This window comes from Micromys minutus (genome assembly GCF_963924665.1).
Source record: "Micromys minutus genome assembly, chromosome: 2".
NCBI lineage: Eukaryota > Metazoa > Chordata > Mammalia > Rodentia > Muridae > Micromys > Micromys minutus.
The window spans coordinates 23,958,314-24,102,492 of NC_137971.1; the positions used below are offsets into that span (position 1 = coordinate 23,958,314).

Below are 144,179 nucleotides of genomic sequence, written 5' to 3' on the forward strand. Positions count from 1 at the left end.
TAGCAAACATGACAAACATCGCAAAGCACTCTATAAAAGCTTAAGTGTAAATTTTATCGTCATCTTTTTCTAGCTAGACACTTTTGTATAGTATAAGGTCAGGGCAGATACTCTCACACGGTATTCTTGCAGAAGAAAACAAAAATACCTCCCACGTGGTGAGAGCTGGATCCGGGCACATTATCCAGGCGGAAGAAAAATAGCTCCTAGAGAGTGAAGTGGTACTTCAGTGAAGTGGAGAGAAAATATGTTAAGAATCCCATGCTGATGCAGGAAGAAGACCTTGAGGTTTTTTTTGGGACTGAGGTGGGGGAAGCATACCAAGTTTATTGAGTGTATTGGAAGGAATGTTGTAACTATCTCTAGAACCAACTTTGGGCCATTTGTGGAAGAAAACCAAAGGCTGAATTAGCCCATAATTTTTTTTTTTTTGACAAATATCACCAGGGCTTGGAGAGTTTTATTTTTAAATTTTTTTCCCTGAGTCTTGGTTTCACTGTGCATCCCTGGCTGTCCTGATACTTAGTCTGTAGACCAGGCTGGCCCGGAACTCAGTCTGTAGACCAGGCTGGCCTGGAACTCAGAGATCCACCTGCCTCTGCCTCCTGAGTGCTGGGATTAAAGGTGTGCACCTAAATGTTTTTTAATAGAAAAAAGTTTTCCTGAAGTTGGGTTTCAGTTTTTGGTCTTTACCACGGAAGTGACCCTCTGGCCTTTCATCTCTTGCTTTACAATGCTACTTACTTTTCTGGGTTTTTATCAAGATTTAAATAAATTCACACAGGAAAATGCCAGATCCATATATCCACTAACAACACAGTTGCTCTTTCAGGACTGCCACCACCTCTGCTGTTCCTCTGACACCCCCCCCACTACCACTGCTGTCCCTCTGACCCCCCCCACTACCACTGCTGTCTCTCTGACCTCCCCCACTACCACTGCTGTTCCTCTGACCCCCCCCACCATTGCTGTCCCTCTGACCCCCCCACTACCACTGCTGTTCCTCTGACCCCCCTCACTACCACTGCTGTCCCTCTGACCCCCCCACTACCACTGCTGTCTCTCTGACCTCCCCCACTACCACTGCTGTCCCTCTGACCCCCCCACTACCACTGCTGTCTCTCTGACCTCCCCCACTACCACTGCTGTTCCTCTGACCCCCCCACTACCACTGCTGTTTCTCTGACCTCCCCCACTACCACTGCTGTCCCTAGAGTTAGCAAATCAAGGCTCCCATTGCTGTTGGTCTTCTCTGCTATAAATGCAGATGACAAGCCCTCCTTCCAATGAACAAGAGGGAGGAATCAGGGCATTGCATTTCTCTCTCTCTTGAAAATCGATTGTTTTTTAAAGAGTGCTTTGCTATGTCATGGGTCTTGGAAGGAACATCTGGCTGGAAAATCAGTCTGGCTGCCTAGGTCCTGGGAGACAGGATGGCTGTCTGCATCCCTCTGCCTGGTTCTGCAACTGTGTTTGGGATTTCAGGACTTTGCAGGGGGCGGGGCCCCACCTATGCTGCTGTACAGTTTGCAGGGCTGTTTGCTTTCTGTCTGCCAGGAAGAAATTAGATCCCTCTGCTATTCCTTCCTCTTCTCAGAGTCTCTGAATGAAGAGATGGATGCTTCCCAAACCCCCAGGCTGCTGGTGTCTATTCAAGTCAGCTCAGGTAGTGGATACAAGGCAGGTGCACAGCCGGTGTGGAATCCTGTCCTTTGGGTCTTCCTGTCCCCAGACAGAGTGTCTGTCTCACTAATGAGCTCAGTGATCCTAAAAGCAGCTCTTTCAATCACGAGGGCTGCTGCTGTACCTTTCTTCCTAAAGCGGACTTCCAGCTTTTAAAAATCGCAATGACTTACTTTACAGAGACTAACAAAACGAATAAGGAAAATACGCCATCCACAGTTGGCTCCTAGTGCTGATAGTCGGTGGTATTTCTTTCTATGCTTTGTTTATGTATTCCATTTTCAAGTAGGTATGCAGTCATCTTCCATAATATATTCTTCAGTGCAGTTGCATGAACTGGTGAGTCAGCTGCTTTCTAGCTGTTTGCAATCCTTCCCTGAGGAATGATTTTTTTTTTTTTGTAGGTCTTAAACTCTGTGGTGGTGGTATCTGCATTTACTGGTTAATTGACCAGTTTGCTTGGTGACCAGTGAGGCTGCTCGCTTTTCTCCACTGCCACTAACAGTGTTGTGACTCACACACAGCCCTGCCTGTTTTGATTCATTTGCTCCTCCTCAGGCCAACACTTGACAAAGGGTTTGCTGGAAAGGCTGTACCCATTTGAGCGACTAAAAGAATTCACATTGCTAGCTGGCTTTCACAGAGAGGCTCTGGGGCTGTCTTATGACTTCCAAGGGGTGGCTGGGGGTGGGAGTGGGGGGAGCTCTTCATACAACTCTGCATGATGGGTAGCCAGGCACGGTTACTCATATTCTGGAAGCTAAAGGACTTCATTGTGAAGTCCCAGATAGTCAAGCGAAGTGAGGTCTCATAGAGAGATAGCATGTGATGAAGTGACTAGCTGCTAAAAGGTGTCATTGATAGGAGAAAGTGACCACGGAGCTGCTCGAAGCTTGTTCTCTCTTTTCCGATTGGATTTTGTTTTTGACTGATCCATGGTTATCGTATATTCACTGGGTAGTAATTAGCTACTGATTACTAATTGTCCATCAGGACAACGGTCTGTTTGGCAAAAAAGCATGCTCTCAACATACTGGGAAACAACCTCCTTTCCGCTTTCTGTCTTGAGAGCTAGCCCCTGAGAGCTAGGAGTCCAGCTTGCCCCAAATTCTCAAGTGGCCTAGCCAAGGCCACTCAAAGTATCAGTGGCCTAGTCAGGAACAGAAGCCAGGGCTCCCTGTGACAAAGGATGTGCTCACCTCTAAGACAGCTAGGCTCTGCTACGGGCCACACCATTCAAGGGTCTTTAGTTTTTCTACGAGAGCAATGGGCTGGGGACCTGGTTCAAATGCAGGTTTGCATCCAATAGTCTGGGGTTGGGTCATAAGTTTCTGTCGTCCTCACAAGTTCCGAGGTGTTTTTGTGTCTGGCATTGCCCTTGAAGCACTGAGCAGCTAGAGACTGCTCAGTAAACAGCGTGCAAATGACCTACATAAAGACAGGACTCATTGGCAAGTAGAGGCACATTTTAAATACCAGTGACTGAAAAGGGTGTTCCTGATAGTTGTGAGTCTTAAAGGTCACATCCTGTTTCTGCTGGAAACGCCTGGACACGGGATCACTCAACTGGCCAGAAGAAAGCTCTTCGGATGCCCTCTCAACAGTACAATCAGCTCCTTTATTGTACAGAAGAAGCTGCGGCAAGGCAGCCAGAATAGAGGCTTTAATATTCCAAAGGCGCTTCCAGTGTCCCTCAGAATCCTAATTAATCACCTGCAGAAAGACCAAGGAGTCTGGGAAGGGAGGAGAGCCTCACGCCATTGCAACGTCAGCCCTTAGCACTTAACTGCAAAGGGAGTGAGACAGAGCCTGGACACAGAAGAAAGGCCTTGGCCTGCAATGTATCTGGTTTACAGGCATGGCTTGGCCGCTCTCAAGTACCGGCAAAGGATGTCAGCATCCTTCAGGCACTGGGCATGGAGCTCTAGTAGTTACTATTAACAAATTTCAAGGCAAGGGTGAGGGGTAGGAGGTTCATCCCACGGAGGGATGAACACAGCAGGCTAAGCAGAGCCAGCCCTGTGGCCAGGGTTGGAGGGTTAAGCCTGATTTTTATGTCTTCAGATTTAGAACGAGGAAATTCCGTCATTAAAGTGGAATAGAAACAGATGTAGAAATTGAGGAGCCTGGTGTTTTTGAAACTATGGCTCCTGGATCTCTGAAGAGTCCGTGGGAAGGCGTGTCAGGGGCTACTGCCAATGTCATGTGTAAAGGGATGTGGTCCTTCACCCCGAGTTTAATGTTTGGATTCTGAATATGATGCATTTCTGTGGCAGGAATTATATTTAAAAATCTTTTTATTTGATATCTCAGAGAAGGAATTTAGCTTCTCAGAGATGTATAGCCAGCTTGTGACATAGCACAGAGCTATGTGCTCTGAGGGTGTGGATGACCACAGCACTATAGGTTAAATAGGACTTTAAATGCTCTCAATACTGGCATCTTCTCTTTTAGGGCAGCCTATTCATTTCCCTCCATTTCCTCAGCTTGGATCTCACTCCAAACCCAAATCAGCGCCATTTATACCATGATCTGGGAAGAGAACCAGCCTATACTCCTCAAAAAGGTGATCTGTGTGGTGTGATATGTGTGGGCCTCAGTCAACCCTTAGTAGTTGCCCATTTAACTGGAATTCCCACGGTGGGGGGGGGGGAGAAGTTTTCAGATAAATTTGTGGTCTGGTTTCTGATTGCCCATTACACTAAGGAGGAGCAACTTCACCAACACAAACTCTGGTTATGTTATAAGCTGTGTAATGTAGACCACACATGAGTTCATGGGACCGGTCACTCAGTTTCTGGTTGTTTTCCTTGGTAATTCTAGGTACAAAGGACAGCAAGTAGATACTTTCAGAATCAGTGTAGAGTCTCTGTGTTTCCTTCCTTGTGCTTTGATTTGTGGTGGTCTCCAGATGAGGCTTATGCTTGTCCAGTCCTGAGTCTGAGCTGTTGCAACATCAAAGACCACCTCACATTTTTACTGGGGAGAAAACAACTGTTTAAAAGAAAAGGTACTATACCTTCTGTCAACCCACATCAAGGCTGTAGCAGGCACTGCTTAAGACAGTAATATTCTAGAATTTTATTATTGTATCAGGCACATAGCCTATCCTAACTGACATAGGTACTTATGTGAGGAATAAAACAGTAAGAGGTTACATTGAATATTGCTGACTTTCTACCTTTTCTGTTTGTTTCATGATTCACCCCCAAGCTTGTGGTCTACTCTGCTATTACTGAGCCATGTGATTAAAGGATTCATATTGGAAGGATCTAAGGTTGTATGGGTAAAATTATATCAAATAGACAATGGTTATAGATGAATTGCCAAACATTTGTGAGTTATATTTCATTAAATCACAAAGAAAGTACAGTAAACTATGACCAAAAATAAATGCCATCTGCTGCATGTGACATTCATGATCAACAGGGTCTGGAAAATTTCTAACCATCACCGCTCACTTAGAAGACCCTCATCAGAATTATTTTCCATAACAGGTTAAGGCACTTCTTAAACCTGAGTCCAGTCCTGTATTTCAAGACTGTGTCTTTCTGACTTAATGACAAAATGTGGTTGATAGTTTTCTCCCTCACCCTTTCCCCTGGTACAGAAAACTAAAATAATGAAGTGGAAATAATTTTGTAAAAGTCATATTTAATTTCCCTTTCAAGCTGCTTTTGTAAGCATTAAATTCTAACTCTAATCCTGTCACACTTGGCTTCCATGTGAATTTTAAGTAGCTTACTACCAATTTGAGTTCTGATTTGATTTCACAAAACAAGATGGTTCTAATGATTGACTTGAATTCCAAATCTTTGAAACATTTTTTTTGTTGCCCCACCCCTCTTAAGGTCAAAGGTCAATTTGCAGGCATTGGCTCTCTCCTTTCATCAAGTGGTTTCCAGGGATCAAACTCAGGCCAACAGGTTTCATACTTAGTACCCTCTGAGCCATTTGTTGGCCTGGCTCTAAAGTCTGTATTCTTCACTGAATCCATGGTAATTGGATGATACAGATTCCGACATCCCAGCTAAAATAACCTTGTGCCATCCTTAGCGGAAGATGCTGTGGCTGGTGGGAGGGGCTGACAACCTTATAGAAGCAAAGTACATATTCTAGAATTCCATGAGAGATTTGGTGACAGTTTCGTTTCATTTCTTGTTTGTTTACTTCTTTGGCTGTTAGTATCCATGAATGGATTATTAAGTAAAATGGAATCTGATGCATTTGAAAGCTCTAGGTTAGGAACTGGTTTTCAGCATGATGCCTGTGGATTGTTTTCTATAGGCAGGTGAGAGCAGGCAGAGGATAAGACGAGAGCCTATGATTGGGCAGTGGAAGAAGAAGGTGGGCTGAGAGTTTTAGAGATGGGTCAGATAGGGACACAGAGGGCAGAAAGATAGAGAAGATGGAGGAAGAAGGGGACATACCAATCCACATGGCTTTAAATAGCCACAGGTAGCTATGAATATCTTAGAAGGGACAGAATAATGCAGGACAGTTTGTCCAATCGAGGTGGGCAGTTTATATCAATGTCAATTGGCTTTGAGTACATTGCGTGGGCATTTTGTGGGTTGAGAATTTACTGATATAAATATGACTGATAAATTACAAGCCTCTAGAGTTTTGATTTCACTGGGTTACGGGGATTTGCGACGGCTAGTCACAGGGGGCAGATGATTGGAAATGTGAACAGGTACCATAGCAAGTGAACCTCAAGTTGGGTGGCCACCAAATGGGGACCATGGAGGCAGGGAGACCGCTGACTGGTGCCTAGCCGATGATAGCCTGACAAGTAGAGATTGAGTTTTAGTATTACACACAACAGATGAGTACATGTAATGTTGAGTTACCGGATGTCAAAAGCACAAGTCATCTTCATATGTCCCACATATGACACAAAAGGGGACATGGATTAAGATGAGAGTCTGGTGCTCTTCCCCTTTAGGTCTGAGGCGTCCATGAGCAGAGGCTGCCTCTCTTTAGCTACCTTGGGGTGGCGTCCATGGCACTTGAGGCTTTGTAGGGGCTTCCAATGTGAAGATGGCTTGGGGTACCATAGAACAAGCGGGGCTGTATTGGGGGTAAATATGTGTGAGTGGCGCCTCTTCAGAGAGCTGTGCAGGCTGGGCGCTAGTTCTCAGAAGTGACGAAGCCATGGACCATCAGTTTGCCCTTAGAGGAATGCTCACACAAGGACATGGGGGTGTGTTCTGGGAGCACATTAAAGACTTGTGACTTGCTATTCTAGCTGGAGCGGTGATTTGGCCAAGGATAGGACTCTCTCTTCTGTGGTTCAGAGACTGTGTTGGAGACAAGTGTGTGAAAGAGACTCAGACCACTCGTTATGTCTGAGCTCATGGGCTTCTCTCAGTGTTGAAGCTATGTTACAGAACCCAAGGGTGTCTCTGTGTAGGTGAGGACAGAGGGAAGGTTGAGACATTCACAGCTCTGCTGATTTCCTCCAATATTTAAATATTGGAACTCTATGAACCGGTATCCAAAACTTTAAAATTCTATTTATATGTATGTTATATATGTATTTATATGCAAACACATCCACACACATGTACATGTGTGGGCACTAGAGGAGAACTTGAGGAACTCTGTTCTTTTCTTCCATTATACGGGTCCTGTGGTTTGAACTCAGGCCATCAGGATTGTTGGCAGGAGTCTTTATCTGCTGAACCATCATGCCTATGTAGGAAAGGTATTAAAACAATGGTTTCTATGGCTCGAAATTCTTGATGTCTCTTGACTTCCCCTAAACTTCGGTATCAGTTACTTTTCTTAGTGCTCTGACAGAACAAACCTCTCAAGAAATTAAAGGAAAGGTTTATTACAGTGCAGAGTTGGAGAAGATTTATTCCACCAATGCAGGGAAGCCATGGTGGAAGAAACCAGAGGCTTACTGGTCACTCTGCACCCCCAGTCCATACACAGAGGGAAAATGGGAATTGGAGAAGGGTATAACATGGGAAACCCTGGTCCCAGTGACTCTGTTCCTCCAGCAATGTTCCACCTACTAAAAAATCCCCAGCCTTTCAAACAGGTGCTGACGGCTGGGGACCAAGTATTAAAACACATGAGCCTTTGGGGGCCATTTCACACTCAAAGCATGACACTGTCCCCGATGACTAAAGTCAACCTCTGCCATTATTTTTAACTTTACTAAATGTGATCTCACAGGCTTCATAAGTTATCTGTGTCTAGAGAATGTGCTCTATTCAAGACTGGAATTCTTGGTGTGTGTGTGTGTGTGTGTGTGTGTGTGTGTGTGTGTGTGTGTGTGTATAGTTTAAGTGTGTTCTGGAAATCTCTAAAGTCTTAAGTGGAACTAGGGAGTAGTTGATGCTAAGGACAGCCCTGAGTGAAGACATTGTCTTCTATGTCACCAGCTGCCCTACACCATCCCTATGTTTCAGCTGCTGCTCCTCCTCCTGGACATCCTTTGAAATCAAGGCTCCTTTTTTCACTTCTACAGTACAGGGTTGGGAGATGACAGTCTCCAGTTTTGAATAGCTGAAGGAATTATTAGGACGGAATATAAATACAGGTACTTCTTAATCTATTTATTTTTTTAAAAAGATGGTTCTCAAGGTAACACTCCACAGTCCTCTTTCTCATGTGGCAAGTTTCTTCCTGCTTGGACCACTGAAATATTTTCCTACTAGTTGGGCCACTGTTAGGACTATTTTCTGGGAATAAGGGCAGATTTGTGGCCCCTTATCTCTGAGAAGGATTCTTTTGCAATTGCTTCTTTTCCTCTTCTGGTTGCCTTTTTCCAGGACTCTGAGTATAAAGTGAGAGGGATGAAGGGAACTTGGCAAGGCCTGTAGAGAAAATTCCAGACCCTCCAGTTTTTTGAAGGAACCACTCAATTGATTTTTTAAAAAAGTCTGCAGCAAGGTGATTCACTCTGTTAATGTTCTCTCACTATGACAAAATACTTGAGGAACTTATGGGAAGAAAGACTTATTTGGGTTACTGTTTCAGAGGTTTCAGTCCATGGTCAACGTGAGTCCATTGTTCAGAGAAAGGGCATCATGGCGGAGGGTGTGACAGAACAAAACCATTCACCCCTTCATGGTGGTTGGCAAAGGAGGGCAGCTAGTGTAGCCTTCAGGGACATATGTCAGTGATTTAGTTCCTTCAACGGATGTCACCTTCTACAGCTTCTAGCACCTCTCAATTGCCTAGAAATCTCTGAACCCTACATGGGCTCAATCCATTAATGAGATTAGAGCCACTGTGATCAAATTACCCACCAAAGGTCCCACTCTGAACATGATTGCTCTGGGGGTCCAAGCTTTCAATGTTGGGATAATTTCAGATCCAAACCACAATGCTTGCTCTCTCCAAACTTCTGGGCACGATGGAGGCTGGCATCTATCACGTGTACAACCCCACCTCACCAGATACTCCCTGACAAACAAATCCAAACAGGCGTTAACAGCCAGCCGTGACTCACTGGTCAGCGCTTGGACACGCTCGCCTTTCTGCCCTTCATTCTGCTTAGAACTTCCCTGTTTTCAGACCTGGACTCCACTTCCCACAGCCTTTCTTTTCCAGGACTTCCTTCCCCTTTATCTCCCCTTCTAAGTTCTCCTAACCCTCAGAGGTGGCTCAGAAACCCTCCCTTCCACCCTGCCCTTCCAACATACTTGAAAGTCACTGAGTGAGGTCCTCTTCCTCACCATCAGGCAGTATTCTTGGCCTGTGTTGGGTGCTTTGCACTTTCCTGGCTGTCCTAGTTTGTCAGCTGCCTGGTGAACTGCTTCTGTACCCTGGATCACCAGTTTTGGGCTTTGTGTTGGGACTCTCCTCAGTAAAAGGAGGATGATATTATGCCTTTGCCTTCTGTTTATTGTGACGCTTACATGGGCTAACTCTTCCCCGGCTTCTAAAAGGTCAGCTGTTCATTCTGTACATACTGACTGTGTGTCATAGCCTGAAGTTCTTATACCACACAGACCAAGCTATTGCTTTTTTATTTTAATAAGGAAGAAACACGATAAACTACAACTAAATCCTAAAACCATCCTGCACAGTGTCTGCCCATTACTGTTCTAAGCACTTTAATGAGTTTCTAGATCTTTTCTTTCACAAAGCCCTGGGAGTTATACACAGTCACTGTCTGTTTATAGATATGGAATGAAACAATGTTTCACTCCAAACCCAACAGCTAGGAAGTGGTGCTCTAAGGACGCCCTGACAGTGTCAAGTTGAACAAAATGAGGAGGGAGGAAAGGAAGCCATGGCTCTTAGCACAGGGACAATGGAGGTTGAAGGGCTCCGAGAAGGTCACTGGAGTTGAGGTAGGTCATGGGAGGCAGATGGAGGAGCAAAAGCAGACTCTGAGGCAGGCCTGAAGTGGATTGTACGGAGCAGAACAAATGCCAGCCCAGTCAGGACTAACAACTATTAAAGGCTGCAAGACAAATTTGAATAGCTGTGAGTGTTGACTGTTACAGATGCTGTTTGTTCTGGCCATTAAACACACACAGCTTGCTCTCGCCACCAGCCTGGATTGTGTTTCTTGTTCAGACTTGTATGTGCCTATGGACTTTCTGGGACAAGACTTTAAGACACTGGTTATTCTCAAGAGACCAGATTTTGCACCCTGAAGTGATCAAGCCATGCTCTCATGCAGTTCTTGCTGGGACAGAGTTACCCTGACACATAGCTTTTAACGTGACTGAGCAGCTGTAACTTATGCTGTCTGGCACTTCCGATGATGTTTGACGTGCATGCTTTGTTACGTGTATATAAAAGCCAGTGGTGATAAATTTCCTGCTAGTTCAGTCCCCAACCTGTAAAAATCTGATATTTTCTTTGTTCTTAGGACTGCTCATTGGCTTGCTCCTGGAGACTATTTTTCCCTGCAGTCTCCTCTACCTGCACTCTGTCTCTTTGACAGCTCTGTACACCATGGGGATCTGAACTTACAGAGACCAGCTTGCCTCTGTCTCTGGAGTGCTGGAATTAAAGGCACGCTAATAAAGTTCCTCTCCGTGCCTTCTTTTTAAAGTGAGCATCATGTTTGACTCTCCTTTATGTTCTATAACTTTCTGTCTAGGGCTCTCCTGTCAACCTTGAGGCCTGGTAATGGTCTGGAGGCCTTTCTTCTAATCAACCACCTGCCTTTCTTGGAGGGGAATTGTGCTACAGGCCTTTCTTTGCTGGACCAACCACAGCTGCTCATTTCTAATGTTATTATATTTAAGATGACTCCATCCTGTGGCTTTGTTAGTAGATATTTAATCTTCTTGTTGCTTTGGAGTTAGAATTTCAGTTTAATTGGACAACCCTTGGACTGTGAAGAACCAGCTTTTCAGCCTGTCTCTACCATTTATTAAAACGTGTGGGTAGCCGGGTTTTGTTTTTTGAATCTGTTCCCATTTGTTAACTGCAAAGAGGAACATTCCCTTCAAAGAAAGTTGTCAGCATTATGAGAAATATAAAACAGCATAGCAGACATTGTCATGTGTGTGTGTGTGTGTGTCCTTCGTCTTTGTAATCTTTCTAACACTCAGATTTCTTGTCCTTAAGACTGTCACACAACCAAAAACACAACCAGTCCACGGTATGATTATGGGGAAGATTTTCGTTGTAGATATGAGAGAACAGCCAGAGGCATCCGGCAGTGTCCAGAGCAGAGAGAGAAAGAAGACTGAACTCGCCAGCAGACTGGACATGGCCATGAGAGAAGCAGGAGCAGAGAGGGAGCAGGGAGAGAGGACGCAGAGAGGGGGGGAGCGTGAGGAAGACAGAACATAGCAAAATCGCAGGATCATAAGGAGAATGAGTAGCTGGTGTCTGTCTCTCTGTGTAGTTTTCCCCAGGGAGATTATTTCTCCCGCTCTCAGCATTTTTTAGTTGCCTGTGGTTCCGTGTATAGGGTTGAGGCCTCCTGGGCTTCCCACTGTAGTATGTCTGTTGTTTTTGTTCAGCTCGTGTAGTGGTTATGTGATAAGACTTTATGGGTGTGGCTTCTCACATTCCTGGAAATTAATCTCACAACAGACTCCATGTTACTCTGGCTCTTAGAATCTTTCTGTCCTCATTTTCTGAAATGACCCCATTAGGTATAGGTGCAGTATTAAATATGTTTCCATTGGGTCTAGGCTCCAGAGCTGTGCATTTTGACTGCTTGTGGTTTTCTGTAATGACCTCCATTTGTTGCAGAGACACCTTTTCTTAATGATTAGGGAGAGCTGTGTTTTTCTGTCCTTATAAGGACAAACATTCAGAATGTACTTAGGGGTTATGTGGCATAGTAAAGTGGCAGCTGTAGGCTCTCCTCTGGGATCAATGACTTCTCCAGTACCAGGAATGGTTGCCCTCCTGTCGAGCAGGTCTTAAGTCCAATAAGATGGATGTTGGTTACTGTTCCACATATCATGCCATGTTGGTGGTTCATAGATACCATAGCTGGGTAGGACCATTGGTTGCCCCACTGCTTTGGAAGCTTTCATGGTGTCTTCAGGTCCCATCAAAGCTAGTCCTCAGAGAGGAGGCCTTCAGGTCAGTTCCAGCTTTGAGGCCTTGTGTCTGAAGTACATGGTGTCTTCAGTAATAGTGACTTACCTTCCTCCTCTGGGGGAGGGGCATCCAAGGGCAATGGCAATAGTTTGTAATGTTTGGGAGCTTCCTCAACAATCTAGTCAGACTGTTCTATAATAGCAACTGGAACCCAGCCAACTTGGGACCACAGGGAAATCAGTAGAACCTGTTAATCATAGGAGAGCTGGGCTATCACTTTTCCTGTGCTCAGAATGAGCCCACTGAAGCTTGCAGTGTGATCTGAGCTGCTCTTGCCAAGAAATCTTGGAATCCCTCTAATAGATGAATAGTTGTTTGAATTCTTGGTTAGCTCTTCAGTAATGACATTACCAGGACACTAATGGTAGGCTCTAATGGGAGGCGCCCTAATTTTTCACACTGGTCAGTGGCATTGTTTGGATCTGAAATTTTCTCTAACATCTCACATGTTAAAGGTTTGGTATGTTTGGTGATAGTATTAGAAGCTGGTAGAATGTTTAAGATGTGAGGCTTAGCAGGTCTTTGGTTCGTTGGGAGTGTGTCCTTTAAAGGGAGATGAAGACTCTGGTCACTCTCAGTTTTTTAGCCACAAGGGGACTGGTTTTGCTTTGTTAAAGTTCTTGCCGTGATAGGCTACTTTGGTACACTCTTAAAAGCAATGGCACCAGTTGCTCATCATGGACTCAAACCACCAAAATCTTCAGTCCAGATAAGTCTTTCTCCTCCATAACCTGTTTACCTCTGGTATTTGTTACGTGGATACTAACTTAACCAATGATCCTATTTCTAACAACCAAAGGAACGTGGGCATTTTTCAGCTAGTGACCTAAATCCTAAGACTCTGCCTGTTCTTTGTAAACCTTTGTGATGAATCATTCGGAACATATAACACCCTGAATATGACACCCCCTCCCGCGCTCTTGTCCCCCAACTAAAGTTTGCTCCTCTGTGAGGAATTTAACTGTGCTTGTGATACGCAGGAAGGCAATTTGCAGGAATGCTCCAGGTCTCAGAGCCCAGGTTGGCCAGGCTACGAGCATTCCATTCGTTTCCAAGCCTGGCCAGTAAGCTCTCCTAGCACCAGCACTGGGGAAACACTGAGGCCAGGTCTTCTGCAGCTAAGTTCCACTGACTCCTTCTCCTGGACCCACACTTGGAAGCCTGTGAGACTCTCAGAGCCAGGAACAAATGTCATTGCTGTCTAGGTTTTCTCTTATTTGCCTGCAAAGACATTCCCCTTGGAGCATTCCTTGACCTCTCTTTCCTATTAAAAACAATAGCGTTCCAGCCTTTATAAAAACAGGGAAAACCCACAATATTAATTGATCCCACTACTCAGCTGGCCACAGAGAAATTACCCTGTGAATATCTGTAGGACTGAAGTTTTGTTGAACTCTCTGGGCTATTCTCAGAGATGCAGCGCAGGCTTTCTTATATAGATTTCATGGAAGACACATTCAGCCTTAATAGTAATTCTGTGGCGAGGTAGGGGATTGCTCTCTGTCATCCTGCCAAGAGGATATAAAAGCTGGACTCTGATTTAACCCAAAGCTGTCACCAAATCTGTGGCCAGATCTGTCACCAGTGAGATTAATTGTAACATCGGAGTGGGCTTTGACAGTGGCGAATACCAACTAGCCTTTCTGCCATTATTACTGTAGGCCCAGGATAGTGACAATTGTTGCATTTACCAAGCAGACCAGTATAGAATGCTCTGGTTTGGAGGCTGCTGGGGGCTGAAGAATCCTTTAACTTTACATCCCCTGTGCCTGGTCCTGAAAGATAGGCAGTGTTGAGTAAATCTTTGCTCAATTAATGAGTCAATCAAAATTAGTAAAATATATGCAGAAGCCCTGTATCGATTTTAGAAAGAAACATGACTGGACTTTCTCTTTGAGGAATGGACACAACCTGGACCATGTAGTAAGTTTGAAAAAACCTAAAACCATCATGGCTTGAGGAGGTTGGTGTTCACCGAGCCTCAAAGAGGATGGACTCTGTTGGTTGCCTTGGGTCATGAAGAATCACTGTCTCATGTAAGCAGATATAAGTCTGGGAGCCAATGGCAATGGAGAATTCTTTTATTTCAGGCTTGGTAGCTGCTGCTTCTCCCCTGCATATGCAGAGCCTTGAGGTATCACAGTCCTTACTGTCCCATTCGCCCTGTACCCTGCATGATGCAGAGGCATTGAGCAGCATTGCTCAGATCCCAGGTTAGTTATTAGAATTACTCCGAAGATGCACCTTGTAATTATCCAAGAGGAAGATGGAGCTTATGAGGTACTTCCCTAACATGTGTCACCATGGAACCACCGGGAAGGAGACACCGTGGGGCTGCTGTTCCAAAGAAATGTCACCACAGCAATGGCAGACCCAGCAGATCTAGCAACCGATAGATGACAGCATCAGGTGCTCAGGAAAACCCAACCTTTCCTCTCCTACCACATGAAGAATGAGCTGTATTTTTGTGATCACAAAATGTAAGGGGATTTAGAACAAACTCCTCTGAGAAAGGATGCAAGCCCCAATTTACCGGTTTCTTAACTCCCTTCCAGTCTTCAAGTTCTGTGCTGCTTGTATCATTGGATGGATTCACCTCTATGCATTGAACACAACCCCTCCCCCTGCCCCCTCTTTTTCAGTCCCTTGCTAATATCTTTGAATAAAGTGCAAGCACACTCGAGCACACACACACACACACACACACACACACACAAACAGCACACAATTCTGGGGTGAATTATTTAAAATAACTGACCGAATGGTCTCCAGCATTTAAGTATCACTTAGGCCCTGACTGTATTTCTTATTTCAGTTTAAAAAGACGTCTCCAACAGAGAAACGGCTTGAGGCTGCAGAGGGCAGCTTTAGAACTCTTTTCTTTCTCTGCAGTTACTGACAGGGCAGAATAGACCGTCACAGAAGCCTGTATCCACCCCAGATGGGGGAAATGCTCCTGTTGCTTTTCCTGACTTAGGCTAAATTTGGCTTTGACATCCAAACCACTTCAGCCTCAAAAAGAAAAAAGAAAGTGACAGTCTCCACTTAAGTGAGGAAACGTATAATTACCTCCCAGTATGGTGTGGCAGTTATGTGAACCTAAGGACTTAGCACACAGTGGAGTTCTTGTGTGAAGAAGAGGTGACATCTCAGCAGGTTTTTGCCCTCATGTTTCAGGCTGTTAAAATTACTCACCAATGTGAGGGTGTCTGTTATTGGCAGTGTCACATTCTAAACTAGGGATGATGGAAATGCTTGGTCTGTGGCATCTCTGTTAGAAAGCAGTTCCATCTGTGCTCCAAAGCCCAAGCCTCATGTCTCTCTGCACTGGGTATCCCTCTTTCATTAAGAGTATTATGCTGTTCGGTGTAGGCGCTCAACTCAGAAACTCCCTAATTCTTTAAGATGGCAGCAGCCAAACCCAAGTGAATGCTGTGTTGTGTCTAGGGCCAGGATGACCAAATCAGTGGACTTTCAATGCAGGGCAAGGGCTGTTGTGGGTGTGTCTTGCTATAGGACAAAAAGGAAGTCTGATCAATCAAAGTGAAATGAAAAATTAACATGCGCCTGTTTTCTCACTTGTAATCATTGGAGAGGGACTGTGCCAGCAACAGTTTGAGGCCGGCCACAGAATGTGCTTGAAGAGTTTGGGTAAACAGGAGTGACAGCAGCTGGGCAGGATGGGGTTCATCACATCTAAGATATAGACACTCACAGAAAGCATAAACATTTCTTTCTCGGGGATGGCATTTGTGCTGCGGGTATGGAGGATTAGAGAGGACCGGGCGTCTTTGGGTGACAGGTTTCTCCTCGGGGCAACATGGAAGTTGGAGGTACAATGAAGCTGGCTAGAGAGAAGACTGGTGTGTTATAGGAGGCATATGTAACCAGGCAAAATCTAGTAGTGGCTTGTTTCTATTACCCCCTTCCTTTTTTGGTGTGTGTGTGTCTCTGTGTGTGTGTCTGTGTGTGTTTGTGAGTATATCTGGGAAGTAGATATCCCATTACAATTATTAACTTGAAATGTACCTATTAGTGTTGTCTTAGTTATGATTTCTATTGCTGTGATAAAACACTATGATCAAAAAATAACTTGTTGAGGAAAGGGTTTATTTCAGGTTATAGCATCCATCCATCATCCAGGAAGGAAGGGCACAGGGAGGGGGGGACCTGGAAGTAGGAACTGAATCAGAAGCTATGGAAGAATGAAGCATTCAGGCATGCTCTGAATGACTTGCTCAGTCTGTTTTCTTATATCATCCAGGATCACCTTCCCAGAGGTGACATAGTCCACCTCAATCTGTGCCCCTGACCCCATCAATCATCAATCAAAAAACTGCCCCACAGGCTTGACCATAGGCCACTCTGGTAATCACCATTTTCTCAGATGAGGATTCCTCTTCCTAGATGACTATATATAGAGTCAAGCTGACATAAAACTAGCCAGCATCTTCCAGAAAAAAGAAAGGAAACTAAAATGTGTTAAAAATTCTACAAGACCGGGTGACTGAATTTCATCATTGTAGGGAGTTAAATATAGACTGGGGCTGATTTATTCTGGGCTATTTTTTGTCCCCCTTGAAAGCAACTCATCAGTATCCTGTACCCAACACCCCTGTAACTATCAAAGCTTTGCAAGTATTTTTAGCAAACCTCTAGCTCCCACCAATCCAAAAGCTTAAGAAGCCATCAGACCTACAGCAGAGTTTTCTTCACTCTGGTATTACACATCAATCTGTGGCTCTACCAATGTATTTAGTAAACGATTAATCTGTGACTTTCTTTGTTAGGCAACTAACAGGCTCTCTTATAAGCACTTCCACAGGGGAAGTTTTCCACAGCAACCTGAACCCACGCTCTAAGGCCAGGATCATTTGGCTCTAGCATCTGTTTTTATTCCCTTTGAAGTTTAAATTGTGGGAGTTTTTGTTTGTTTGTTTGTTTGTTTTGCATTGGCAGCACAGCTACCAGTCTACAGTTACTCAATAAATATCTGATGGCTGAAGTTAAAACAGAAGCAAACTGAAGTCAAGAACACATCAAAAAGATCATTCACCATGATCAAATAAGCTTCATCTCAGAGATTCAGAGATGGTTTTAACATATGAAAATATGTCAGTGTAATTCATCTTATAAACAAACTGAAAGAAAAAAAAAAAACATGATCATCTCATTAGATGCCCAAAAGGTCTTTGACAAAATCCAACATCCCTTTATGATAAAAGTCTTGGAGAGATTACATATACAATGGACATATTTGTAGATTTATGTTAAGGCAATACATGATTAGACAGGGAGAGGAGGTGGGAAAAAGGAGAGGGAACGGAAGAGGAAGAGTCAGAGAGTAAAACAGAAGAGGAGGAGGCAGGGGAGAAGGAGGAGAGGACGGAACGGGAGCAAGAGGACTGACTGTTCAGGGCAAGTGAGAGGGATTTCTTAGGAGGGGAATAGAGAGTATAGTGCTAAATCTGCCCCAAATAGACCGCAGCTTGTTTTCCTAATTACTGAGTTGTGTTTTCATTGAATGAGTTTATTTGGGTTGAAGACGAAAATGCAACAAATTGGTGATTGGGTTGAAAAGAATATTGCAACACATATCTAAACATAATAAAGGCAATTTACAGCCAGCTGATAGACAACATCAAATTAAATGGAGAGAAACTCAAATCAATTCCACCAAAATCAGGAACAAGAGAAGACTGTTCACTCTCTCTATATCTATTCTATATAGTACTTGAAGTTCTAGGTAGAGCAATAAGATAACTAAAGGAGATAAAGAGAATATAAATTGGAAAGGAAGAAGAAAATGTATTGCTATTTGCAGATGATATGATAATATACGCGTGACCAAAAGAATTCTACCAGAGAGCTTTTACAGCTGATGAACACCTTCTTTGAAGTGGCTGGATACAAGATTAACAACAACAACAACAAGAACAAATAGTAGCCCCTCCTATATACAAATGGCAAACAACTTGAGAAAGAGATCAGGAAAATAACACTCTTCACAATAGCCACAAATAACATAAAGTATCTTGGGGGTAACTCTAACCAAGCAAGTGAAAGATTTGTATGATTAAAAACTTCAAGTCTTTGAAGAAGGAAATTGAAGATATCAGAAGATGGAAAGATTTTTCATTCTCATGGGTCAGTAGGATTATCATAGTAAAAAAAGACCATCCTACCAATAAATAAATAAATAAATAAAAGTCTACAGAGTTAATGTAATCCGCATCATATTCCAACACAATTCTTTACAGACCTTAAAAGAGCAGTATTTAATTTCATATGGGAAAATAAAAAACACAGGATAGCTAAGGCAATTCTGTATAATAAAAGAACTTCTGGAGATATCACCATTCCCAACTTCAAGCTGTACTATAGAGTTACAATAATAAAAACTGCATGGTATTGGCATAAAAACAGGCACATTGATCAATGGAATTGAATCAAAGACACAGATGTAAATCCACATACCCATGGACAACAGATTTTTGATAAAGAAGCCAGAAATATACAATGGAAAGAGGAAAGCATCTTCAACAAATTGTGTTGGTCTAACTGGACGTCAGCATGTAGAAGAATGCAAATAGATCCATATCTATCACCCTGCATAAAACTCAAGTCCAAGTCAACCAAAGATCTCAACACAAAACCAATACACTGAATCTGATAGAAGAGAAAGCGGGGAATAGTCCTGAATGCATTGGCACAGGAGACAACTTCCTGAACAGAACACCAATAGCTCAGGCACTGAGATCAACAGTTAGTAAATGGGACCTCATAGAGCTGAAAAGCCTCCGTGAGGCAGAGGACATGGTTAACAGAACAAAATAGCAGCCCTCAGCACGGGAAATGTTTTCACCAATTCCACATCTGACTGAGGTTTGATATCAAAAACATATAAAGAACCCAAGAAACTAGACATGAACACACTAAGTAATCCAATTTAAAAATGGGGTACAGATATGACCAGAGAATTCTTAACAGAGGAATCTCAAATGACTGAGAAACACTTACAGAAAAGTTCAACATCCTTAGCCATTTAGGAAATGCAAATCAAAACAATGCTGAGATTCGATCTTACACCTGTGGGAATGGCTAAGATCAAAAACACTCCACTGTTGGTGGAGTGCAAACTTACACAGCTACTTTGAAAGTCAATATGGTGGTTTTTGAGAAAATGAAAACCTATCTACCTCGAGACCCAGCTTTACCACTGCTGGGCACATACCCAAAGAACACTCCACCCTTTCACAAGGGCACTTCCTCAACTATGCATACAATATCTTTATTCATAATAGCCAAAAATAGAACTAAGGTAGTTGTCCCTCGACAGAATAATGGATAAAGAAAAGTTGTACATCTACACAACGAAGTATTATTCAGTTGTTAAAAATAATGACATCATGAAATTTGCAGGCAAATAAATGGAAGTAGAAAAAAAATCTTTGTGAGTGAGGTAACCCAGACCCAGAAAGACAAACTGTAATGAAAAAGATAATCATGCTATGAACCGCTGACCCAGAGAGACTAAATAACAAGGAGGTCTTATGAGGGGATGCAAGGATCTCCCCAGGGAGGGGAAATAAAATGGAATTCGTGGGTGAACTGGGGATGTGTGGGGTTGAGAACAAGAGGGGTCAAGTGGGGATGGAAAAGGGGGCAAGAAAATACTGAGAGAAGCAACTGGAATTTGGTGGCATCTCTAGGGTAAGGGGGAAACCCAATGCAATGTGGGGGATACAGAGCCTGCAGGAGTCTGAGCTAGGTCCTCTGCATGTATGTTATGGTTGAGTAGCTTGGTATTCTTGTGAGACTTCTAACAGTTGGAGTGGCAGCTGTCTCTGACTCTTCTGCTTGCTTGTGGGACCCTATTTCTCCTACTGGGGTTGCCTTGTCCAGCCTTGATTCCATAGCATGTGCTTGGTCTTATTGTAGCTTGTTATGTGGGCTTTGGTAATGTGTCTGGGAGGCTTGCACTTTTCTGAGGGTGGGGGTGGGAGTGGGGGTGGGGTGGGTCGTGGTAGAGAGGATGTGGGAGGAAGAGACTGGGGGAGGGGAGGGAGAAGAAATTGCAGTTGGGATGTAATATATGAGAGAAGAATAAAAATAACGTAATTTTAAAGGTTTTAAAAGAAAAGATGTAAAGGAAGCTCTGGTGAGGTGGGCTAGTCAGTAAAGAAAAAAACCACATGTTGCCCTCTGACCTCAATATGTGTGCTGTGCACATGTACATACATGCACATGTACATACATGCACACACACACACATTGACATAAAGGACTGGCTTACACGCAGTGATAATTTTACATGGTTTCTGGGCTTTCCCTACACAAAATGTAGATGTGTTTTTGTCAATGTTAAGGTCATTATTCATGGAAAAGCAAAACGAAGCTGCAGGATTTCCGCATCAGCTCATTGTTAATGGATAAGTGCATTGCTATAAATAACGTCCTGAGATCAGAAATGTCAAGCTGTAATTTAGCATAGAAGCAAATCCTGGAGTTATTAAGGCAAACCCAGGGTTGTTCACAAAAGACAGTATTGGATGTGGAGACTCTGTGTTCAATATTTATGCTTATAACAGAAGGTGCTCTTTATACATTTATAGTATACACGCACATAATTAGCTTATAAATAAGTCTATGGCAGACACAATATGATAAACTGCCATTCAAAACGTTGTCATCCTTTCCAGACAGGCTCTTATTTTTATCCGCAGTGAGCACACAAATGCTGTGTGTCAAGCCCACTGTCAATGCTTCTATCCAAGCGGAAGTACTGAATTCTCATTTGATGTCTTCATTTTTATTACATTAATTTATTTGTTTATTATTATGTGTGTATGGGCTAGTGCACATGTGGAGGCCAGATGACCACTGGGGAGTCTCTGCTGTCCCTCCGCCATGTTGGTCCTGCAAGGGCTCAGACCTTTGCCGAGACAAGGTATTATTACTATGTAGTTGTGGGTGTTCTGGATTCCCCTGTGTATACCGGGCTGGCCTGGAACTCACAGAGATCTGCGGACCTCTGCCTTCCTAGTGCTGGGATCAAAGGTGTGTGCCAATGCCCCCAGCCATGATAAAATTTTACCCCTTTTCTTTTGTAATCAGAATGAGAGCTGTCTCACCAGCTCTTTCTCGTCCTCAGATCCTCAAAAGAGGCGGGACTGGCTCCTTCCGTTCTTCGTAGGAGCAAATATTCCTTACACAGCACTACAAGGCTAACACGAAGATTTTTTTTTGGTTCCCTGTGTATTTCTCTTGCTTCTTCTGCCTTTTTGTTTCTACAGGACACCAAGGTCACCAGAATCACATGTTCTCTAACTCTCAGATTTTTGTTAGAGCAAGGGCAAGAAATATGCAGAAGAGCCCCTTTGAAGGGATTAATTTTGTTCGACAATTTCATAGTGTATATAATACTCTGATTACACCCTCCCTCTCTCCCTCTCTCATCTCCTCCCACCTTATCAAACCTGCCTTATCCCTAACCAGCCCTTCTCCCAGGCTCATGATTTTGTTTTATTGCTCAGTAGTTTAAATCCAAGTAATAGTGAAGCCTGCCTAGGACTTGCAGAAGATGAAAACTACAGATTAACAAGATGTGGGTGGATCAACTGCTTGCTAGATCATAAATGTAATTTGGGTTCAATTCTCTTCTAATACATTAGTGAATTTGTTTATTATGCTACTTTATTGTACAATATTAAAAAATATTTTCATGGTAAATATTTTATTCCTAAAGCACAGGATTTTTCCAAAATATAAAAGATAAGAACAAAACTTAAAGGCTTAAGTATGTAATGGAAAAGTTTGTGAGAGACAAAACTTGAAGGTAACACACACACACATACACACAAATACACACACATGCTCACACACATGTACACACATGCTCACACACACGTGCTTATACATAATCATGAATGCATACACACATGCACACACACAGTTAAAAATTTCTTAGATTAAAATGAATATAATATAATGTTAAAATCCAACATTTTGTTATAATAATTTCTCCCTGTATGTATAGGCATTTATACTATATGAAATGTTTTATTTAATATTAGGAGTATTTAAAATAACTTATTATATCTTAATTCTAGTTTTTATTTTGGCTAGATTGATTTTATAGCCACTACCTTGTGTTGAGTGTCTAGTCTAATTTGAGGGAATATTAGTCTTTAATATCTAAATTAGTACAATTTGCATTTGTGAATAATAATGTCATCTATTCTGTTACCTTGATAGTAACAGAGTTGAGTTTAGAAAATAAATGAAATATTACATTAAGGATAAAATCAAATAACTTTCCATTAATACTCTACATTTTTAAATAAAATTATTTACCTTATGTACCAAATATAATTAATGAAAGGTAGAAGCAAGAGGTCCAGCCTGACAAAAACTAAGACTTATAGGTTTTATGGCCAAAACTAAATCTTTACTTTTTTGAGACAAGGTATTTTTACATAGCTGTGGCTGTCCTGGGACTCCCTATGTGTAGACCAGGCTGGCCTTGAACTCACAGAGATCTGCCTGCCTCTGCTTTCCAAGTTTTGGGAACAAATGCATACTTCAGTGCTCCCAGCCATAATAAAATCTTATCATTTTTCTTTTGTAATCGAAAAGAGAACTCATTTTACAATATTGTCAAAATATGAATATTTAGAAAATTTAAGCCGCAGCTAACTGTATTGTAGGGTGCCTTAAAAACACATTTAATCAAGAAACGTGGGCTCTTAAGTTAGAGAACACCACACGAGTTTTTGCCAGAGAGTATCATGTTTTGTATAACTTGGATGGTGTTATACAAACCCAAGGAACATTCTTTTGGTTTCTTTCCAGGATAGCGTATTGAAAAAACACTGCAAAGAATTCTGAATGTTTTTGTTATATTTAGAAGTAAGTCTCACAATAATCTATGTCTCCTTTTAATAGAGGTGGCTCATCTAGGTCTTTGTTTACTTTTTATAGGCTGTGAGGCACTTATTTTAGGAGGAGATGATGCGGGTTTTTAAGAGGAGCGACCTAGAGGGTATCTTAGGCTGTGGAAGCGGACCGCTTTAGTGACTTTTGAATAGAATTAGTGTCAACTCTTTAACTATCAGTCCAGAGCCCTGATGATCATGGCAGCAACTAAGTCTTTACGTCATAATCCAAATTCAATATTTGTCCATTAAAACGGTTTGTACAGTTGTCATGTAAAAGGGCAAAAATGTGGCAAGCAGAAAAAAATTCCTTGCAATACATTTTTAGTTTTTGTGTTTTGTTTTGTTTTTCTGGTGCTGAGGTGAAGACTATCGGGCAAGTGAACGCTTTACCCAGCGGGGAAACACACAGACAAGCATGTGGATGCAATCTAGTCACAGGTTTTAAATTGCTTATTTAGTAAAAGAATAAAATAAAATCCTTGTTTTCTAAGCCAGCATTTTGTAAACATTACCAAGGACAGGTCAGGATTCAAGAAAACCTTATTTGTTTTAAGCAAAGAGTCAAGCATTAGTTGTCTCTAAGAGCATTGACTTTTGACCTTAAGAGGTCTAACAACCTTTAATTTCAGTCAGGTTCAATATTTCCTGTCATCTTTAACTTTTCACAACCCTCTTACAACATACCTAATCTCCCATATTTGGAATAAACCTTTACCTTTTGACAAAATCTGCACAAAATACTATCTCATCAAAAACTATTTCCTTCTTTCTCTAGGCATCTGTATTAAAAATATTCCGTGAGTAGAATTATACATTTCAAAACCTTATCTACTTTTTTTTTCTTCTGGCTATTATATATTTTTTTAAACTTTATTTTAAAAAACAAAGATAAAAGAAAAAAAATTTAAACATTTTTGCATAAATGTATACAAATACAATTGTGTCAATGCTTGGCTTTTTTTTTCTTTTTTTAAGGTTTGATACTCTGCATTAAGGTCCTTATCTACTTTTTAAAACCTGATTTCAATTTTCTTTATAAACGTTTTAAATTAATTATTTTATGTATTCATTTTACATCTAACTGTGCTCTCCCACCCTCTCCCTCCTCTCTTCCCATTCCCATCTTTACAAATCCCTCCCCCCATCACTTTCTTCTATTCTCTGAGGAGAAAGGGAAGCCTCCCTTGGGTACCACCCCACCCCGAGGCATCCAGTAGGCCCAAGTGTATCCTCTCCCACTGAGGCCCAACCAGTTAGGGGAAGGGGACCCAATGGCAGGCAACAGTCAGAGACAGCCTCCACTCTAACAGTTAGAGGACCCACGTGAAGAGCGATCTGCCCCTGTGTTACAGATGTGTATGTAAGGGGCCTTTGTGCAGCTCCTGGATGCCCTATAGTTAGTGGTTCAGTCTCCATGAGCCCCCACGTGCCCACAGTTAGTTGACTCTGTGGGTCTTCTGGTGGTGTCCTTGACCCCTCAGATTCCCTCAATTCTTCCCCAACTCTTCCATAAGACTCCCCAAGTGCCACCCGATGTTTGGCTCTGGGTCTCTGCATCTGTTTGCATCGGCTGCTGGATGAAGCCTCTCCAGAGACAGTTAAGCATCGCTAATAGTGCCTGCGGTTGTCTCTCTCACATGGGATGGGTCTCAAGTTGGGCCAGTCATTGTTTAGCTATTGCCTCAATCCCTGCTCCATCTTTATCCCTGTGCATCTTGTACACAAGACAAATTTGGGGTCAAAAGTTGTGTGGGTGGGTTGATGTCCCCTTCTCTCCACTGGAAGCCCCACCTGGCTACAGGAGGTGGCCACTTCAGTCCCTGTATTCCCCACTGGTAGGAGTCTCACTAGGGTCACTCGCAGAGACTCCCTGGAACTTTCCCCATCCCGGGTGTCCGGCTAGTCCCAGAGATGCCCCCACCGACTGCCCTTCTCACTCCAGCTCTGCCACACTTCCTGGTGATAAACAGGAGATTTTCATTTAGGTTTTCAAGGATACTAAGAGCAGGATTGACGTCTGCCACTTTCACTCTCTTTACTTTTGAGTCTCATGTCTATGTCTGGGGTGAGGACGTCAGTCAAATAGCAAGCATTTTACCAAAATGACTTTCTCCTGCTTTAGACAGGTTACTATCCCCAAATGCACTGCAAAATTAAAGCTATATGAAGTGGAGCACGTTAGGATTGTCTGCGATGACTTACTTTGCTTTTCAGTTGGTAAAACAAGTTTTAAAATGACCATCTCTGTTAATTTAAAAAGTTTAGAGTTGTAACCTGGTCTTTGCTAAGATAATAACCTCGAAAATTTTTTTTCAAAAAAGAAATAGCAATAAAAATGTTTCTTGGTTATATGAAACCAGGATAAGAAGGAACCTGGGCAATGTCACTTCCTTTGCTCTTAGGCAGATTTGATAGATGAACTGTTTGTTCCCAAGCAGAGCCAGTGGCGACGGCTGGGATGTGGTCAATGGAGTCGTGGCGCAGAGAGCTCAGCATCCAGCCTGGTGTAAACACGGTGGGATTTCGGAAGCCGATCTGCTGAGGGTGAAACTGGTAAGAACTCATTACTCTCCGGTCAGATTTATCTGTTTGCTCATTTGTTTATGGAAGGCTTGCATAATGGTTCAGATAGGCCCCGTGTACATTTCTGCAGGTTGCGCTGGGCACAGCATGCAAGATCCTATGTGCAAGGACCATACATGGTGCTCTAGAAAAAGCATGGTTTAGATTCCAGATTGTCCCTACCATTTTTAGTTGTGTGATCTTGGGGAAGAGCCTTTATGTCTCTGTGACTCAGTAGTCAAATGCAAAGCGAGGGTAATCCTTACCACAGAAGCTTATTGGTGAACACTCTGGGGCACTTAGTAGTTGCAATCGTTGTTCTATTAAATGAAACGATGGCTAGAATACTCCCGGGAAGCTATTGGATGTAGGATGTATGCATGTACACGTTCTTGTTTGTGTATGTTTGTGCACGCACTAGCACGCATGTGTGTTTGTGTGCATTTCTTGAGCATTTTAAAGTCAAATCCCAGACAGCATATTTTTGCTTCCATAAACACTTCAGATTATATTCATAGATGAAAGGAACTTAAACATTAAAGGAACTTAGTGAGAATTAAAAGCCCACCTCTAGGCAATGCTATTATCAAACATACATAATTAATAATTCCTAAATGTCACTATATTCTCTTCACATTCAACACCCCCCCCCTTTAACTTTGTAATTCAGGGTGCTTCAGTCCTGAGCATCCTGGAAGCCTCGCTTTTCTCCCTTGCGGCCCGGCAGAGAGTGGTGACGTCATGACGTCATTACAGAGCTAAAGTCTACGTGAGTGAAGACTGTAGTGGTTGCACAGCATCCTGGCATTACCGCCAGCGAGCTGGGACCTGGGGCTTTGGCCCCCGCTGCCTGCGTCCCCTTCTTCTGCAGAGAAGGGAAGCATCCTTTGACACACATACTCTTGCCCAGAGGTCATCAGCACCAGGAAGATAATTACTCTTTAGAGCTGCTTTTCAAATCAGAATCCAAAGTTCACAAGGTGTTTATTTTATATTTTACGTAATTTGCTCTTAATCTATGTTTGTTTCCTTAATCTCTGATCTATCCTATGAATCATTTATCCTGGACCTATTTCTGCCTCCTCGATTTTCATGATTGTTCTCCACGGGGTTGACTTTTCCTCTATATTTCCTGGACAGAAGTCAGTTAGAGACAGAATCTTGATACTTTAAAAAAAATACTTGAGTTACACAGTGTCTCCTTGTTCTGTTTGTGGTGCTGGATCAGTGGGTTCGGATAGTGCCAACTTGACAGCACCATTTCTAAAGTTTCTCGAAAAATACTCAGCCACCGAAGATAGTTCCTGGATCAATCACTATTAGTTAAATGGGGACTTTGTGTGTTTTCATACATTTATAATGCCTCATATTTTACAGTATTATTTACCTTTCTTGCTCTAACTTAGTTCAATGTGTTTGCTCTGGTGCTGGGTGACTAAGATGTAGGATAACTGAGGAAAACCGCAGCTATGTCTCCGGCTTGTCAGGCTGCCCTTTTGACGTTAAGCATCCTTGGGCTTAACTGGGCTCAGGTGGGCTGTTCCTGCTATATCAGAAACTCTAACCTAAGGACACTCTCTCTCATGTGTGCACTAAGGAAGGGTCTGCATCCCACAAAAGACCTGACATCGTCATAATAACGCGTGTACCGTGCTTTGACATCACCTCCTTTTGCAGGGATCATGGGAAGAAAAATTTTTTAAAAGATGAACTAACCCACCATGGTTTGGGAATCTGAGAGAGGAAACAAGGTCACCTCAGTTCATGAATACACCACCATGCCACAAATACTCATAAAAACCTGAAGACCCACAATGCAGACTCTAGTAGGGCCCGATCGTGGGTCAGAGCACCCGGAGCTCTCTTTGCTTTGCTTAGCTTGGTTAAATATACTTCAGGCTTAAACCATTCATACCATTTGACTATATATTTTTTGTTGTTGTTGTTGAGGAGAGACCTATAACAGACTTCCATTTATGTATAGTGCATGTTTTAATTTCTTTACATGAGTAACAGGAAAATCAATGTCTTCTTTTTCTTTTGTAAGCTCCCCATTTTCTTTCACCAGTTAATTTTAGCTAATATTATTTGCCCTACTTTTTAATCTTGTTACTTAATATTGGTTCTAAGTGTGTTACTATATTGTCATCTGGCATTAAAATTACCTTGCTTGAGTCTAATTTTTTTCCTAGTATAAGTGACTTGATCTTTTTCTTTAACTGACTTTCCGAAGAGTCTTTGCTACATCTTTGAAATCTGTTAGATTTACCAGGGTGAACTTAATTCTAGTTCTGGGTCAGGCTTTCCTGAATTACTTTGTTTCCTTTAGTGTGTATAGTTTTATTTATGCAGTATAATACTTTACTTTTTAACTCAGGGATCACTAGCTGGCCCAGTGAGAGGCTAGGAGTTCATTATCTCTTTATGTGCCAGAGAGAAAGGAAAAGAAAGAAAGAAAGAAAGAAAGGAAGGAAGGAAGGAAGGAAGGAAGGAAGGACGGACGGAAGAAAGGAAGAAAGAAAGAAGGAAAGAAATAAGGAAGTTCAGGCACACACAGACACACACACACACTAGATGAAGCAGAAAGGGGCTACACTGCCACTTTATTTTTGTTCTTAAAGTATTTATACTTTCTCAGACAGAAATTGTTTCTTGGCAATTATCAGGTAGAACCATTACAGCAGGACAACTGGTTACATGTTTCCTAAACACCTTTACATTCTATAATTTCATAGTGAATTTAAATTAATAGTTCATGTCATAGGTTGATGTGTTTTAAGGAGTTACAGCAGAACTGTAAAAGAATTACATGTCTTTTCATTAAGACCAGTACTTGATTAAACATTCCTTATCTGTTTCCTAGCTCCACAAGTGCATCACAAGTTTAAAGCAATAGTTTTTTATGTCATAAATTAGCAGGGTTTTGTCAAGAGACAAACCATTGGCCTTGTGTGTATTTATTTTGAAGTCTTGCAAAGATAAACTAGTCAATCATTTATTTTCTGTCCTTGCACCTACAATAAATTGAACATCCCCAGATTATGACCTTATGACCGAGATTAGTGGCCTCATTCCTAACATAGAAGGAATGTTTTCCTTGACCATAAATTTGTTCAAAGCCCATTTTTCCATTTTCTTTTCCTGGTGCAATTAGCTTGTGACACAGAACTCTATTGCAGCCTTTTATTCTACAGGGGACTTAAAATTACACGAATCAATTCAGGAGTTCTATCAATCATTATCGACTATTATGAAGTCATCAATTTGTCTAAAAAGCATTATTACATCAAAGTACATCTTTAGAGTGATCTTCAGGGAATTCGCCCAATAAGGTGGGTTGATGCCCAGGCTTCAATAGGGTATGTAATAATGGCAGGAAATGCACATCAGCAGTCAGAGGCAATTCTAGGATGAAGTCCCTGGGGCTGTGCCTCTCAGAGCACACCCATAGCAGTCATGTGAGATGGCGGGTCATCTCCAGAAAACTCACTTGCTTGCCATAGCCTTTCCAACATGGCTCTTGTCCGAGAACTCATTAAACTGCCCAGCATTCAGCACAATCCCCCCACCCCCGCTCTCCTTGTTCTCTTGCAACAATGCCATCCATATTTGTGCTTCCTCTCCAGCCTCTTCTAGGACGACCCTCAGGAACGCCGACGTCTCTTCAGAGTGTTAGGCCTGAGTTCCTTAGCTGTGGTTCTCAACCATTCCAATGCCGAGATCCTTTAGTCAGGGATCCTCCACCCTAAATTAATTCATCGATACTTCCTAGCCATACTTTTGCCATGGTTATGAGTCAGAATGTAAGTATCTGATAGTGACCCTCGTGGGGGTCTTGACCCACAGGTTGAGAACCACTGCTTTACAGTACCTTCTCTGTCTCAGCAACATGCCCTGGGATGTTCTGTGGCCATGAGAAGACATGTAAGAATGTTTTGCTAAGCAAAAGCCAGTCTTACCCCCACCCCCATCACCTCTGCCGCTGCAATCGACCAGACCAGCATGAGGTTGCTTGGACTCTGGTGTCTATCTGTCTCCAAGATGACAGTCTTGACCTTTTCCAGCTTATATTTACCCTGTACCCAGAATGTTATTTACCAACGATAATGTGACTAACGTGGCTTCTCTTGTTAAAATGCACCATGGCATCCACTGCCTCTCCGAGAACACCCCAGCTCCTCCTGAGTTTGGTGACTGCATAGGTCCAGCCCGGCTGCTCCTCCTCATCACACCTGTCCTCTCTCACTCTTGACAGTCACTCTGATCTACCAGTCCCTCGCCCGGTTCTCTCTAGTGACTGGGTGTGGTCACTTCTCTCCCTAATATTTCTCTACTCCCTTCTTTCCTGCTGTCTGCTTAGAAAAGACGCCAGGGGCCTCCTTCCTCCTCCCTTTTATACCTACCACACATCAACAACTTTTGTTTAGCATCCACCTTTCTCTAAGTTCCAGCCTGAGTGTGGGCTAAATGTGCAGGGGAAACGTTACTGATCATTCATTGTTCTCTCCAACACTGTCTGGCATAAATCCTTAATAAATAATCCTAAGATGGACCAGACAGCATCAAGAACACTACGGATGACTGCTGGTGGCCTGGGGACAGCACCAAATATAAACCTCAGCAACTAAACAACAGAGTCCTCACACTTCTGAGAAATCAGTTACTGCTCTGCATTTGTATGCAGGCTCACCCTCGAAAGGGGAAGGGGAGGCTATCGCATTCAGAGGTGCCCCACTCTGTTTGCAGAATCATTCCGTTACATATGAAACTCCTCAGCTCCTGCTGATGAAGTGATTTCTGCAGAAAACTGGCTGCCTTCCAAGAGGAAGGAAGGCCTCTGGAGATACTTCCCGAAGAGATGAAAGAATTTCCGAAATAGCAGCCTAATGTTGTGCCACATATGGGCTTTTCAAATTCGCAGCTGGTTGGAAAGACATTTCTGGCTTCAACCCATTTGGGTTATTGTCTTTGTAGCTTCAAACACCCCAAATGTTAACTCTTAGTTGTCAGGGATTTTTTTCCCTTCCCTCACCTGCTTCTTCCTGTTCAATACATTATTTCTGGTGCGTGAAACCAGCATTGGACTAAGTATCCACATACGATGTAGGCTCCATGGGTCGGGGGGATGTAGCTTAGCCAGCAGAATGCTCACCTAGCGTACATGAAGTCTCTAGGTTTGGTCTCCACTGTGGGAACACATGCCCATAATCTAAGCAGTGATACAAAGGGTTCAAGGTCATTTCCTCTACACACACACACACACACACACACACACACACACACACAGAGAGAGAGAGAGAGAGAGAGAGAGAGAGAGAGAGAGAGAGAGAGTTAAAGGACAGCCAGCTTACATGGCCTGGGCTCCATGGAGGTGGTGCCTGTGCTTTGTCTCTTCAGTCCTTCGAGTAGCTAGACTTTTCCTACACAGTGTTGAATGAATGAGTCCCCTTTCGAATTGACACCAACTCAAACCCTCCCTTTAAATGCGCCCACACCTTCTCACATCACCCACCTCCTCCCTCGTTGGTTACTATTGATGCATGACAACCATCCCAAGTCATTCGTAAAGCAACCTTTCCTATTAAGTTTAAACACAGAAATGTAAACAGCAGAACACGAGACATGTGTCATCTCTTTACACGACACCGTTGTGTGGGCTCTAAGGTGAGGGAGGGTTTGGGAGGTGAATAACTACACTGAGACTCCTTCACCCAAATCTCTCACGTCAGGCTGCTTTGACTTGACCTGGGTGTGGTCCTTCCATGCGGTTAGGACTTCTGCACAGCGTGGCAGCATGAATCCGGTTTCTCACACGACTGGAAGATTGATGTATCACACAGGGTAAAGCACATCATGTGGTAGAACTCTGAGGTGCATTCTGAGGGCAAGCCAGGAGCTGCGTACCTCAGAATGACTCAGTTCCAGAAGCCACGGAGTCACCCTGCTGTCATCACTGGTAAAAGACATGACAGGAACACTGACATAAAGGAGTGGAAACGTCACCTCCACATTCTTGACTGGCACTGTAGAGGGGGACATGGGCTGGGAGAGATCTCTGCAGTCATCTTTGGAAAACACAATCTGCTGTACTCTGTCTTTACCTATTGATAAGGGGTAATCGACTTTCACCTCTGAAGGCTGAATGACAACTTTCAGTCAAGATGACCCTGTGATCATCATGGGCCTTTCAGATTTTACTGTTCCAGTAATCTGTCTGTCTGTCTGTCTCTGTCCATCCACCTATCTCACTTTTTAAAAAATTATAATTATTTACTTTGCATGTATGTATGTGCATGCATTCATTTATGTAGTATGTGTGTATGCATGTATGTATGTAATAGAGGTCAGTGACAACTTGACAGGAACTAGTTAGTCTTCTACTTTATAGAGACTTGAGTTTTAATAAACTCAGGTCATCAGACTTAGCAGCATGTGTCTTTAACTCCTGAGCCATCTGACAAGTCCCTGAGTTTTTTATCTTTTAATCATGATAGATTTTGGCCTAGAAAATTATATTTTTGGTATAAATGTATAGGCAGGATGAAAGAAACATTTTTGTCCAGTTTTTAAAAATCAAGACAATAAAAACGCCTCAGGAGAAATATGAACTAAAGAGCTAGGGAAAGCTTGTAGAAATAATTTTCTTCTTAGAAATTAATGTGAGTTATTAGCATAAAGCCTGGGAAGCCTTGCATCAAAGAAATCTTCCACAGGGTCCATGAGAAGGGAAAAAATAGCTTTGAGGCACGGCTGTGGGGAGGTGATAGGGCGTGTGAGAGCTGAACTCGAAAGGGAGAATTGGGCTCACTCGGGGTGTGTGGCAGGGGGGGTAAAGAAGAGGAGGATTGGGGGAAGGGGGACCATCAAACTAAATTTGTACAAAAAATTTCAAGGAAAACTGTTACAGTGTCTGGGAGATGGCCTAAGGCCAGTGTAGTCAGGTTAGAGTCAATGAGCATGTGTAAATTAGTTAAAAATAAGATTTAAATAGAGGTGCTTAGTCAATGAAGAGCCTCCTGTATGGACAGGAGGACCCAACTTTCAATCCCCAGCCCCCGAATAAAATCTGGGCATGGCAGTGCAAACCTGCAACTCCAGTGCAGGAGGCTGGGGAAGCAGAGGCAGGAGGATTCCTAGAACTCACCAGTTGGCCAGCCTTGTCAGATTGATGAGTTCTAGGTTCAGTGAGAACGGAGGTACAGTACAGGTATGCGGGCAGATAAAGCTGCTCCTAGATGCCGTAAAATAATTAAATGAAAATCCCAGTGCTAGGAGTGGACTGCTTCTCTATGAGTTTCTGGCTAGGTCCCAGAGACCCTTAAAACAATACAGGTTATTGCTATGTGCATGTAGGCTGCTGTGCACGAACTCTGGAGTGGGGGAGGGTCATTAAAAAATCTTACTCAGTTGTGGACCTTATTTTCTGTTCTATCAATTTATTAGGCAAGGGGTGCCCACTGGTGTGGGGGTGACAAGACTGTTTAGGGGAAGTATGAATTTGTAGCCCATCCCCCAGAAAAGAATTCACATGCGGTTCTGCAAACCTGCTAAAAAACCTGTGGTTGGGGAAGAGCTTGGAAGGCACTGTTGTTGTATTGCTAAATGGACATGAAATGCTTGTCAGACTGCCTTCTGGGCATTTATGTTGATGCTCAAAGATTAGTGCTGCTCTCTGGTTTGATTAGCGAATGTTAATACAGACTCACAACTCACCTGAGTGCTGGGAATAAGTGGGTTAGTGCTCAGTCCTCACAGAGGCATCTCTGTCATCCCTCAGGGAACATCAAAGAAGAAGCCACAGAAAGAATATAAAGTCCAGAGAAAGATGTGGAGTGCTGTGAAGGTTGGACATGTGGTTGAAGTCTTGACCTTTCTATGATTCTTTCTGTGTGGGTGTGTCGTCCCATTCCCTTGCCCATAGCAACCCAGAGGCATGTGCAGGCAGATCTCTATAAGGCTACTCTGGTCTCAGTAATGAATTCTAGCTCATGCATACCTGCATAGTGAGGCCCTGTCTCAACCAATCAATCCAATGAATCAATGGCATTCCATCTTGAAAGGGGGAAGGGCTTGTAGGTCCCATTCCTCCCTGAGGAGCTATAGGTTTTTAATAATCTGTCCCGGAAGGGCGGGGTCATTTTTTTTTTTCCGGTGGTGTAGGTAACCTGCCCTATGCTCTAGCAGATAATCTCTCACCCCTGTTTCTGGAAGTAACTTTGACTAAACACACCAGGACACCAGAACCAAATCAAGGTAAGACATGAAAGTTTATGGAACTGGAGTGGTTAGAAAGAGGATCAGTGGGAGGGGACAAGAGAGGGTGACAGAGTGTGAATTTGATCAAAGTACATTATATCTAAGGATGAACATGCTATAAAGAAACTCACGCTTAACAATAAAAGAGTCAAATTTTCAAATAGAAAAAAAAAAGAAACCAAGTCTTCAGATTTTGGGGGTAGATATGGAGAAGAAACTAACAAAAAGAATTCTCATTCATTGAATTTAGGCATCTATTGGGTTGCTCAAGACTATTATTTCTAGCCCTGCTGTGATCTCTTAAAATTTACACTTATTTATTTTGGAGTATGTTGTGGAGATGTAGTGTGTGTGTGTGTGTGTGTGTGTGTGTGTGTGTATGTGTGTGTGTGTGTGTGTGTGTGTGTGTGTGTGTGTGTGTGTGTGCCAGGATAATCTGTCAGAGTCTGTGGGTTTTGAGTATTGAACTCAAGTGGTCAGGCTTGGTGTAAAAACTTCTCCCTGTAGAGCCATCTTGTCGACCGCCCTCCCCCGTGAGTGTTAATGAATCTGCACTTTCTTTGCCTGTGAGGTGGTTATTTGAATGTGACCCTTACAAAAATGTCAGCCCATAAATGACACACAGTAACTGCTATTAGCATCATTAAGCTCCTCCAGCCTCACCCCGTTCTCTCTCTCTCATTCTTCCCTAGAGCTCTGCAAAGATGGAACCACACGGTTTACAACAGTCTGTTCTTCCTCCCCTGCTCGCTCTGCTCACCTCAGGGACTCACAGGATGGAATGCTCTTCCTTGAGCAATGCACCTGCTCTGGGGAACTCTCCAGCAGCTGGATCTGTTTTCACAAAGTCAGGAGCCTTGTTGACAGGAAGTTGGAGCTGTCTCAGGAGCTGTGGGGCACTTTATTAAATCAATTCCTCCTCAATCACCCTCAGAGGATACAGCATTCACAAACTAATACTCATGGCCTTATATCAACCATGTTGGCTTAATTCTTGTACCAAAAGATTGTCACAGAATCCAGTGGGATTGGGAGGAGGCCAGTCAGGGCACTAAGTAAAGCCAAGCTTTGAGCTTAGCCCAGGAAACAGGCTCTGTCTTTGGGCAGGAATGGAACTAGAGAGTGTGCAAAAATCTGGCATCAAAGGACCAAGGTGCCTGTTCATCTTTGCCTTACTAGGCTGTAAGGTCTGGGCAAGTCACTTGCCTTCACAACCTTGGTTTTCCTTGCTTGAAAATGGAGCTTAGATATAATTCTACCTGCAGGTAGGGGTGAATTTGGTATGAGCTCCTAATAGTCAAAATGTGCTTGCTTTATGACTGCCAAGGACACAAACAAGAGTGTTCATAGCGTGTTTTATTTTGTTTTGTTTTGTTTTTTTAATAGCCCAGACTGGGAATTACCTGAATGTCTATTCATGCCAAATGGATAAATATAGTGTATGAAATTCACAGTGAAATCAGTGAGAAAGGCAAGAGGTACATACTATAGTACGTGCAAAGAATGGATTAATCTCTCAGACATAAGGCTGAGCCCTAAAAAGCACAAATATGAATCATGTGATGCCATTTATATGGACACGGAAAGTCTTAGTTTAAGATTTTAGAAAAGACAGCAGTTATTTTAGTCTAAGTGTCTACAAGGGGTCGCCCCACACAGGGGCACTCTAGGGGTCATGTTCTGCGTCTAGACCTGGATGTTGGTATCTTAAACCCTTATTAAGGTATAATAGACAAGGGGGCTGGAGACATAGCTCAGCAGTTAACAGCACTGGCTGCTTCTTTAGAGGACTTGGAGTCAACTTCTAACACCCACGTGGTAGCTCACAACCATGCTTAACTCTCGTTCCAGGGCATCTGCACACTCTCCTGTCTTCCACGGGCACCAGGCACATGTGTGGTATGCAGACATATATATACATGCATTTTAAACTAAAATAATATATACCAAATAAAACACTGAGAAGTTGGTGGAGGAGGGAGAATCTAATGACACTCAGTGACCAGAGTGCCACTCCCAACTCTTTCTTTACCCTGTGGTGGTTTGAATGACAATAGCCACCATAGGTGCAAGTGTTTTATGTTTGGTCCCCAGTTAGTAAAACTGGAAAAGATCAGGAGTGTGGCCTTGCTGGAGGAGGAGGTGTGTCACTGGCAATGGGCTTTGAGGGTTTAAAAGCTCATGACAGTCCCAGTTTCTGCTCTTTCTGCTTGTAGATCAGGATGTAAAGCTCTCAGCTACTGCTCCAGTGCCATGCCTGTCTGCTTCCCACAATGATGACCATGGATCCACTCTCTAAAACTGTGAACAAGCCCTTATGTTTTCCTTCATAAGAGTGGTCACAGTCATGGTGCCTCTTCACAGCAATAGAACAGTAACTAAGACACCATCCCGTGCCCTTGAGCAGTCAGGTCCCTTTTGTGGTTCATATCTCACTTGTTGAGCAAACCCTTGAATGAGACGAGAGGAAGTCTGACATTCTCTGGCACAGCCCTTACCCTCCAGCCCATGCACACTGCACACCAAGACAGCCCCTTCTCCATCACTGACCTTAAACAACATCAGGTCAGAAGGCCGCAGGTAGATATGCAAAATCTGTATCTAGGACAATTTCTGAATTCAGCCTCAAAGGGAAGCCTCGAGGATCAAGTTGCTGTACAGATCTGAGAGAGAGTATCTACACTGTCATCATGACAGCTCAAAGGCAAGACTGCAGTCCAACTGGCAGAATGACTGAACTGAAGTGTGTGGACTATTGATGAGGCCATTGATTACTCAAAGCTGAAGCCATCCATCGGGAAGCAAGCTGCATACAAACAGGTTGAAATTTGTGGAGCTAACAGTCTGAATGTTGAAACTGGTTACGCAAGTGAATAATCACAAAGCCTTGTCAAAACTGGGCAGAGGAGCCTCATGATGAAAGACCTCTTCAGGATCTGTTGGTGTTGCCCTGTCTACAGCTCCTGTGAAAGCCTTATGCTGTGCCCCAACGTAGGTCTCCCATCTAAGTCTGAACTGGAGAAGCCCAGGTTGCATGAGCTCCTGAGCTGGGAGAGTCCCCAGAACTCAATGAGTGTAGTGCTTCATGTTAACCGTGTTGAAAGCTCATTTGGCTCAGTCTTCCCAATAGCCTTGTCAGCCGGCTCCTGTTAATACTCTCATGGTACAGGCTAGGAGAGGTGACAGTGCTCTGACAATGGCTGAGCTTTTACTGTAGTCGCTGGTCTCAGAATTCACACTTTCTTTCCCCACGGGAATGAAGACAGTGTCTAATGGGCATCCACAAAAAGGCAGTCACCAAACTCAGTCCTCGGGTGTCCCGCTGCCCTTAGCTGGCCGGTGGGTTGATGTTTGCAGTTAACATGATTCTGTCATACAGTAGGAAGAAGATGGTTTAAACTTAGTTGAAGCAGTCTAAGAGCCTTTATTCTTTATTCTTCTCTGTCCTCTGATCCCTTTGTGCCTTCGCTCATAGAAATGACCACTCCCCACTCTCTACATGATACTCCACACACTTGGTCATGAGCTTTAGGTGATCTGGTGCATACAGATTCCAGCTCTGAAAGGCTAGGACTCTGGTCATATCTCTGTTTTCTGCATCACTAGGCCAAGGGAACAGAGGGGGCATCCAGAGATGCATGGGACTCTGAGCTAAACTGGGGGAGCTGAGATTTTCTGAGAAAGATCCTGGGAGCTTGTTGGTGGATCGTGTGAATTGGAAGAAACATCTTAGTTGGAGAAGGATGTTACATATTCTAATGCTTTGGAAACTAACTGCCTGAACAAGGACTTGGGAAGGAACACAGGAGGGAAGAAGCAATGTAAGAGACTCTGCTTGCTGCTAGCCAATAGTCATGAAATTAACTGCTTTATAGATGATCCCCCCACACAAACACACACACACACACACACACACACCATATACACATACACACCACACATACACCTTACACACAACACATACACACATACCATGTACACACATCCCCACACACCATACACCACACACAGAAAGCACACACACCACATACCACATACATACTACATACATCATACATAAAGACCACACACACATACCATATACCACACACACAACATATTTCACCACACCATATACACACAGTTCACATATACCACATATACATAGCACATGCCACATACACACAGACCACATACACCAAAGACACATATCACATACCACACACACCATACACACCACATACCATCTCCCCACACCCCACACTCCACATATACACAGCATCTGTTAGTACTTTGGTGCTCTGAAATGTGATGGCATGTGCTGTGTGAAGTTCACTTGTGTGCTCAGAGGCAAACCTGCAGTGGAGACACAAGAAGCATCAAGACTTCCAGAAACAGCCCAAACTCAGTACACTTTTGATTTGATTTTTTATCTTTTTGGTCATTGTGCCCTCAGAAAAACTTCTAATATTGTCAAAATTTTCAACCTCTTCCCCTGTCCCCAGTCAGTGATATGGTCCCGTATGGATTGGAGACCCACAGTTTAAGAAACTGGGCATTGGATTCCTTGCATGTTCCCCATGAATTAACTCATACTGCAGATATTAAAAACCCAGACTTCAAAAGGGACCAGAGTGTCAGCCTCTGAGCCCTTCATCTAGGTGGCCTCTGAGAGCAGCTCCACTGACTTGGGTCCTCTGCCCAGCCCACTGGGATGCCCTGAGTCAACTCTAGCTGTGCATGTTTCTCTGTATCCCTCTTCCCCCTCACACCCATACCCTTGGGTGCTCCTACCTCGAATGCTGGTCCAGTTTAGCTCCTGCTGCGCTCCACTCCCTCCATGGGGAGGTCCTCAGGCAGGTGTGAGAAAGACAGCAACATACACAGCAAGTATGATGGTTTGAGTTTGAATCCCTGGCCCCTACTTACATGCTGAAGGCTTGATTACTAACACAGCTTGATTCAAAGTAGGGGTTCAAGGGAAGTGACTGGAGCCTGAGGGCTCTGACTTTATGGATTAGTTTCTTGATGGATTCGTAACTTGGCTGTACCACTGAGAGATGCTACAAGCTTGGAAGTGTGCCCTGATATACTTTGTTCCAGGTACCTCCCTGTCTCTTTGCTTCCTGGATGCCACAAGGACAGCCTTCCTCTACTATGCGATTCTGTCTTAGCACAGGCTTAAAAGCAAGGGAGCCAGATGGCTGTAGACTAAAATCCCCAAACCACAAGCCCAAATAACCCCTTCCTCCCTGAAGTAAGGCTGTTCAGGAATTTTGTCATGGCAACAAGAAGCGACTGACACAGGAGACGATGGCCTGACACCTCTTGGCTGGTGACACTGAAAATCTGATGCTGCAAATGAGATCATTCTCCTAAGAAGCCATCCAGAGAGTCTTGGACCTCAGTGGCTATGAGATCACCTTTGTCCTTTGTGAACTTCCTCATGAAATTCTTGATGTTCACAGGAACTCATTAGTGACAGCTTAATGACTTCTGGGCTCAGGCTTTGCTGCTAAGTCTGTCCTTGTCACATGGGCCCACGGGGTGTCACACAGTAACATAGTGCACTTCTCACTAGAGCTGGGTACCCACCCTTCTCTGCTAGATGTCTTTCCTAGTTGGGCGAGGGGCAAGTAGAAGAGGCTGCTAGTGCCTACAGTCTCAGTGCTGGCTGAGCTGCCTTTCTGGACATGCCTCTGCTCTGGTTAGTACTGAGGCAGTGCCTGAATCTTCCTGTGCTGAGCTGTGTGGATCCCAGGCTTCTCTGCAGGTGTATCCCTGCATGGTGGGCAAGGAGACTACTCCTAGTGATTTTGGAAGATTTTCACATTGTCTGCACCAATTAGTCTTCCCTGGGGTTCATAAGTCATACCGCCTCCTGTTGAAAGCATAGTCTGATTTCATGAGGCTGCACCGGAGGCTGTCTAACACATTTCCCAGGAGACTCTTGATACAGGGGGTATGGGGCTTCATAGGAGGAGAGTCCAATGACCATCAATGTCCTGGGCCAAAATATAGTGGGGCATGGTGTGGCCTGTTACTGTTCATCTGGGCTCTAGTGCTCTTAGGAATGACAACTCTACTCTTCCCTTGGCCATGTGCAGCTGGGTAGAAGAACATGGCTTTGGAATTGCCACCTTGGCTTTAATGGCAATCCTGGTGTTTACGGTTTGAAGACCCAGCACTGGGCCTGAGGAATCTCCAGTGGGGGAGGGGTTTATTTGCCTTTCTCTTTTGAAAGGTCCGAATTCAACCATGAGAAATAGGCACTGTCCTATTTTCTTTTTCAAATACACCGAGGGTTTCCTAAAGTAAACAAACATTGGTTACTGAATAATTGACCTACATTTCTCAGGACGGCAGTGGCAGGTGCCCTGCAAAGACGGTGCTGGGAAGCAGTGATGGACGAGAATCCTGATCCTTCAGGAAACATCAGAGGCTTAGATGAGTCCCCCAAACTCAAGCACAAACAAAGCACCATCCTCAAAGAGAGATGTCTTCTCTTCTCAGTATTATTTTTGCCATATCTGGGAACAGAGGAACTTCTGAAATTAGTTTTCAAGTACTTTGAGATGCCATTTAACTATAAGGCCACCACATGAATAATAGCTGGACTATTGTAGGAAGGCTGTGGATAACTGAAAAGATTCAGGACGGCACTATGGGCCTCCTTATTACTATGTCCACTGTATCTCAGTGGGACTGTGGGAAAAAATACTTTGGGGGACAGGCACAACAATGGCTCCCGATTATGACCAGGCATTACTCTGTGGATTCTGTGAACATTGCTTACATGGCAAGTGGAACTTTCTGAATGCAACTGAACTTAGGCTTTAGCTTGAGAAACCATCCTGGATTATCTGTGTGTTGCAATGGTAGCCGAGAGGTTCTTATAAACAAGAAAGGAAGCGTAGTTCATGCTACACTGCTGCTTTTGAAGGTGGAGAATTGGAGCCAAGCAATGTAGGCAACTTTTATGACCTCAACAAGGAGAGGAATCAGTCTCTGTAGAGCTGTAGAGACTCCGTTCTTAGCTCTACAAGACAAATTTTATATTTATGATCTCCAGAGCTCTATGCCAGGAAATGGGTGTTGTCTTAAGCCCCTGTCATAATTTGTTCAACTGGCAATAGAAAACTGATATACCTTCATTCATTGGTCTTGTACAGAGGAATTTTAATCCAGCAGCATAGGAGCTCTAGCATGGGATCATATCCAAAGACTTACATGATAGCTCATATTCAAAGGTATATATGATCCTGCTGGAATGCAGTCATACTCTATCTTATAGCATGATCTGGGTGGAATACAGACATGTCCTTAGTATATATAATCCCAAACAATTGAAGTAAAGTTAGTTTGTAGAAAGAAGCTGCTATGTTTGAAAGTGCTGTCTAATTGAGGGGCAGACAAAGTGATGCATCAGAGAAAGATTTAACAGAACATAGAATATGCCCAATTCTCATGAGACCAGCACAGGAAAGAGAAGCTACTTTGCATAGGGAGGTCAGAGAGAGAAACACACACACACACACACACACACACACACACACAGAGAGAGAGAGAGAGAGAGAGAGAGAGAGAGAGAGCACAGTTTTACTGGGACAGGTTATAGAAACAGGTTGTAGATGAAAACAGAACAAACTCAGAGCCGATCAACAAAGGCAGTTGAAGCCTGAGAATAAGGAGCCAGAAGATTAGAGCAGATTGCCAGAGTTAGTGTGAGGCCTAGCAATGCAATTCAGGCAGAAGCCAAGGCTGAACCGAATCTGTTATTTTGAAGATTAGATTGTATGGATGTTATAAATTTCCAGGCTTAGGCCTAGGGATAGTTAGAATAGAGAACGAACACTCTGGTTCAGCTCTAACTGTGTATTCACACAGCTTGGGTACAGCTCTCATCTTATCCCATCATCTGGGGAAATTAAAGTGACAACTACCATCTTGTATGTGAAGATGTCCTTTGATTGCCCTTCCCCAAACCCAGATCTGAATTTAAATGTTCTGCTGAGCCATGACATCAGTTCTTGATGACCAGGAACTAAACCAACACCCTTGTATAGCCTTCTGGGTGAACTTGTCACCCTGTGGAACTCTTCTTAGGTCCTTAGAATCAAGAAGAAAAGTAACAGGCACACCTTCCTGATCTCCTGAGTGTTTCCAAGGACCCAAGGCTCATTGACTCCAGGCTTTTAGCATTTGCCAGGGAGGTAGGTAAATGCTCCTTTCTCTTATGAGGCCTTGCAAGTTACTTGCCTAAGGTCATAGAGTAGGCTAGGACCTGAACAGGACTGAGATGGCCCATAGTCCTAGTTCTCATCCAGCTTATAAGGAATGGTCTGGAACCTTCCACAGGAACATCATCACATCTGGTGGAAAACTCCACCACGATTTGGGCCCCACTGCAGGTGGTGGTGGCTGCAGAAGACAGGATGGGGTCATTCTCTTCAACATGCATGTCCTGCACTAATACAGGCTCACCAATACAGGCTGCAATGTGCCAAGCTCCTTTCTGAGTCATCAGCAGGCAGGGGGAACACCCTCCCTCTGGACTCCTGCAGTTACAGATTCTAGGAACCATCCTGGAGCCTCCTTGTGTGGTCAGGACTTGCGCATATTCTGAATTTCCCAATGCTCCAGAGGGTCAACACGGGTTGGGGGATGGGAGCACTGGCAGCTGTGTCCTAAGTTTTGCCATACAAAGAACTCCCCAAATGATCCTTTGACCGCCAGCATTTCAGTAGTGAGAGTCAAAGAGAAGTAGGTCATTTGGTACAAAGTAGGGCATTAATTTAGAAATTTCTAGATTTTTCTCTTGGTTCAAGAAAGATCATAACCTCTCAGAACCTTGGAGGTCTTTTCTCCTCAGATTTAATTACGGGATGAGCACTGAAGAGCTGGGCTTTGACTGGAGCTGTTTATATACTAAGAAACCAAACCAAACCAAAACAAAAAAATTAATAAAACCACATTGATTAGGCAGGCCCTCACTGAATGGGCAGGTCACAGATGTTACTGCTAGGTTTTAGTTGCTGACCCCATCATTCTGCCCCACGGAGCATTCTACAGAGAGGCAGTGAACACAGGTATCTAGTTGAGGACCCAAGTAACTTCTAGATCAGTGGTTCTCAACCTTGCCACAACTGCTTCAGTTCCTCATGCTGTGGTGACCACCAACACAATTATTTTGTTGCTACTTTATAACTGCAATTTTGCTACTCTCCTAAATTGTAATATAAATATCTGATATGCAAGGTATTTGATATGTGACCTCAAAGAGGTTTCTGCCCACAGGTTGAGAACGGCTGTAAGATCATTGGATCTCCAAGCACCAGACCTTTGTCAAATCAATTTTGGGGTCTTGGTTGAGAGTGTGATTTCTAGTTGTCACCAAACTTCTACTTCTCCCTCAAGTTACATACACAGATGGACATTTTAACTCCTTCACGGCCATGCTTGCTGGGCATGGGAGATGTGCATGGGTGCCTCCAAGGTGCCCTTCAAGGAAGTCTTGCTTAGAGCTGGCATCACCCTTTGCCAGCTGCAGCTCTTGGGAGAACAGTCCCAGATGGTACAAGTATGGGAGAGCTGGCCCCGCCCCTGGCTGGGGCAGTGCTGCAGAGAGCCATGGTGTCAACGGGAGAGCTGGTGAGCTGACCAACTTAGCTCAGGCACAGATCCAGGACTTTGAGTTGGCCCACCCCAACATCTACCCCATCTATGACTTGCTGGAGTGCATGAAGGGCCCAGGATATCTAAGAGGAGTCCTGGTGAGGATCCAGTATTGATGGTGCGGCAGAAGCCAGAGGCCTTGGACCAGACTAATGACTCATTGCAATGAAGATTTGCAAGTAAAGCTGTTTGGGCAAAAGGGGTAATGTGTGACACAGCACTTTCCTGGGTGAGATTTTGTTGTTGTTGTTGTTTGTTTGTTTGCTTTGTGTTTTCTTTTTCTCTTTTTTGTTTTCTTTTGGGGGCAGAGGGTTGGTTGCAAGCGTGAAGGGTGGATATAAAGGGAGGGGAGGATGAGTGGGATTGGGGCGCGTATGTGATGTTCAGGAAGAATCAATATAAAGTTATTTTTTAAAAGTGCTCTCGTAGGTGTGTGGTATCAGCCAGCCTTGTCACAGTCTTCAGTTGTGGAGTCTCAATTCCATAGGGGTCTATGTCAGCCTTGCAGGAGCTGCATTACTCTTTTATCACCGTCTTTTCACAGGCCTTGATATCTAACAACTTTGTGTTTTCCCAGACCAATAGGAAGGAACATCTCCTTCCTGAGCATTCAGCCTACAATTCCAAGGGACTGTAAATGGAAGTGGTATCCTGGGTAGGTGCATTATACCTTCTCCTTTAGTTCCCTGGATATGAAATTCAGTGATGCTCTACAGCATGGCAGGCCCATAGGATGGAGGTTGCTGGAGATCAAGAACAGATATTTTGCTAACCTGAGAATCCTTCCAGAACTCTTTGTGAGTTAGAAATGAGCTTGCATTGTACACAGCCACTGAGTTTTGGCCATGTGTTTGCTAGTTCAGCTGATCTGTCCTGACTACTCCCCCTTTCTCATTAGGCACAAATGGAAGAGTCAGAGAAAGACGTGTCTCTAAATATGAGTGATCAATGGCAGGTATGTGTGGACACTCAAGGGCTGACTATGACGAGACCTAGGTTTAATTAGAGATCCTTGGATCAGATGGTTAGGCAGGTTTGGGATGTAACAGTCGATTCCCTTGACTTTGGAATTATCCATGCCTGTTGATAATGCACAGTGATAGACAGCAGACACATGGTATACAGTTGTGTATATTGTAGGTAACTAATCTATAGGTGAGGAATGGTAGATATGTGGAGACAGAGAAAGCATTACCATCTGGATGGCTGGCTGACTCGTGGGTACAGAAGCCATAGAAGTGAGAGACCTTGAAGTCCGTTCTCATGGTCATGTAACTAGGACCTGGGGTCAGGGTGGCTATGCAGCTCCAGTGAGACTAGAAACTCAAAGCCCATCCCCACATTCTAGCCCAGGAGAGGACAGCTACCAGGCAATGAACATTCCTCTGGTCCCAGACAGTTTCCTTTCCCTTGTAATGGATGTTTTTGTTATGTTTAAAATTTATATACTCAAATTTTGTCATTGGGAAGGAGGGAGAGGGCACATTTGATGGCTTTATTCTCTAGGTTCTGGCATGCTCAAACGTTGGCTTTTTAAAAAAACACGTTCATTGTAACACAAGTTGGGTCAGGACAGTTTTAAAACGATTTTTTTCATTCTTTACAGTTTTTTTTACTTGTGTATATCCTGCATCTTATGGGATATGATATGCCCATGGAGACCAGAGGGTATCTGATCCCTTGGAGTTTGAGTAACAGGAAGTTGTGAACTGCCTGACATGGGTGCTGGGAATAGAGCTCAGTTCTTCTGCAGGGGCAGCAAACTGTCCTAACCACTGAACCATCCTCCATCTCATCTCTTGAAGCTCTTAGCATGGCTTTATAAGTTTAGCATTGTTTGGGACGAATATAGCATATTATAGGAGCCAAAGTTGGACAAGTTGGACTGAACAAGGGAAAGCCTTTAATCATTGGCTGTCGTATTTGGCTCTGGGTTGCCAGCAACATAGAACCACTGAAGGTTTCTTAGCAATGCAGTGGTAGGGTCCATAAATAAACTTGAGCTGGCTTTCACAGAGACAACATTAGAACCAGCACAGGGGTTAAGGGATCAAGGCCTAGACTGGGGCAGTGGCAATGTAAACAGATCCAGAGTAGATGCAGAATTGCTGGACCCTGGCAAGGTTCCCAAAGGGACAGGATGAAGAAGGAACTACTGAATAGAATGCCTTAGATTAAGGTAAGCTACTGGGGAGATGGTACCATTATATAGTCAAAGGAAGAGGCAGGGCAGGGAGGGGGAGAGGGAGGGGAGGAAAAGAGATGGTGGTGATGTTGAGAGCACCGAAATCAGTAGGAAATTCAGATGTTGAGGCCTAGGGGTGAAATTTAGAGAAAGCAGCATGCAGGACAGAGTAGAAGTGGGGTCCCTAAGAGTGATGAAGATGCCCGCCATGAGCTTCTTCCCAAAGGTAAGTCCTTACTTCTTCCCTGGAAGGTGTGAAAACAGCCCTCCAACCTCCACTTCTAGTCAGTGATAGAACTGCAGCAGAGTGGGAGATTCCTGGGTGCCACAGTTCTCCTGCCCTTGTAAATACATCTCATTTCAGTGTGTTTGTCTTACTAGTTTAAGGATTTCTCACCTTTATCAGGGAACATGTTCATGGGCTTCATTAACTATGCTGGTTTTGTTTCTTATTGATTTTATTTCCTCTGTGATTCACGGGGATCCTCCCCCAGTAATCCATAAACATTTAATTTCCATTCCTTTAGTTCCCCAGTATTGGGAGTCAAGGGGGAATCCTAGGGACTCACTGGTCAACCAGCCTATTGGAAGTGGTAAATTCCAGGTTCAGTCTCTCTGTGCCACATTCTTCTCCCAGCCCTAAGAAATAACTCCTACAGGCTATTTATTTATTTGTATTGGATATTCTCCGTATTTCCATTTCAGATATTATCCTCTTCCCCCAATCCCATCTCCCTCCATGAAGGTACTCTCTCTCTCAACCATCCTCTCCCACCTCAGTGCCTTGGCATTCCCCTGGGAATTTGCTGGACCAAAGGCCTCTCCTCCCATTGATGTCAGAAAATGTTCTCCTCTGCTGCATATGCACCTGGGGCCATGTTTCTCCATGTGAACTCATTGGTGGGTGTTTTAGTCCCTGGGAGCTGTGGTGGGTTTGGTCAGTGGATCATTTTGTTCTTCCCATGGGCTTGCGAACTCTTTCAGCTCTTTCAGTCCTAAAGGTTATTTATAAGGAATCAAACTCCTAAATGTTAGAAGTAGATTTAATTACATACTGATTATAATAGTCTCTCCTCATTTCCATTATCTCTTCTCTTTCTTAAGCTTAGGCAATATGGGCAGGAGAGAAAAGGCCAAAGAGATGGTTCTCAGGAAGATCACAAGTATGAAGCTGCCTACCTGTAGTCAATAAAATGTCCTCAGACATTCACTTCTGGGTGTACTCCACTGTTACTGTGTATTCATTTGCTGAGACATCTTATTTATGTGACTATTCAGATAATGTACACAGGTTCATACCAAATGCTAAAGTAATTGACTATGCTGTGTCCAATACATAGCTCTTGAAGGAGTATGTTTTAGTAATTTCGTATTCATGGTATCTTGTCAAGAGCAGTGTGATTTTAAATTTATTGTTTTAATTGTCCAGTGTTTAAAAAATGTACTGAAGTCTGACTGTATAATTTTAATATTTGAAAATGTACACAAATAAACTCAATACAATACAGATTTGTATAAAAGAAGGACTGCTAAAAACTTATACAGAAAAAATAAATAATAAGTATTTTAAAAAAGGACAAGACATTTTATAAATACTAATAAATACTGTGCAATGCTTTAATTTACTATGGCAGATAGAAAAACTTGAGAAATCATTAACAGGTTGTATATTTAAAAAGCTACATGAATTTTCTAGCTGATTAAAATAAAATGTAACAGTAGTAGCTTTTAACTTTTAAAATGAGGTATTATTACATTGTAAACCAAAACAGAGCATAAATATATGACTTAGCAATTAATGGTTATAAACTTCAACTTAATAAAAGACAACAAAATTTTCCATTATTTATGGACTTTGTCACTTAAAATTTGGCTTGTTTGTATACTTGCAAAAGTGACAGAACTATCAATACACATATCGTTAGACATGCAGACCAAACCAAAACTATTTCCATGAGTCATCCCTAACAAATAAAAACTGTTTACATTTTATTGAAAACACTTAAGTCTGGTTTCCTATACATAATTCTTTGTGCTTGTTAGGAACCTACATTAAACATCTCTACGCAGTGCAAGAGAGAAGCAGTTTTATTTGCATATGGATTAAAAACAATATGCATCCCAAACCAAATGTACCTTTAGCTGTCTCAGGCTTTTCAAGATTTTAAAGAAGAAATATCCTTTTGGTATACTCAAGTGGGAAAGTAGTCATTTGCAGTCTCAAGCATTACAGGAAAGGAAGATGGGCTTTCGAACACACGGGGGTGGACTTCAGAACTATGGGCACTCTGATGAGCTGCTGCACCCTTGAATTCTGCTGGTTGGGTACAGAAAGCAGAGCAACAAGGCAATGCCTAGCTCAGGGGAGGTGTGGGCCAAGTATTACTTGCATGTGAATCATATGCTGGTACTAAATGCTGGTTTCATTCTTATTGCAAGTGTCACTTCAGAGTTTTCTGAAGAAAAGCTATTAAAGAATAAGTCTTGAGATGGGAATGTTTGTAACATGCTAATAAAACTGCTTCACTATAAATTAAATCAAGACAAAACAAAAAACCTGGGGCTTAAAAATGCAGTTTTTACATGCTATGTTATTATAAATAGAAAACAAGGGTACTTTTGCATTTACTATTATTTAGAATCCAGTGAAAAACAAACATTTTAGCCAAAATGTCAAACTTCTCTTTTATACCAAGCTACATCATTTTGACATAAATTTTTTTTTTACTGTATTTCACTTTTGTCAAATATCTTATTCTACATTTTCCAAAAATTAGTGTTTTCATATAACTGGTGATCCAAAATGTAGATCTAAGTTGTACAACAAAATATATAAAGTGGGGTTTCTTTTGTGCTTGTAATTATTTTAAGTAATTAATGACTAGTTTGGTCTAATTTGCTCTACCATATTGACTTTTAAGAAGAAATGACCATTATACAAACATTACAGAATACTCAAGTAACCAATTTACTGTCAGTGAGCATGCAGACTAACAATACTTAAAAGAATATAACCTTGAATCCAATTGGTCTGAAAATATTCTTGTACAATCATCTTTGTTGATTTGTAAAAGCTGTATACACATCTAAAACCCTAAATTTACTTTGTAAAAATAAATCTTTAGCAATAAATGGCACTATCAAAATCCCATGATTCTTCGGCTGCTGTGTAGTGTTATTTACATGCTTTTCAGAAACAGGTGAAAAGATCTTGTAGGACCCCAAACCAATATATCAAAAGACCTGTAAACTGCATTGGCAGTTATACTGTTGTTCCCTTTGTATGAAAATATGGCTACATGCTTTATGGTAAGGACAATGTAGCTCTCTGCTCTGCTACGGTGTGCTGCCAGCACACGTCTACCACTGGGCTCCATCATGTCATAGATGCGCTCTTGCTGCACTTGGCTTTCCCAGTGGACACCTGTGACAAACTACATATGGACAACAACAAAATGCTATAAAAAGACTGCTGGACTCAGACCTGTTTTGGCCATAGGCTCTTTTTCTCACTCAATAAATTTCTGATTATATATATATATATGTATGTATATATATTTTAAATCATGCCTTCACTATACATATTTCACATCTGAGTTAAAAAAAAAGACCTTCATTAGTTTAAAAGTGGTGAGCTTTGTCAGAGTGTTTTGAAACAGAAACATGAAAGTGTTAAAGGCACAGTAAGAAGAAACTGAGTGCTACATATAGAATACGGTATTTCAAGTCTTCTAGGTTATTCAAGTCCAAAACCTTCTGAATTTGAAATTCCAATAATCAGTTTCTGTTTCAGATCTTTTTTGCTCTTGTACGGGGGAAGGCAGAGTTGATTGAAGCAAGTGTGTGCCACAGGTAACCTAGGGGGAAAAATAACTTTTTAAAGGGATACTAGGTCTTAAAACAGACATGAAATGACTAGGAAACTGAAAAAACTACATCATTGAGATCTATTTTCCTGTTCCATGATGACTTATGTTTTCTTTATTGAGGACTTAAGGATCAAGTGCCATTCTAGATAACAGGAGCACGTTTACAGACAAGACAATCAATACTCCTGCCTTCATTAAACTCTAATTTGAAAAGCATTTTGTTTAGAGTTAGACAAAATCTAAATTTAAATACTGCTCCCCTCACTTCTGTGGGATTTTGTTTAGTGTCTCCAAATCTCAGTTTCCCCACAGATATGTTAAACAGTGCACTTACATTAAAAGAACAGAATTGTGATCTATGCAAAATACCCAGTAGATAGTATATTGTGATAGTTCAGTCTCAATTGTCAGAAAGTCATTTTGGGCCTGTGTTTAAAGCTGTCCTCTATGCACGTGGAACATCCAGTCCTTGATGATCAGCTCTCTCCATATCATTCTACCAGATAACACTTCATCCAGAGTCTCTGGAGGCATCTCAGAGCCTTCTCTTCAGTTTTTATGAATTTCTCAGCATCATAATAGCTTTCCACAAAGTGAGTTAGAGTGAAAAATAAGCCAGAGAACACTTAAAAAGAATTCTGTATGATCAGTTTCTACTGCAAGACCATACAGAAGGACTTACAAATACTAGATCAGTTGCCATTTACGGAGTCTCTGGAGCATATGCTGCTTCATTTAAGTCCCAAAGCAACCTAAAAGTGGTTATTATCCCTACTGTATGGACGAGGAAAATTAGACATGGGAATATACGGATCAGGTATCCAAAGCTGAAAAGGAGTAAACCCGAGCTATAAATTCAGTCAGGTCTGACTCTAAAACCAGTGCTATTTGCTAAGTTGTAAAAAAGCATTTCCACGCACACTCAACAAAAACCTATCAATCATTAATAGTCTTAGTGAAGATGGAATACTGTCCTTGCTTTTTGAGGAACACTATCACTGTACTGGATGGAAATGTCAAGTGTCTTTGATAGTTTTATTTAATCAATGTGAGGTCCCTGTTGGGAATCCAAAGTCGTTCCAGAGTCAAACAAAGCTATATTAGCTCCTGAAGTTATTTCTGAAGTAAAAACAATCAGAGACATTTATATGTTGCTTTTGTATTAAATTACTTATATTACTTTTTAATTTAATTGAATTTTTATTGCTATAAATATTCCAAAAAATTCTATTGAGCAAATAAACCTGCAAATGCAAAAGCTTCTTTTGACATTTTCTCATTCTTTTAATTATAACTCATAAAGAAATTTCTTAATTATATAAAAATAATCATTTATGTTTTAAAATATAATATTTTTGTTTATTTTTGTATGGAGTATGCTCATGTGCACGTATGTGTGGTGGCACACACACTCATGTGTATACAACATACAAGTGAGACTAGAGAAAGATATTGGGTATCTATTCTATCACTCCCTGCCTTTAGTTCACTTTAGGTCTCTGACTGAACCTAAACTTGTCTTTTCTTTGACTTGGCTGGCAAGCCCCAGTGATCCTCATGTGTTTCCATATCCTTACTCCAGCTCAGGGGTTATATAAGCTAATGTGGCCACACACCTGGCTTTTTATATGCATGTTAGGAATCATAACTCAGGTATTTGTGCTTAACCAAAGAAGAACAATATTCTGATCCCTAAAGAACAGTTTTTGACATCAGCTTAAATAGTGCCTAGATGTATGTAAGATGCATAAGGCCTTCCTCTGTCTTCAAGAGACAGTACAGTGACTGCAATATAAGGGGGAATGAAATTTACTGAAAAAATGATGACTTTTTGGTGTCACAGGAAAAGTCAACATTAAAAAAGATCTTCATGAGAGGTAGCAAGCACATTATCATATAAAAATGAACAAATCAAAGGGATGGAGGAAGGCAGGCAGTGTGTTTTAAGGATGAACCAAAATACATGGATGTAAACAATGGACTGTAAGAACGGAAGTGATGGGCACAGTAAAGCTACTAATGCCCAGCATGTCAGGGCCAGGTGTCATGGAGCAGGAGCTGTACAGGAACCTGCACAGGAAAGCAGCCATACTCAGCTAGAAAGGAGGTGAAAAATAACAGTACCAGGGTAGAAGCAACTGGCAAAGCATAGGCCCAACTCAAGTTCAGAAATGAAAGGCCTGGGACAGGATTTGAGAAACATCCAGAGTGTGACTGCAGGGCAAGGGTGATTACAATGAGAGCAGTGCCTTCTCAGAGTACTTTTCTGAAGCCATAGGATAGTGGAATAAAAAAAAGAAGACCACAATGAACATTACCCATCAACACTATTAGAAAACTGTTTAACAACATGGTCTTTATTACTTCATATGTGAGGCGCATAAGACTTGAAAGACGCCATACCAGAAGTACTTTGAAGTATTAATACAGTAGTTACCTCTGTTCCTTTCAAAAGCCCCAACTTCATATATTTCTTAATTATAAAAGTCATTTATACGAAAATGAGGGCCAGTCAACATACTACTACAAGGCAGGTTAGGTTCTAAAACAGACCATACAGCAAATACATGGCACAGGAATTTAAAAGGAGACAGAGGGTGTCGTCATTAGTACTGAGATGTGTCAACACGGCCAGGGACTTTCAGCCATAGTCCCCTCTGTTTCAAGGTCACATTGACCCTGAAGAATTTTACGTGAAAGTGACTTCAGATTGAAAGACTCATTTGACTCCAAAATTATTAAGTTATACATTAAAAAGAAAGTTAGCCAGGCAGTGGTGGTACATGCCTTTAATCTCAACACGTGGGATAAAGAGGGAGGTGGATCTCTGAGTTTGAAGCCAGCAGCCAGATTGGTCTAAAGAGTGAGTTCTAAGAGAAACCCCATCTTAAAAAAAAATAATCAAACCAACAAACCAACCAACCAACCAACCAAATAAATTAAGTAAGTTATAACACAGAACTTACCAGTTAGTAGACGTTTCATTCTTTGAAATCTTAAAATGCAAATCGGCCATCCCTCCAACAGGTACTCTGTCGCTTCCTGTAGTAAAATGTAGCAGCTTCTTCTGAAGTTCAAGAGGAAATCCAAGCACAACATCCCAAAAGTATCTACAGAAGGAAATTCACACATGATGCAATCCTTAGAGACTCTAATAAACTAAGCTCCGAGAAAAATTCCTCTAATATAACTGTGTTTGATAATAGAATAAAATAATATTTTATAACATTTAACTAGTCTAACAATGGATAACATAGAACTCGTTTTTTGTTCTCTATATAATATAAAAGTTTTTTTTAAACTCTGTGAATAATATGCTATTTATTAATTTAGCATTTTTGGAAAAAAATCTGTATACTTTGATATATTTTTTTCCCAATAGGATTCTAAATGCATTCCTATTTCAGTACTTTTTTATTTTTAGAGATAAATAAAGATAGGGTGGGGCTGTAGAATATTTAATTTAAGTGATTAAAGAGTTCTAAGTTATATGAACAAGCAAGCCTCAATGTATTCTGTTCTCCAGATGCAGAGCTTACCGTATGGTCAGGTCTGTTTTGGCATATCCATCATACTGTGTACTTCTCTGCAGTGCATGCATGTCCAGTTCAGGACTTCCACAAACCAGAATTTCAACCTCTTCTGGACGAAGCAGCTGTCAGTAATAGTAAAAGCCATAATTAAAAATGATAGTTTAAATTAAATTTGGTTTTATTGCAGAATCAAATAATAGAAACTATGATACTGTTTCAGTAAATCAAATGACGTTTTTGCCGAAGAAAATGCTTTCCATTTATATTTTCTACTATAGTAGGTGTTTTGTTCTAAAAGCTTTTTTATCTTATAACAGTAATTAGTAGTTTGCTAGAAAATAGAGAAAACAACTCAGCATGAACCAAACTCATTCTTCTCCAATCAGCAGGAAGCACTGGTGTGTCCTGATCTGGCTGTCCTGCCACCTCTGTGGCGCTCTGGGGCAGTCTGCTAGTCTACACCTAGTCTGCTCTGTGTCACTCACTAACTTTCTACCTTTTAGGTGAGTTTGTTTTCATTTAAGATTAAATCTGAGAAATAGGCAATATTGTGCCATGTGATTCTTATTTCCCTTTCTCCATCCTCCCACTACCAGAGTCATAAAACTTAAGTTATGGCTCAACAGTATTTTTTTAAAAAGGTACGCACCAGCAAACGTATTACAAAGGTTACTCTAAAAGATTGGCTCTCAACCTTCCTAATGCCACAACCCTTTAGTAGTTTCTCATGCTGTGGTGACCCTCAAACACAAAATTATTTTTGTTACTAATTTGTAACTGTTGCTACTGTTATGTATCATGATCTGATATACAAGATATCTGATATGCTATTCCTGTGAAAGGGCTGTTAGATCTCCAGCCCCCAAAGGGGTCATGACCCAGATTGAGAACCACTGCTCTGTAAAAGCCAGAAAGAAAGCTACTTGTTCCTGCCTCCAACGTAATGTTGATAGTCCAATTCTTTCTTCTTTTAAAAACAATGCAAACAAAAGGCTACTCCAAACTCTCATGATAAAACAGAAGGGGCATATGATAGGCATGATGGCACGTGCCTAATTATTCAAGGTCAAAGAATTATATAGTATTTACAAATGGTAATCTAACTCCAAGTTACACGGCCAAGACAGGTCAAAGCACCGTAGAAGTCCACCAGGCTTTTGGAGAGGAGCTATAGACTCATGGCTGCTGATAGACCCTTGGGTAGGGAGGGACAATTACCCAGCATGCTCCCACATGTCCCCACCCGGAAGCTAGGTATTAGCTCTCCTGCTCTGCTTTTCTCCTAAGTTTCAACATTTTCATACAGCTGTTAAAGCCCTAATTTAAGGCACAGCAGAAGAGAGGAAGAGCTGAAGCCACACTTTTCTTTCTCTAAAGGAGAAAGGGTGAAAGAGGAGCACTTCTGTTCTTTTTATTTTTTAAAACTTCTTATTGATTCTTTGTGAGGGTCACATTATGCTCCCCAGTCCCACCCACCTCCCCATCCTCTCGGATCCGCCTAATGCCCTTGCAACCCGCCCCCCCCCCCCAGAAAATAAAAAACACACAAAGAACAAAAAAAATAAACAAAAGGCATCAATTTTTAAAAGTAGAAAGTATTTTCTACTTTTAAAAGCTTATCTACCATGATACTTAAGGAATTAATCTGTTATATCATTATACCTAATTGAAACCTTAAAAATGTAAACTCACCATTAGGGCATTTGAAGCACACACACTATGAAATCCACAGTAAAATGCAGCAAATTGCTTATATATAGATTTGTTCAAAAGGAAGTCAGTATAAAGCTGTACATACTCTGGAAAGCAATTTCACATGTGTTACATAGTCATGATAATAAAAAAGTACCGATTCACTGCAATTTAAAATGGCATCTAACTTACCTCTTCTATTCTGATTGGTAACTGGAATCTTATCACCCCCAGGTTTTAAGTTATAGGATTTAATTACTCCAAATTCTTCCTGAAAAACCTGATGGGCGATACCATATGTTAATTGGTATTGGAGGCTTCCGTGGGTAGATCTGTAGAACAGTTCTGCCTCTCCCTTAACATACAACTGCCAAAAGCCTCAACTTTCCAGTGACATTTATATTAAGAAGAGGTGTCATTCTGAGGTAAAAATGCAGGTCTTTAATCCTTCCTGTTAAATACAGTTCATAACTTTAACAAAACCCACAAAACTTATATGAAAAGATGAAAATGAGTGGTCTCATTACCTTCTACTGTAGAGGCTAGCTAGCTTTTGATAAAAAGCAAATCAGTCTTGGGAATATGCAACTGCCTTAGGGGAGTACCAAGCCCTTGATGAATTCATTTTTGAATGCTTATCTGCAGGTGTCTGCAGCACTGTCTCTATTACATTTGATACTTATAAAATAATTGAGAAAAGATGGTGTTGTGCGGCTCAAAATCACTCCTGAGTGCCAGGAACTCTGACACACTGCTACACTCAGACTTAAGTTCCTTTTCTTAAGATTTTACATGTTGATTAGTTCTTGTTCATCTAACAAGTGCTTAGGAACAAATGACATTTTCATATTTAAGATGCACAGCTCATACACAGAGGTATGCTTTCACCAGTACCTGGAATGTTGAATAAAAATCTTCTTCAACATTGCCTTCATATGATAAGAGTTCCTTTAATCCATGGGCCAATTCCTGTAAAAATAAATCTGTGATCTGTCTTTTATAATTAACTAGCATTACTTCAAACAGACAGACTGTGGGTCTCTTATCTGTGAGAATAAAAAGTAAACTCATATTTTAAAACAAATATTTGAGATGTACTTTCTAAGACTCATGATACTTGCTAATGATTTCTACCATTTATAGCTTGAAAAAATTGAAGTCTGTGCAGGAGGGAATTATCCATTTAATATTACAGAGATCTAATGCTATGTATGTCCCACTCATAAGCAAACAGGTGTTACAGCTCTCCTGTGATTTCCAGAATTCCTGTCTCCCTGCCACATTACCATTTATGGATTTGTAGTGCTTTTCATTTTCAAATCATAATATATTTTTAAATGCACTACTATTTTGGGATACAGTGTTTAAATATTACACATACAGTTCACATATGTTAAGGGGCTTATACATTTTAGTTACTATGTCCTCCTCTTCCAAGAAAAGCCTGAGAGTGCTGGGAAGAAATATTTCCTTATAATTCCTTATAACTTCAGTTATCTATGAACAAAACTTAAAAGTAGAACTGGTTCAATATTTTATTTTTTATTAAGCTTCATGAAAAATTACTCTTAATTTGTATTAAAATGTTTGAAGAGATAAGTAATAATCTTACATTATTTAATAATACATTTTAATTTCATTAAAATCATGGGGACCAGAGCCTCAGATCTGAAATGGTGGCAGTGATTTTATCATAATTACTATGATATATATATATCAAACCCATGACCACCATCTTTAAGAAAGTTACACTGCAGTGTAGGAACCACAAAGAGAATGTGAAAGTCTACTACCATCAGAAATGGACAGAAGAGCAGGCACAGATCCCGACTGATAAAACAATGGCTGCATTTCAAGAAGGAGGGATACCTCCAGCTCCATCTGTGCTCCTTCTCCTGCAGGGAAAATGAGCCTATCTCCCTAGTCTCCTAGCCCCCCTGCCCTGGTATGATATCTGTGGAACCGGCTCTTAGAATAAGGCCTCCCACATGCCCAAGATGCCTAAACTTCCCACAATGAGACCTTCTGCTTTCCCTATGATGGTACCCACTTATCCTAGCATGACTTGGCTGAACAGATAAGCAGTTTTGTGTTACTTTGTCTGTTTTGTCAGATCGTGGTGCTGGGTCTGAGTGTTTTCTGGCAGTACAATAAAAGAAGGCCTCTCCCTGTTTCTAGCAAAGAGAATATAGTCTTGGATAGAAGTGTAATAAAAAAGTACGTGTACTGTGAAATGTGAAAATGAAAGTACCAGCTAGTTTTTCTTTTTTAAAAGCACATATTTTATATAAATTTAGGCTGGTAGAGATTTGATATGCCTATTACCATAAAATGTATGTTAAATTATGTTTATTTGTGTAAATCTGTGTGTGAGTGTATGTATCTGACTGCAGAGACCACCAGTGCTGGACTCCCTGGAGCTGGAGTTACAAGTAGTTGTCAGCACTCTAATATGGGATGGGCTCTAACAACGGCACTTGGAGCTCTACCAGAGCAGTAAGAGCTCTTAACTGGTGAGCCATCTTTCCAGCCCATTATTTGCTTTTAATTATTATTTTTAAAATAAACTAGTATTGCCATAAAGTCATAGGACTCAGAAAGGGTAAATAACTCACCCAAGTTTACAAAGCCAATAAATAGCATGGTCAGCATCAGAATCAATGCCCATCAGACTTAAAAGTCTATACTATCCTGTAAGAGCTTAGGCACAATGCAGAATAGGTCTCTGTAAGGAAGAGACTAAAAGTAAGACAGAGCAGAGTTCTCAAAAGGAAGCCTGATTTTAAGGTGGGAGCAGCATCAGAAGACTAACTAAGGAGGCATTGACATGTCAGGACCACCAAGTGATAACAGCATACTTACAGGCATAATCTGGCACAAGTCATCAATGGTAACGCCGCAGATGCCTACTGGTGTACTCTGATCACTAGGTACGACAGGAGGGCTCAGTAATTTTTTGTAACAGCAGGGAGGAAAACGAATATCCAAGGTGATGCTGTTATAAACAGCTAGTCCCATGAGCTATGCATACTAAATGTTAAGTATTAACATAAAATCCACGACAACAAATGCATTTTAAATTATATACCAGTCTTCTTATAGAATTCTTTCAGATCTAACACAGGCTTTCTAATTAGTTCAGCACACCTTTCTTTTTTCTTTAACTTCATTTTATTTATATACTATAATTCTTGACTAACAAAAGCCATGGGAAAAGGTATTCATTTGCTAGAATTTAATGATTTCAGGCATCCCTATAAATTATTTAATATATAAAAATTACTAAATTTAAGCAAGTATGTTGGTGGTTTTGTAAGAAGTACTTGGCTGTAGAATACTGCACTGATTTTCAAAATTGCCATTTTTAGTTATTTAAAGCTTGAGATTGTGTTAAAGGAATTGGTATGAATGTACCATCCATATATGGATGTACAAATAATGTTAATGAGATAGTAGTATAAGCAGACTCATATATAAAACTTAAAGGACTAGAGTTCAGATATCTTATTTACTTGTAAAATTTGTCTACTTACACAGCACAATGTAACTTATTCATTTCCCAAAAAGGAAGTTCAGATCAAATTTCCTCATATTTAAAGGTCAGTTATTATATTAAAGTTACTTAAAGAATAATTTATTTTATAGATTCAAAAGGAAATCTAAACATACAGGCCTAGAAAATTGCTGAAAAAAAACTGAATACTGTCAACTTAATTTGCAAAGGCAAAATGAGGGCTGGAGACATAAGAAACAGCTATATTGTTTTCTATGTAACTACACAGGCTGACCAGCGTAAGAAGATAGATACTGCAAATACACTAAAATATATAATTAAGATAGTAGCAATAATGATGATAATCATACTACTACAGTGTTATAATTCATAATTCTCCTCTAAACATTTTTCCCAATTCTATTAGATATTCTCTGTATTTACATTTCAAATGTTATACCCTTCCCCTCAATCTCCTCCTTCCTCCCCCTCAACTTGCTTCCATGAAGGTGCTCCCTCTCCAAATCACCCTCTCCACTTCAGTGCCTTGGCTGTTGATGGTGTTGTTGTTCTCATGGGATTGTAAACCCTTCAGCTCTTTCAGTCCATTCTTTAGCTCTTTCACTAGGGTCCCTCTGTTCAGTCTGATGTTTAGCTGCATGCATCCTCCTCTGTATCTGTATGACTCTGGGAAAGCCTCTGTGGAGACATCCATGTCTGGTTCCTGCCAGTAAACACTTCCTGGCGTCAGCAATAGTGTTTGGTTTTGGTGGCTGTATATGGGGTGGTTCTCCAGGTGAGGCAGTCTCTGCAGATCTTTTCTTCAATCCCTGCTCCTCTATTTGACCTTGCTTTTTTGTGCTCCCTTCTAAGGACTGAGGGAGACATCCACATTCTGGCTTTCCTTCTTTTTGAGCTTCATAAGTTCTGTGGATGGTTTCTCAGGTATTCTGAGCTTTGGGGGTATCCGTTTATAAGTGAGTGCATACCATGAGTGTTCTTTGGTGACTGGGTTACCTCACTCAGGATGAGAGCTTCAAGTTCCATCCATATGCCTATGAATTTCATGAACTTGTTTTTTTATAGCTGAGTAGTACTCCATTGTGTAAATGAACCGCATTTTCTGTATCCATTCCTGTTGAAGAACATCTGGGTTCTTTCCAGCTTCTGGCTATTATAAATCAGGCTGCTATGAACACTGTGGAGCATGTGTCCTTGTTATATGTTGGAGCTACTTTTGGTTATATGCCCAGGAGTGGTATATCTGGGTCCTCAGGTAGCACAATGTCCAATTTTCTGAGTGCTACCCAAGGTTTTTCAGAAAATTGAACAGTTTTCACTAAAAAAAATGTATTGCTAAAATCCTAAAAGCAGGTTGTCCACAGTAAGGAAGTAGGTTAATAGGTTTATGCTACAGAGCCTCTCACACAGAAATACTTTACTTCACACTCTCAAACTATCCTGCTCTAGTTGAAACAGGGATAAAGTAATTTTCTGCCAGTGTCAATGAGGGCTTTGTGCTGTGGACAGACTGAAAACCTGTACTGTACTACACTGTCTCTATACAGTTTCAATATCCTTTTTGGTGCAAGTAATTCTACTTTTAAAATACTGCTGTTATTAATACTCTTTATAACATTTATAATTTTACCATTATTATCTTGCTTTATGACTATTTCTTATAAGCACTAAGATCTTATCATATTTAAAAATAACTGTAGTCAAACATTAGTTGTGTGAGTTTAATTTTAGATACACTTGTTTAACATGAAATGTACACAATTTCATGTTTAGTGTGATCTTTTAGGTACTGACTGAGAAAAAACCACTGATAATATGAAAGAAGATGACTGGCAATTCACAATTTTATGAAAAGCTTAATTTCAGAAGTTCAACAGCTAACTTTATTAGAGATATCAGGAAGTCAAAACACCACAACTCTGAGCTGTGACACAGTATTGTAAAGCAAGATAACCACATACATAAAGAAAGTCAAATAGGTCAAAGTTAGTAAAAAGTACCACAGAAGTTGGACATACTCAAGTGAGACCTGTAAGGAATCTATGACTTGTTCAGCCTTCTTGAATAGTGTGGAATTAGTCGCTCTGGACCTTAGATATGACAATTTACAAGCATTTCAAGTTAATTTGACTATTTAAATGTGTAGCTTTATTTCCTGCTTTTTTAAAAAATTTACTCTTTCAAGTTCCATATATATCCCCGGGATTTAATCATAGGAAACGTGACATGGCCTGATATGGATTGATAATCAGCACTTTCCCCCAAGTCCCAGGGTGATCACTGCTTTGTAGCAAGTCAGTAACAGCCCAGCCTTTCACTCTGCCACATCCTCTCGTCTTAAATTCCTGCCTTCTCTGGGACACATACAGGAAGTATCACATCTTCTCCACCTTACAACCTCGCCACATTAATTTTTATGCTAATCTTGGTTTTAGTGAAGTCATAAACCCCTTAGAACTTACTATTAATACATGTTACATAGTCATCTGACTGAGGATAAACTACTCTGCATTGATGCTCATCTACTTACTTAAATGCTAAACTTCTCAAAGTTGGAGTTTTCTCTTTTCCACACACCTTTATCTGTTGTTCAATGCTTTACTCTTCTTTCATTTCCAACAATTATATTTCTTGTAATTTAAAATTCAGTCTGGCAGTTCCTTAGAAAATTGGGCATAGTACTACCCGAGGACCCAGCTATACCACTCCTGGGCATATACCCAAAAGATGCTCCAACATTTAACAGAAACACACATTCCACTATGTTCATAGCAGCCTTGTTTGTAATAGCCAGAAGCTGGAAAGAACCTAGATATCCCTCAACAGAGGAATTGATACAGAAAATATGGTACATTTACACAATGAAGTACTGCTCAGCTATTAAAAATGAGTTCATGAAATTCTTAGCAAATGGAGAGAATTAGAAAACATCGTCCTGACTGAGGTAACCCAATCATAAAAGAACATGCATGGTATGCACTCGCTGATAAGTAGATATTAGCCCAAAAGCTCGGATTACCCAAGATACAATCCACAGACCACATGAGGCTCAAGAAGTTGGAAGACCAAAAAGGGGATGCTTCAGTCCTTCTTAAAAGGGGGAACAAAATATTCACAGGAGGAAATACAGAGACAAAGTTTGGAGCAGAAAATGAAGGAAAGGCCATTCAGAGTCTGCAGGGGGATCCATCCCATATACAGTCACCAAACCCAGACAATATTGTAGATGCCAAGAAGTGCTTGCTGACAGGAGCCTGATATGGCTGTCTCCTGAGAGGCTCTGCCAGAGTCTGACAAATACAGAGGCAGATGCTCTCAACCAACCATTGGACTAAGAATGGGGCCCTCAATGGAGGAGTTAGAAAAAGGACTGAAGGAGCTGAAGGGGATTGCAACCCCATAGGAAGAACAACAATATCAACCAACCAGAACCCCAGAGATCACAGAGACTAAACCACCAACCAAAGAGCACACATGGAGGGACCCATAGTTTCAGCAACATATGTAGCAGAAGTTGGCCTTATCAGGCATCAGTGAGAGGAGTGGTCCTTGGCCCTGTGAAGGCTCAATACCCCAATGCAGGGGAATGCCAGGGTAGGGAGATGGGAATGGGTGGGTGGCTGGGGAAAACTCTCATAGAGGCAGGGGGAGGGCAGATGGGATAGGGAGATTCCAGAGGGGAAACTGGGAAAGGGGATAACATTTGAAATGTAAGTAAAGAAAATAGCCAATAAAAAAAAGCTAATATACAAGGCATCCTTGTCTAATATCTAACCTCTCTTTGCTCTACCAGTTAGGAATAAATTATACAACATACCTGAGATAGAGATGAGAAATGGCAAATGAATTTATGAAATTAAAAAAGGCATAAAATAATTATGTATGTTTTAAATATTTCCGATTGCATTTACTTTTCAAATTTTTAGTGTTACTTCCTTCATGTCTTGAAATTTCAGGGTACATTAAAAAAGCTAAATTTAATTTTTACAATTTCAACTTAGTTGATTGAGTAAATGAGCACAGCATACAAGGACAAAGTATTTTATTACAAATGGAAAATACTCTAGATTTTAAAAACTTTAAAATTTTTGATTATTTTGATATATAAATAATCATTTTGAGATTAAATAAAGATTTAAAAGTCAGCAATTTTCTTTAAATGTATTGAGACTATGGAGGTTTGATATCATTTATATAAAGACTAGAGAAAAGCTAATAAATCTGATAATATTTAATTTTCTAAAACATTTTTCTAAACTATAGACTGAAAAAATTAAAAAAAAAAAAAAAAAAACCTTAAAAAAAATCCCTAGTCTAGTAGCACCTCCTAGTGGAAAGTTTAAAGGATACAATTCCAACCAATCGGAACTCAGAATAGTTATCACATTTAAAGCTGCTAAACCAATGGCAGTGTGAATCCTTGTGGTATGTAAACATGCCTGCAGAGGAAACACAATTTGTCCACAAGATAAAAAACTCTCGTAAGACACATATTAAATCTACCAAAGGCAAATCACTATCAACAGTTCTGCTACAAATCATCTTTCATGTTAAAAATTTCACAAATCTTAGTAAAATTTTATAAAAGGCATTTTTTATATCTTTGAGTTTTTACGAAAATGTACAAGATTTTACACATTCATCTACGTTATTCATAATATGTACAATACGCATACCCTATAAATAGAAATTCTCCTTTGAAGGAAAACATTTAATAGATGTTAATAATTATATAAGCATTTTCTCTAAATAAAATAAAATTGAAGTTTTTTGTCCTTAAAAAATTAAGCTATGAATGTCTACTTAATTTTCTGTGGTATATGCATGTATACATGTTTGTGTGTTCACATGTACATCTGTGTGTGAATCCACAGGTTAATGTCAAATGTTTCAGTCATGGTCCATTTTATTTTTGAAAGAGTCTCCCACTGAGTCTGGAACTGACCAATTAAGCTAGACTAGTCGGCCAGCAAGCTCTAGGGGTCTGTCTGTCTCACCTCCCTGGTGCTGTTGGGAAAGGAGTGCCAGCAGTACCGGCTTTCCACATGGATACTTGGGGCCTGAGCTGACTCTCAGGCTCACACAGCCAGCGTTTACTGACTAAACCTCTCCCAGGAACACAGACTTCTATTTGTTAAAATGACTATTTAATGGAAGAAACTTCGCATAATAGTACAGAAAAAAACTATAGGCTTGTTTTAAAATTTGATTGTTCTTTATTTCAATGGCACATTTCCATTTACTTCATTTATTCAAGAGATGTATGGCAATTTTTGTACAAATTCTAATTTACAAATGAAAACTATCAGGGCTACACCTGAACTCAAACAAGTCTAGAGTGACAACAATCATAAGCATTCAACACTTACCATAATCTGGATGGAAAATCTGGCGAATTAGAAGAAGAAACCATTCTTTAGTTAAGCCACCCATATCCAAACCAGCTTCACCTACAAATGTAACTTTCAACTTCTTCTTCAAGTCAGCTCTTTTCCGGGTCAACTATTTGAAGAAGTTATGTAGTTTGGCAGACAGAACAAAGAGCAATGAAAGGGGAATTTATTTATTTTTTCATTTTTGGGAACAATATTAGGCAGCCTTTAGCTTATTTTTACTTACATAAACATCCATCCATCCATCCATCCATCCATCCAATTTGTCAGACAGAATAAACTAGGTGTTATTAATCATTTTATAGATTAGGAAAAAGAAGGGGTCAGATGCCTTGACAATTCCCCAAGAATCATACTGTGTCCAAAATTTTAATTTAGTAGACTATAATATAACTTTTTATGGCCTTTTTCTCTTTCAACACTAAAACCCCACATAGATAAAATAGCCATTATCTCTTAACTACATGATAGTCTGACTGCAGCAGTGTACATGCAAGGAACTTTGCAATATATATTCATGAGTATTTGTGTGACTCTGAATAGGTCCTATATGCCCTATAACCTATAGGTCAGACCTGCAATTTTATATATAGATGGGCAACCTAAGGTGTAGAGAACTAAAAATGACTTGCTGTACACCTAATAAGAAGAAAGATAGCTGGTCCAGTGTCCAGACAGAACACTAAGAAATATGAATTACATATTTACATATTCTACATCAACTCCTATGAGAAATTAACCAACTACTAATAAACATTAGAATGTTATAAAGCTTATTTACATAAAATTTATCTTAACTATATCATCATTTATGCAAATATACATATTGGCACATGCAAACAATAGTTTAAAAAATTTTAGAAATAAGAACCATTTTGGAATAAATTTTACCTCATCAAGTGAGTCACTAACCAGATGTGTCCTCCTTACTTTCATATTTAGAAATAGCATGTTCATATCAGGTCTTTGTCTTCGAGATACTTTATCCACAAGACTTTGCTAATTAAATAAGAAAGCAAACATTTTTCACTTTTACTTAAAGTATAATTTCATTTAAAACACTTAAAACAGTCAAAATAGCTTAATTTTATGCTGTCACATAAATAATTTCATAAATCAATCACATACATTTTAGCTTGTGGAACATCTTATTATTACTTTATTTTGGAACCCTGGTAGCCAGAAGTTACCAAACTCTTGCTCAGTTTTTCAGTGAGAAGGTTGAACAGCTAAACTGCAATTCCCACAGGCCCTAGGCCTTTAATCGCAAAGTTTCCTGTGCAAAAAAGCATGTATTCCTAATGCTAAGCTCAGGATTAAGATATTTTTGGATACTTAATTTATCCTAAAAGAATAGTCTATTTCTATAAAGTATAAAATTAATGTGTCTATAGGTTCAAAGATATTAATCAATGTTCAGAACTTTAATTCTACTCTGGGGAATTTTAAAGATTAGATATAAATTTATTCCATCTTGCTTAGCTAACCATCAGACTGAGCATGAGGACCCCAATAGAGGAGAGTTAGAGAAAGAGCTGAAAGAGCTGAAGGGGTTGGCAACCCTATAGGAAGAACAATATCTATTAACCAACCAGACTCCCCAGAGTGTCCAGAGACTAAACCACCAATCAAAGAGTACACATGGATGGGCCCATGGCTGCAGCTGCATATGTAGCAGAGAATGGCCTTGTGGGGACACCAACAGGAGAATCCTTTGGTCCTATGAAGGCTTGTTTCCCCAGTAGAGAGGAATGCCAGGGTGTTAAGGTGGGAGTGGATGGGTGGAAGGGGGAGCAGCCTCATAGAAGTAGGGGGAAGGGGAATAAGAATGGGAGAGGGGGAAACTGGGAATAAGAGATAACACTTAAAAATATCCAATAAAAATGTAAAAAAGAAAAAAAATCAATAAAAATAAAAGCTTCAAACTATCCTAGGTATATCTAGTAAGTGGAATATAATGCAGCTACTAAAAGATGAGTAGAAAAACTATGCAAACAGTTCAAGCAGGGATTAAAATTCTGTATACAACATTGCATTGCCTCTGTTGATTAAAGAGCACCAAAAGAAAATTTACCAAAATGTCAATTTTCCATATATGCTGGATGATACATATTTATAAAAGATTTGAGAAATATGTTTTTCATGTTTCTCCAAAATATAAGCACTGAGTATATAAAAACCAACATATTAGAATGTATAAGAAATATATAAATGATATTTATTATACAAAATCGATATACATTTACTATCTAGATAACGATTATTAGACTATTTCATTGTCTTTGGTGACAAGGAAAATGAATTCTGTGCAAATAAGGATCCGAGTCCACTAATGTGCTATTACACAATATCTCATGCCCCAAATAGAGTTTGAAACTTAAGATTTGTAGATTACTATAATAGACGCCAATCCATAGTCTCCCCAGGCCTCTGCTCTCCAGTGTGAAGATTCTTAGTGGATTTTTGTTTTTCTAGGACCTACCTTATGAAGGAAGTCTATATTCCTGGACAGTGTTTTGTGTAACAGATCTTTGTCTTATCCTTTCTCATCTTGTGATCCTGTTTTTGACCCTACATAGCTGTTGCATGTTGACAGTAAATATATTTACCCTAGGCTAATGGAGACAAACTTAGTGGTCCTTTTCACTGGAAATGTGTATTTTCCATAAGAATGCTTCAAATGACCATCAAAGGCAGAATTTTAGGTAGTCTTATGGAACTAATTTATATACTTAATTTTGCAATTTCAGATTATAGCATAAGCTGTGTCAAGAGTCACCAGTCATTAATTCAAGTGGGGAAGTGAGGAAGAACCAGTAAGAACTAACAATGCCTCTGAGTCTTCACTCTACTCTCCACGCCTCTTGTGGTCTGTGAAAGGATATCTGGGCTCTCCTTTCCCACAGGAGAACTGTAGCACTGAATGGCATCTGATACATTAAGCATGAGTGGTAGCACTCTGCAAGAGAAATCTAGATAAACTAGTGCTATCTACTTTATTGAAACTGTAACAAACTACACAGCCACATGGAAAGAAATTACTTTTTAAAAAAAGACACATGACACAGACATGCAACTAAGCAAAAATGTCAAGGTGACTGGCTACACAGATTCACTTCTAAGCCAGTATCTAGTGTCATATATGCCCATTTAATCTCATTCTTTAGGGGCAGCATGGCTTTGGAATTATCTTTGGAGCCACAGGCAATAAAATTTCTTCTAATATTTCCATACTTGGGGCTGGAGAGATGGCTCAGTGGTTAAGAGCTCTGACTGTTCTTCCACAGGTCCTGAGTTCAATTCCCAGCAACCACATGGTGGCTCACAACCATCTGTAATGGGATCTGATGTCCTCTTTTGGTGTGTCTGAAGATAGCGACAGTGTTTTCATATGCATAAAATATTTCCACACCCAAGTGCAAGCTAATTTTGGGAACTTTTCAGGCACCAAAATCTTAAGTCTTTCCTTGACAGAAATAAATATAACCAGTAACTGAACTGCTGAAGAATAAAATATTATTTTTATATTTTGAAATACCCTAATTTATACTTTGTTGTACTCTTGAAGACAACTTGGGAATAATTTCTGTCTACTCTGTTTTTCTTTCCATTTTAAGAAGCCAAGCTTCTCTTTCATCTTTAACACTGTGCGTACTCTCACTATGCAGTAGGCACCCGATATGTGCAAATGTGTAGAGGAGCAGTGTGAGCGCTCACTCTTGTGCTGTCCTCAACAGTGTTGGCAGTGCAGAGGCCAAGGGAGAAACTTTACCTTGCTCTACATTTTCCTAGTCTGTCCATTTCCTAGTCTGTGCATTTTCCACATAGCAAGAAACAATTATAAAAACTTTCACTCTCCTTGAGCATATTTGTTAGTTCTATAAGATATATATTAGTGTTAATCACCTAATGTTTTGGTTGTTTCTGATTTTCATGAACTCCAGAAGTACTACAATGTGAATGATCAGTGTTAAGGCACTTCTGGTCTCATCATGGTTACACAATGAAGTCCCAACAAGCTCCTCAAATTTGGGTCTATCAGAAACATTTCTGCTGCATTTATAATATACTGGGAGGCTGACTAGATGAGGGGTGTTCTATCTCCCATATTGTGCACAGGGCTACCTTGTGGAGGTAAATAACATGAACTTTATTTTTAACATTTCCTAATTACACTAAAATTATTCACAACTATTATTAAATTCACAAGACATTTAACGTATTTATTATTTACTATATTAATTACAGTCAGCATAAACATGTTTCATAACTGGCTTACCCTTGCGATGCTTATCATCTGTTGCTCTGAGTCTCTCTGAATAATGATTTTTTTTGCAGCTATAGAAATAACGAATGGGTACTGACAGAAGGAAAACCTGCTTTACAAGTGAAAACAGAAAAAGCAAAATGGTGCAATTTTAGCAAAAGTACACTAAGGGAATCTAAGGTACCCTCCTTGCAATATAAAACATCACTTTTGTATGGTATTTTGCCATTCACAAAAGATTTTATGTGCCTGAGTTCATGTTCACAAACCTATGAAAATGTATCATTCCTAGAAGTACAGTGTTTTAATTCTCTACAGGAAGCCACAACTAATTTTCTAAATATGTGCTAGTCATTTACATTGTTCACACAAATCATTTCCATTTCACAGTTACCTATATTATCACCTGTGAAAACCTTGGCCAGCAGCAGGACCAGGAAGCAAGTGTTGATGGTCCAGAAATAGGACAGAATATTTACATGTTCATATGAATATATAACTTATTATTCAAGGACTATTTTTGATGTGTAAAGTTCAGAAGTGAAGAAACACAGTGACAATAATAGCAAAGAAGCAGCAGTCATAAGTTTAGAAGCGGTATAATAAAACTGAGAAAACTGTAAAATATGAAATGTACTAACTTACAAAGCTGTAACATTGTTATCCAAGGGCATGGAAATAGTCTTACACTATATATGAAAGCCACAAACTACTCAGTCGTAACGCACGTGGGTGGAATGACTATGGCAGCAGTAATACTTTCAGAGTTTAGACTGCCATTAGAAGTGGCTGCAGTGTAGATGGGGTATAGCTCAGTGGAAGTAACTGCAACAAATCTGTCAGTTTTAGCTATGTTCATCTGAACATGGTAGGAGCTATATTTGTGGCCATTAGTTGCAAAGAAAACATGAGAAGAGATAATCCTATGTAATAAACATTAGTCAGCCTTTTCTCTGATTCAAAACTGATAATACAAATTGCTCAATACTAATAATTAATGTTGAGTTACTAAAGCCATCTAAAGGGTTGAAAATAAAAGAAAATGCAACAAGCCTAAAAAAGATATATGTTGGTTTCATTATAGACTTTAAAACAGTGCTTCTCAACCTTTGTCATTTTGGTTTTATAAAAAAATAAAACACATAAAAATTACTTTGTAAATAAAGTACCCAGGTAAACACCCCACAGCCAATAGTGACTAGCCCTGAGTTCCAGATCTCACTCCAGATTCCAGCTGACCAATTGGAACACCTATGTAGTGCATTATTGATATGTTCCACTGTGACTAGAAGGAACTCATATTAAAAGCTGACAATGAGATAGTCAAACTATTAGGTGATTCATGGCTACACTTACACTAAAGCAGGAATAAGAGCATCTTTGTAAAAGAAACTCTACCAAAAAATATTCCTCAGACTGACTAGTTCTTAAAGGAAACATTTTTTCAGTTTTGATTGTTCATATGTACACTAAAATTTGAACAGAGGGCCATTATAAATTTTAGGCCAATTCTGGTAGAATTACTGGAAATTTTAAGCAATATGTGTGTTTATGTGAGCTCTTTGGGTTTTTATATGTGTATTTACATCTCACCATCTCTTAAATATTTCATGTTTGGGATAGGTTTGATAATTTAATGCAAAGTAGATGTGTGCATAAAAATTACAGTGTATTCAAGAATTAAGCCAAGTCTTTTGAAATGTTGCACTAAATAAACTGTGAAGCTCCTTTCTCTGAAATATCATTTTTTTTTGTAAAACTAATTCATAATCACTTTTTGGTGCAGATGGAGGGAGCAAGTGATACATATTAAATGGCCGTAAGTGTGTGATCAATGAACTGGACTAGGTACTGGTGCACTGTGGCATCTAAGGTAAGATGGTAAATAAAGTAATCTGGAACATTCACAGTCATTCATTTGCATAGTGCCTAAAGGTTTTTCATGTTAAAATAACAATATGTATTATTTACATAATTGAAAATATTTATCTTCTAATCCTTTAGAGAAAAACAAAACAAAACAAAACAAAAAAAAAAAAAAAAAAAAAAAAAAAAAAAAAAAACACGGCCCCTTGTGTGATGACAGCACACAGAATAGAAGGTAAGCTCCAAGAAACCTCATACCTAAAAAAGAACCTTGGTGTTCTTGAAAAGATACTATTAATTGAAACAAAATGATATTAATATGTATATAAACTGAAAATGTAGCAAAAGTTAAACCTCTTGATATAATATTTTAAAGCTACATATCTAAACAATCTTTATATATACGGAAATTATATACATATTATTTCTACCAACTTAAACTCTAGCTATTACTTTAAATAGTATTTTGTTAGGTAAATAATTAAATGAGCTATATTGATCATACCTGTGAGAATTTCCAAAGCTCTGCCAAGTATGATACTCTTCCATGAGATCAATGTGATCCAAGGTAGAATTATAGAAATCAGTGTAAGGAACAAGAGGTGGGTGAACCAAACTGTTGGCAGTATCTGTTAAGAGAAGTTCTCATATAGTGCTCTTTTTCAATACGTGTGTGATTTATTCTAATAAACACATTTTTAATATTTACTGGCTATCCTTAACTTAAACTTCTGTTTTAAATAACCACAGTTCAATGAAAAGGCCATTTTAAACTCTGTGGTAAATATGCTATTTCTTGCTTTAAAAAAAGTGATGAGGATCATAAAATATTTAGAGAAGGGGCAGATGGTCATTTCTCCACCTTGTCTCTTGTAGGAGTCCTTAGTAATTAGTGGGAACTCATGTTTTCTTAGGAATGAATACTTAGTGAATCATATGCACTTAAGACTATAATACAAGCAGAAACAAAGCTCTTCCCAGCTTTGTAAAACATTTATAATTAAAAATTTATATTTTATAAATCCATAAAAGAGAAAATGACTTTTTCTTCAAAATTATGGTTTAAAAGTTAAAGCTCTCTCTCTAGTACTCAGTGATCCCTAAGATGTGTCCCTAATACTTATCAACAGAAAAGGAAGAGTGAGTGAATAATCAAAACCTACTAAGTAAAGCCAGAACTTTAGCGGCTGATGGAATCCACCAGGTACACTTTGTTAGAGGCGGGAATTCTTCAGGTTTTGCTGGAAACAGGCGTAAAGAAACAAACTGCAGCAACCTCTCTACTAGTTGCTTGAATTTCTTCTGGGATAATCTGGTAAAGATTTTGAAATAATTCCAATCAAAACTTTCATTTCTTATTTTGTCGATATATTTTTTAGAGACCAATACACATAGAATATAGACTATCCATTCTCACAAGTTATATTTATTACGTTGAAAACATTTCAAAAGATGTGAAATGCTACCAATACTATTTCTCAAATAAGAAATAAACACCAAAATTACTGCAGTGTCATTAATATAATTATTAAGGCTTTCAGGATTTAGCCAGTTTCATCATCCACAGATCCTGTTCTTGAAGACTAACCTGTATGCTAAGATTTGTTCCTTATGCCCCAGGTCAGCACTTGTGTTTTCATGGCCACTTGTAGACATGGAACAGTGAGAGCCTCGAGGCATTGGCATGTAGGAATGAGATTCAGCACGGTGGTGCTAACCCTTCCTTCAGTTCTCACACAGTCACCAATTGTCTTTTCTGTAGTTTAAGATCATGGTTTTCATATTTTATATCTTTTTAAATGATTCTGTTATTTTAAAATGGCCCTTTAGCCAGGCATGGCAGTGTACACCTATAATCCCTGTAACTGGGAGACTGAGACAGGACAGTTGTGAGTTAGAGGTCCACTGGAAAGTACGTTCCAGGCTGGCCTGTCTCAAAATCCAAAGATCATACAGTGTAACAATTAAGTGTTGGTTAGTTCTAATGAACAAGAAGGATGTGATATTCTATAGTGAACAAGAAGGACGTGGTATGTTGTACTAACAAAATGTGTGTTAGAGCTATACTGGCATTGCGTATAGTGCAACCATCATGATCTCAACTAATCAACTTACATGGAATAAAGCATCAAGTATAAGCACTCATAAAGTGGATGCTTGGTGAGCTAACAGGACTGTGATAGGAGAGGCTCCTGGTAACCCACCCAAGCAAAGGCTCAGTGATGTGTGCTAGTTCAGCATTGATGGTTACTTTGTAAATACAGTTGGTATTTAAATACTACTGCCAATAATAGTAATTATTACTAGTATAATTAATAATAATAATTATTATTATTATAGTCATCATGAGAACTGACAGTATTTAAATTTTATTTCAGAAATATTTTGCCTCTTTAGTTTTGTCCAATCATGGAAAAATGTCTCTTAATGTAAATATAGTCCTGATGGGAAGAAGTAATGTGCTTTTGTAATCTGGTATTTTTAATAAGGAGAAAGTATCACATATATAGTAAAATGTGTAAACAAGAGTGGAAATAAAAAGACATAATAAAACAATAGTTGAGCAAATCCATTTGAAATGTATAAAAAACAGAAATGTGTTATATAAAAACTCAAGTGGTCAATTTTTCAACAATTTTCACAAGAACATGGTAACTTAGTTTAAAAATAGATATGTATGTATCTTTAATGTATTACTAAAGTATACATTTTATAACTGGCTTTTGAAGCATTTCAAAGTATAAACATCATTTATAAAATCTTCAAAACATTTAAATATTGTAAAGGTTTACAATAGTTTATCATAAAATTAATAATATCACATTTAAAAGTGAGAGACTATGAAAGTTCTTGTTTACTTTTTAAGCCAGTGAACTAGGAAATGATGGTCAGCTTCCACTAAGGTAGCTATCTGTCGTAGCAAATGAGCATAGATGACATATGTAGATGTGATATTAAATTGAGGATTCTGAAAAAGACATTAAAGATAACTGCGTTAACAAGGAAAAACACAAAGCTTAATGAGTTTTAAGCGGCAAATTCAGGAAGCTACATTTGAGTTTGTGTATTTCTTTCAAAACAATCAATTTGTTATTTAAGCAAAACTGGTTTCTGTTCTAGTCTTTGGAGTCATATATTAGCCGTGTGCCATTAGGCATGGTTTTAAACTTTCTCAATTTTCTCAGCTGTACAATGGAAATAACCTCTATCTCAGGAGTGGTTTTGAGTTTTAAAAAAGAAAACATATACAAAGCACCCTGTTCCATTGTTCATAAATGCTGGCAATCTTTATTACCCAAGTAAACAGCAAGAGAATAATGTGGATTTTCTTGATTTAAAAAACAAAAGGAAAGCCAGGTAAATTTAAGTTGTGAAACTTTTGCACTGGGAAATAAGTTAGCTTCATTTGTCACAGAGAATAGCAAACATGCTCCCTGACAACTTTTAAATGTCAAAGGACTGAAAGAATGCTTCTAAACTAAGCAAACCCCATGTTTATCTTTCAAAGCTGAAACTCTATTATAGGGTACATTTCATAAATTTCCATAGAAGTCATATTATTAAAACTCAGGTGCCAGGTGGAGAGATGGCCTGGTGGTTCAGAGTGCCTGCTGCCCTTCCAGAGGTCCTGAGTTTGGTTTGAGCACGGAATGTGTGCAATGTTAGTCCCAGGGCATCTGACTTCAACTTTCATGGGTACGCCACACAAGTATCTCACACACAGACACACAAATAAAAAGTAAAAATAATTTTTAAAAAATTAATCCTATTGTGATTAAAAAAAGAAAGAATACCCTTTTCAAAACTGACTAGTGGGCAGGAGTGAACTTAGGGCGCTGGCCACTTTATCCAGTGACAGCTCTGGGAAAGAGTGACGAGTGAGCAGAACTTACAGCTGACTAACACATGCTTCTCAGATGGCTGAGCTTTATGGTGTCATTTTATAGCTTTTCTTTATCTGTATGTTTCCTACACTAAAGCTTAATATTTTAAACTTCAAATGAGTCAATATACCTGAACAACTTTGATAACTTATAAAGAATGATGTAAATGTAGTGTGTTAACTAAGATAATATAATTTTTAAAAAAAATTAAAAATAAAGATTTGCTTTTACTTAATACCTTAATATGTTTTTGCACTTTTAAATCCTCCTCTCTCTCTCATAAGAGAGCAAGTAATCAGTTTGCTTTGTGACAAATAGTATCAACTTTTATGTATCTATCATAATTCTAATGAATATTACTAAAAAATAGAAATCTAGTATATGGAGAAATTCTGTAGCCTGTGACAATTAGTTCAAAGAAAAGTATCTTAGTGGAAAGGGAAGAAAATCCATCTGTTTTTCCCAAACACCGTGGTAGGGAGGTATGAACTCACTTATAATTTAATCCTTCATATAATTTAGCTTCTGAGTGTTTGTTACAATGTTAGTCTTTGGGTTACAAGTAGATATGATTCTAAAGAGTATTAATGTTAATAATACTATTCTGAACAGTATTAACTACAAGTAATAGCTAACTGATATAATTTAATATGCACATGCGGATTGACATATGAATTTAATAACTCTAACTTACCTGTAACAGTACAAAATATGCTCTAAGATCATCTTTTGTTCGTGGACTGAAAAAGAAACATGCATGATTTATTACAGATGAGTGCTTAATTTCACAGTATCTAACATAACATGATCATTATATGTTTGTAAGAACTAAGAAGCCAAAATGAATTTAAGTTTACATGCATTGTTTTTTTACTGAGATACAAACATGTCTCTAGTGTGCGTGGAAAATAGCAGGCTGGTTGAGTATCACTTAAGAGCAAGTTACTGAGGAAAGCTGTAGCAGTTTAAGGTAAAAGCCAGACTGTAGATTAAAAGTCTAATAAATAATCAGTAGTTTAAAAACACATTTTCTTTTAACATGGGTTATTTTTACTTAATATTTATTTATGCATTAAAGAAAGAAAATGTGCTTTAGCACTTTTCTGTAGTGACAGAAATGTTTGTAGAACGGCATCAAGTAGGCTGACAGTGGATCCACATCTCTCCTGCTCCTCCAGATCCAATTCCTCCAGTCTCATCCCCAAAGCAAAAATCATGCTGTGGTCTCTTCCTTTCTGGTCCCACCTCCAAATTGATCACAGTCTTCTCCAACTCAACCCATTATCCAAGCCTCTAATACCATCAGGCATACCCTGAGAAAACATCAGCTGAGTAGGCCATGGAAGCAGGTAAATTTCCTACTAGGCAGCATACAGCCATCACACTCGGAAAAGCCAAAGAATAAACAGAAACAGAGGAACAAAACTCCCATTCAACAAAGACAAACCCAGCAGAGCACTAAACTAGTGGTGCTTGTTCTTAACATGTGGGTCATAACCCCCACACAGGGTAGCATATCAGATATCTTGCATATCAGAGCTAAATAAAGAATTCTTAACTGAGGAATATTGAATGGTTGAGAAGCACCTAAAGAAATATTCAACATCCTTACTCATCAGAGAAATGCAAATCAAAACAACCCTGAGATTCCACCTCACACCAGTCAGAATGGCTAAGATCAAAAACTAAGTTGATAGCAGATGCTGGCAAGGATGTGGAGAAAGAGGAACAATATTCCTCCATTGTTGCTAGTACATTGCGAGCTGGTACAACCACTCTGGAAATCAGTCAGGAGGTTCCTCAGCAAACTGGACATAGTATATACTCAAAAGATACTTTATCCTATCATAGGGACACTTGTTCAACCATGTTAACTGTTGCTCTATTCATAATAGCCAGAAATTGGAAACAATTTAGATGTCCCTGAACAGAAGAATGGATAAAGAAAATATGGTATGTTTACATAATAGAGTATTAATCACCTATTTTTAAAAATATGACATTTTAAAATTTGCAGGCAAATAAATGGAACTAGAAAGGAAAAAAAACCCTCATATTCAGTAAGGCAACTCAGAACCCAGAAAGATAAATATGGTATGTATTTCCTTATATATGGATAGTAACCATTAAATAAATGATAACCAAGATACATTCTACAGACCTAGAGGGTAGGTATAGAGAAGGGGACTGGGAAGTAGGAGGCATGTGGATTTCCCTGAGAAAGGGAAGTAGAATAGATTTTAGGGACAGACTGAAGTATGTAACAGGAAATAAGAATGGGAGGGTCAGTGAGAATTGGGAGGGGAGATGGGGTTGAGGAAGGGAATGAGGGAGAGACAGCTAGAATTGAAGGGCATCTGGAAGCCTAGTGTAATGAAAATTTCCTATAAGATAGGAAGGTGATCCTAATAAAGTCTCCAAATAATGAGGGAGATGAAACCCCTGCTGGTCCAGTACAGGGGATAGGTTTCATCCAACTGAATTGCTGGCTGAAAGGGTTCAATGGACATTCCAAAAACCCAAACTGCTGCCTAGACAATAAGTTGTTCTCCACAAACTGACATCAAGGCCCCATTGCTAAAGATAACACCCACACAACACACTGGCCATGGAAAGGTTGAGCTGGTACCCACATACGATGTTTACCATGACATTCTAGTGTCTATAACACAGAAAGGTACTCTGCAGGCTACCAAAAGAGAACGGTAACCACTAACTCAACCACAAAGCCTCTGATCTACAGTCTGTCTTTCCTGAAAAATATGCTAGGGCAATGGTGGCACAAACCTTGTGAGAGTAACCAACCAATGTCTGATTTGACTTAAGGCCCACTCCATGAGACTAGAACCCATACCTGACATTGCTTGAGTGGCCAAGAACCAGAGACTAGATAGTCTAGAAACTGAGGATAAAACTAAATGCTATTTTTCTTGAAAATTAAAAAAAGTAACAATGAATTCTAATGATGTTCTGCTATATTCATAGATGGGTGCCTTATCCAGCCATCACCACAGAGGCTTCCTCCTGTAGCAGATGGGAACAAATACAGAGACTCACAGACAGACATTGTGCAGAGAGAAAGACCTTGGAATACACAGTTCTAAATGAGATATCTCCATCAAATCCCTCCCTCAGAGCTCAGGCAAGTCCGTGGAAAAGGAGGCAGATGGAATGGGAAAAGAGAGCAGATAAAGGACAAAAGAACAAAGCTCATATGAAGTTAAGAGACTGAAGCAGCAATCACAGGGCCTTCATGGGTCCTCTGGACACCAGTCCCCACCAATATACATGTACACACACACATGCGTACACACACTACAGCTTTCAGTTTATGGAACTCCTGAATGTGTATACATGTAGGTCTGATTCTTCTGCCCTTCTCTTAAGGCTCTTTATTTTTCAATTGTCCAACTTCAATTTCTTTTCAAATTATTTTATTTTGTTATTATCTCCTACAAGCCTATATGTCTTAGTTAGGGTTTCTATTTCTGCATAAAACATCATAACCAAGAAGCAAGTTGGGGAGGAAAGGGTTTATTTAAGCTTATACTTCTACATTGTTGTTTATCACCAAAGGAAGTCAGGACTGGAATCTAAGCAGGTCAGGAAGCAGGAGCTGATGCAGAGGCCATGGAGGGATGTCACTTACTGGCTTGCTTCCCCTGGCTTGCTCAACCTGCTTTCTTATAGAACCCGATCTACCAGCCCAGGGATGGCACCACCCACAATGGGCTGGGCCCTCCCCCCTTGATCCTTAGTTGAGAAAATGCCTTACAGCTGGATCTCATGGAGGCATTTTCTCAACTGAGGCTCCTTTCTCTGTGATAACTCCAGCTTGTGTCAAGTCGACACAAACCAGCTAGTGCTCTATACTTTGCTAGTAAGAGACAGAAAGGGAATGAATGGATCTGGATAGAAGAGCAGGTGGGGAGGAACTGGGAGGAGCTGAGGGAGCGAAACTGGATTTAGAGTATATTGTATGAGAAAAGAATCTATGTTTAATAAAATGGAGAATGTCTATAAACCAATTCACATCTAGCTGCTAATTTAAAAAAATATACTTTGGTCACCCTGAAATATCTTGATTTTAACATTATCAGTTTTGTCCAGGAGAGTTTTAGTACCAAATCTGACCAGCATTTCTCACTTGTTCAAAGTTTATAGGACAGTGTCATAGATACACAGAAATGACTTTCTAATTTAAAAATAATTCATGAACATGAAATCCAAGATCTTTCTCTGGACCCCAGATTAAAGGCAAAATTCAGACTAAAGCTTCTGGGGATATTAAACTCTGATGCATTTTTCTCTGCTCAAGATTTAGGTTTTCATCTATGACTTTGCTTTAAGTTTTTTCCATCTCATTTGGGATTTCATCAAGCTAGCAGTATGCTCAGTAAGTAGCCAAGGCCCAGTTTGGCTTCAACTCTTCTGGCCTGAGGTGCTTTCTTGAGGTAACAAAAGTTTTCTTTAAAGCTAGTAACTTATTTTCTGAAAAAAAAAAATGTACTGGCTACAAAGAAGCCAAACATTATAGACTAGTTCTCATCCTTATCTGCATAGTACATATATCTGTACATAAAAGTACACATAATTTTAAAAGATTCATTGATTTCCTTTTGCATATTTACAGATGCCAAGAAATCCAAACCTCAGTACACTAAATAGCTTTGTTTCAATTATTCTAAAATTCCTTTATGATCCATGTCATTATTAAAACTCTTAATATAAGATACTTCCTAAGAGTAAAACACACATAAAGAAACATGAGATATGTCTCTAAGTCATCTATACAGATTAAATACCAGTTACAATTACCCTTTCCATTCTTGTAATAAGCTGTTAATGATTCCCTTCAATACTGACTTCTGAATATCTTGAGGCTGGAGGCAAAAGAAAAGAAAATAATAAGATATAATAATTACTAGGATATTTTGTAATTTTTACATTAATTTTACTTGCAGATCTGTTTGAATAATGATCAGCAGACTTGGTGACTGGAGAGACACTAGGAGCAGTAATCCATTTCACACTTGAGAACTCCAGGGAGCACCAGTGATGCCGACTACCATGAGGTTGCTCTCCGGGATATGCAGCACAGTTTGCAGAAATATACAGGGTGGCCTTTTGATGACTAGCAACAATTTTATGTAACTGAAAATAAATTCATCTTTCTTTCCTTGAGAGGACAAAACTACAAGTCCAACAGTATTGTACTTACTAATAGAAATATTTGGCATATATTTTGGATATGTACACCTTGATTCAAGTTATACTTTTTGGTGCCAAGGGTTTCAGTATGTAAACCAGGCTAGCCTAGACCTTTTGATCTTCCCCAGCTTAATTCCGGGATTACAAATTATACAATTATACCTGGCCATTTGGGATGCATTTAATTCTAACAAGTTAGTCTTGGTAATTCAGCAAGTGCTACTGAGCTATGCTCTAGTAACATTACTTTTTTCTTTTAAGATAATAATGTAATTACATCATCCCTCTTCCCCTTTCTTTCCTCCAAACCCTCCCATTTAGCCCTTTTTGCTCTCTTTCAAATTTATGGTGTCATTTTATTAATTATTATGTGTATATATGGTATGTAGTTATGTGTAATATGGTACACATATACACAGTCTGTATAATGTTATTATATGTACATAGGTTCTCAAGAAAGACCTTTGGCATTGAATAACCAAATAAAAGAAAAACTGTTTTATCCTAGTGCCCCAAACAAAGTCAAAACAAAAGTATAGACCAGTGGTTCTCAACCAATGGATCACAACTCCTTTGGCAAACCTCTACCTGCAAAAATATTCAAATTATGATTCATAACAGTATCAAAATTACAGTTATAAAGTAGCAACCAAAATAATTTTATGGTTGGGGTCACTACAACATGAGGAACTGTATTTAAGAGTCTTAGCATTAGGAAGATTGAGAACCTCTAGGATGGTTGGTGTAAAACAGTCAACAAAATATTAGCTAATTGAGCAAAAAAAAAAAAAGAAAGAAAAAGAAAAGAATTATATACTATGGTCTATGGCCATGTAGGATTTAGTTCAACTCTACAAGAATGATTTGACCTTTGGAAATACATGAATATAATTAATCACACTAACAAACTGAATTTTTGATCTGTCTCTGAGCCGGTGTAACTTCCCATGACTAATTCAGAACTAAACTTTGAGAATCACTTAAGTCACCTTCCCTGAGTAAATAAAGCAGCTTGGAGTCGGGGAAGAGGAATGGGATGAGGAACTGTCAGAGAGACAACCAGGAGGGGGTTAACAACTGTAAAAAAGATTAAAGAATAATAATAAAAAGTTAAAAAAGAAAGTCTTTTTCTAAATACACATTAGATTCAGAGGTACTTTCTATTTAATTCTCAGATAATTAAAAAAAGAATGATCTAATTTTTAGAAAGTTCTATTATAAAATTAAATAAGATTGTTTAGTGTAATTAGGTTACAAAGTGGCTGCAGCTGAAAGAGGAGCTGGAGAGATGGCTCAGAGGTCAAGAATACTTGCTAATCTTCCAAAAGACGTAAAATCAGTTCCCAGCACCCATATATCTGAATATTGCACACCAGCCAAGGACCACCTGGAATTCCAGCTCCAGGGGATCAGGTGCTCTCTGCTGGCCTCTGTGGGCACCCTTATACACACACACACATCGATTCACATAAATTAAAAACTAAAATTGGGGCTGGAGAGATGGCTCAGGAGTTAAGAGCACTGTCAGTTCTTCCAGAGGTCCTGAGTTTAATTCCCAGCAACCACATAGTGGCTCACAATTATCTATAATGAGATCAGGTGCCCTCTCTGGACTGCAGGCATACAGATACACATGCAGGTGGAATGCTGTATTGATAATAAATCTTTAAAAAAATTAAAATCAATCTTTTTTAAAAATAAAAGAGCTGTACAATAAAAAAGACTCACAGAATTATACTACTGGAATATGTCCATAAACAATACTTACAGTATTAAGTAAGGCATCAAATACAGCATTCACCAAATTGGCATTAATCCCAGAGTCCTCAATAGTATTAAATGAGGCTGTGGCATCTTTCTGGAAATTCAATTAAAGAATTAAATATGCTTAATATTTCATGTATTACTCAACAATATCTGAATTATACTTTTTTATAATCTCAACTAATCTTATTGTGTGATGATCAAAAAAACAATTAAGGCAATTAATTAATTATTGAAAATAAAATTAATGTATAAGAATGGCTTTAATATTTTTAAAATTGAAAGAAATCAATAACAATGAAATAAATACTTAGTAAATTGCAAATATTTTGATACATAAAATTTAAAAATACGTACATTAAGTCAATACTGATTATAAAATGAAATCTTTTTAATTTAAAATTATAAGTGCATGAAAAGTATCTTTTATATATTATTTATTACCTTAAATGCAACATTTAATTCTGTGAAAGAATCAAATGCAGTTATATAAAAAGCATGTACTGTTTTCCAATTTCCTGTGGTCTCAGCTTTTTCTAAATCTTCCCTAAAAAAAAAAAAAAAATCATATATTAATCCTAAGTGGAGAAACATCATTCAGATTAACCTAATTTCTTTAAAAAATTAATGGCACACTAAATATATAATTTTAATACTGAAAACAACATAAATCAGTTATAGTTGATACAAACAATATATAAATATGTAGTTCTTAATTATATTAAAATAATAATTTACTGTTTCCACTTTTTTCCCCCTAAGAGTCTTGTTCTGTAGCCCATGTTGGCCTCAAATTTGGGGTGCTCCTCCTGCCTCAGACTCCTGAGTGCTAGAATTCTTGGTGTGCGCTACCATGTCAAGCTAAAAACCATCACTTTGAAATGTGCCCTTTTCTCACTCTTTCCTTTTCCTCCATAGTCCACCTTCTGGAGCTTTCACACTTTAAGGCTTAAGTCTATCGAATTCCCACATAAGTGCTTCAAATTATGCAGTTTGATTTTCTGAATGGTGACATGGTTTTTAGAGAAAGGTTATATAGTAGATGAATTTGTGTGTGTGTTTTAATGGTAAAATTAATTATTTTATTTTGGGACAATTCTGACTCATTCTCTTGGTGTTTACTGTCTCTTGCTACAACGTATCCACTATCCATTATTCACACACTTAATATATCTTCAACTTGAGATGTCTTGTCTTTTGTGTCTTCACTTTTGTCTATCTTATAAGAATCTACAAGTTAGGCTAATTTTTCAGAGAAAGACATCAAACTATGCAAAGTGCTGACATGCAGGTCAGTCTACACAGAAGAATGAGTTAGAACTTACTCAAAGTCTTTCACAGTTTTGGGCTGGCTAGGAAGAGTAGGCTCTGGAAGGGGTGGGACCCTCACGTCAGATGATAATGAATCCATAGACATGCGCTGCTTTTGTCTAACATCAAGACAAATTGGTGGTAGGTCTCTCACTGTGAAATGTAAGAAAACATTTCATGTAATGAATCAAAGCCTTTTCAAATTAGCAAATATCAGGATAATTCAACATAAACAGAAAGCATTTAATAATGTATTCACTTTGGGATTATATAACAAAACCCCCATCCCAGTGAAGAGCAATTTCCAGGTACTTCATTTCTAACAACTATTAGACCTTACTTTCCATAAACTTAGAACCTTTAACATCTATTTGACTATACCTTATATAAAGTTAGAGTTGACTACCATTGATCGCCATTCCTCCCCAAACCCCTTCATAGATGAAATGTATAGTTTTTTCTCTCTTTCCTTTTTAATAGTGTCTTTCAAGGAATATTTCAGTGAAACTTAACATTATTAACTTTTCAGAAATATGCAAATCACTTACATGTTTTCTTATCAGTGTCCACAATAGGTAAGATCTTATTTGCCTCTGTCCTCTTATTTTTGAGTTTTATACTGGCCCATATCTCCATTTTCTTGAATTAGTTACATGTATTTAAGATCTTACTTTCTTATTGTGGACATGCATTTCTTAGGTGTTTTCATGGTCTTCCTGACTGTTTCTTAGTTCCCTATTATAATAAAAATCTGGAATTGAAAATTACAAAATTTGACCATGATCCTTTTTGCTGCCAATTTTTACTTGAACATCTAATTTTGAGCTCTCAGAATCAAGTACAGTGGAGATCCAGGGACACAGGCCTGGTGAGAAGGCGTTCCGAGTAGCTGGGGAGCAGAGAGATCTCTGCCGAGCGTGCACCTCACCCTCCAACCTCTGCTTGTTTCAGGGAAGCAAGAACCCTGCATTGGGCTGTCTGTTTCTTAAGAAAATGGATGCATCTAGAGACTATCATCCTGAGTGAGATAATCCAGTCACAAAAGAACAGACATAATATGCAGTCACTGATAATGGAATACTAACCCCAGAAAGATCTGAACACCCCAGAAACAACTCACAGACTATATGAAGTTCAAGAAAAGAAAAAGGAAAAAGAAAAGAAAAAATTATTGTGCTTAATCCTTACACACCAAGGAAACTGACTAATTCCAGGTTGTGTCCATTTTTACATATACTTTATGCTCATTGTAACTAGTAAGATCTTAATGCATACTATCAAACCTTAAAAAAAAAAACCAAGCACTGACAAAAATGTATTTGTATACTTTTATGCAAAAATGCTTAAAATTTGTACATTTATCTTTTTTTAAATAAAGTTGTTCAATTAAAAAAAAAAGACAGAATCAAGTACACCTCTGTCCTTAGCTATTTCTGTGAGGAATTCAAACAAAGAGACCTCTATAACCCTTGTACCCACTTCTTCTTGCACTCAGATGTTAGTTTTCTTCAGTCTCTATGCTGCTCAAAATTGATTGTAATTCAGTTTGGGGTACCCTGGGATACGAAGGGCTGTCAGTTATCTGAGAACCCTCAGATATCTCATTGGTTCCGCATCATGGGACCTAGTCTACATTCACCTCTTCGTGATAAAATCCCTTCAGCTTCAGCTCTTGTTCTAAACCTGCTTTCTGAACCTATTACTACTGTAGTAATGAATATATATTAATTATTTTGAAACTCTTATTCCAAGGTCCACTAAACAGCTTCTCTTAGTTCTCCGGATACCTCCTGCCCAGCAGCTCACACTAAGGAGAACTTATATTTTTGGTTATTTACTCTGTTCATTTTTAGGGGTTTAAGTGGCTATTTTATCAGTTAAGTTTATTGTAAATTATATACATGATCTTAAACTTTGCTACATAGTTAACTTTTGTTTTATATAGTGATTTAAGGAGACTGAAAAAGTCTGCTTGTTTCTGCTGATATACTCACAGAATCTAGCACTAACCCATTTTTTACTTTAGAAAATAGGAAAATTCTCTCACAACTCCATTAGCTACTTTTATCTACTTTCCCTGTAGTACTCTGCATTTTTATAACGGGGGAACTTGCAATCTAAATCTCTTGTGTGTATGTGTGTGTGTTTCTTCACTGAAACATGTAAAACACTAAGAACAAGTTCAGTAAATAGAAAATAATCATCAGGGTACTGATGCCATCAATGTATTAATTGACTGGTAAGTAAGAGTTGAACAGAAGGTGGACCCTAACGAGAGCATTAAGGTTAATATTTTAGTCAGTGTTCTATTGCTGTAAAGAAACACCACGACCATGGCAACGCGTATAAAGGAAAACATTTAATTGGGGCTTCCTTAAAGTTTCAGAGGCTTTGTCCATTTTCATGGTGGGAAGCATGGGTGTATGCAGGCATACATGGTGCTTTGAGCTGTACATTCAGGTCTGTGGGCAGTAAGAAGACAAAGAATCACTGGTCCTGGCATGAGCTTTTGAAAACCTCTTTCATCCAGATTTTCCAGTTTTGTTGAATATAGGCTTTTGTAGTAGGATCTGATGATTTTTTAAATTTCCTCAGTTTCTGTTATTATGTCTCCCTTTTCATTTTTGGTTTTGTTAATTTGGATACTGTTTCTGTGTCCTCTGGTTAGTAAGGCTAAGGGTTTATCTATCTTGTTGATTTTTTCAAAGAACCAGCTCCTGGTTTTGTTGATTCTTTGTATAGTTCTTTTTGTTTCTACCTAGTTGATTTCAGCCCTGAGTTTGATTATTTTCTGCAGTCTACTACTCTTGAGTTTATTTGCTTCTTTTTGTTTTAGAGCTTTTAGCTGTGCTGTCAAGATGCTAGTGTGTGCTCTCTCCAGTTTCTTTTTAGAGCCACTCAGAGCTATGAGTTTTCCTCTTAGCACTGCTTTCATTGTGTCCCATAAATTTTGGTATGTTGTGCCTTCATTTTCATTAATTTGTAAAAAGTCTTTAATTTCTTTATTTCTTCCTTGACCAAGTTATCATTAAGTATTGTTCAGTTTCCATGTGTATGTGGGCTTTCTGTTGTTTTTGTTGTTTTGAAGACCAGCCTTAGTCCATGGTGATCTGATAGGATGCATGGAATTATTTCAATCTTCTTGTATCTGTTGAGGCTAGTTTTGTGACCAGTTATAGGGTCAGTTTTGGAGAAGGTACCATGAAGTACTAAAAGGAAGGTATATTCTTTTGTTTTAGGATGAAATGTTCTATAGATGTCTATTACATCCATTTAGTTCATAACTTCTGTTAGTTTCACTGTGTCTGTTTAGTTTCTGTTTCCATGATCTGTCCATTGCTGAGAGAGAACACACATAGTATGCATTCACTGATAAGTGGATATTAGCCCAAAAGCTTGAAATAACTGATACAATTCACAGACCACATGAAAATTAAGAAGAAGGAAGACCAAAGTGTAGATGCTTCAGTCTTTCTTAGAAGGGGTAAACAACTCACAGGAGTAAATATGGAGACGAAGTGTGGAGCAGAGGCTGAAGGAAAGGCCATCCAGAGACTGCTCTACCTGGGGATCCATCCCATATACAGTCACCAAACCCAGACAATACTGTGGATGCCAAGAAGTGCAAGCTGACAGGAGCCTGATACAGCTGTCTCCTGAGAGGCTCTGCCAGAGTCTGACAAATACAGAGGCAGATGCTCTCAGCAAACCATTGGACTGAGAATGAGGTCCCCAATGGAAGAGCTAGAGAAAGGACTGAAGGAGCTGAAGGGGTTTGCAACCCCAGAGGAAGAACAACAATACCAACAAACCAGACCCTCCAGAGCTCCCAGGGACTAAACCACCATCCAAAGAGTACACATGGCTCCAGCTGCATATGTAGCAGAGGATGGCCTTGTTGAGCATCAATGGGAAGAAAGGCCCTTGGTCCTATAAAGGCTGGATGCACCAGTGTAGGGAAATGCCAGGGTGGGGAGGCAGGAAGGAGTTAGTGGGTGGGTCGGGGAGCACCCTCATAGAGTCAGGGGGAAGGGGGATGAGATAGGGGGATTCTGAAGGGGAAACCAGAAAAGGGGATAGATAACATTTGAAATATAAATTAAAAGATCCAATTAAAAAGAAGAAAACCTCAAAGCACACCCCCATTGTCATACTTCATCCAACAAAGCCATTCCTCCTAATCCTTTCAAATAGTGCCACTCCCTAGTGAAGAGACATTCAAATTTATGAGCCTCTGAGGGCCATTCTCATTCAAACCAGCAGTTACTTACTTGGAAGTGTGCCTTTGAAGGGTTTATCTATCACCAGACTCACTGTCTCTCTCACCTTCCAGATGCCATAAGGTAAGCAACTCTACTACTCTGTATTTGTCCCATGTATAATGGTGCTAAGTGACAATGAACTAAAACAGTGAGAAACTCAAAATGAATCTTCCCTTTATTTTCTCAGATATTTTGTCTCAGTTATAAAACAAAACTAACAGTCTATTTTTTAAAATCAACTTTTCCTATTAGAAGATAGTAGAATTTTCAATTTTTCATATGCCATAGAGCATGGCGTTCATGCTTTACTAAGCAAACTTGAAACACGGCTGAGACGTCCTTAGAGTCTAGGGTGAAGCAGGTGGGGGTAGGACATAAATTCATTTCTAACATACTTCCAGGTGACGCTCATGCTGCTTGTCCTGGGATGTACTATGTGATGTACTATTCAGTGATGTGAGGTAAGAAGGTAGTGCTGCTGAAAACACATAATATAGAATTTCTTCATTTTTTTCTATATAATAATTTTCTAAAATAATTCTATAATTATTTTACACCTCTTATTAACTATGCAAACATCGAAGATCTAGCAGTTTGTACTATAAACAAAGATTTGATAAAGGCTGAATTTATTATCAAGTGAAATTAAATATTCCCAAAATAATGTATGTTTAAACATTTTTATTAATAGTGAGGAACACCTTAGCAGAAAAGAACTTCACTCTGGTCTTGTTAGAATGATCTTCTGTTACTCTTCCATCTTTCCTCATTCTTCACTAGGCTTACCCTTTCCTATCCCTTCCCACACAATTTTCACAATCTGGCTATAAACACCCTCTATTAAATACAAACAGACTCATGTAAATATAAATCAGCTTATTCACAAACTAAGCCTACATGGGTGTACAGTTTTATACCCACTCACTTTTATTAATACCATGCTGAGGTAGAACAGTGATACTCAAGTTAATAACAGAACTTGGTTTTGGCAGTGTGTGAGAGCGGGAGAGTCTTATATAAGAAAAAAAGGGAATGCTGGGGCTGGGAGGACTGTCCAGTGAGGCAACACCAGAGACCAGCAGCAGGTTCTATTTTAGTTCTGAAGGTATCTTGACTGATGAAAACTGCAGAGGTGTAACATGCATGTTAATGAAATCCAAGTCTGAAAGGAGAGCAGAATCCTTTGCTCATATCAGTGAATGGAAGCCAAATTACAGGATGTGACATTCAGCTATTAAGGGAAGAAAAATAACAGCTCACAGCTGCTCTTATGTCCTTAAATATCAAAGCATTGTTTCTAGAGAATGGTTTTCTGCCTTTTTTCACAGATGGCTTTTATTAAAGTTCAACTTAAGTGACAAAACCAATAACTATCTCTGGTGATTAATTAAACCTCATATCAAGATCATAAATAAACAGGAAAACCTTCATTCTGACATATATAAGTGCAATATATGAGGATATTGTAATACAGTAAAAAAAGCAAATATACATTTGTGGAAACATGCCATACGGGTTTCATTCAGTCAATTCTTGGGACACTTGATGCTAAATTAATAAGCAGTAATAATTTTTCTTCTTTTTAATAAACTGCTGCCTATTGTAGTTGGTTGCCTAAAAACATTAAGCAAAACAATGAAGCTGATGTAAGAAGAATATGACCAGGACGAGGGCTGGTAGTGTGTAAATTGTATAATAGTTATGTCAATGGTGTGAGATTATTAGCAAAATTTTATCATCTCACTGTTTATGGATTGACTCTGGTTAAATATGGCATACATAGTGTTATACAACTGCAATAATCAAAATGAAAATTGACACTTTGGTTGGTTATATAAAGACAGTTCCTACATAACCATCAAATATAGTAACAGTAGATCAGATATAAACAAAAGCATCTATGTAGATTGTTCATTCAAGAGAAGGAACCTAGGTCTATGTGCTGCTGATAAGAAAGAACTGGCAGACAGAGTTGTTGCTTCTAATAGGCAACTGAAAAACATTATACCCCAAGTTTCATAAGTAATGGAAAAGCCCCAGCCTTGAAAATCAGGGACTTCATCTATTGCTTGCTAAGTTACTACTCTGTTAACCTTAGTCACTGAGACTCTTGGAATATCAGCTCTGATATGAAATGATTCAAATGATCAGGAGAAAAAAAAGATTGCCTTCCAGTAATTACTAAATTTTTAGTTGGTTGTTATAATGCAAATAAATAATGGAAAATGTGACATTGGGAAAATCAAGTCATCTCTCTGAATTTCATTTCTTATCTTTTAATCAATCAAGGGCTAAAGGGATAATTCAGCAGTTAAAGAGAACTTGCTGCTCTTGTAGAAGAACTGGGCTTGGTTCCCAACAACCACATCTGGCAACTATAACTTCCTGGGATGGTTCAAGGTACATGATGTTCTCTTTTCCTCTTGGAGCTTGCATGTATGTGATACGTTTATATGTATATACATATTTACATACATTTGGGTATAATATACAATAATAAATCTTTTTTAAAATAAAAGAACAGAGGCTTTTGAGGATAATGGTCAGTTGAGAAGACTTTTAATTCCTACCAAAACACCATTAAAACTAAACAAAAAGTTCTCTTATTTTCATGACATAAATCTGCAGATTCAAAAAATAAGCCAAAAGACTCAAACTAAGTCTTATTACTCTGAAGATTCAAACCCTGAGGGACAAAAAATTGGTTCTGTGAGTTTTTTCAAAGTAAGCCATGAAGACAGATATATAGAGATAGTTGTCTTACAAAAAGGACCAGAACTCATAGTGGCCTAAATGAGAGTTTAATTCTGCACAGAGTGGACAGGATATGCTGAGAATTAATATTATTTGTCACTTCTTATTACCACCATCTTGACTGTCCTTGTGATCTGAAACTGAAGAGAAAATGGACAAGTAAACCCTGCATGTTCTCTTAGCTATTCCTAGTGGATCTGCCAGTGTGCTAGTGAAGTTCCTGCATTCCTCTTCTGGCTCCACCACCTGAATAAGCTAAAGATACTCTGGTCAACTAACTCACAGCTTTTGTGCACAGTGCTCTGAGTAGTTGAAAAGCCATGTGTCTGGTAGACATCAAAGGCACTGATCAAACAATCACCCCTCAGTTGTTTGGGCAGCTGTCTGTTTCACAGGGTTCTTATGAAAGGATAGAGAACAGGGAAGTTTTACAGTTCATTAGCCACAACTGCCCCATTCTGTGGACATTAAACAAAGGCCTATGAGGGTTAGAGGGTTAAGGGTGTGTGACAGCATGGGCATCATGCATGGCATAAGGGAACAATGTGAAGGTTCCCTCTCTCAGTTCAGTTCTTGTGCTGTTTTTGACTACTTCAGTTGTGGCATGAAACAGAAACTGGGAAAGACCAGAGTAGATTAGTCATAACAGGTGGTGTTTACATCACTGTGTATAAGAGTGCTTTTCTGAACATTTAGCAAAAAGAAAGCTGAAGGAGGGAGAAAGGAAGAAGAGGAGGAAAACCCTATGATTCACAGAACTTTAGCTATCAGAGCCAAATAAAGCAACACACTCACTGGTTTGAGGAGATGGACATTTTACCAAGTACAGTGAAGTGTACGTAAAACTCTAAGCATGACTGGAATATTCTTTTATGTACTTTGCATTAAAAATACAAGTTATTTCTGTAGAAGCTCATCTTTAATGAACTAGATGCTTCATACTAGATTGTCTTACAGACCAGAGAAGAACTTGGTATCTCACCAGGCAAACAAGCCAGCACAGAAAAATTACTTCCTATTCATCTTTTATTCAGCAAATTACTTAAAACAATTACAGACTATACTAAACATGGGTACTAGGCCCTAGAGATACCTGGATTTGAAACTCAAGAAAAATACTATAAATATATGCATGCCTGGATCTGACAGTTACACTTTCAGAAATATCTTATAAACATTTTGCAGATGAACAAAATGGAATATATAAAGTCACTTGTTTTGGTACTGTTAGTGCTTTAAACAATGAGGGACACAATTCATTCTTTCTAATGAGGTCTGAATGAATAAACATGTACATCTAATATAATAAAATATAGCTGTAAAGAGCAAGAAAAATACCTCAAAAACAACTGAAAACATAACAATTCAAGGTGCTGGACTATGTACATATAGTGTGTGTGTGTGTGTGTGTGTGTGTGTGTGTGTGTGTGTGTGAATATATATGTTTAATTTTTAAAAAAGAATTATTTACTGTATGTAAGTATATTATAGCTGTCCTCAAACACACCAAAAGAGGGTGTTGGATTCCATTACAGATGGTTTTGAGCCACTGTGTGGTTGCTGGGAATTGAACTCAGGACCTCTGGAAGAGAGGTCAGTGCTCTTAACTGCTGAGCCATCTCTCTAGCTTAAGTATATGTTTATATTTACACAATAGAATACAGGAGATAGAAAAAAACAATGTGATAAGACATATAAGAAGCTATTTATTTTTATAGCTGTTTTTTTCTAAAGGCTGGAACAATTCTATTAGCATTTAAAAGAAAAGCCCCAGGCAGACAAACTATAAATCTCAGCAGCTATCCAGAGGCAGAGAATGGAGAAGAAAAGAAAAAAGCTTAGCTATTTGAGTTCAGCTGGCAAGAAGGTCAGCTGCACGGTGGTAGGCAGCCATGTGGCTGGGAGGGAAGGTTTAGAGGAGTAAAGCCAAAGCACCGGAGAAGCCCAATGAGTTAGGAGAGCATGGTTAGAATAAAAGAGAAAACTATGTTTTCCAAGTAGTTCAGAAAAGCAGACAAACTTCTGAAGCTGCATGTCTGTTGCTGTTAAGAGATTGCTGGCTGTAGGGAACGGAGAAGTACACTAATAAACTCTAAGTAACTCATTAAATGGGTAATTATTCTACCATCTCTTTAGGGTGGCTTAAGGTGAGCCCACTTTGAATCACATAAATATGCTATTTAAAGGTCAACTCTGACCTAAAACAATAGCCTTTCTCCTCTCCAAAATAAACATTTTAGGAGTAGACAGCAGTAAAAACAGTAAGTAAACTAATGCAGCAATTTTTTTTTCAGATACACTTTTCTCCAGGAATAGTTAAGACAATAATGAAGGCACTTATACTGATTTAAAAGATCTTAGAGATTTAGTTCAGTACAGGTTCATTTTCAAAGGAAACCTGAAGTCCTGGGTTATTTGAAGCCTTGGAGATACTTCCAAGGTAAAAATTCTAAAGTGGCAAGTTCTTTGTTCTCCCAGACAGCAAGCCCTGTACCAGGTTTCCTCTAATCACTTATTTCTGTCTGCCCTTCACACTGCTCTTAAATGGAAACTGTACCACTTTACCTGCAAATATATCACAGGACTTTAATACAGACCTAACCAGTTCAGACAACTGTTCTTCACTTTGGCTACTTTAGAGTGACAAAGATACTTTCCTCAAGTAAGAACTGCAGAGTTCATGCCACACCAAGGTTCTGCTAAGAATAAACTCATGGTATTAGCTGAGCTTGGAATTAAACACTGGCTTCTAGGTAAAATAGGAGTTCATATTCACTCTTTCCTGAATTACCAACAAAACAGAGATATTTCAAAAGGCTTGAGAAAGAACTGCTTTGCTTCTTTTAAGGGCGTTTTGTGAAGTTTAAAAAAAATGTTTTAGGTGAGCCTAAAAGGGGAAGAGAAAAATACAAAAGAGGGAAGGAGGGAGGGAGAGAAGGAGGGAGGGAGGGAGGGAGGGAGGGAGAGAGGGAGGGAGGGAGGGAGAGAGAGAGGAAGAAAGGAAGAAGGGAAGGAAGAAAGGAAGGAAGGAAAGAAAGGAAGGAAGGAAAGAAGGAAGGAGAAAAGGAAGGAAAGAAGAAAGGAAAAAAGGAAGGAGAAAAGGAAAGAAAGAAGAAAGGAAGGAAAGGAAGGAATGAAGAAAGAAAAGAAGAAAGGAAGGAAGGAAGAAAAGAAGAAAAGAAGGAAGAAAGGAAGGAAGGAAAAAAGAAGAAAGGAAGGAAGGGAAGGAGGGAGGGAGGAAGAAAGGAAGTCGTGTTACCCACCACACAATTCCACTCCTACTTTACTTATCTTCTAAGCCTTTTTTTTTCCTTTTGAAGATGCTGCATCACCACTAGCAGCTGTTATAGTAGGTAAAACGCCTACACTTCTCAGATTTTTCAAAGGATAGCCAATTTGACAGGCTTACCTAGACTTGTGATCTACAGGGAAGAACGGATCTCTCTGATGTTAGGAAACCCACACTGGGGTAACCCACTCTGGGCTTCCCACAGCTTCTCTAACACCACTTGGAGATCAGATGGGAAATAAGCTATTAAGAGAATGCCTGGCCATAGCTCCTGCTACCAGAAAAGGAAGAAAATTATAATTGCTAAGAATTATAAAATTCTGAAGAAATAATCTTAATTGACAAGTGAGAATGGCTTCTCAAAAAACCAAGGAATTATATGCACGCCTACGTAAAGACTCAGTCTTAATTCCCATTCAATAACAAAGTACTTTCTGTAGCACCTGTGACATGTGAGCATACCTGAACTAAGGTGGTACCCAGACAAACAGCCAGATGTCTAGACAGGAGTTCTATTAAGGTGAAAAAGTCTGCTGAACCTTTCAACTAGAGTGATGGGTGCAAAAACTCCAAGTTGAATGAGTTTGGAGCTAAGTTCAGATTCCACAAAACTGGCTCTTATGAGACAAAAACAGGCAAGAGGTGGGAATATAGCTAGTTGGAACATATTTAAAGTGAACAAATCTACTTGAAAACCTATAGGCACAAGCCAAGTTCAGAAACAAAGTATCTGTACAGATAAGAAAGGAAGGGACAGGCATGTACATGGTACAGAGAGACACATGCAGGCAAAACATCAATACATACAACCCTGAAGATGAAGAAGAAGGAGGAGGAGGGGAGAGAGAGGGAGGGAGGGAGGGAGGAGGAGAAGACTAGGTTGAATTTGAGAATGGAATCAAAGGCCACTAAAAACAAAAAAGTTGAAACAAAGGTTACTTCTATCTACCATATCTGACTTCCTGCCATACTCTTTACAGCTCTCTGTTGTGCTTGTGTCCCTGTATCTCCTTAAATGTTCTAAACCAGGAAACTGTAGATGTGACCTTAAAATGGATAGACTATCCAGGTAGACAGAACCCAATCAAATAATCTCTTATAAGTGGTTCTTACACTAGTTGCAAAAGGCAAAGCTGAAGAGACTGGAATCAACCACAGAACTCAAGAAGGCTAACAAGCTGAAGGGCCCAAGTGAGGATGCCTCAATCCCACTTGGGAGGGAGAAGAAAGCAAGCTGGGGGGGGGGACTGGATGGGTGAAGGGGCGGGAGGGAAAAAGGGGAACATATCAAGTATTGTGGGATGTTGTGAATCCCTGATAGCCAGCAGGAAGAATGGAAACAGGGATGGATAAAAGAATGAGAAGTAGGAAATGGGTAGAATGGACCAGACATTCTGGGAGGTGAGAGATGCTCAGGACTCATTGGATGAAATGCCCAACAGTGGGGAGAGGGAACTTGTAGAGTCCATCTTCAGCAGAAAGACAGGGCATCAAGTGAGGGGTGGTGTTGCCATCCTACAGTCAAGAACTCTGGCCCAGAATTGTTCCTGTCTAAAAGAACTGCAGGGACAAAAATCGAGAAGAGACTGAGGGAAAGGCTATCCAGTGACCAGCCCAAATTGAAATCCAGCACAAGGGGAGGTTTCTAGGGCTGAGTTTATTACTGATTCTATGGTGTCCTTATAGACAGGACCCTAGCATGGCTGTCCTCAGAGAGGCCCAACAAGCAGCTGAGTGAGATAGATGCAGATACTTACACCTAACCAATGGACAGAAATAGGAAACCCCTGTATTTGAATTAGGGAGAAGTTGTGGAGGAGGGCAACCCCATAAGACCAGCAGTCTCAACTAACCTGAACCCCCAAGATCTCCCAGACACTGAGCCACGAACCAGGCAGCAAACACCAGCTGATGTGAGGCCCCTGATACATATACAACAGAGGACTGCCTGGTCTGACCTCAGTGAGAGAAGAAGAACCTAACCCTGAAGAGTCTTGAGGCCCCAGGGAGTGGGGAGGTCTGGTGGGGTAGGAGTGGGGGATGGGGACATACTCGTGGAGACAGGTGGGGGGTGTAGGGTGTGTGTGGGAGGAATAGGATGTGAAACAGTCGAAGGGCAGACCAGGAGGGGGATAACGAATGGACTGTAAAACAAAGATTAAAGAATAATAATTAAAGAAGAAAAAAACCAACAATAAAAGATTCAAGAAAAGGATGCTGCTGTTGGTCTTGAAAAAAATAGCTTTGATATTACTGATAGCCAATAAGAAGGCATATGGGAAGAAACTGTGTGTCTATGACAGTCAGGAAAGGCAATGGCACATCAGTCTTACAAAAATCAATTTTGCCAGCAATCTGAAGGAGGTTGGAAAAGAGTATTTGTACAGATTTTAACCCAACCAACATCTTGATTTCAACCTTGAAGGGGTTCTAAGTATAGAACCTAGCAACAACATCCCTTCAGACTTCTGACCTAAAGAACTGTGAGTAAATACTTGAGTGCTGTTTTAAGGCCACTAGATTGTGACAATTCATTATACAGCAATAGAAAATAAATTTGATTTTGACTATTGTGAGGGCTCAATGAAATAATCTTCCTAAATTATATAAGTTATTATTCAGTTGAAATGTCTAAATAGAAATCATTATATATAACTGATTTCCTAATATTAGGCTCATTTTCTTTATTTCTCTAATTCTATAAAGGTACCACGATTGTATCTCTGTTTTGCAATGTTGTGGAACTATGGCATATATAGGATGGAACCTATGTGTGAGGGTATAGGTGTAAATAAATCAAAGGAAGAAAGAAGTTATTGAAGATAGAGGTCCAAAAATAAAGTCCTATGGATCTAACCTCTAAAGCTGTACAGTAGGTCTAAAGTTAGTATGCACTGCCAAAAAGAAATTTTTGTAAGTTGTTTGGCTAGAGCATGAGAGCATTTCAAACTTCAAAGATTTATTTTGTGCTTTCACAGGGAAAGCTACCCTGAAGAAACGTAAGCAATTTACATTTTATATGATAAAATAAGCTAATAATTACTAAGCTTATTTCTCTCTTTTGTAATAAACTTACCCAAAAATGCTCAATAATTAAAATACATTTTAAATAGTTTAATACCATAATATACTTCTAGCCACGACACAGACTATTACCATTCCTGATGTTAGGGAGAGCAAGATGGGTAGGTGAGCTTCTATTTTCAGCGGCTTCTTTCTTCTGGGACACAGTCGAAACAAAGCTGCTAAAAGTGGAAATCTGGCCCTTGGATCCTCTGTCCAAACCCTAAAAATCAAAGTGTTTTAAAGATTTAGATTTTATGATAGAAAGATGATGAAGCTATTATATATGCAAATGACTGAATTATCTTAAGCATCAAAGAGCCACAGCAATCATCTGACTACTTACATACTGGTAAGGTTTGCAAAGGAAATGGCAACAATATATCTATTTCATAGTTATTATGAGGTTTAACAAAGTCTACTCAAAATAGTCAGTACCACTTCTTGTACATAGTATATAGTCCACCAATGTTAACCACTTTAACTAGATATTTAGATAGTGCTGCTTTTATGATCACGAAAACTATAAATTTTAATAATTTATGAGTTCTAAGTTAATTTACTAAAGTCTTTACAGTGATGTGATTCAACTTTAAAAGTTCATATAAAATGACAAATCATTTAGTGCTGATTTTTTCCCAAAGCATTATAATTAAATTGTAGGAATACCAGGATTAAAAAATATGCTAACCATATAGGGATCCTTCGGTATAGACCATAGGACATGTTAAAGAAGAAACTATCCACCTCAACAACTCCAAAAATTCCTAAAACATTTAATTACTCTGTATTTTGTAAAAAAAAAAAAATAAAGTATAAATTATAAAAAATAAAATGAAATTAAGCTGCAGTCCTGACTTTAGGCCTTTCCTTAGTTCTTAAATGTTTCTGAACTGATGTTTCAGTTCTTGAGACAAGGCCTCTATATATATCCCTGCTGGGCTAAAATTTGTTCTACAGCTTAGCATGACATTGAACACATAGTCGTGTTCTTTCCAAATTTCCTTCCCTTTTACAGATTCATCTGATTAACTGATAGGCTAGAAGTAGAAATCTATCAGTTCTGGAAAGAAGTGATGACACATTTAAGATAGGTGGGGAAGATCCCAGCTCCTGGTGTTTTCCAGCACTGTAGCAATGACAGATGCTAGGAGCTGAGGTTCTGGATTGCTCATGAGCTTGGGTCTAGAGTGATATATTATATAAAGCAGACCCACTTCTGACGCAAAGGCCATACACACTAACAACAGAAAAACCTTTTAATGCTTTTTAATACTGAAGTTGGGCTGTGTAACTGAAACAACAGCTTAGAATGACTGTTCTTTCTGTGTTTTATTTTACTGTGAAGACAACCACTCCTGTTAAATGTTACAATGTATTTAAACTACTCCAGAGAGAGTAACTGTACTCATATTGGTCCATTATGCTGCACTAGGGAGTCCTTACTCATCACAGGGCTTGACATAACTAGTGCACATGCCCTAAATCTATTTGTGTTTTTCTTTTAAAAGGTTAGAATTGGGGGATGAGAGATGGCTCAGGAGTTAAGAGCACTATTTGCTCTTCCAGAGGTCCTGAGTTCAATTCCTAGCAACCACATGGTGGCTCACAACCATCTGTAATGGGATCCAATGTCCTCTTCTGGTCTGAAGAAACTACAGTGTACTCATAAGTATAAAATAAATACATTTAAAAAGTATTAGTATTAAAAGAGCCCAAAGAAAATGAATTTCAGATATTATTTACATACTATTTAAAAGTGTCTGGATTTAAGTGACTTTTGGAAATCAGTTAATTCCTATTTCACAGGTAAGGACAGTGGAGTCACTTGAGAGTCACAAAAGTCAGCAACTAGCAAGTAACAGAAAGGTGATAGCTGGGCTGAGAAGATGGCTTAGTCATACAATAGTCTTAAATTTGACTCTCAGAACCCACATTTTAAAAAGCCAGGTAATACATGCTTTTAATCCAAGCATTGAGGAGGTGGAGACAGGCAGGTCTCTGGAATTTGCTAGCCAGACTCCAGGTCAGTTGAGAGAGACCCTGCCTTAAAAGCACAAAAGTGGAAAGTGTTTATAGAAAGTGCCTGAAAAGTTGTTCACTGATATGTACACACCTGCACACACTTGAACTTGCACACATGTGTACCTGAACACACAAAAATATGCACACACGTGCATATAGATTTTGCCCAAAATGAAATGAGACATTGAGAATCTGAAGGACATGCCTCTATAAGAACATAAATGCAATTTTATTATATGCAATGTAATATCTTTGGCTACTCATTGACTTTGGTTTTATTATCTGTTTTTGCAGCCCAGTGAATCCCAAGTTAATATTTCCATGTTAGATTTAGTGGTGACAACACTGTCTATAAAAGTTCAACATATCTGGGCTGAGAAGATGTTTCAGTTGGGAAAGTGCCTGATGCATAAGCATGAGGACCAGAGTTTGTATCCAGACACCCAGGTTTAACAGTCTGGCTAAGAGGTGAGGGGAGGTCTTTTCTTAAAAATAACATGGAGAACAAATGAGGACATGTGGCAGTAACAGCATGGCCACCTCTACACACATGTACACAGACAAGTAAACATCTACACATACAAAAGTTGACTATATTATGTAACTCAAACTATAGTCTTTTGATAGATACAAGAAAAGAATCAGAAACCTCAGAATCATAGACATACATATCAAAGGTTAGAACTACAAAAGAATAATTACTCAAAAAATTTTTTGTTCTAACAACATACTTGTTAGGTGGTTGTTATACCCCTACTACTATATTTGAGACTTTATTACATTAAAACATTCTTATGATATAGATACTTGTGGCAGCTAATCTTGGTTGCCAACTTGACTTTTGACACATGTGGAAAAGAGAACTTCAATTGAAGAACTGCCTCCATCAGACTGGCCTATGAGCACATCTATGATACAGTTTCTTAATTGCTAATTGATGCAGGAGGGCTCAGCCTACTGTGAGTTGTAGAAGGAAAAAAGCTAAACTGGCCTGGGAACAAGCAAGTAAGACAGTTCCTCCATAGTTTCTGCTCCAGGTTCCTTACTGTCCTGTGTTCCTAACTGGTTTCCATTGATAATGGGCTATAGGATAAAACAAACCCTTTCCTCCCGCAACTCGCTTTATGGAGTTTATCATAGCAATAAAAAAGCAGACTAGAACAACATTTACACTTCATTGTACAGATGAGGAACCTGAAATGCCATTCATTCTCAAGTTCACAGACCATGGAAAACAGCTCAAATTCCACTCTAACGAGTATCAAGTCTATACTTGTAAATTACTACATTACAGACTCTCTAGCTATAGCAGCCATCAATACAGGGGCTTGACATGTGGGAATAAATATGTTAAATGTAACATAATGCCTATTTTAATAACTACTTTTTGTGGTTATACTTTTATTAATATTGAATGGTATTTAATAACTTTAGGAGCCACTAAACTAGTAAGAGAAAATCAATAAACATACAAGAAACAAAATACATTAGGAAGATTTCCAATGTCCTAACAGTTTAGGGAAGACTTCTGAGATTTTTCCCCTTCTCCCTTCCTTACCTTGTCTTAATAAAAACGAAGCCTCCAGGAACACTGTTTAGTTCACTTGTAATATTTTGAAATAATACTAAAAGAATTAATTTAGTTAATTGCTATGCTGATTATATTAATAGCTAAAGGGAGCTAAATTTCAAGAAATGAAACCTGAACGGATAAAGTTGAACAGTCACTACAAGATGGCAGCCTGGCTAACCAAGAATAAAATGACAAGCACTATTTCCAGTCTAAGTCCGATACACAGTGAGGATGAAGAAACTGTCTAAAAAGTTAAAAGAGCAAGGACAATGTACAATGCTTCAAATTTCCAAAGATATATTGGCACCTCGCTCGAAGTCAGAGGGCTTATTGAAAGAACATTTTAGGGTGATTTAGACATATATACAGTTTATGAGTAACTAGACACAGAACCAAGGCTCAGTAGCAAACATGTTACATGATAAATTGACTGGTGTTTTCTAATGGAGCTTTGTATTCAGCAATGAACAATACAATGGCAAAACTATATATGAGATATAATAAATAAATAATGAAAGAGAAAAATTCCAGAAGAAAGCAATATGTTAAAAACTAAGTGGGAGAGCTGGAGACATGGTTCAGTAGTTAAGAGCACTGACTGCTCCTCCAAAGAACCAGTACTGATTCCTAGCACCCATGTGGCAGCTTACAACCAACCACCTATACCTCCAGTTTCAAGGGATCTGACATCGTCTTCTGGCCTTCATGGATACCCAGTGCACAGACAGTCATGCATGCATAAAACCTATACACATAAGATAATTTAAAAGAAAAAGGAAACTAAGGGAGTTACATAGATTCAAGAATGTGAAACAATAGAAAGTTTGTCTATCCCAATGATTAACTACAAGAGCTATAAACAGACTCAGTGGAATAAAAGAGCAGGAATCATATGAACAAACTGAAAAATGGGAAGCAAGAGAATGAAGGCAATGACAAGGACTGACAAGAAACTTGGCTAACATGGTAGGGGAGAGGGGTAAGGGGCAGGTAAGACTGAAAGGTCAAAGAATATTACACCTTCTTAAACTTATGACTATAACTGAATTGCAGGGTTTTCAGTAGTCTTATCTGGAGTTCTACAGTTGAATACTAGAGATGAAGTCTTGGAATACAGCCAGGCTGCAAGCTGTGGGCTGTATGTGTTGAAGAATAGAGAGTCGGAGGATACTCAACCAGCTGTTAGATTGAAGCACAAAGAACCGGGGGCTGAAGGGGGAAGGGAATTGAACTTTTAACAACTCATTGAGAGAAAAATATACTCAAAACATTTCAACCTAATACACTAATAGAATTCATTCTCTGGGCAGAGACTGCCCATGAATTTATCAGAAAGTTCACTATTTCAAGTAGCAGCAAAGTTTTAAGTAGTAATTACAATAAATTTTATTTTGCTAACACCTAGCAAGGACCTCCATAGTTCCACTTATATTAACATATAATCATATACTCTCAACCTTATTTTCTTTAAATATTTGAATTACCACTTTCAAATTTCACTGATGAATAGTATCTGAGTCAAATTTCTAATTTCTTAAATTATATTTTTCGTTTATATGCCAAATAAGGAGTATTCAGTTTTCATTGGTCAACATTAAGTGCCAATTTCTGTTGTATACAAAATTTTAGTACAGTTTACTTTGATTATTCTCCATCCTTCAAAAACTGCCTTAGAAGATAGACATTTCTATTTACATTCTAACACAATACTTGATAAAGGTATAATTGCCTGTGTTCCATCACACAATGCTGTAATATGGTAACATCTCCCCCAACCCCCCTTTTTTCCTTTTCTTTTTTTTTAATTGGATATTCTCTGTATTTACGTTTCAAATGTTATTCCCTTTCTCCCCACTCCGCTTTCCCTTCACTTCATGAAGGTGCTTCCTCTACCAATCACCCTCTCCCACCTCAGCATCTTGGCATTCCCCTACACTGGGAAAATGGGCCTTTACTGGACCAAAGGTCTCTCCTCCCACTGATGCCAGAGAATGCTATCCTCTGCTATATATGCAACTGGAGCCATGGGTACTCAATTGGTTGGTATTTGAGTCCCTGGGAGCTGTGGAAGGTTTGGCTGGTTGATAATGCTGTTTTTCCTATGGGGTTGCAGACCCTTTCAGCTCCTTCAGACCTTTCTCTAGCTCCTCCATTGAGGTCCCCATGCTCAGTCCATTGGATAAGTGTAAGCATCCTCATCTGTTAACAGTATGGCTCTGGCAGAGCCTCTCAGGAGACATCCACACCAGGCTCCTGCCAGTAAGTACTTCTTGACATCAGCAATAGTGACTGGGTTTGGTGGCTGCATTGGGGTGGGTCCCCTAGTAAGGCAGTCTCTGGATGATCTTCAATCCCTGCTCCTCTATTTGTCCCTTTATTTCCTCCTGTGAGTGCTTTGTTCTCCCTTCTAAGAAGGACTGAGGTATCCACATTCTGGCCTTCCTTCTTTTTGAGCTTCATAAGGTCTGTGAATTGCTTCATGGGTATTCAGAACTTTTTTGGACTACTGTCCACTTATCAGTGAGTACATACCATGAATGTTCTTTTGTGACTAAGGTACCTTGCTTAGAATGATAGCTTCTAGTTCTACCCATCTGCCTAGGAATTTCATGAAGTCATTGTTTTTAATAGCTGAGTAGTACTCCAATGTGTAAATGTACCAAAATTTCTGTATCCATTCCTCTGTTGAAGGACATCTAGGTTCTTTCTAGCTTCTAGCTATTAAGAATAAGGCTGCTATGAACATGGTGGAGCATGCATCCTTGTTATATGTTGGAGTGTATTTTTGGGTATGTGCCCAGGAGTGATATAGCTGGGTCCTCAGATAGTACTATGTCCAGTTTTCTGAGGAACCTCCCGACTGTTTTCCAGAGTGGTTGTACCAGCTCGAGATGTACTAGCAACAATGGAGGAGTGTTCCTCTTTCTCTGAATCCTCACCAGCATCTGCTGTCACCTGAGTTTTTGATCTTAGCCATTCTAACTGGTGTGAGGTGAAATCTCAGGGTTGTTTTTGATTTGTATTTCCCTGATTATTAGGGATGCTGAGTATTTCTTTAGGTGCTTTTCAGCCATTCGGTATTCCTCAGTTGAGAATTCTTTGTTTAGCTCTGTATCCCAATTTTTAATAGGATTTTTTGATTCTCTGGTGTCTAACTTCTTGGGTTCTTTGTATATATTGGATATTAGTCCTCTATCAGATGTAGCATTGGTAAAGATCTTTTCCCAATCTGTTGGTTGCTATTTTGTCCTTTTCAAAGTTTCTTTTGCCTTACAGAAGTTTTGCAATTTTATGAGGTCCCATTTGTCAATTCTTGATCTTAGAGCATTAGCCAGTGGTGTTCTGTTCAGAAATTTTCCCCCTGTGCCTACATATTCTAAGCTTTTCCCCACTTTCTCTTCTGTTAGTTTCAGTGTACCTGGTTTTACGTGGAGGTTTTTCATCCACTTGGACTTGAGCTTTGTACAAGGAGATAAGAACGGGTTGATTTGCATTCTTCTGCATGCTGTCAGTTGAACCAGCACCATTTGTTGAAGTTGCTGTCCTTTTTCCATTGAATGTTTTTAGTTCCTTTGTCAAAGATCAAGTGACTATAGGTGTGTGGGTTCATTTCTGGGTCTTCAATTCTATTCCACTGATCTACCTGTCTGTCTCTGTACCAATAACATGCAGTGTCTTTTTTTATCACTATTGATCTGTAATACAGTTTGACATCAGAGATGGTGATTCTCCTGGAAGTTCTTCTATTGTTGAGAATAGTTTTCGATATCCTGGGTTTTTGTTATTCCACATAAATTTACAAATTGCTTTTTCTAACTCTATAAAGAACTGAGTTGGGATCTTGATGGGGTTGCACTGAATCTGTAGATTTCTTTTGGCAAGAACGCCATTTTTTACTATGTTGATCTTTCCAATCCATGAGCATTGGAGACCTTTCCACCTTCTGAGATCTTCAATTCTTCAGCAACTTGAAGTTCTTGTCATACGGATCCTTCACTTGCTTGTTTAGGGTCACACCAAGGTATTTTTTATTGTCTGTGACTATTGTGAAGGGTGTTGATTCTCTAATTTCTTTCTCAGCCTCTTTATCCTTTGAGTAGAGGAAGGCTACTGATTTGTTCCAGTTAATTTTATATTTAGTCACTTTGCTGAAGTTGTTTATCAGCTCTGGTAGAATTTTTGGGATCACTTAAGTATACTATTATATCATCTGCAAATAATGGTATTTTGACTTACTCCTTTCCAATTTGTATCCCTTTGACTTCCTTTTGTTGTCTGATTGTTCTGGCTAGTACTTCCAGTGAGCAACCTATCTGGTCCTTGATTTTAGTGAGATTGCTTAAAGTTTCTCACCATTTAGTTTGATATTGGCTCCTGGTTTGCTGTATATTGCTTTTACTATGTTTAAGTATGGTATCCTCCCCTAACTTGCAGTCTCTGAAATAAAATATTTTAAATTGAATTTCTAGATATCTACAAAATCTAACCTTCAGCCTCAAGGAATCAGGATAGACTACCTATACCTATGATGGGTATAAAAACTACTCTTACAGAAGAAGAAATGATTTCCTGAGTTATTCAGTAAAGACTATTATGTCAAATGAGTAGTGTCTTTATGTTTTAAATTAAAATAAGCAATCCTTAAGATTTCTTGCTTTGTCAATATCTAAAATGAACTCTCCTATTTACCAATGAGGATCATATGAGACATAAGACTTCAAGTGTATTTAGAGTCTATAAAAGAACTATTTCAGGTCTTGAAATTAGGCAAAGATATGTTCTCTCTTTATGTTTTTTCCCCCATAGCTAAGATGTTAGATCTAAAGTACTAATTGTACAATCTTACTTTAAAATATGGAGTCAGCTACAAGTTGTAAACATTCTTCCTAAGCTGAATAGCACCAGCACCAAGTAGAATTTTAGTATGAGCCATATCTTTTAAAGAATACTAAGAAATAAAGATAACATTCTTTGAAATAATTTTTATTATTGCTTAATTGGTACAAGACTCACTGAAAATAGTTCATTTTTTTTAAAAAAACAAGACTCTAAGCCTAAACTAACATTATTTTCCACTATAAAGGTCACAATGCAATTAATCTAGCGACAACTATAACTGACCCCCATAGGCCTTAGTACTGAAGTACTGAGCTTTAGTGTTCACTGACCATCAGGAAGTAAAGTGGCCTCAGATTTACTTATTTGCTTCACAGCACACACGCACACACACACACAACACACACACACACACACACACACACACACACACACACACACACACACTGAAGCGGCAGCAAAGTACTTTCAGGCTTTATGCTTGTGTATATGTCTGTGCATATTTGTGCAGGTATACAAAGGCAAGAAAAGAGCATCAGATCCTCTGGAGCTGGAGTTATAAGTAGTTGTGAGCCATCTGACATGGATGCTGGAAAATGAATTTTAGTCCTCTAGAAGAACAATACGTGCTCTTAACCACTGAGCCGTCTCTCTAGATCCAAACTATTAGAATAAGGTCACAATTCTATAACTAATAATTAAGACTCATGTTGTTCTTTAATAAAAACATTAATTAACACCAAGTTGATTTTATTGCACCTTTAATAACTTTAAGAATCACTTTTCAATTCAGCCTAGTTAGTAAAATTTCAATTAGTTTTATATTTAAAGCATACATTCAACTATATTTATTCCGGTCTGTGATCCCCACACCTGCCCTCCTGGCACTGGGGATGGAAAATGACTTTGTGCATGCTAGTAAAGTGCTCTATCACTGGGCTACACCCCCAGCACAATCACATTCATCCAAAACAATATTTTACCTATGTCACACTGATTTCTCTTAATGTTGGGATATCAACTTAAAAATAACTAGTTATTTATACAAGGCCCACCATAAAACATTTTGTCCAGGGCTGGAGAGTTGGCTCAGTGATCAAAGAGCACTTGTTAATCTTGTAAAGGCCCAGGTTCAATTCCTACCACCACATGAAGGCTCACCAACCCCTTAGGCAAGCACAAAAATGGTATATACAAATGCAGACACATAAAATAATAAAAAAACACAAAAATATTTTAAAACAAAAATTTTATCTATACATATGACTATGATGTTTGAAAAAAATGTAGGTGAAAAACAGAATCCAAAGCTTCCCAGAGCCTTCTCAGCTTCACCCACTTCCTCATTCATCCACTGTTGATCATTTTCTTCTCAACTCTAAAAATAAGCAAGTTAATTTTAAAATGCAACACAGAAGTTGCTAATTTTGATAACACTAAGCTATATCTCCTATGAAGCTATTTTTCTTATTCAAAAAGAAATTCACATAAATTCTTATATTGAGTAGTTCAGAGTGCAAGGCATCCCTTAATTTAATTCTGTGTGGACTGGAAAGAAATGGATGGGTAAAGGCAACAGATGCAGAGGGCTGGTAAGAAAAGTGCCAAGATAATAGGAATAGTAAGGGCTGGCTGACTTATGATTTCTTACTACAGATGTAGCTTTATCATATGTATTATATCAATTTTCATATTTATTATGTGAGGTGGGTATTATTATTGTTTTCCTCATTTTATAGACAAAGATTAAAAATAGCAACATGGTCTCACAATTAATATTTTGGGGGCATTTTCTGGTTCACAATTTATAAGCATGTTTTTCTCCAACTGTTAAATATAGTCAAATTATTTGTGTTCTAAATCCTGAATTAAACATGGATGGGAAAATGAGCAGATGTGCATTTTGGCCTTGCAGCCAAAAAAAAAAAAAAAAAAAAAAAGTTGAGAGACTTTATGATCCACTTAAAATTAGACACCCAGAATATATATTTATATAGCTACCAGCCTTCTTTTCTTAACTGAAAACTCTTTAAGTACTATTTTAATCTCTCTTTAAGAGGTTATTTTTACTTTATCAGATGCTTTGTTTTATATAGAATTTAACTACATATTTATAACATTAAAACCAAATGATCATATATTCTAGATTATATTTACTTGACATAATAATTCCTACCTTTGGAAAAAAATTGAATTAATATGTTGCTGGACCACATTCTCTTTTCCAAATTGGGATCAGTGCTTTAGGTGGGGGCTCTTTGTGTCACATATTGCCATCAGAGAGGGACATAGAGAGCTCAGAATGGGGGAAAATAGATTTTAAAACAACCTCTGTACCTCAGTATTATTTTACCCTTTGGCAATATATACAAGAAATCTGACTCAAACATCTGTTCCAGAAAACAAGATAACAATCTATATACTAGGTTGCTGTGTGATTGCTGTTGATTGTATTAACTGACTAAATGACACATGACACATGAAAAATGCATAGTGCAAGATATGTACTCAACGATTACATCTTATATGTATGATTTTTTTTTGAGAAAGAGGAGACAGAAGACTGACTGACAGACTGACTGACTGACAGACTGACTCATTATGTAGTTCCGACTTTCCTACAGCTCAAGAGATGAAGATCTCCCAAAAGTGTGAGGCTGGAAGCATGGACCACTAAGCCAGGTCATGTATTTTCAAAAAAAAAAATGTTCAGTTTACTAAATTATATAAAATAGATTCACCATCATTTTTTCATTCTCTCCCAACATCACCTCATTTAGAATATAATACACTTTTGGCACAAGAGGTTACATATGTAAGACTGTTCAAAATGCTAAGTTCAGCGAAGTTTAGAGAAGCACACACACACAAACTTTTTTGAAAATGTTACTGGCATATTAAAAAAAATGCCTCTTCCTCCTCTTCTTCATTTTCCTTTTTCTGCCTTCTTCTTCCTTTCATCCATCCTCCTCCTCTTTCTCCTGAGAAACCTTTTATAGAACTAAGTCTTTTTTCCCCTGTATCAATCCTTGTATCTTTCATTCCTGTCACCTAGGTTCCACACTGTGGGTTCTTCTACCCTGTACAGTTTATCCTGTGGTAAACACTCCAATGGATGTGCTCATCATCTCAAGCATGACCACAACCCTCCTTCCTTCACTTTCTTCCTCCTACTTCCTCCAGTTTAACTACACACTAGCAGCAATTTTGTTATGTTGTTCCTCTATTCAAGGAATTCCAAAGGCTTCCCATTAACCACAGGGGAAATGTCTCACCTTCTCCAGCCCCCATGTATCCTTACATACCTCCCACAAGTCCCCAGCTTGTTTCCATTGGGCTTGCTTTATTTTTCCCTAATTAATTTTTCCCTTTAAGGCCACTGGAGTTATTTCCCCACTATTTACACATTTACTTTTGCTTATTCAGATCCTATCATTCCTTCAATGGCTACTCAGCTTAAATAATTACCTTTACTTCAAGGCCTTTCTTCACGGTTCTGAGCACATGGGTCATCTCCATATTGCAAACTATTTCAGTAGCTTATTATGGCCTTTTTTTTTTTTTAAGAGCTCCAGTGGGCTTTTATTGAGATCGATTAACAAAAAGAAGTAACATTTTATCAACCATCTTTTCTGAACCATGTATAAACTCTGGAAAGACTCGGGTCCATAGACACATACATACAATGTAAGACATCTCAACAAAAACATACTACACACCCCTCTGAACATTTGCCAATTAAACAAAAAACCAAATTTCCCCTAATGTTTTCAAAATTTAAAGTTTCCGCTGTTTCAAGTGGAACTGGTCCTGTGTAACTTGAGACATTAGAATTATTATGGCTTTTACATATTGATTTGTTCTTTACACATTAGCCCTGAATCACCTGATTTAGCATATTCTAGTTAAGCCTTGTCTGTGTTTTCTACCCCAGTGAGTACAGAGCTAAGCATAACATATGTTCAGTGACTAGTAGTTCCATCTTGGTCCAGAGGTTCCAGCAAGCCCATTTACACACAGCACAAACTTGTCACTCTTGTCCTCTGAATATACCTTGTGTTTACCCTCAAACTCTTCTCCTACCTACTTGACAACATAGTTCCTAAAATTTATCTTTTTTTGAATCTATATTTTATTTCTTGGTATAGCCCATTCCAGGGAAAATCTTTCCTGTTCAGTTCATTAAATACTGAAGGAAGCAATAAAACTCGTCCCCACTTGCCACCCATGGTAAATTGTGCATCTCCTTCGTGTATTTTCTTCTTTATTTACCATGTTTTTGTAGTATTTTTATTATATTACTAATGTATGTATTTGTCTTTATTTTAATCTGCCAACCTTAGTGAATTCAGTATGTCTAATTTCCATAATCTGGGGCTTCTTCAGCATCTCTCACTGAGCTACTTTAACAGCCATTCCCTTCAGTAATCCCCATCCCCATCTTTCTTTCTTCCTTCTTTTTCTTTCTTCCTTCCTACCTACCTTCTTTTTTTCTTAATCATGTCATTCATTTACATTTCAAATGATACCCCACTTCCTGGTTAGCCCTCTACCAGCCTCCCATCCCACATCCACTCTCCCCCCTACCCTTTGCCTGTATAAGGGTACTCCCTCACCAACCAACACTCTCCTGCCCCACTGCTCCACCATCCCCCTACACTGGGGCATCAAGCCTCCCCAGTACCAAGGACCTCCCCTCCTGTTGCTGTCGGGCAAGGCCATCCTCTGTTACATATATACTGCAGCCATGGATCCTTCCAGGTATGCTCCTTGGTTGGTGGTCAGGCCAGCCTATGCTGTTCTTCCAATGGGGTTGTAGTTCCCCTCCTCTCCTCCAGTCCTTCTGCCAGCTCCCCCACTAGGTTCCCTGAGCTCCTTCTGATGGTTGGCTTCAAGGATCCACATCTGCATGGTCAGTTGCTGGCCAGACTTCCTCAGGACCCACCACACTAGGTTCCTGTCAGCAAGCACCCCTTTACCATGGTAACATTGTTGGGTTTGATATCTGCAGACATGATGGATCCCCAGGTGGGGCAGTCCCTGATTGGCCCTTCCTTCAGTCTCTGTTCTTTTTTTTTTTTTTTTTTGTCTCTGTTCTTCTTTTGAACAGGAACATTTCTGTTAAAAATTTTGAGATGGGTGGGTGTACCCATCCCTGGACAGGGGCTATGCCTATCTGCTGGAGGAGGTCTCTACAGGATCTATCCTCCCCTTCTCTGTGCATTTCAGATAAAGTCATCCCATTGGGTTCTGGGACCCTCCAGTTGGTTATCCCCAGGTCCTCATCCCCCCAGCTACATATTTTTGTTTGATTTCCTGACCCTTTGTACCTCTCTTACATCTCCTCTAGGTCTTGATGCTGCCCCTTATTTCCTCCCCCTTCTTTCATAGAACCACTTTAACAGCTATTCCTAAACAGATCTGGGGTGAGGGTGTAGTTTTAAAATACGGATTGCTGAGCTGTGTTCATAGCTTTTAATTCAGTACATACAGCATCAGTGTTCACTCTTAGTTATACCAAGGAATTAAAAGAAAAATATGTCTCCATTCTCAGAAATGCTGATTTAAAAAGCTTGTATTTGGGCAGTTGTAGTGTTTCCCAGTTGATTTTACTGTGCATAAAAGATTGAAAACTGGTTTCTTAGGGTGGGATGTCAGTCAGGACCTCAACATCCTACTATGGTCAGTCTCCTTTGAGACCTTTTGAATGGAGCTTGGCATAGAGGTAGTATCAGAATTTATCAGTTTCTAGCATTCTCTCTCCCATTCTGGCACCCCTCTTTAAACATTCAAAATCTAGCTTAAACCTTTTAGTTTTATTTAGGATCAGCATAATCTGGCCTCTTCATTTTAGTGAGCTATCACTCTTGTTTCCACACCGTCATAACCATGGCACACTAACTTTTCTAGAAAAGCCATGATTACAGGGCCACCTGAATTGAAATATAAGCTCAAACTGAAAAGACAGAGCTATTAATTTAGACAAAAGTCCCCCCAAAGTTACTGATGTCAATTACAATACTAAACAAACCTTGAGTTCTGCTTAAGCCCTACAGAGTCTAAAAATAAACTAGGAGGCCACAAACTATCTTTCCCTGTCCACCATACTCCATTAAGCCTTCTCCACTCCACTGGAGAATTCGATCATCCCAGATGCCCTGGCTTTCCTGATCTTCAGATGATAGCATATTTTCCCCCTTGGGTTTTTTATTGTGATGTCTCAAAATTTCAGCTCTGAAAATCTTGAAAAATGAGCATACATGCTTGCACTGTTTTCTTTAAAGTTCCATTGAAAAGCCCAACAGTGGTATCAATGTCAAAAGACATTTTAAGGCACCACCAGAAACTGCCTCAGAATCCCAAGTTCTAAACTGTTTTTATCCTCAATGTTTCTTAAAGATTTAAAAATTTCTTAAACTATAGTCTTTTTGACTAGTCCATAATCCTGGGAAAAAAAAGCCTCTGCAATTTATTTGGTAGCAAAAAAAAAAAAAAAAAAAAAAAAAAAAAAAAAAAAAAAATGTGAATGTGACTTGAAATGGCATAAGGCAAGTAACAGTGTTTTAATCTTATTCTATTTAACATTACGTTGTCACCGTTTTAAATACTAGTGATGCTGGGAAATTGGCCAGGACTTCACTGTAGGTATTACATGTAGTAATACTTAAAAAGATTACTTTCTTTAAAAATCTGAAAAACCTGAAATTACTAAGACCTACAGGCTTCAGATAACAAATGTTAGACTTCTTCCATTCACACTGCATCAGCTTCTGTAAGTTCCAAACCTTTCTTTCAGTTACACTGAAATTATATAATCAATAACAGATATTATTATTATGGGCACCTGGGGTGAGGACTGATACCAGCTGTTACCCCTGACCTCCATACATGGAGACCCACAGCTACACGTTTACACACACTAGACACATACAAACGAACCACATTGGCATTAAGATGTCCTACCTGATAAGCACTGAAAACCCTAGGCACCAACAGACTATAATATGAATGAGAAACTGCTTCAAAGCATCTCCCAAGGTAATCCCTAACTACAGTTTCAATTTACCAATCAGCTGTAGCTGTGCTTTTAAATGTGTGTCATTGCTGTCCACAATGTGCTGCACAGGCTTAGGATAAGAGTTGTCTTCAACAATTTCCAGTTATTACAGGCTTCAGACATTTTTGAAAATCCTACCAAGTCATACCATTATTCTGGTACTAATAGTTCATACAGAAGAGTGAGCTATTTTAGTAAATTCTTAAGTCATTTAGGAGGGTGGCTTCTAGAAACCAATTGCAATTAGAAATTTTAAAAATGTATATCTTAAACTTTTACTATTTTGTCACGTACAGATGAGTTGACAAGTCATAATCTTTAAATACATGAAAGCAAACTTGCCCGAAGTATTTAAAGAGTCAAATAAAAATGTCAAAACCAGAGGTTAATTATAAAGCAACCAGACTCACAACCACTAAGTACAAACGGGGAAGGAAGAAAGGGGATGATGTCCCATGACATCATTTGGCAGTTTGAAGGATGAGAGCGCCTTCCAAATAACTGTTCCAAAATCCAGCTGGGAAATCGCCCCGGTTAAGCTTAGATAGCCGAGTTTTAAATTAAGGAGAGAGAGAGAGAGAGAGAAAACAAACAAACAAACAAACAAAAAAAAAAAAACCCCCCAAAAAATAAAAACCCTCTCTCCTTCAAGTCACATGTCAGAACCATATGAAAAAAAAAAAAATAATAAAAGCACCCAGGGACGCTTCTGCCTCCCACTACCCCGATAGCAACGGGAAGGTTAGAATTAGGCGGAAACTCGCCTCAGAGACTGTTCACCTGAGGGGAGAGAGGAGCGCTAAAGCGAAGGGAAGCGCTACCTCGGCAGGTTTTCCCTCCGCGTGAAAACCTCACTGACGCCCAACTGACACCTCTGCCCGTCCAACAGAGGATGCCGACCCTCGGGAGAAAGTCGGGAGCCAGACCCCCCACACCCGGAAAACAAACGCCCAGAGTCGGGCAGCGGACCACACTCCCGGAGCGTGGAAGGCGCGGTTCCCAAGTGGTGGTCCTATGCCCTCGAGGCGCGACCTCCCTGGCGCGGTCCCCTCTCCAGGCCGCCTGCACCCGCCGCCCGGGCGCCCCCCGGGTCCCCGCCGCACCTACCGCGGCTGCGCCGGCCGTCACGATGGGCGGCAGCTTCTCGCGCTCCGGCTCTTTCCCCTTCCTCTCCTCCGAGGCGGCCGCGGCCACCGCCGGCGGCGCTCCGGGCGAGAGATCCCGAGCCGCCTCACTCATGTCTGGCCGGGCGGACGAGGCGCGAGGCGGCAGCCGCAGCCGGACTGCAGCCGGGGCGGGCGCTGCTGCTGCCGCGGCCGCGAGAGGGCTCCTTCCAACCGCCGCCGCCGCTCCGCCCCCGCCCCCGCGCGCCCGCGCGTCCGGATGTCGGCGCGCGCGCGCGCCCGCAGCCCACCGCGCGCGTCCCCGGGCCGGCCGCCCGGCTCCGCCGCCCCTGCGCGCGCCGCTCCCGCAGGTCGTTCCGGGGCTCAGCCCGCGGCCCCGCGTCACGCGCGAGGACCGATGAGGAGAGGGCGCGGGGCGGGAGGTGGGGGGCGCCCGGCCGCCATGTTAGTTGCGGTTCGGCGTGGGAGGGCCTGGACTCCGGAGGGCGACGGGCCTGTGAAGGATGAGACAAGCATACTAACCCGAGCTTGCCCTTCACCTGGAGTGGCGGGTGAGCCGGGGACCTCTGGTCCAGCTGGTGGCCTTTGACCTTTAAACTCCTCAGCGCTCCGGAAGCCGACTGGGGTCACGTCTGCCCCTTGACCTTTCCTGCCCGGGAGACCGCTTACCTGAGCGCCCGTATGATTAACCCTTGCCCCGTACGTCCTGTCATGGCCTCAGCCTACCTACGGGAGAGACGAGCTTAGGGTCGGGAGAGGACAAAGCTGCACCGTGCTCCCCTCCCACACACACACCAGGGCAGGACGGCCAGGCCACACTTTCCATTTCTGAGCCGCAGTCCCTCATGACTGCCAAGTCCGCCTCTCCCTTCCCTGCCCACGCGCCTACATTTTGCTCTCTTTCCCCCGTCCTTCGTTCCCTCTAATCCCTTGTCCCCTTCCGTTTATAAGTTACAGATGGACATATCCAAAATGCTGAGTAATCCATAATGAAGCTCGTAATAAATTCAGGGTAAGAACGTTAAAACTGAATTACTTTAAACCGAGATGTTAAAATATCCCCACCTCCACCACCCAACGACGTAGACAATTTCCTTTCTCCTCGCCCCCTCCTTTTCCTTTTATCAGTCTGCTGGAATGGCAGACACCTGCTGATGGAGGAGAAGGGAAGGAGGAAGTATTCACTGTACCACTTACTAAAAATAGAGAATTTCTCGACATTGAGGTCTTCGGAATTTTAGTTGAGACTTCGCTATTTTATTCATGGTGAAGTGAGTTTTCTAATCCAAGGATACTCAGATCCAAATACAAGAAGCAAGACTGTCTCTGAAACAAACTCAAGGGGGATTTGGGAGAGAATGTCATTTTATATAATTCAGAGTCGGTAGAACTAAATAAATAGGTACAGTTCTTCACGGCATCAGGCTGGTTTTCAAGCCCAGAATTTGTAGCAAGCAATGAAGTGAATAGGACAGTGCCTACTGTATTCCTTTGGAAAGGATACATTTTGCTTGTATTTATGGGATTGTTTTAATATCATTGCTGTCACCAATATTTCTCTATTAACAAAGTGTGGGATAAGTGTCATAAAGTAGTATCATAAAGTAGCCAAGTATTTCAGTCCTGATAATCTCTAGAGCCATATGGCATAGGCAACACTTTGTAGCATCCTTTTCTGTCTCCTTCTTCTTGAATTTTTGTTTTTTGACCTCTCTTCTTAAATCTCTGGACTATCTGATAGACATCTGTTTTCTTTTAGCAGGTCAGGGTGCTGAAAACTGTAACAAATATTGCAAAGCTAACCCTTTATTTTAAGTACATTTCAAGATGTACTAAGCTACTGTGTCTAGACTGGTAGAATAAATTATGAAATGGTGGTGGATTATCTTTCCTATTGTCTTCAACTAAATTTAGCAATTTGCTATTAAAATACTTGGATCAGAAATGAGCTGGATTGCATGCCTTATGCTTTCATTTTTCATGTGTGAGACAAAATAAAAGTGTGTCTGTACATCTAGTCACATTCAATAGAACAAAAATATTTAGATATTGGCAAAAAACTGGCAAGTCAGAAATGTTCATTTCTACTGCATCAGACAAGATAAGCCAACTGAAACAAGCCCATTGGCTTTTTCTCCCAGGAGTTCTACATAGGAAAGATAAGCAATGTGGTGAATTCTTTTCCACCTAAAGTCTCTTTCATACAAGCCCCAGGTAGGACTGGGAGGTAGATGGGGGTACTCTTGGTGAGCTAGAATGATAACTCCACAGGAACTTGGAGGCTTGTAAGGCACAAAAAACTTTGTGTGTGTGTCCACTGGATCTGGGGTTGAGGGAGTCAGAGTCCTGGTTGTTCTGTATGAAGGTCAAGTACAAACTCATTAGCCTTGGAAGAAGTGGGGACCTTCCTAAGTCCAGATGTAACTGGACTTGATCAATCAGTTTTCCATCTGAATTTAGGAAGGTGAAAGACCTAAAGAGGAACAGGGTTTCGGGGGCAATGAAATGGGATTTAGAGATGTTATTTCCAAAGAGGAATGTCAAAGATATAGTTGGAAGGCACGAGAAGTCTAACTGACAGAGCACCCCTTTAATTACACCCCTTTAATTACACATGATAATAATAATGTACTGAACAACAGCAGAAATTGGTTCTGAAAGAGCATTTTAAAACAGCTCCTAGCCAATCATTATGATCATGTGGTCTGTTTTAAATGTGTGCTTTACTTTGTCTTACTTTTAAAGTTCTGTCAAATGAATTTGTCATGTGATGTGCCTCGTTGCACACATGGAGGTCAGAAGGCAGAGTGAGTCAGTCCCTGAGGATCGAGCTCAGGTGTCAAGCTAGGCAGCCATCATCCTAATCTAGTGAGCCATCCCATCAGCCTTGCGATACACTTTTTAAGGAAAGCGTCTTTTTATATTCCAATTGAGTATTGGTCCTGAAGTAGTGAAGTTGGTAAATGTACTTCTTTTAACTGCATTGGTATACTTCCTCACATACAATGACTGTAACTTTTTGGAGGAAAAAGCACCCAATCTATTTCATTACAGAAGAAAGTAGGACACACTGGCTGTCAAAATGAAGCAAACAAGCAGTAAAGGTCCTGTTCAACTAGAGATGTTCTCTAAGACTTTGTTCGGGACCTTCAGACTGTCTCCCGTAACAATTTCTGTTCTCATATTCCCAAAGATACGGCATTTCTAACTTATTAAAGGCAAAAGCCAAAACTGTACACAGACAGTTTTAAACCTGAGCAACCATTCTTTAGACATTGTCAAATGGTGAGATAATCATAAATGAAAAAAAATGTGAAGTTTAGGGTGCGGGGTAAGAAGATGAAGAGGATCTGGGAGGAATAGGAGCAGGGGAAAGAATATGACCAAAATATGTTATATAAAAGAGTGTAATACTAATGCATGATAGTGGGTTAGTGATGACTTAGGGAGAGGCCAGCGGATGCAGGGATGGAAAGGACAGAGTTGGAAGAATGACAAAGCCATGTTTGTAATAGAAGATGGACTGAATTGCAGTGGCCATATTCGCCTGTGTGTTTGTGTGTGTGTGTGTGTGTGTGTGTGTGTGTGTAAGAGAGAGAGAGAGAGAGAGAGAGAGAGAGAGAGACCTGTGGGTGAGCTGTATAAAATGGAAATATGATTCAAATGTATAAAACTGTTTAGAAAGACTTAGTGCAGCAAATGAGAACAAAAAGAGGATGGAATTTTTGAAAGGATACAGTGTTGCATAGATTTAAGACTGAGGAGTGCAGTGACCTTCAAGCCTAGCACTTTTAAACTAGATGGCCTTTGTCAGGGACTCCTCAATGCCCTCAGCATCTTAAAGCTTACACTTGTCTGCCTTGGGTCTGACCTTCAGTTTCTTATCTACTCTAATTGCCACCAGAACGACCTCTTTATATATACACAATTCTTTGCTGGTCCTTTGTTTAAAAATGCCTCAATAACTTTTCAAAGCCTTTACAATAAAAATCCAACCCCCCTGCTCCGGCATTCACCTGAATTCTTTGCAAAGAGGGATTTTCAGAATGCCCTAATTAGAGTCATATTTTTTTCTTTCTGCTCCCAGAACATACTGTACATATTTACTTGGTATTCACAGACAACACTGCGTCTTTGTTATTTGTCCCACAGTAAATTGACGGAGAAGAGGGAAAGCACCATGTCTAATTACTCCTTGAATCCCCACCTGCAGGGGGCGTACTATCTAGGGTTGCTGTGGAGGTAACTCAATAAGCTCAGATTAGCAAAACAAGATGTTTCTGTAACAAGGCTTGCAAAGGCACTCTGATTCTGTTCCCAAAGAGGAATTAGAAAAATACTCTGCATGGTAGGCTACACTCATGTAGAGAATTGGATCCCAGTATTGCTGCTTTTCAATTTTAAGTCTTATTAATTCATTTTGGGAACAAGTCTTGCTTCATAGCCCAAGCTGCTCCAGAACTCACTATGAAGACCAACCTGATTATCAAACGTATGTTAATTTCCCTATCTCTGCTTCCCAACCACCGCGGCATTGCTTCTTTAGCATCTCAATTGTAAGAGCAAGGCTATTAACAGATCTTTCCCTAGAGCTAGAAATGGCCCATATCTATGCTGGTCCATGGAGCAGCTACTAAGTTGGTTTCCTATCTGAATATTTATGTGTGACTGGTGGTTCTAGAATAATATCTCGCTTATGAACGAGCTCCTCAAATTTGTGGGCCTTATCTAAATGGCTCCACGTTTGATTTTATTCTTCCAAGTATAGGCAAGCCAACCTTCATCAAAGGCGTAGAGACAGATCTATCTAAAGGCTCTGACAAGTCTAAGAAGCTAAATTACTCCTCACTTTCAGGATGTCTTTTAAGACATGTACTGTTTTCACAGGAGTTTGCATTTATGGCTAAAGCAAATTACATTTGACTACATCTTATATTTGCTAATGCTATGGGGAAACGATCTAAACTGAATATATTAACAGCACAAAATGTTGAGATGCTGTACCCATTTTCAAGTTGATTCCCGTTACTTTCCTTAGACTCTCCTAAAGGGATGTGCGTGTTGCGTGTACATGTATGTCTACATGTGTGTTCATGTGTATACCTATAATTATATATTACATATACCTAGTAAAGGGTTCTCCTTGAATACCACATGTATAATTCTAATTCTCTTACCGCATTGATATTTATAATTTCTAAATCTTAAACCCTATTTTACACTTTTTTTTACTTGCAAGAGATAAAAACAACTATAAAATAATAAATGACAAATCAGAAGGACCCTGTACAGAATGTGCCTATTTATAGTTTTTTAATAAAAAATAAATATCCTTAAGTAGTTTAAGACATCAAAACAAATCAATAGGGCAGCTACTGGTGTTCCTTTTTCCTCGTCTTGTTAGAGATGCTCAATTAAAACTTTTTTCCTCTGGACTTCCTTTTAGCTACTGATGAGAATGTGGCTTAATTCTGATCAATGATGCATGCTTTCGCAGGATTCTGGATCATGGTAGAAACTGAAACTAATATACCGGCTCTGACTGCTTGTATTTGCTCTTCAGTTCCATCCATGCCTTCTTAGATGCCCTGCTCATCATTTTCCATTAAACATATTACTGTTGTTCTCAACATGTGTTTGCGTGTATATAAACACAACACATATATACCACACACACATACCACACACACACACACACACACACACACACACACACACACGCACATACACACACACACACATACAGGTACAAACACACTCCACAAACATATATATGTACAAACTCCACAAGCACGAGTTTCTCAATTTCATCTTAATTTCCCTCAAGCCATTCCGTTAGTTCAATTTTGACTGATACAGCTTGTTTCAAGTCATTGCTCTCATTAAGTAAATCATTTTAACTGTATCTGTGTTATAGTTCAGAAAATCCAACAACCTTTAGAAAACACTGAACTTCCTTATTCATAGTTAGAAAAGACACCTATGGATTTTTAACTCCATGCATTGGAAATAATGAGCTGTGAAAAATTGACTTTAGTTCTATCATTTGCAATTTTTAACTAGTGTATATGGCTTTGGCAAAATTACTCTCTGAGTTAGTTTCCTTACACTTGAATAAGTGTCACAACGAAAAGTGAGAAACGTGCAAAAGGACTTTGTGAGCTGTGGTGCATTTTAATAACTGCAAGTTAATGGGCACCGCTGGGCACCAAAGGATAAGCACTTCCAGCTGACTGGCAGTTTCATTCGCTTCAGAGTTCCACTTTAGCAGGTGTCATTGCAGAAAAGTCTTGTTTCCATTCTATAGGTTAGAGAAATAAAAGGTCACATCTGGAAGACCGTTCGTCCAAAGTCATTTTTTCACTCTCCAGGTTTGTTGAAAAATAGTTTGTTGAGGCAAGGCTGATAGAAAATTATGTATTTAAAGATATATAATGTGCTGTTGTGATTCACATATGCGTACATACACTTTGTGAACTTGCCAGTAAATCCCCCAAATGAGGGACAAGAGATGCACAGGCACAGGAAGCATTTAGATTATTAAATAGGCAAGAGCAAAAAATAACCTCTTTGTGTTATATTTTCATGTTAAGACATTAAATAGGTTTCTGGGCCCCAGGGTCTGCACCGAAACATGGCAGAAGCTGGGTCCAAGTCAGTGCTGTTCGTGTGTCTCGGTAACATTTGCCAGTCACCCTTTGCAGAAGCAGTGTTCAGGAAACTGGTCACTTATGAAAAGGTTTCAGATAACTGGAGGATAGACAGTGCGGCTACATCCACCTATGAAGTGTGGAATCCCCCTGACTATCGAGGGCAGAGCTGCATGAGAAAACACAGCATCCACATGCATCACGTTGCACGGCAGATTACAAGAGAAGACTTCGCCACATTCGATTATATACTATGTATGGGATGAAAGCAATCTGAGAGATTTGAATAGAAAAAGTCATCAAGTTAAAAACTGCAAAGCTAGAACTGAGCTACTTGGGAGCCATGATCCACAGAAACAGCTCATTGTTGAAGATCCCTGTTATGGCAACGACTCTGACTTTGAGGTGGTGTCCAGCAATGCCTTAGGTGCTGCAAGGCCTTCCTGGAAAAGACTCCCTAGCTGGTCCTACCCACCAGCCACCATTGAGCAACTCACTCACTACTGCTATGCCCAAGGATGGTAGCAGTCCCATCCCCCACCTCTCTTTTCAGCTGACTTACTGTATATTAGAAGAGTTTGAACTCAGACACATTGAGGGTATCAGGTATTGGAGAGGGAGAAGCTGGATGTGATGATGGGCCCGGAACTCCAGCAGGCCATCCTGGGCTATACAGTGACACCCGGTCTGAAGAAGAAATAAAAATAATAAAAGATGAGAGCCATGGATTGGTAAAATTAACAACTTTAATCTTGGTTTTTGTGTAGTCTTTTTTTTTTTTTTTTTTTTTTTTTTGAGCTTTGTTCCTGTTTGAGCCACTTTGCTTTAAAAAAAAAATAAGTGTGCTTAAATAGTGAGTTTGTAAGTGTTCTGTATCAACATTTTATAAAGTGTCAGGCAAGCATAAGTAATTTTAGTGTATTTTCAGAAAAGGGACCTCAAATTTATATGTCAGAAAGGATTGTGAATTAAACTGGGACATCATCAAATACAACTAAAATACAAAAAGAGAAAGAAAAAAAGCAAAAAACCAAAACAAAACATGGAATAGAGAAAGCATACGAAAAGCTGTAAGCCGAAACAAGTTGCATGGCAAGGCAGACCCAATGGACTAACAATTGGCTTTTTAACAAAAAACCAGCCAAGAGAACTTGGAGTGATGTAATTTAGGCTCTAAAAGCCCAGGGAAAGGATGGCATCATTAAGGAAGGACATCTTTTCATGATAAAAGCAGGCTAATGGAAGTCATAACTATTAGCAGCCACTACAGAAGGCATTTGAAGAAATCCTTTGGACTGAAGAGAGATATGAACATGGCCATGATGTTATAGAAGAGCACCATGCAAGGGCACTAACGAAGCCGCTGGGGATAAGGAAAACAAAACACTACAAAAATCAACAAAATGGCAAGTAGTTAACATAGACCTCTCAGTAATGATTCCAAGTATTAATGATCTTGTCTTTTCGTCTAAAAGACACAGGTTGGTAGATGAAATTTAAAACGTACTCTTAAGAAAGACTTTCTTATGTTCTCTTAAATAACTGAGTTCCCAGGGCTGCTGAGGAGAACGGATCCCAAAGTGTTTGTATCTACTTGCTACTACCAGGAAACACACCTCAATATAAAAACTTGAGTGACCTTGGCCTCAGAGGACAGGAAGAAGTTCTGCAGGCAAAGAGAACTAGGGAACAAGGTTTCACTGTTCGAATATCTGAAAAATGGATGTCAAATCACTTTTAGTCAAAAGGTGTAAAGAAAGTCCCTTTGTGTTAAGAGAGCAATCTATCAAGGGGACTTTATAATTTTAAGCATATACGTACCAAATACAGGAATCTTAGATTTAATCCAATGCAATAATGGTGGGTGACTTCAGTATACTCACCCAAAGCTGGGTCATTCTGACAAATATTGAGAGAGAAATATGAACTCAATGAGAGTCTCCCTCATATGGATCCAATAAACATCTAGGAAGAATCTATTCAAACACCACATGATACACATTGTTTTATGTAGCTCACAGAACTTTTAAAAATGCATAATAAGATATAAAGCATGTCTCAACAAACATATGAAAAAAATGAAGCAATTTTTATATCCTTTCTGACTAAAATGGGATAAAACTAGAGAGCAGGAGCAAGAGAAACCACAGAAGACACAGAAGCTCGTGGTGATTAAACAACACATTTCTAAATTATGGATGGGTCATCAAATGAAGCAGGAAGGAAATTTTAAAGTTTTCTTAGAATCAAATAATAACAAAAACACAGCGACCAAAATCTGTGGATTCTATGACAGCAATCTTAAGAAGGAAGCTTGCATTTAAAAAATCTGCTCTTAAATAACCAATAATAATAATAAACCAAAAACAATAACAAATCAATCCCAAACCAGTAGATGAAAAGAAGTAATTAAAGTCAAGACAAATTTTAATGAAATGGAAATTAATGATACAAAAAAGTCCATGAGACAAAGTGTTGGTTTATTGAACATATAAATGAGAGAAGCAAATTTTTACCTAAGCAAAGAAAAGAGGACACCCCCTCCCCCAGATTGGCAACTGACAGATGCTAACGAAACCATGGGACATACTTTTAAAACTTATATTCTACTAAATCTCAAAATGGATGAGTTTTCTACCAAAATTAACTAAAATTAAGACAAATTAATTAAGAAAGCACGGAACAGGATATGGGATTGAAGTGACAAAACATCTCCCAACCAAAAGAGTTCAAGCTAAGATGGAGTCACTGCTGACGTCTGCCAAGCATCTAAAGAACAATGGGTTGGTGAGCGTGCACATACAACTCATCCAGAGGTCATGAGGTTCGTCCCCAGCACCTATGGCAGGTGTTTTACAATTGCCTGTAACCGCAGCTCCAGGGTATCTGAACCTTCTTAAAGATCTGCCTGTATGCAGGAGCACACAGACACACACACACACACACACACACACACACACAACCACACACAACTATAGACAACTATAAAAAATACCATGCATCAATCTCCCTGATGAACATAGATATAAAAATTCTCATTAAAATCCAAACCGAATGCAAGAGCACATCAATCGCCACACTCAAGTTGTCATCATTTTAGAGACCTGGAACTGGTTTAACACATGCAAATCAATAAACATAGTACATTGTACACAAACTAAGTACTGATATCACATGGTTATCTCAATAGATACACTAAGGTCTTTTTGACAGAATTTAACATATATTTCTTAAGGATAGAAGTTCCGAGGAGACCAAGATTAGAAGGAACATAATAAAGAACATATATATGACAAACTTATAACCAACATTACACTGACTGGGCGGCACTCAGCATTTCCATTAAAATTAGGAACAAGTTAAGCTTTTCGCCTCTATCCACTTTTAAACTCAACACAGTTTTCAAAGTCTTAGCTAGACCAATAAGACTAGGAAACAAAAGAGATATATAGGAAAGAAGCCAAAGTATGCTTACTTGCAGATGATACAATTCTATAGCTAAACTTCCTCAAGAGAATGACACACGTTTTAAGTGTGGGTTTATGAAAAATTCATGTCTAAAGAACAGTAACCTTCCAAATGTGAATAACAAGAACGCTAAGAACAAACCAGGAAAATAGTTCCATTTATAACTGTAGAAGAAGGAAGACTGAGGAGGGAAGGGGGAAGGAAAGAAGGAAGAAAGTAAAAGAGAAGAGGGGAAGGAAGAAATAAAGAGTCAAAACCAAGGGAGTAAAAGACCTCTATTAATGAAAATGTCAACATATTGAAGAAAAAAGTTGTAGAAGATGCTGGGAGATTCAAAATCTTGCATGCTCCTGGATGATTTCACTTAACGGGATGACTTTTTCAGCTCCACTCATTTTCCTGCAAGTGACAAAATTTCATTCTTCATAGCTAAACAAATCCATTCCTCTATGTACACCATAATGTTTTATTCATTCATCTTTTAATGGACTTCTAGGCTGAATCCTCCCTCGATTTCGTGAATGTTGTCAAAATAAACATGGGTGCTTCACACTGTGATCTTTGAGAGTGAGTGTTCTGCCTGGCGGTGAGGAGTCTGAATACAGTGGCGGGCACTATGTCTTCTCGTTGGCTGTTTCTCCTTCTCTTCCACACCCTCCTGCCTGGTTCTTCTCTGATGCAGGGAAAAGATGTTTTAGGAAAAGAAGTCTCCATGTCTCGTGTTAAATGTGGGCATGCTACTTATGTCCAATGAAAGCTCATCTTTTATCCACAATGATTAATTTAGAGCTGGGGGCTTGACCCAACTCAGGTTAGCAAAAGGTAAGGGAAGTATTTTCAGAACCTTTAAGGGAAAATGCTTCTTTGCATAAAGAACTTGGGAGCACAAGCTCTTCTCTCTCTCTCCCTTCCTTCCTTCCTCTTTCCGGATTAGGTGGTGGTGAGCCTAGGGCCACATATTTAGAGCAGTCACATTTTCAGAGAGCAAAGGTACTTGCTTCATTAACTCAGTACTCCGAACTTTTAAGTAAAATATGTAGGTTAACAACAGTTTAACTAATCACATTTAATGAATTGTATTTTGACAGCTTAAGTCATTTGTCTATTATACATCTGCCAAAGATAAATGCTCTTGAAACCTAAAAATCATACATTTTTCTGCCTTGCCATCATAAATGATTTCATTGTAGCAACAATGACACCAATTTTATGCCTTTTATGTAGCAAAGTAGAGAAAATGGGTCTTAAATAGTCATTACCCAGTAAAAATGGAACTGTCACCCCAAATAGTCAACAGTCAGAACAGAATTTAAACAAAATCAGCAGCTCCTATATTCTTCCCGTCACGTGAGCTAGAAATGGGTGCATAAAATTGGCAGGCATTGTTGGGATTTTCAGATATCAACCTATCATATCTATATATATTCTGCTGATGAAGTCGTGAAATACCAGTTAAACGAGGACAGAAGAGCCAGGAAGAGCCAGGAAGATGGCCCAGTGGGTGAAGGTGCCTGCTGCCGTCAAGCCTGAAGAGTTCATAGAACCTTTCCCCTCTCTCAGTGCGTGTGCGTGTGAGTGTGCATGTGTGTGTGTGTGCGTGTGCGTGTGCGTGTGTGTGCATGTGAGTGTGCGTGTGTGTGTGTGTGTGTGTGTGTGTGTGTGTGTGCACCCCTGGGTGCACGTGGAAGTCAGTGTTCTCTATCACTCTCTACCTGTTCTTCTACGGCAGGGTTTCTCCCTGAACTTGGTGCTCATACTTTTTTGTTTGTTTGCTTGTTTGTTTGTTTTTGGCTAGATGGATCCTCCTGTCTGTGTCCTTAACAGAGCTCAGGTTACAGGTATATATCAGATGTCTGGCCTGTTACATGGGTACTAGAGTTCAAACCCCAATTTCATGATTGCCCAGTGGGTGTTATTGACTGCTGACCCATCTTTTCAGCCACAGCAATAACTTTTCCTAGGAACTGAAGGATCTCCTTATACATGAGCTACTGCTGGAAGGATAGGGCTTTCTTCTTACAGTTAATCGTTTCAAGAAATACTCTTACTGGACCTCCCAGAGGCCTGTCTGTTTTATGTTAAAGCTAATCAGGTTGACAACCAAGAACAACATCACAAAGATAACCAGTGTGTCTGTTACTAACATTTGTTTACGTAAGAAGATGGTGTTTGGGCTCAGTGGTCAAGAACACTGGCAGCTCTTTCATAAGATCCAGTTTGTATTTCCAGCGCTCACATGGTAGCTCCCAACCATCTGTAACCATCTCCAATCTTAGGGCATCTACACTCTCCTCTGGCTTCCTCAAGCACCAAGCATGCATATCATGCACAGACACACATGCAGGCGAAACATCATACACATAAAAATAAATACATATTTTTAAAGATGATATGAGGCTAAGATATGAAGGAGAGGGATAACACAATGCTAGAATGGTTTCTGCAGCATTTCAACTCAAATTTTTTTAAAGGACCTTAATTTCTTCAAGTAAATTAATCCAGTTGATTCTATAACCTTTATGGATGACAGGGGTCTAGAATCTTTCTGTGTGGGTACAAAAAGGCTACTTAATACAATGAGCTTTCATAATTACACTAAAAAGAGAAATTAGGCTTGGGACAAATTTGTGATCAAGGAAAAACATTCACTCTAGGTCAGATCCAAGAATGAAGCCACGGGTCTACACTATGAAAAAGCGAGACCATGTGAAACTGTTGCTCTGAACTTATAATGAGCTTGTAGAATGAAACACTGCTCCGAACTTACTATTGACATCCTTCTGTAACTCCCTTTATGTGTAACATGTTGTCTACGAAGTAATTTTCTAAGAACCTTTGTCTATAAAAAGGCCAGAGAATAGAAATAAGGTCGTGGCTTGGGGGCCTGTATCACATCCATCCACCCATCCAAATGATGCATTTGGGGCTCAGCCCCATCCACCAAATGTATACATGTATGTGTCTGTTTGCCTATGGGTAAGTATGCATAAACACGTGTGGAGTAGATGAAACAGGTGGTGAGACTCAACTAGAATGTGTATGTTTGTGCATATTTGCCTGGGTAAAGAATTTTAATTCTTTTCCTTTCTTTGTAACTTTTTATCTATGAGGTAATTCTTTCTCACATAGAGAAAGAACAAATAGATTTTTTAAAAGGGTATCTGTAGGCAGTTTCTGCTTAATCCAGTATGTGTGCTGTCTTTGTGAGTAACATATTTTTTCCTCCCTGGTTCACAAAGAGTTAACAAGTTCAGAGCCTCTCACCTGGCCAGGAGTCCTAGCAATAAATCCTTTACCTAATCCCTGACCACCCCCATGAAAGCATATGTTAGTCACCAAAAGCCAGTGATTTCAGCCACAGAATAAGTAAGAGAGTGTTTAAGGTTCCAGAAGCCATCAGCTCCCACCCCAAAGTACAGTTAGAGAAAGTTCTGAAGCTGGAGATCATCAGTCTTTTGGCCTTTGTCCAACTTTGTGTTCCACCTCAGCTCAGTTCCCTAAGCTGGATAGGTCCCAGGCATACCAAACCTGATGTGATGAGATCATCTTCCCATGGCTGTGCTACAGTCTGGGGTTCACTTGACTTAGGGTGGAAAGATACCCTGGGCAGCTCTCATGTAAACACATGGGACATGGAAACTAGACACTGGCTGGCAGAAACCAGAGAGTCACAGAATGAAGCAGTTCATTTGCCATCGTTGCCTGTATGATGGAAGCAGAAGGTATGCAAAGGGTGAATGTGAGCATCCTTTTAAAGGATGAGGAAGATCCGTTGGCCAAGCCAGAAAATAGAGACCTCAGCCTTACAACTGTGAAGAATTGTAATCTGTCAACAGCTCAGGCCTTGTGAAGCCCTCAGTAGAGAATCCAGCCAGATCTGTCTGAACTTCTAGCCAACAGAATCATGAACTCATACATGACTGTTGTTCTAAGCTGTTAAATGCATCATATGTGTGTGTGTGTGTGTGTGTGTGTGTGTGTGTTTGCGGGCACAGAAGAGCACATGGGGGGTGTTGCATACACTGCTGAACATGCAGAAGTCAGAAGAGGATGTTGGGTATCTGGCTCTACCACTCTCCATCTTGATTTCTTGATAGAGAGAGTCTGTCACTGAACCTGGAGCAAGTCTGGCAGGCAACAAGCATCAGTAATCCTTGAGCCCCTGCTACCCACAATACCAGGGTTGCTGCCGACATGTGTGGTTGTGCTTGGATTTGTATGTAGGCATTAGGGGTTTGTATTTAATCCCGTGCAGCAAGTGCTCTTATCTATGGAGCTATCTCCTTAGGCTGTGCTAAATCTGATACCACAATTAGTAGAGTCAAGAAAACTGAACAGACTGAACAGAATGTTTAGAGCAGGGGGAGAACCTTCATCTACAGCATCCCTAACAAGGTGGTGGGGGAGAGGATACTGGAAATTGTGTTAAATGCAAACTATTTAAAAATGTGTGTGTGTGTGTGTGTGTGTTGTATGTATGTATGAGTGTGTGTGTATGAGTGTGTATAAGTCTGTGTGTGAGTATGTATGTTTGTGTGTATGTATGTGAGTGTGTGAGTATGTGTATGGGTGAGTGTGAGTGTATGTGTGACTGTGTGTGTCTGGGTGTATATGTGTGTGATATTTTGTCAGAATGTGTCCCTGTTTGTACACCACTTCCATGCCTGGTACCCATGGAGGACAAAAGAGGGTGTCAGCTCCTGGAACTGGAGCCACCAGTGGTTGTGAGCTGTTGCCTGGGTGCTAGGAGTCAAACTCAGGTCCTCTGGAAGATCAGCCGGTGCTCTTAACCACTGAGCCATCTCTCAAGCCTTTATTTCAAAACTTTTAAAGTCCTTCATTGAGTCACACAAGTATTGCCAAGTGCTGTTGCATAGGCTTACTGACTCCGGACACACTGTGTAAGTCTGTTTCCATCTTTGCAGAATGTCAGTACCACTGGGCAGCAACCACCAGTCCCTTTGGACCCTATGTCAGTGCCAAGAGCGGAGCTTGGTTCCCAGTAGGCACTTAATGAACATTTATAGAATAAACAAATACATTATTAGGACTAGAATTATATCAGCCAGCATTACAACAACACTCAGCTGCTGGTTATTATTCATGCTTGAATTCATTAGAAGATTATAATAAGCTTCTTTGAATGTGCAAATAGAGTTAAATTGGCCAAATCATTCAAAATATAAATTCAAGGAGTTGTGGCACATGCCTTTAGGCCTGGCACTGAAGATATGAAGGCATGTGATCTCCCTGAGTTCCAGGACATTCTATTCTACATAGCAAGTTCTGGGACAACCAGGGCTACCAAGAAAGACTATGTCAAAAGAAGAATAAGACGAAGAGGAAGAAAAAGAAGAAGAAGAAGAAGAGGAGGAGGAGGAGGAGGAGGGAAGAAGAGGAAGAGGAAGAAAAAGAAGAAGAAGAAGAAGAAGAAGAAGAAGAAATAAACAAAAAATGGCTTTATGAGCAATATAAAATGACAAAAGAGACACTTCTGGTTTCTTTGGAAAGTCAGTTATACTGGATGGTGTTTTGCCAGAGGCAAACACGTGAAGGAGTGTTCTCCTGAAGCGGACACAGGTGAAAGGATGCTCTGCTAAAGCAAGCACAGGAGAGGCACATGATGAAGGACTCTTCGCTAACGACGCACACGTATTGGTTCGCCTTACATGCGCTGTTGAGCTCCATTTGTCAGGACTCCAGAGAGAGAAACACACCAAAAAACTTCTGGTGGTGTGCTGGTGGCTTTTCGCCGCTTCTGCGGACACAGGCCAATTGGCAGAGTGATGTCAGCCAACACAGACTCATGTGAAGTTCTGCTATAACAGATTTATGTACTGAGGCAAGACCCGAGGAGCACCGGTAACATTTGGAGGGAGTATAAATAGGACTCAAGGGTTTGTAAGAGGGGCTCGCTTGTAGAGTAATCTATGTAGCACCGAGTCTTCGATGATCTTCTCTTCACTGAGAGAGGCACAGCAAAGAACATCTCCTGGTACCCCTGTTGGCCCTGGTCCCTTCTGCTGATGCAAGCTGATTCAGCTGAGGCCTTGCTGTTTCTGCTAGGCCTTGCTACCACTGCTGTTACTAAGATGCTACAAACTGGACTGCTGGTGTATCCGTGAAGTGTCTTCCAGTGGATTGAGTTGCCACTGCTGACCTGTGAACTGAACTGCTAATTCCCTGACAGCGCAGAAGGGATTTGCTCCAAAGAACCAATTCTGAACACATCCACTTCTCCTGTATCCTAATAACCTTTCTTTTCCTCTGCCTCTGGTGGGTGGTGGGCGAGACGGGAGGTTAAAGTATTTAAGAACCGTTATGAAAAGTAGGGTAAGAAAAAATAATTAAAGTCAACAAGTAAGTACGTAACCGTGAATTAAATTCGATGTTAGTTCTAGATGTTTATAAAGTTCTTCAGTCATATACAAATTCACATTTAGAAGTGACGAGTACAGCTGCTAAATCAGATGGTGTAAACACAGACTAAAAACAGACAAACTCCAAACAGGCTTCAAATTTATAGTTGCTGGAAAATAGATCCAATTCCAACCTATTCAGTAAAGAAAGTGACTTATAAGTTCTACCAAAAATGTAGTATATGTGAGACATTAACAGGTAATCTTTGGATTATATATGTGTGCAAACACGCCTGGCTATCTAGCGGTTTCAACCATGGAGGGGGCCCTACGGCAGATAAGCCAAGCCAAGGCTGTGGGAGACAGGTCCTATACGAAAGGTAAAAGCAATGAATCATGGTAGTAAATCTGATGGAGGAAGATGTTTGTGGTTTTCTGTTTGTTTTGGTTCGTTTTGGAAGGGTGAACAGATGTCTCTGGAGGGGTGAGGGAGAGGCTTTGTATGGAAGTTTCATCTGGCATCATGGCAAAGGAGGTAGAAGATGGCCCACTGGAAACCTACCCTTTGGCTTATTAGTGGCTCTAAATCCATGCCTCAGAAATAAACTCTGTGTGTGCGTGCGAGAGTATGTGCCTGCATGAGCACTCATCTGTGTGGTCTTAGGGACTGAACTCATGTCCTATGCATGCTAAGCATACGGCAAGTATTTTTCTACCCAGCTAAACCTCAAGACCTACCTCAGCGAGAAATACACAGAACATTTCTAGACTGAACGCTGTGTTTTATTGCCCTCCTCCGAGGACTCACAGGTGCTGAGTCTGTGAATGTGAGTTTTTCACAGACACAGAGGAGAATCATGTGGGACACTGGACATCTTGAAAGTGTTAAGGAAATGCCACTGATGTTATCAGAGACGGCAATACGGACCAGCTCGCAGACCACTGGTAATTTCTTCTCTCCAGGCCAAGGAATTAATCTGCAGGCTTTTTGATTCTCTGGCAACTCTCTATTTAAAGTTTTCTTTTTATGTAAGTGAAATGTCTTTTCGAACTTAAATTTAGAGCCGATTTTTTAAAATGTATGGTGACATACACAAAGAATGAGAATTAAGTTGTTTTGTTTTTTTAAGCTGCTTTTGTGACCCACCTGGAACCCCATTGGTGGTGTATAGTACTTGCGACTACATTGCCCTCTAGTGGCAGCTTGAGGTTATTAGGCACAAAAAGCATTTCCCTTTAAGTCAACTTAGTGATGGTTTCTCAAGTGAGGTTGCAAATCTTCATCTTGTCATAGCACCGTGTGAGAAAGAAACTAGAGCAGTAGGTTCAATGACGGAGGAGTACTCTGAGGCAGCACTCAGTTCTCCCGGGGTCCTGAGGGGGGGACTTTTAAAAACATCATCAGAAAAAGATGTCAGATCCCCGGAGTTACAAGGAACTGAACCCAGGTCCTCTTCAAATACAACAAGTGTGCCTGTCTACCAAGAAGGACATTTCTCCAGCCCTTCAAACATGTTATACTTGAAAAGTACTTTGCAAAACCACAAGGGAATTTTCTGAAGGTGTATGTGAATGCATGCATTCACGTGTGTGTGTGTGTGTGTGTGTGTGTGTGTGTGTGTGTGTGTGTGTTGTTGTTGTTGTTGTTGTTGTTGTTCTAGGCTGAAGAAGCTTCCTGAGTAAGGGACACGAGTTAGCAAAAGACAATGTGCATCTTACAGTCAGGCATCTTTCATGTGACTTTTACAATATGTCTCAGCCCAGTGTTATCATTCGACTCCCCAGAATACTCACAAAAAAGGAACTGTGTGCACATCATATGTTAGAAAGGCTTAGGCTACCAGATGGGATAGGCGTCTTCCCCAGTCACATGCTGTGGGATACTGGCAAGTGTCTTGGTCCCTCAGAGCTCCAGGTCCCTCATCTATGAGAAAGAGATTGATGCTCATCTCTATAGCTGGAAGGATTACTAGAATGCATGGGGGGGGGAGGGGGATCTTGGGAAAGATAAAGTAACCAGAAAAGATCAATTCCCTGCCCCAATTCCCTCAATCTTTGAAACAAGCATTAGCTGCACCACTTAAATAGAATCTCAGCAAAACAACTGGCATGTGCATCCGTTTTGCCCAAACAGCCTTACAACCAGAAAGGGCTTTAGCATCTGGGACTTCACCGCCTATGCCTCATTTCGTTGGATTCTCAGGCAACCTATGTGTCAGGCCACCTTACCATCTCCTGCCCTCCATTTGCTGATGATCTGTCCTGTATGAAGCAGAACCCTAGGATGAAGCACTCAGCTGATGCTCCCCAAAGCCCCAGCACAGGTAGGAAGAGGCAGATGATGGTGCAGTTACAGCTCAAATAACTAGTGTTCCGGTCTCGGCAAGGAGAGGGCACTAAGGGCAGGGTAGGTGGGGAGGATGGAGGGAGCGCACTGTTCCCAGAAGAGGAAAGGAATTAGCAATGTGAAAGCCAAGTGTGCAGTTAGATCAAATGGGTCTTCAAGGTCATTACATGGTGACCTCATTCTTTCCTTTAGACACTTAGCAAGAGGGGAAAGTGTTCTGTAGCCCAGGAAACTGGAGTGTCTTTGAGACGTCTCTCTCTAAAGAAACATAGCCATGTAACAGCCAAAGACAAAGCAAAACCGTCAGTTAAATTAGCAGCTTGATTTAGAGAAGGAATAATTGCTGGTGTAGATGATGTAGCCACAGATTTCACATGGATGGGTATTTCCTGTCATGCAGGTTTCCTTAAAGGAAACGAAATGAGTACATTTTCTAGATCACAAACCTCCTTTTAAACTTTTATTTGCTTAAATTGCCACAGCGTGCATGTGGAGGTAAGAGGATGGTTTTATGGAGCTGGTTCTCTCTTTACACCTTTACGTGGGTTCTGGGGAGCAATCTTGGTTTGCTTGATTCGGGCAACAAATGCCTTTGTCAGCTGAGTCATCTCATTGGTGCAGGACTTGGTTCCCTATCTATCTATCTATCTATCTATCTATCTATACATCTATCTATTATATTATCTATCTATCTATCTATCTATCTATCTATCTATCTATTCATCTATTATATTATCTATCTATCCATCTATCTATCTATTATCTATCTATAAATCATCTATTATATTATCTATCTACTATCCATCTATCCATCCATCCATCCATCCATCCACCCCCCCACACCCACCCACCCACCCACCCATCCATCTATCTATGTATCTATCTATGTATCTATCTATGTATCTATCTATCTATGTATCTATCTATCTATCTATCTATCTATCTATCTATCTATCTATCTATCCGAAATCTTACTCTGTAGCCCTGAATGGCCTGGAACTTGCTATGTATTCCAGGTTGGCTTCAAAGTCACAGAGATCTGCTTGCTGCTGCCTCGCTGGATTTAAAGGTATGAACCCACACCCAGCCAAAACCCCACTTTTTAAAGTGGGAAACTTAACATCGTGTTTGTTTTTTTGTTGCTAAACAACTTTGGGTACACTGTGATGTTTAATCTATTCTTTCCTCCCAGGGTCCCTCTCTGTGCAAGCCAGCTCTGCAGCAGATGAAGAGGTCTCCCTTTTTATTAGCTAAAAAGGACGCTCCAAATATCAGTGTGCAACAGAGAGGGAAAGGACACACAGTGTCATATGTGATTTCCAGGCAGGGCAGCAATGGGGACGTGTTGAGAGGTGCATACAGATTTCTGCTCCCTAATTGGGCAGAGATGAGTTATCCAGCCTTGACTACCGGCACAGATGATGAAACAATGCATTTTTAGACTCTTCTCTAGGGTATGCATGAATATTTGGTGTGTAGGACTTTTCCTCCAAGGATAATTTTAGCCCTAAAAACTCATCAAATTATTTCAAATCCTGGCATGTTTCAAAATATGAGTGGGCGACTTAGGAAAGGCCTATTCTCAAGAAGTAACAATGGTGTTAGCACAGTTCAAGAACTCTCTCTCTCTTTCTCTTGCACACGCGTGCGCGCGAACACACACACACACACACACACACACACACACACACACACACACACACACACTGAATCACTTTCCCTCTCCCTCATCTTCCTCCATTCCTTCCCAGAAATTAAGATGGATTGACCACATTGAGAGTTATTTGGGAATTTCTTTTGAAAGCCAAGGAATGAGTTTATATTGGCATTAGAAGCAAACACTTCTAACCCACAGAAAAGAGGGCAGAATTTAGGCCTAAAAAAATCCAGCTCCATGGGGGTGGAGAGATGGCTCAGCGGCTAGGAGCGTTGACTGCTCTTCCAGAGGTCCTGAGTTTAGTTACCAGCAACCACATGATGGCTCACAACCCTGGGATCCGATGCCCTCTTCTGGTGTGTTTGAAGACAACTATATTGTACTCCTATACAATAACTAAATAAGACTTAAACAAACACCCGAGACCAAGAGTAAGACCAAATGGGTTAATATACAGCAGACTTGTGTGCAAGTTATAGGTACACAAGCTAAGAGAGTCCCAGCATCCAATCATCCTAAATGCACAGTCCACTTTGTCTATGGAACATCTGCACTTGTCCATTCAGTTGACTTTGTGCCTAAAATATTCAGAAAATACTGTGCCAGCAATGATTATTTTCAGACTTTTCTTCCTTCTCATGTTGCTCTTCCTGAAATCTAACAGTACAAGGCAGGTAAAGGAAATCAGAAAGAATAAAGGTTGGAGCTCTGCAGATGCCCTTGGAACTGAGGAGCACCTAGGTATAGGTGGAGCCTAAGATGAAGTTGGTTACACTACAGGAATCTAAGAGATTGCTCTAGTAGAGGTGAGGGGGAGACACAGAAATCAGAGCCTGTCAGGCAAGAACGAGGAAGGAGGCAGCAGAAATTGGCAGGACTCAATGGTGGTGGGAATAAAGGAGAAATTTAAGTGCTGAGTTACTAAAGAAAAGAAGCTGTTTGCGGCTGCCCCTCATCTAATGAGGTAAATAGCTCAATGGGCAGCTGCCAGTAATGGCCGCAGTTAAGAGCTCGATTGCTCCGGGAGGAAGATTGGTCTAATCTAGTTTAGCTTTTCTTCCGTTCTTTGCCTTGAACGCTGTGAATGGAGTTCAGGCGATTCACAGGGGTATCGCCCTGGAAGACCAGTTGGCTGCCAAGACACCGCACAGAGTGACATTCACTGCTGGTGACTCGAACAGTGAAGGATCTGGCATCGGTCCTGTTGGCAGGATGAGGCTTTTTAATCCCTTTCTCTTTCCTTTCCCTGGGGCATGGCACAAACCCAAGTCCCCTCTCGGGTCAGGCATGCAGTAAGCAAGGACTAGAAAGGGGTCTTTTGTCAAACCAGACCTTCATCCACCAGCAGGGACTAGAAACTCTTGGAAATTCTTCTATTTCAGGCTAGGAAAGAAAGAAAGAAAAGCAGATGGAATGGGGTGATTGACAACCTAGACCGGAAACTAACAAGGGGAAGGGCTGAGATCAGAGATCTAGGCGCTGAGCAATTTAAAACACTAAGAGGTGGAAAGAAACAAAAACCTCTTCCATACAGGGGAGGGGCTCCCAGGACCCTGGGAAAGAGGTGACGGTGTGGGTGGCCTTGGGAGTTGAGAACAAAGGGCAGGCGGGGGTGGAGCCCTGGGAAGGAGAGCTGCTGTTGGGATTAGAGCAGATGGTTTGAGCAGGAAGTCGATGTTCTGAACATTCTTCTGGACCTGTCATTGCGTGAGACTGATCAGCTCGGCTTTGTCTGCGCCCAGAGAGAAGCTCTGTCTTCCCACGGAGGCACACGGTAACCAAAGCCACCAAAATGAGAGGGTGCGCCAAGTTACCGATCTCATAATGAGAAACTCAGTGGGCCACTGCCGTGTTCAGTCACCTCCTTGCAGTCCAGCCAGGAGAGAAGTCAAACGATAGCCCAAGGGTGCAGATGAACCCACAACAGGAACAGATGGCTTGCTGTATAACTCAGAACACAGAAGCAACCTACAGAGATACTTCCCCTACCTACAGTGTTTAAATGATTCCAGCAGCCTTCACAGCTTAGACTTTCCTCCTTTATTTGTCTAGGTCACTGAAGCTACCTGAATCCACATTCACTGGGGATCTGAAGTGTCCATAAACCATCTAAGTGTTGTCCAGGTTTTCCAGAATCGATGTCTTAAGAGATTCCCTTCATTCAGCAGTTTTTAAGAAGTCTGCACAGAATTTATGGACCCTAATTACAGTTGCATGATAACCATTCAATTCCCTTGCAGTCTTTGAGTAGAGCACATTTATTTAACTAGGTTTGACTAACCGTATTTATGATCTGAGGTCTGAAAAGCCAACCATCTTTGCCCGTTTGGGAACGTGGGCCTATTAAATTGAAATTGTCAGTATGAGAGGAGACACAGGAAGCTCAGTATTGGCTTTATTTAATGCTCCCTGGTCAGCCTTTTGGACCAATTGGACTTCGAAGCTCTCCATTAGAACTCAGACCTAGAGCTTGCAGTTGGAGAATTTGAGGAAGGCCCCGCCAATGAGGCTTCTGTGTGGACTTGGAGGTAGAGTTAGGTGCCTCAGTCCAGAGGCAAAAAGAGGTAAGAGCTTGGGTAACTCTTGAATATCTTCTGTGAGCTACTTTTCTATTACTGTGATAAAACACCAGGACAGAGTGCAACCAACTTAAAGAAAAAGTAGTTTATTTTGGCTTATGGTTCTGAGGAGTTAGAGTCCATCAGGGCAGGGAAAGGTGTGGAGTGAGTAATAGGCAGGCAGCAGGATCGGGAAGCTGGGTGCTCACATAATCCTCCACATTCCAGAGGCAGAAAGAAAGGACTGCAGGTAAAGTGAGACTTGCAAATTCTAAGACCCCGCCCTTAGGGATGCATTTTCTCCATCAGGGTCTCATCATCTCCCACAACAGCGCCACCAACTGGGGACCAACTGTTCAAACACCTGATCCTGTAAGAGACATTTCTCATTCAAATCACCAGGAATAATAGCCCTGCCTGGCAGACTTGTGACCTCCTGGGTCCCTCTGTCCCCCTCCCCCAGTCTCTAATAGGGACAAGTTTCTCTCTAGAATCACACTAATGCTCTGCTTCTGTGAGCTACTTGAAACAGGCTTCTAGCTGACTTCTCCAGGAAGTTGTGACCTCCCTTGCCTGGCCCTAAATTTTTGACTTAGCTTTTTCTTCAGCACAGTTTCTGCCACTATCTTCCCCGTGACCCCCCACCCCCAACACACAAGAACTTCTGCTTCTTTTCTTCCCACCGAGCAACCAGCTTAGGCTCTGATCCTCAGTCAGGCCTCAGGAAGACCACCGATTATGGGATAGGGAGAGTCAGGCACAGGTTAGACCTGTATCTCAGTCACCTCTTCCTATGCCTCATTCTGAAATCTCCCCCTCACTGCAGAGAGTTTCAGAAAGCTCTTCAAAGGAAGAGGCCTAGTTGTGCTCCCTTACCAGACTCTCCTCAAAGCTCTTGTTTTGCTGGTTTTAATACTGCCCTTCAGTCTTTAGACATGACTGGTGTGTCAGTCTGAGAAAATCAGCGTGGCCACACTGAGGAGAGATTCGGCACAGGAGCATGGTACAGGGCATATGGCAGTCTGGTGTACCAGCTGAGTCAGGGGCCAAGTGACATAAGATGTGCCTGGGATGTGGAACAGACCATCCTGATGCACCTCCTCTATGCCACTCTAAAACCCAGAGCTTTCTCCTGATGACAAGGGTTACCAAAGTGGATTCTGTATACTTCCCACTGGGGATATGGTAGGTACATTTCTAGTATATTTTAAAAGATTACTAATTATACTCACTAATAAACGTAATTATTAATGGACTTTTTTTTTGTCTTAAGAAATGGAGACAGTGAAACAGTTTATGGTAGTTGGGGATTTGAAATGCATTCCTCAGGCTGATGTGTTTGGACACCCGATCTCCAGCCTGTGTCATTTAGGTTGTGGGGCCCAAGTGATTTTTCTAGGTCATTAGGTCAGAAATATCTCCATGATACTCTCACCTCACTAGTCTAAGAAGTTCCCCGTTGTTTTTAAGAACCTCAACATAGGCTGAACTGAACTAGGAATTTCAGAACTTGCTGGTATAGTGAAGTGAAGTTAAACATTTTATTAAAAATATTTAAATACAGGCTTAAGCATGAGTTGAGAAAAAGAGATGCACTCAGAAGAAAATAAGATATGCCCAAGTGGTAGGATGTGTTTCCCAAGAAAGAAAAGATATATCCAAGAGGTGGTTGGATTCAGGCTCTTCAAAGGAGAGTAAGCGATTAATTGTCTTAGCCTTAACCAGAATACCATTTTGATGGCTCTCTAGCTGTATTTCCAAAGTTCCCTAAGAACCCCCCCCCCCGAATTTTCTTTTCTATCTCTTTTGATAAGTAAGGTGGCTATGAAGATGCCTTGGATGAAATTATAGTTTGGTAAGTTAAAGCCAAGAGTCAGTGAGGTTTCTCAGGGGGTTAGTATGTGTCTTTTTCCTGTAAATGGGGTCTCTGGGGAGTTTCCTAGAAAACTGTTGGTTTTTATCTGAGAGAAGCCACAAGCAGTATTAAAGCTGCTGCCACCATGTCTTCTGTATCACAGTGGACTGTGTCTTAGGGTCATTGTTGCTATGACAACACACCATGACAAAAGCAACTTGGAGAGGAAAGGGTTTATTTGGGGTACACTTCCACATTGTAGTCTGTCACTGAAGGAAGCCAGGACAGGAATTCAAACGGGAGGAATCTGGAGGCAGGATCTGATGACTAGACCATGGAGGGCTGCTGCTTACTGGCTTGCTCAGTCTGCTTTCTTATAGAACCCAGGGTCACTAGCCCAGGGATGGCACCACCCACAGTGGGCTGAGTCCTTCCCCATCAAACCCTAATTAAGGAAACGCCTTACAGCTGTGTCTTATGGAAGCATTTTCTTACTCCATAACTTTCCAACAACTCTAGGTTATGTCAAGTTGATGTAAAACCAGCCAGCACAGACTGTCTCCTAAAACCCTGAGCCCAGACAAACCTTCCCTCCCTTCATTTGCATCTGTTGAGTATTCTCTCAGAGTGATGACAAAAATAACTCATACAGGGTTTTAAACTACGATGCCCAGGTTGACCTTGGCCTTTCCATCTATCCTGTGTGTCCGATGTGTTATATTTAGAGGGTTAGGCATCCTGAGAGTTAGTGAGATGGGACTCTGTAGCCTTCAAAGGCTGTGGCTGATTTCTCTAGCTGTTTTTTTTTTTTGCTTTTACTATGTGGCACATGGCCTGAATAAATTTATATTGCCTGGATAAATGGACTTACCAATTATTTTGTGTCTTAATTAACTTTGCAAAGTGGGCATATGGCTTAGGATAGTCTTCCAAAGAAATTACAGTCTGCTTAAGAACATTTTACAAAATGGTCTGGGGTACAGACCGCTCACAGCAAGTGACTTTTAACCATATGTAGAAATGTTCAGTTTAGCAGTGATAAGTTCAAATTAACATTACAAAGCTATGATTCCTAACGCCTATCAGATCTGTGAAAACCCAGAAATTTGACTCAACATTCTGCCCTGTTTTCTACATGATAATGACACCATGACCAAAAGCAACCTGGAGAATAAAGGCTTTCTTTGGCTTGTATGTCCTGACTATGTTCATTGTTGAGGGAAGCCAAGATGGGAATCCATGTGGGGTAGGAACTTAGAGACAATACTGAAGCAGAGATATGGAGGAATGCTACTTACTGGCTTGCTCACCATGGCCGGCTCAGCTTGCGTTCTTATATTATTCAGGCCTGCCTACTCGGAAGTGGCACTGCTCCCAGTGGACTGGGCCCTCTCACCTCAATAACTGAGAAAATGCCCTACAAACCTGCTCACAGGTAATCTGATGAGTGTAATGAGAGTGACTCTAGCCTGTGTGTGCTCCAGAGGGAATGAAAAAGGTACCACGCCTACAGTGAAGACTTAATATTATCTAGCATAGTACCATAAGCCTTATTTTGTCAAGACAGATACTAAAGACAGCCAGGATCATGGCATGTGTGTGCAGAAAACAACACAAATAGGTTACCACTGGCCAGGTAGAAAACATATTGAGTATCAATAAGAATCACAAATTCAGAAACTGAAGCTTATCAAACAAGTCTATGAGTTTATAATGATAGAAACAAAACAAAACAAAACAAAAAACCCCAAAAAAACAAAAAACAAAACAAAAAAATCTTCGGTCCCAGCAACTTTGCCCCAGATTGGGTCTTCTCTGGAAGGTAACAGAGGGAGAAAAGTGTTGGCAGGGGCAACATTTGGTCTTGTAAGAGAGTAGGGTTGCTTTTTATAACGTTTACCTGTCTTAACTCTAAGTTGTTCTGATGCTAGAAGCTGCAGCTTCTGGCGAGTTAACACCTGTTGCTCAACGTTGTCTTAGGGGCATTAAGTAAAAGATTAATTGCTAGGGCTCCTTTCTCTCTTGCCCAGAAGATTCACCTCTTGCTGGCCAGGCAGGAGGGAGGTTTAGAGAAATCAACTTTTATTGAACCAGGAGAAGAGAGTCACATTGGCAAAAGGAAAGACTTTTACATAGGAAATATGCATAAGTAAACACACATACTTTCATACACACATTTACCTTTTGTTGGGCCCAACAATCTATTTCATCAACTTATATACTTACACAGACACAGCCATAGATGTATATGTCATAAGAATGTGTGTATATAATTGTGTGTGTGTGTGTGTGTGTGTGTGTGTGTGTGTGTGTTAGAGCAAATGCCCAACCAAGCACCAGCACAGAAAGTATTTACTCATTCTGGATGAAAAATACGCTTCAGTTTTGCATATTCCTTTACTGCATAGAGAAAGAAAAAGCTTCCACTTTTCTATTGAGTATGAAAAATCCCTGTCCTTGTCAGTGGGAGGAAACCAGCAGTTAAGAGAAAAACCTGTCCTATGGTAAGAAGAAGCCCTCCTGCCTTCTGTACCCTCTCTGCAGCTCCTTCCGCTCTGCTCTGAGTTCCATCCTGTCTCACCTCTCTCTCCTCGGCTCGTGGTCTGCTGTCTCTCCTGCATCTAGTTTTCTTCTACTCTGCTTCTTCTCCTTCTGCATCCTTACTTCTGCTCTCTTCATTGTTTCTCCTCAGCTTCTCATCTCTGAAAGGCTTCTAGTTTTATTCTCCTGCCTCCTTAATGTCACCATTCCTAGGGGTTTTTGTTTTTTTTTTTTTTTTAATCTTTTCAGAAAAATATATCACATTGTATTCCAAAAGTTCACAAAAAATTTCAAACACAAATTCAAATATTAAATTGAACAAGAAGTCACAACAGAGATGTTTACATGTGTTTTCAATAAGACTAGTTATCTAACCAGAAAGACATTCATTACCTGTCACTAGCTCCACAGGTTCATTGAGAGTCTAAAACTATATTATTTTATGTCTAAGCTAACACAATATCTCAAAAGGCAAATTAGTACTGATATTTTTACAGATGAACCTTGGCAACATTTTATCTTCCGTCCTTGCATCTATAATAAATCCTTTGTTTCTTTTACAACCTTTAGTGAGTGGTTTTACAGCCTAAATGAATGTATAATTAAGTACTGAATTTATTTATATATTTATTTGTGATCTCATAAAGCAAGTCTTTAATAATACAAATAAAATGGTCTATAATACAACTATTTTTTGGATTGAACAACTTTATTTTAAAAAACAAAGATAAATGTACAGATTTTAAAAGCTTTTTGCATAAAAATATATGGACACATTTTTGCCAGTACTTGATTTTTTAAAAAAGGTTTGATAGTGTGAATTAAAATCTTACTGGTTACAATGAGCATAAAGTACATGTAAAACAAGATGTAACCTAGAAATGGTCAAAGTTTTCTTGGTGTGTAAAGAATAAGAATAATGGTTTTTCATTTTTTCTTTTCTTTTCTTTCTTTTTTTTTCTTTTTTTGGCCTTTGTTTTTCTTGAACTTCACACAGTCTGTGAGTTCTTTCTGGGGTGTTCAGAGTTTTCTGGCGTTAGTATCCAATTATCAGTGACTGCATATTATGTCTGTTCTTTTGTGACTAGGTTATCTCACTCAGGATGATATTCTCTAGAAGCATCCATTTTCTTAAGAATTTCATAAAGTCATTGCTTCTGATAGCTGAGTAGTACTCCATTGTGTAAATATACCACAATTTTGTATCCATTCATCTACTGAAGGACATCTGGGTTCTTTCCAGCTTCTGGCTATTAAAAATAAGGCTGCTATGAACATTGTGGTACATGTGACTTTGTTGTATGTTGGAGCTTCTCTGGGGTATATGCCCAGAAGTGGAATAACTGGATCTTCAGGTAGTATTATGACCAATTTTCTGAGGAACCGCCAGACAGATTTCCAGAGTGGTTGTACCAGTTTACAACCTCACCAACAGTGGAGAAGTGATCCTCTTTCTCTGCATCCTTGCCAGCATCTGCTGTCATCTGAATTTTTGATCTCAGCCATTCTGACTGGTGTGAGGTGGAATCTCAGGGTTGTTTTGATTTGCATTTCCCTGATGACTAAGGATGTCATGCACTTCCTCAGATGCTTCTCAGCCATTCGATATTGCTCAATTGAGAACTTTTTGTTTAGCTCTGTACCCCATTTTTAATAGGATTGTTTGATTCTCTGGTGTCTAACTCCTTGAGTTCTTTGTATACCTTGGATATTAGGCCTCTATCAGATGTGGGGTTGGTAAATATCTTTTCCAAATCTGTTGGCTGCCATTTTGTTTCTTGATGGCGTCCTTAGCCTTACAGAAATGTTGCAATCTTATTAAGTCCCATTTGTCAATCTTTGACCTTAGAGCACAAGCCATTGGTGTTCTGTTCAGGAAATTTTCTCCTGTGCCTATGTGTTCTAAGGTTTCCCTACTTTCTCTTCTAATAGTTTCAGTGTACCTGGTGAATGTGGAGGTCTTTGATCCACTTGCACTTGAGCTTTGTACAAGGAGATAAGAAAGGGTCTATTTTCATTCTTCTGCATGCTGATTGCTAGTTGGACCAACACCATTTGTTGAATAGGCTGTCCTTTTTCCATTGAATGTTTACAGCTCCTTTGTCAAAAATCAAGTACTATATTTGTGAGAGTTCATTTCTAGATCTTCCATTCTATTCCATTAATCCACGTGCCTATCACTGTACCAGTACCATGCAGTTTTTTAATGTGATTGCCTTGTAATATAGCTTGAGGTCAAGGATGGTGAGTCTCGCAGATGTTTTCTTGTTGTTGAGGATGGATTTCGCTATTCTACGACTTTTGTTATTCCAGATAAAATTGCACATTGCTCTTTCCAACTCAATGAAGCATTGGGTTGGAATTTTAATGGGGATTGCAGTGAATCTGTAGATTGCTTTTGGTAAGATGGCCACTTTTACAATGTTGATCCTTCCAATCCAAGAGCATGGGAGATCTTTCCATTTTCTGAGATCCTCCTCAATTTCTTACTTTAGAGGTTTGAAGTTCTTGTCATACAGGTCCTTCACTTTCTTAGTTAGAGTCACACCAAGGTATTTCACATTGTTTGAGACTATTGTGAAGGGTATCTTTTCCCTAATTTCTTTCTCCACATGTTTGTTCTTTGAGTAGAGGAAGGCTACTGATTTGTTTGAGTTGATTTTGTATCCAGCCACTTTGCTGAACTTGTTTATCAGCTGTAGGAGTTCTCTGGTGGAATTTTTGGGGTCACTTACAAACACTATCATGTCATCTGCAAACAGTGATGTTTTTACTTCTTCCTTTCCAATTTCTATCCCTTTGATTTTCTTTTGCTGTTTAATTCCTTTGACCAGGATTTCTAGTACTATGTTTAATAGGTAGTAGAAGAGAGGGCAGCATTGTCTAGTCCCTGATTTTAGTGGGATTGCTTCAAGATTCTCACCATTAAACTTGATGTTGGCTATTGGTTGACTGTATATTGCTTTTATTATGTTTAGATATGGGCTTTGAATTCCTGTTCTATCCAAGACTTTTAACATGAAGGGGTCTTGAATTTTGTCAAATGCTTTCTCAGCATCAAGTGAGATGACCATGTAGTTTTTTATTTTGAGTTTGTTTATATAGTGAATTACAAAGATGGATTTCCATATATTAAACCATCCCTGCATCCCAGGGATGAAGCCTATTTGATCATGGTGAATGATCATTTTGATGTGTTCTTGGATTTTTTTTTAAAGGATGTTGTTGAGTATTTTTGCATCAGTATTCATAAGTGAGTTTGGTCTGAAGTTCTCTTTTTTGTAGGGTCTTTGAGTGGTTTAGGAACAAGGGTTGTTGTGGCCTCGAAAAATGAGTTAGGTAGTGTTCAATCTGAATATTTTGTGGAATAATTTAGAGAGTATTGGTATTAGGTCCTCAATAAATGTCTGATAGAATTCTGCACTGAACCCATCTGTACTTGGGTATTTTTGGTTGGGAGGCTTTTGATGACTGCTTCTATTTGCTTATGTGTTATGGGATTATTTAGATGGTTTACCTGGTTCTGGTTTAACTTTAAGTATCTGGTATCTGTCTAGGAATTCATCCATTTCCTCCAGATTTTTCAGCTTTGTTGAGTATAGGCTTTTGTAGTAGGATCTGTTGATTTCTTGAATTTCCTCAGTTTCAGTTGTTATGTCTCCACTTTCCTTTATTATTTTGTTAATTTGGATACTTTCTCTTTGCCCTCTAGTAAGTCTGGCTAAGGGTTTATCAATCTTGTTAATTTTCTCGAAGAACCCGCTCTTGGTTTTGTTGATTCTTTGGATGGTTCTTTTTGTTTCTATTTGGTCAATTTCTGCTCTGAGTTTGATTATTTCTTGCTGTCTACTCCTCTTGGGTGTATCTGCTTCCTTTTGTTCTAGAGATTTCAGCTGTGCTGTCAAGTTGCTGATGTATTCTCTCTCCAGTTTCTTTTTGGAAGCACTCAGAGCTATGAGTTTTCCTCTCAGTACTGCTTTCATTGCATCCCATATGTTTGGGTATGTTGTATTTTCATTTTCATTAAATTCTAGAAAATCCTTAATTTCTTTATTTGTTTCTTCTTTGACCATGCTATAGATTAATAGAGCATTGTTTAGTTTCCATGTGTATATGGATTTTTGTTGTCTTTGTTGTTATTAAAGACCAGCCTTAGACCATGGTGATCTGATAGGATGCATTGGGAGTATTTCAATCTTCTTATATCTATTGAGGCTTGTTTTGTGCCTGATTACATGGTCAGTTTTGGAGAAGGTGCCGTGAGGTGCTGAGAAGGTGTATTCTTTTGTTTTAGGATGAAATGTTCTGTAGATGTCTATTAAGTCCAATTGGTTCATAATCTCTGCTAGTTTCACTGTGTCCTTGTTCAGTTTTTGCTTCCATGATCAGTCCATTGGTGAGAGTGGAGTGTTGAGGTCTCCTACTATTATTGTGTGGTGTGCAACATATTTTTTGATCTTTAGTAGGGTTTCTTTTATGAATATTGGTGCTCTTGTATTTGGAGCATATATGTTAAGTATTGAGAGTTCCTCCTGACAATATTTCCCTTTAATGAGTGAAAAGTGTCCTTCCTTATGTTTTTTGATAACTTTTGGTTGAAAATCTATGATATTTGATATTAGAATGATCACT

General features: G+C 39.9%; 1 protein-coding gene and 1 pseudogene across 4 annotated transcripts; one reads left to right on the top strand and one right to left on the bottom strand.

The window, feature by feature from the left end:
• Positions 1-48,980: 48,980 nt before the first annotated feature.
• On the bottom strand, positions 48,981-112,227 carry HECTD2 (HECT domain E3 ubiquitin protein ligase 2; the record flags this gene model as incomplete). Of its 3 annotated transcripts, none has more annotated exons than XM_080911961.1 (21): positions 48,981-49,682; positions 52,661-52,804; positions 53,234-53,349; positions 54,920-55,026; positions 55,112-55,199; positions 55,814-55,888; positions 57,782-57,940; positions 62,784-62,872; positions 63,803-63,935; positions 64,718-64,825; positions 68,106-68,202; positions 70,465-70,588; positions 71,123-71,271; positions 72,818-72,927; positions 74,538-74,583; positions 78,662-78,726; positions 80,823-80,912; positions 81,263-81,365; positions 82,144-82,282; positions 95,591-95,720; positions 112,096-112,227. In XM_080911961.1, the coding sequence occupies 21 exons, from the start codon at positions 112,225-112,227 to the stop codon at positions 49,562-49,564; spliced, it is 2,325 nt and encodes a 774-aa protein (XP_080768087.1). In that variant the 3' UTR covers positions 48,981-49,561. The 3 variants fall into 3 exon arrangements, 2 of the variants coding, with proteins under 2 accessions (XP_080768087.1, XP_080768086.1); XM_080911960.1 differs by having other exon boundaries at positions 68,106-68,205; XR_013974931.1 differs by lacking the exons at positions 48,981-49,682; positions 52,661-52,804; positions 53,234-53,349; ... (7 more) ...; positions 68,106-68,202; positions 72,818-72,927 and having other exon boundaries at positions 70,490-70,588.
• A 6,519-nt stretch (positions 112,228-118,746) lies between these two features.
• LOC308417028 (low molecular weight phosphotyrosine protein phosphatase-like) lies at positions 118,747-119,223 on the top strand (annotated as a pseudogene). The gene has a single exon. The product of its transcript is annotated as a low molecular weight phosphotyrosine protein phosphatase-like (transcript).
• Positions 119,224-144,179: the final 24,956 nt, after the last annotated feature.